This window comes from Peromyscus maniculatus, chromosome 4 (assembly GCF_049852395.1).
Source record: "Peromyscus maniculatus bairdii isolate BWxNUB_F1_BW_parent chromosome 4, HU_Pman_BW_mat_3.1, whole genome shotgun sequence".
Lineage (NCBI taxonomy): Eukaryota > Metazoa > Chordata > Mammalia > Rodentia > Cricetidae > Peromyscus > Peromyscus maniculatus.
Genome location: NC_134855.1, coordinates 116,231,650 through 116,375,828, shown reverse-complemented (window position 1 = coordinate 116,375,828; position 144,179 = coordinate 116,231,650). Strand labels below are relative to the sequence as shown.

Sequence of the window (144,179 nt, the reverse complement as noted above, 5' to 3'; positions counted from 1 at the left end):
ATATCTAAATGAAACATTACATCCCCAGGCAACTTTCTCTGTAATGATGGAAGTTATTAAGGCTGTACATTTCTGAATAACACTTTCATGTCTTCTCAGCTTTTGTCTGGGGCTGTTGTTTTTCACCGCCTCCTTGACAGATTTTAATTTCCTTTTTGATCAAAGATTGTCTTGCTTTGTGCTTCTTTTATTGTCAATCATTATGTTTGTTTGTGTTGTTGCCATTTACTTAATTCTAATTTTACTAGCTTATAACCAGAGAATGCAGCTTATAAAAAACTGTCCACTTCCATATTTGTATAGGTCATCTCCACCCACAGTGGCCATATACATAACTGACACTTAAAAAAATAAAACTACAGAAATAAGCTGGAGATGTGAATCTCAATGGTACAGCAGAGCAGTGGCCATGTGTGTGCAGCCTGTGTTTTATCCTCTGCACTGAAACACGTGGGCAGCTGTTGTTACTGTTTCTATTAAGTTCCAAGAATACCTCCCAACTGCATTCGAAGGTTAAAGTGTTGAATATATCAACACATTGCCTATGTTTTACAGTCTTTTTCTTTTTCTTCATGTTTTCAATTCTGAAATACACAGATGTTTCTAACTTGATTATATTTTCAACAAGTTCCATTTGCTTTGAAAAGAAGTGCCTTGAGCCCTGAGCAGCTCTGGGTCTGGCTCATAACATCTGTGGCTTCACATCTACAGCTGTGCCATGTCACTATGTGGTCCTGTTGAGCCAGGTCCAGGACCCCTGACTTCCATTTTGTTGATGTTAATGCAGTTACTTTTATTTTGTTTTGAGTTTCCTCATTCTGTTTCCATTTGTTATTTGAAATGTTCTTTGTAAATGATATCTGGCTATGTTTTGTTAGATATATTGCCTGTCTCTTTTATGATAGAGGCTTTTGGTTTTATATTTTATTCAGTGACTGATGGATTCTCAAGTGTTGCTTTTATTTTATTTCAGATGTATTGCAACATGTGGTGTTTTTATCTTTTTTTTATTGTTTGGCTCTTCTTGCTTATTCTCTTTCCCCTTTTGTAGAAATGAGATCATCCATTCCTCTTTGGCATTCAGGTTATTTTGTGTAATCTTAATCTAAATAATTAAATACCTGTCATCTGCTATTCATCAAAGAAAAGATCACCTGGCCAGCAACATGGTTCCTCAGGTAAAGGCTCATAGCACCAAGCCTGACTCCCTGTGTCTTATCCTCCAAGCCCACAATGGTGAAGTAGAGAAGAAACTTCAGTAAGCTGTCTTTGACCTCTGCATGTTTACCATGGCACACATATAACCCTCTACTTCCTCAATACTCAAATAATGAGTTCACCACCCTAGAAGAGAATATCACTGCTTACTTACCCCTTGGCTGTGTCCAAAAACATGAGATTAAAGAAAGCCTACTGCCTCCCTCCTCACTTCTTTCCTGAATCTCACTAAGGAATAGTGGAAGTGTTCTCCTTCTCTGTGATCACTTCTCCAAGGCTCGATGACAGAAGCACACATTATACCCCCTTCTCTCCACACATACACATGGTAGGCATGTCACACTGAATCACCACTAGTCTTTTTTATGTTTCTCAGTTTTTCTGTTTATTGTGTAGATGCTCTTTTCTCAGTATGTTTCTCAATAAGTTCTGAGACTTTTTTTCAATAGGTTCCAAATCACTTCCTCGCCTCAAATCCCTTCTGTTTACCTTACTAGAGGAATGATGTCTAGGTTGGCTTTAAGCTGATGTTATGCAAAGATCCTCTTTCCTCTCTCACTGATGATATTATTTTCCAGGGATTATTTTTCCGAGTTAGAAAACACTTGCCATTTCTAGAGGATAAGGTTTCGGCAATGCACCAGCGGGTGCGTGTTCTTTTCTATTTTATTCAGCTTGAATCACAGTGAACATTGGAAATTCATGAGTTCAGGTCTTCATTAGTTCTAGAAACTGCTCTTTTTAGTTTTTACTTTCTCCTTGGGGAGTCCCCATGTTCTGCATCTGTCATTACTGACATTTTAGTCACAACCTACCCTGTGACTTTCCTCCCTGGCATCTTCTTTGAGTGGACACTGAGCTTGCAGAGTTCACATACTTGACCTTCCATTTTACTAACTTAGTTCCCAATAGCTTCATTTTCTCCTCGAGTAGATACATTGAATGCAATATGCTCAAGTCTTAGAAGTGTGTTAACTTGATTCACCTCCTGCCTTCTGCTCCAGCGAGTCCTTCACATTGAGTACAAGTTTGATAGTTTTGCCCGATCTCCTGCTTGACAGATTCCCACAGATTGGTTGATATCACCATTTTTGACCAACTGGAATTTGAATGTTCTTGCTAGTGTACCTCAGCAGGACCTATACACAGAATGGAGAACAAAGGTCTATCTGCCCCTATGGGCTTCAAGATGAGGCAGGCAGGGTTGTACTTTTTCATTTACTCATTTCACTGTTCTTTTTCATCCCAAGGAAGAAAGTTTTAGCTCAACATCCTTTGCACTTGCCTTTGTAGATTTGAAACACTCTGACTGACGTGATTTTCAACATGCTCTTAGAGGACCACAGATCTTTCCTGGAAGCTTTCTCCAAATATTCCTGTTTTTAAATCTTTAAGTAGGCTCTGATTCTGTTTTCCTTGTACTTACTCAGATAATAAAGTCAAAAGACCCATATCGTTCTCTGTGCCTTGAATCTCAGAAGCCCAAGCCCAATACATCCACTTTCTTCTTGCTTTGGCAGAAAAAGGAAGGTTGAACTTTGGGAACAATGTGTGAGGCCACCATGCCACAGTGTCCTGGAAGACTGTTATAGTGATAATATTATGGTGATAATATAGTGATAACAAACAAAAAGAACATGATAGCCCGTTGACAAAAACAGAATTTATCCATTAATCACAAGGATAGGCAAAAGACTAAGGGCCAGTTCATCAGCCTAAAATCTAACAAAACTATGCAAAGTACTTAATAATTCCTGACCAGTGTATTTCTATGTTCTCCATTTCTTTTTCTTTCTTTCCTAATAAGGCACATTTTTATCAGTGATAGAGAGTAGGGTTTCTTGGCACAAACAAGAAAAGTGAAATTATTTTTGGTCTGAATTATAGGGGATATTTCAAGATCATCTCATTGTTTTTTCATTTATTTAGTAAATATTTATTTAGCATCTGTTACCTCCCAGACCTTTGCCAGCATTAGAATAGTGTTTGGCTTGACTGAGTGAGCTGTGGATATTTGTCCCTTTTCGCTTGAATGACCTTCTCATTCTTCACTTTCCCTCTTCTTAAAGATTTTCTCTTGGGAAGCAGCCATGCCAGTTTGTTCCAGCCATGATGATGATAGCAAGTATTTGTGTCCTGTTCACATACAGAAGGCTTGAAGTATTGTGGTTCCATTTGCTTTATGTTTTGGAACCTGGACTACAAATTCAACTACGTGGGGAATTCTGGGAAGCCAGGAGTTGAAAATAACAAGTACCCTGGTGCTACCTCTAGAAATTCTGATTTGATTAAGTGTTGCATGAGAAAACCAGAAAGCAGACAACCAAGTAGATAGAAACCTGAGAAATATTCCATAATGCTGGATTGAGAGAATGCAAGCTTCTGCTTGGAGAAGAAACATCAAACATCTGTTTCCGTGACACATTTGCATAGAGACAATGTTGAAAGTAGAATGAAAGTAACACAGGATGCTGCAAGTTCAAAGTGTGCCTTTTATCATCTCCTTGTTTAGGGCAGATTCCATAGAAACAGTAGGTTCATTCAGGACAGATCCCCAGGACAGACAGACTTGTAAAAGAGTGAGAAGGAGCAAAGTGAATAGGGCTGTGATATCAACACGAGTCTACTACCCTCAACATGATTCCACCAGGAAGCTACGGAGTGTGAAAGAAAAGCACAAAGTGGAAGCAAGTGGTCAGGGACTTAACTACATCCCCATATCAACTATTTGTTGAAAATCTCTTAGGTTTTTATTCCTAAGAAAGCAGACAAATTCTCTGAAGATGTCAGCAACCATAGGTTCTTAGCAGTTGCATCTGGCTGTAGCTGCGGGGGTGCATCTACTTGTCACTGAGGGTGGGGTGAAGGCAACTTCTACACCTGGACAGATGTGACTGTACCATGCCTCAGTACTTCTGCCCTTGAAGTGCCACAAATGAAGTATCCACAGGGAACAGAACATTAACACAGAAGCATTCTGTGCACCAAGAAACCCATCCTCCCTTTCTTGCCTCTGCATGCCTTCAAATCTGTTGCCTTTAAATACTGGTGCTTGAGAAATCATACTTTCCTTAAACTTTGGTCCTAGTGAAACTGCAATCCAGGGAGGCTGCCCAAGTGCCAGTGAATGGCTCTACACCCATGCACAAACAGGTAGCACTAAGTGGACTCAGTGGAATTAGAAAACAGAGCACAGGAAATGTGGAAGAGGAATTGAAGAGGGGGAGGGGTGGTTTTGATTAGGACACATTAGATGCATGTATGAAATTCTCCAATAAAAATGCAGTCTTGTAAACACTATATTGAATGCTTTGGGAAATCTCTGTTTAACAGAAAGCACTTCATTACTAACTGAACGCAGGAGATGTGGGCTTTAATTCTGCCCCTGACTTTGGAGAAGTGGTTTGCTGTCTCTGGGGTTCACCAACTTCAGTTAAAAAGGTATGTGGTCAGAGTCCCAGTTACTTTTGGACACTGAGAACTTGTGATTTGAATTCTCATTTCACACAGGGAGGAAGCAGATCTAATTTTTTGTTTACGAGAGATAAGTTTTGATCTTGCCACATTAATACAAAACAAGAGAAAGAAATGCAATCACTGCTCCCCCTCCCAAAAAAAGGCTATGTGGCTTTGTTTGGATCCGGGGTCTCTGATATGGCATATTGGATGTGTCAATGTCATGTGATTTATTGTGCTTCATAACATTTGGGAACAGATATTTGGTATTTCATCCAAGGAAAGCAATTTTCAGAAACCTTTTAGAAGGTGGCTGGAGCATCAGTAATCAGTGCCATTTCTTTATGCCAACATTTCCTTAAAGCAGCACAATCTTTCATTTTAATCATCCCTCTCAGCAGGCTCCTTCCAGGGCACAGGAGCAGGGCACCCACCCCTCAGAAATGAGGTTCTATTTTTAACAGCCACCAGCCAACAAACTCCCTATTAATCGTGTGAAATCTGCTCAGATGGCTGCTCTTCTGGGTTCTTGTGTCCCACACCCCCCTCTTCACTCCCCATCTGCACAGCCCTCCCCTGAAGATATTTTTAGTCCTAGCAGCTACATCCTTGAGAATTACTAGGAGGATGCTGTGCTTTGTTTCTAAATAAACATTTTAGAGATGTGGTTTTTTTTATTTCTGATATTTTCAAAGAGATTAAGCATGCTACTTCTTAAAACAAGTCAGTATTAACTAAGGAGCAATCTGGACTGGGAGATCTTCATCTTCCTGGGAATTCCTTTCTCACAAGGAGTAAACGCTCCATTGTTCAGTTGTGTTTAGTCTTCTCAGGGTAGTTTTGAGAGTTATCTTTGGAACAGGAAAGCCCAACCTTTCTCACTGCATACATTTTCTCTAAGTTTTCAAATTTGTATCACTAAATGCAGGCATCTCTTTAAAGCACTGAGCTAGGACAGAGGACTTACTCTTGAGGGCCAATGTGGTATATCACTGAAACTATAATCATCAAAATATTTTCAAAGCACCTGGAGGATTCCAGGAAATAGCATCTATAATAAGAATTTAGCTTGGTTAGCACAAATTGCAGTGTTTAATCACCCACTCTCCATAAAAGAAACCATATTGCCTATTATGTTATTAGCTACTGTGATTTGTGGGTTGTGGTTTTTAGTAGGTTATTTGTGCATATAGGAAAAAGACATTTCTAAGAAAAAGACAGCATAGTCTCCTTCCAACATCCTTCCCCTGATCTTTCTAGATATTTATCACATAAACATACATATATATATATCCTTAAGCTAATATATATATATATATATATATATTACACATATACTCACATGTATCATTGATACACACACACACACACACACACACACACACACACACACACACACACACACACACACACACACACACCAAGTAATCCTTAATTTTGTCACAAGTATTTTTCTGTGTCTGTCATGGTCTGAATGAAAATGGTCCCCCATAGGCTTCTATATTTGAATGCTTGATTTCCAGCTGGTGAAACTGTTTGGAAAGAATTAGTAGGTATAGCGGAGGTATGTCACTGTGGGCCACGCTTTGGGGTTTTGGTTTCAAAAACTCTTGTAATTCCCTGTGCCCTCTCTTGGCTTTGTAGTCATGGGTCAAGATGTGAGCTCTCTGCTGCTCCCTCAGTCTGCTATGATGGACTCTAACTCTCTGAAACTGTAAACCAAATTAACCACATTCTTTTTCTAAGTTGCTTTGGTCATGGTGTTTTATCACAGCAGTAACAAAGACAGAAATGGTACCGGAGAGTGGTGTTTGCTGTGACAGGCCTGACCTTGCTGGGTTTGGGCAGAAAGTGGATGACTCTGGTAATTTGAACAAGGCAAGATGATGAATTAACAGCCCATGTTGGTAGGAGCTTGGAAGACTACAGTGATGGGAGACAAATGGACTGTGGAAGCCCAGCACAAGAGGCTTCAGAAGGGAAGCATATTAGCAATGGAGCTAGAAACCTTTCTTGTGATATTTTGGCAAATAATGTGGCTATGTTTTGCCCTTATCCTAAGAATTTGCTTGAGTCTAAATTAAAAAGTAATGGACTAAGGAGATTTCAAGATATCTTACCACTGACAGTTGTGTAGTTATTGATAACCACTGTCATGCAGGTCTAAGAAATACAAAACCTACAGTTTACAGAGAAAAAGAACATCAATACATTTAATGTTAGAGTGAAGGCTTGTACTGAAAGAGATGAGGTTAAAGAATGGCCTGATCTGAAATGAAATAAAGGCAGGGGTACCTTCAGGGTAAGACCCCACCCAGCTAAGTTTCCAACTTATAGAAAGAAAAAGTCTAAGAAATATTTTTGTTCCTAAAAAGGAACAATGAATCAAAGCTGCTACAAACGTGATTCAAGGATGTCAGGGTTCATCTTAAGCTGTTAGTCAAGTCAACAGTGCAGTTCATGTAGTTCTGGCATGATGTTATGAAGGATACCCTAGTAAAAGGGTTATGGAATCTTTCTCCATGGTTAAGGAGAACCACTGAGACCATGTATGTAGCAGAGGAGTCCCTGCAAGGAGGCCCCGAGAAGCCATTGTGTGAGGCTGTGAAAGTGAAGCCTGGATTGCATTGGAGAGCCCAAGATGTTAGAAGTAACAGAGCGATGAGAACTTGCCAAGGATAGTTACACACAGTGAGTGGAACCAGTCCAGAGTAAAAAGAGCACTGCAGTCAGCAAAGCTGTAAGGGATAAACCATCTAAGCCATTTGCCATCAGGCATAAAGGAATTGGAGTTTGCGCTGCTGGGTTTCAGTCTTGATTTGGCATAGTATTTCCTTATTATACCTCCATCCCTCCCTTTGGGAACAGCAAAATATATTCTGTGCCATTGTATGTTAGAAGTATGTAATTTGCCTTTCAATTTTATAAGGGATTTACATTAAGAGATTGCTTTGAGTTTCAGAAGAGATTTTGGATGTTTAAACTGGTTTGAAACTGTGAAAAACTACTGGGGCTTTTGAAATTGACCTAAGGGCAGTTTTGCATTATGATATGGCTATAAACCTATGGTTTTCAGAGAGTGGAACGTGGTAGCTTAATTGAGCTTAATTGAGCATAACTCCCATGGGTTCATGTATTTGATTATTTGGTCCCCAGAGTGTAGAACTGTTTGGGAAGGAGTAGTATGTATAGAGGAGGTGTGTCACTGTAAGTAAGCTCTGAGGTTTCAAAAACACTTTTGCAATTCCAAGTATTCTCATTGCCTTGTGGTTATGGATTAAGATGTGCGCTCTTAGTTGTTCCTTTGATCAACCATCATGGACTCTTCTAACCCTCTGAAACTGTGAGCCAAACTAAACACTTTCCTTCATAATGTGCCATCATCATGATGTTTTATCACAGCAAAGTAACTTTAGAAAAGTAACCAAGACAGTAACCTTGTTTTTATTCTTCATTAATTACAATTGAAAGATTTTTAACCAATCCTCAAGTTTATCTCCTTATTCAAAAATAGTTACCTTATGTTCCTTTATCTGAAATGAATCAGAATCTATACCGTCAGTGATGATGACTGAGTTCTAATTAATAAGGGAAAATGAACAGTTCGGAGTTTGTGGAGACTTTGTGACAAGTTACTCTTTGATTAGCCAATGCCTTCTGTTTATGTGTTCCTTAGAAATCTCTTTTTGATTTTTTTTTTAAAAGTAGTCTCTTTCCCTTCTTCATTGTCTCTTCTCAAATCTTTAGCAAGTCTATGTAATTTCTGTTAATATTGGTCTAAAAAAATCTAAACGCCTCCTAAAGGTTAGTTTACCACAAATAAATAAACTGAAATATCATGAGTGTTTAGCTAAGCAGTGTTTGTCTCCCTGCTTTATGTTTCCTGGGGAGTCTCCTTGTGACCAGTACAAAAGTCTTGCATTTGTTCTAGTTCAGAGCCCACAATCTATTTTCTGGGCACTATTCTGTGAAGCACAGGAGAGATGTGTCATCTGTAGCATGAAAGCTTTGATATTTGTCAAACAATGAGCAGCAAGAGGTGATGGAATGGAACCCAGCAGGAGCCTGGTGTGTGTGCAGCCTGGCTGTCAGGAATCCCAGGACTTTAGAACTTTGAGCACCCGTGCTAACCGCATCTTCAATCCCTTTTTCTTGGATGCATCTTATAGATCTGGAATCTCTCGTGCATTGCCTGCATTGGCAAATTTGGGGGAAAGCATCTTCCACATGCTGGCAGATGGCTGGCACATCTGTTTTCCTGAATCTTGGTTCAGAAAAAACAATAAATATAGTAATTCCCTTACTCGAGATCTCAGTGAGGTTTTGTACCTTTCCTAGAGAACACACACACAGAGAGAGCTATCAACATTAATTTTAGAACAGTATATTTACATTAACTGAGTATAGTATAAGACTTGCTGAGTATTTTTCTTAGTTTCAAATGATAAAGATATAGGTTGGGTTGTTAAAATAAAGCCCAAGGTAAGGGTTTTTGTACAGATGAAAACCTATGTAGGAGTGAAACAAGCAAAAGTGGGCCACAGAGGAAGCCAGGAAAAGTGGGGCTTTGGCCTGACATCTCTGGAAATTCTTAGAAATGTAATCGTCACTGAGGTCACAGGATTTTTTTTTCTTACCTTCAGATTGTGGTTCTGACACTAGGGAAATAGAAAACCTCCAGACATTACCAGGCAGATTCTTTTGGGAACAATTCTCTTGGGAAGCTGCAAACTGTTTGCAGCAGACACTGAAGTGGAAATACCTCCTTGGAGTTATGGGTACACTAGCTGGCCACTGAGTCTGGCTATGCACATGCAATTTTAGTTTTCTTTGCGTAAATTGTGTTGCCTATGAACAGAAGAAAGTTTACTTTTTCATATGTAATTTGAATGACTTACATTTCTTTTGTTGGCGACAAATCTGTCACGAGTACTTTATAGAGTAGAAGTCAGTTGAATGGAAATCCTTCTGTCATTAATCTTCATAAGTGCTTTAGTTTACACTATTGGCTATTGGCTATGATGAGAGCTCAAGTTCATGTGTGGATGTAATTATGTCAAGATCATTTCCTTATACTCCTATTAGTTTTTGGAAAATTATTATGAAAGGGTATTACACTGTTTTCAAACATCTCTACATTAATTTATTAGTGTAGTACATGGCATTGATTACTATTTACAGAAGAGTTATAGTATTCTGAGAACAAATCCCACTTGGCACTAGTGGAAATGATTCTTTTGGTATACTATGTTTGGATTTTTGTTGATAATTTTTACATCAACATTCACACATTCACTCTAAACTTTTCTTTCCTTACTTTTTTCATTGATTTTGATATTGGGGTAATGCTTGTCTCATACATTCAGTTTGGAAGTTACTTTCTTTTCGTTTTGTTTTTTTTTTTTTGTGGAAAATTTCACCAGAATTCATTTTAATTTCTCTTTGGTAGAATTCTCCAGTGAAGACATCTGTTCTGGAGTTTTTCTTTGCTGAGATGTTTTAAGTCAGCTGTTCAATAATTTTACTAGTCATCGATCTATTCGAGTCCTTATATATCCATAACTTATTATTGGTGTGTTTTATGTTCCTGTGGATTTATTTGTGTGGTTTTTATTGTTCAAATCTTTTCTCTCCATAGTAGATGTATTTCTAATATTTTACTTTCTTTGAAGCTATTGTAAATGTTTCTTTTTCTTCTAGATTATCCAATTTGTACTTAGTTACTGACACTCCCTTCTTAAGAGTCCTATCGTGCTGGGCGGGGGTGGCGCACGCCTTTAGTCCCAGCACTCGGGAGGCAGAGCCAGGTGGATCTCTGTGAGTTCAAGGCCAGCATGGGCTACCAAGTGAGTCCCAGGAAAGGCGCAAAGCTACACAGAGAAACCCTATCTCAAAAAAAAAACAAAAAACAAACAAACAAACAAACAAACAAACAAAAAAAGAGTCCTATTGCTTTGTAGCATTAACTATAATATCTCCTATCATTTCTGTTTTTTGCTAGTTGATTCTTTTCTATTTTTCTTAGTCTAGTTATGGACTTGCCAATTTTGTTAATCATTTTATAAAACCAACTCATAGGTCCAATGGACTTTTTACTTTTCTATTTTCTTTATTTCTTTTTACTGCTCTATCTTCTTCCATCTGATAATTTTGGGTTTCATTTCTTCTTTTTCTAGTTTCTTGTTGTAAGATCTTTCTCCCTCTAGAATGTAGGTATTTCTTGGTATAACATCTATAAGTACTGTTTTTATTGCATAAGAAAAGTTTGGTATGTTATATTTTCATTTATCTCAATTTGTTTCTACTTTCTCCTGTGGTTTCTTCTCTGACCTAAGACTTTTGACCCAGGAATGAGTGATTTAACTTCCAAATGTTTATGAATTGTGATTTGTGCTTTTATTCTGTTTTATGTGAGGAAACAAATTTGATTTGATTGCTTGTTTGTTTTTGTTTTGTTTGTTTTTCAAGATAGGGTTTCTCTGTGTGGCAGCCCTGTCTATCCTCAAACTTGCTTTGTAGACCAATATGGTCTTGAAATCAAAGAGATCCACATACCTCTGCCTCCTGAGTATTGAGATTAAAGGTGTACACTATCACACCCAGCCAGGAAACATATTTGATATAGATTTCAGCATCCTTGAATTTGTTAAGACTTCTCTCAAGCAATCAGGTTGCATATGTGCTGACAATTTTATATTCTGTTGTTAGGTGGAGTGTTCTGGATATGAGTTTTAGGTTTAATCTGATCATAATATTTGATCCTTGAGTTCCTTATTGATGTTTGTTGAGTTATTTTATCCATTATTGAAAGTGAGTTATCTAAGTCTATGGGTAGAACAATATTGTCTGTTTCTCTTGATGCCTTGCTGATGGTGAATATAACCACCTAATGGTGTTTTCCTGCTCAACTGACACATTTATTATCATATAATGTCCACCTTTGTTTCTTCAGAGTTTCTGAATTATAGTTTATTTTGTCTGATGTAAATATGGTCATTTTTTGTCCCTTTTAATTACCACTTGCATGGAAAAAATTCCAATTACTACTTTTGATCCTATGTATATCCTAATATCTAAAATGAATCTCATGGATAGTATATAATTTTGATATTACATTGTAATTCTTGCATTCACTGCAAGCTTGTTTTTAATTCAGAGTTTAGTCCTTTTACACTTAAAACAACTATGAACAGGAAATGACTTACTATTATTACTTTGCTCATTGCTTTCTTATGTGTTATATTTATTTTTCTTTCTTCTCTTGTTTCATTTTTTTGTTATTTTTTTATTTTTGTACTGACATTCTTGTGTTTTTTTTTCTCATTTTCCCTTGTGTATCTTCTATGTGTATTTTGTTTGTGGTTAGACTGGGAATTATATAACATCTCCATCAAAAGACAAATAGAAAATACGATACATAGATACAAGGAAATATTACTCAGCTATAAAGACAAAAGAAAGTTTCAAGTAAATGGGTAAAACTGGAGAAATTATATAGAGTGGGGTAGCTCATTCTCAGAAAGATTAATGCCCCATGTTCTCTCACATAAGCAAACTCTAGCTTCAAAGCCTTTATTTCATGTGTCTAACTTAGAGCACAAATGGAGGCTAGGCAACTCAAAAGGGACCTTCTGGGGAGAATGTTAAGGGTAGGGGAATATGAGATTATACACCAAATGACATTTTCCACCAGCCATGATTATTACAAAGATCACCTCACAGCAGCTGTGCTTACCCACTCAACTCCCACACAAGATCAAGCCAGTCAAAATTCCAGTATTGGTGGGGGAGGGACCCCCAGGCCTTATCATTGGCACACCTGCAATTAGCAGCTGATGACTGCTGAGTTGAGAGAGTCGCTCTCCTCTGAGGACTTGGTCATTGGTAGGTTGCTCATGCTCCATTGAAAAGCTCCATACCTCTGTGCAGATGGGCATGTTTAACTGGGCTCAGAGAGTTATTAATAACAGCAATCAAAAGGAAAACACGATATTGGGAAGATGAGGAGGGCACTAACGCAAGCTGGAGGGAGGTAATGATGGATGGATATGATCAGCAAACATTACACAGACCTATCCATTTTTCAAAGAACAAACTTAAAATGTTTGAAAACTAGTATTAATAAATGATATAATAAAAATAAATTGAAAAGATGAGGATATGAAGTTGGGAGAGTGGTGTGCTAGGGGAGTCCTAGGGGAATTAGAGGGGAGAAATTAGGGTTAAGATAGTCTTATTTCATTGTATAAATGTATGAAATTCTTAAAGAATAAACTAAAATGCCCTAACTTTGACAATATATATTCAGATGATAATTGGGTGTCAGTGACACACAAAAACTTCTCATTAATTTTTCCTTTTCTTAGAATATTATTGATACAAGATATGTTTCTGAGTTTATATCCATTGGCATAATTTTATTTCTTTTTATGCTTTTATCTTTAAATCCCATATCAGCATTGAGTGTGGTTTACATACACAGCATTGCAATTTTATAATATTCCATATTTATCTACATATTAATAATTACTTAAGAATTTTATATGTTCACATGCTTTATTGCAGCTTTCTAGTAGCCCTTTGTTTCATTTCAGGTAGAATTTAGAATTTTAGGATTCTCGTATTTCATTTCAGGTACGTTACTACTGATGAACTCCTTAAGCTTTTATTTATCTAAAAATGCTTTTGAAATTTATCTTTCATTTTTTAAAATTTGTGTGTGTGTGTGTGTGTGTGTGTGTGTGTGTGTGTGTGTGTGTAGATATGTCTTGCACATATAGAGGTCCTAGAGCAGTATCAGATGTCCTCAATCACACTCTACTTTAACCTTAGCTTTGGGATGACATCTCCCAATGATTTCACTAGCTTCACCGGCCAGAGAATACATGGGATCCTTTGGTCTCTGCCTCCACAATGCTGGAATTATAGGCATATACTGCACAGCCTACCCTTATTTATTTATTTATTTATTTATTTATTTATTTGTTTGTTTATTTATTATTTATTTTTAATGTAAAAATTAGAGTCAATCATTTCATTTTGCATATGTAAGTTTTGCCTGTCTTTATGCATGTGCATCATGAATTGGTTTGGTACCCACAGAAGTTAGAAGAGGGCATCAGATCCACTGGCATTGGAGTTATGGATGTTTGTGAACCACCATGTAGTTGTTGAGAATGAAACCAAGGTCCTCTGCAGGAACAAGCAGTCTCGGCTGATAGCCGTCTCTCCAGCTGAGGCCCAGCTTTTAAAGTGAGTTTTAGAGATCCAGTGTCAGGGCTTCATGCTGGTGCAGCGAGCAGTTACCCTCTGAACCATCTCCATAACCCCTCTCCTTCGTTTCTGGAGGGCATTTTTGCCTGGCATATTATTATTGTTTTGAATGTATCATGGTCCTACCTGTGCTGCTTCTGCTTCCTGACTCACTGGCATTCTCATGGCCACTGTATGAAATCATGACTTCTCCATGCTTTACGATTCGTTCTCTGCTTTGCTTTCAAATGTTTTATCACAGCAAATCTCAGTTTCAGTCTGTTTAGGTCATTCTTTCAATCTTAATTACTTGCAGTTTATTCAATTTCTTTGTTTTTCTGTTTTAGTTCTCAAATGGAGATGTTTGGACGTCCACATCATGTCTTAAATACGTTCTCCATCTGTTCTCTCTTCTTTCTGTTGCACCCATAAACCAAGGTCTACATTCATCATTTTCACATTGTTCCTTCAGCATTGATTCTTCTTTCTGTTTTAAGTCTACTGTTAAGTGCATCCACTGGATTTTTTTTAATTAAGAATTTTTTATTCATTTTACATACCAATCACAGATCCCCCTCTTCCTCCTTCCACCCCACCAACCCATGAGACATTCCCTCCTACAAGAAGGTAAGGCCTCTCATGGGGAGTCAGCAGATTTCTAAGTGAAGTCAATGCACTTTCTAAATCAAGAATTTATATTTATCTGTTTTTTGTTTGTTTTTTCGTGTGGTGGTTTGAAAGAGAATGTCCCCCATAGGCTCATATATTTGAAGGCTTGGTTCTCAGTTGTTGGAACTGTTTGGGAGAAATGATCAGAGAGGTGTGGCCTTGTTGAAGGAAATGTATCACTGGGAGTGGGCTTTGAAGTATCAAAAGCCCATGCCAAGCCCAGTTGCTCTTTCTCTGCTTACATCTGTTGTGGTAATATATTGTATACCCTAATAAAGCTTGCCTGAGTATCAGAGGACAGAGCCAGCCACTAGATTAGACATAGAGGCCAGGCAGTGGTGGCACACACCCTTAATCCTATCACTTGGGAGGCAGAGGTCCATCTGGATTTCTGTGAGTTCAAGGCCACACTGGAAACAGAGCCAAACAGTGGTGGCACATATTTTTAATCCCAGTACTGGGAAGCACACACACCTTTAATCCCAGGAAATGACAACAGGGCAGAGAAAGGTATATAAGGCATGAGGAAACAGAAACTAAAGCAGTTCAGCTGAGACCCTTTAGGGTGAGGAAACAGGATCCGCTGAGGAGTTGATGAGGTGAGGCTGGCTGTGGCCTGCTCTGCTTCTCTGATCTTTCAGCTTTCATGCTGAAACCTGGGTTTTTATTAAAAGACCATCTAAGATTCAAACAACAATCTGTGGATCAGATAGATGTAAGCTCTCAACTATTGTTCCCGTGCCATGCTACGGTGCTACCACCATGCTCCTCACCATGCTGGTCATGAACTCACCTTCTGAAGCAAGTCCCCAATTTAAATGATTTTTTTTTCTATAAGTTTCCTTGATCATGGTGTCTCTTCACAGCAATAAAACCAAAACACTTTGCAGTTCTAGCACTTTCTTAGTATTCTCACTTGCTCTTGCATTTTTGCTGATAGGCCATATAGGTGGTTGTGCTTTCTCTTAGTATATTGAACTTCCTTGGTTATTACTTGTGTAGTAAATTAATAGATCTTCGTCTCTTCTTGCTAAGTTTTGAGATATTCAGTTTACTTATGTATTTATTTGGTTTTGGATTGGTCCACGTTTCCATTGTTCTTCATATCTTTACTGTTTTGATGGTGTTACACATTTGGGAAAACATCTCCCTTTTACATTATTCATGGATTCTTTACACAAGAGAAGAATTTTCCCAACGTGCTCAGTTAGAGATTCTTAGGGCCTTTCAAACATTTGAGGGAGTGTGTTTTCTCTGGATCTGGGGCATCATTTCTCAGAGTGCTGTGCTGGCTTCTTTTCAGGCACTTGCCTTCTTTCTCTCTTTCTGGGGTCAGACTGTCACTGTCATAAGGCAGAACTTCCAGGCCTGCAGCAAGTTGCTGAGCCCCGTGGTTCTCCTCAGCAGCTAGGTACACAGTGTTCCTGTTACTCCAGCACTCCGAGTCAGACAGGCAGGAAGCAGTCTACCAGGCAACTTCCCAGAAGTCTGAATATCAGCCACATGTTCCTCAGTTTCATTTCCTCTTGCCAAAGAAGCCAGTGATGCAGTATTTTCTCTGACTATTGAGTGTCTTCTGGGTGCAGCAAATCCTGAACTCTTGTCACTAGTCTCCAGGCATCTACAGTCATGCCCCTGCTACCCAGACCTCTTAATTGGGTGAGATAAAGCCAGTCTTTGGCAGCCCTCCCAAACCCAGAATGTTGACTTTTCCCATTCTTTTCCACCTGGTGGAGAAGCCGGAGGGTAACTTTTACTCTCCACTGCTCCATGATAGACTAGTGTGGTAAAAAAATTGTCATGAGTGATACAAGATGATTCCCCAATCCAATACACCACCCATTTCAGTAGGTCTGCTCTTAGTTTTGAACATGCATAGGGTACTGAAACTTTGAAAACAGCTTTGAGAGATCTTCTAAGGGCTTTAATTGTTAGGTAAGTGTGTTCATGGGGAATGAGGTCTCAGGTTTTCTTTTCCACTGTTTTCTATGAAGTAAGCTTTCAACAAAAGACTAGTTCTGTTAAAGAAGAGGAAAGGAAAAATATCTGAAGGTAGGACAAGGGGAGATTTTTTCAGAAAGTGTAGGTGTGGGGGCATGTTTTGTGCTGTTGAGAATAAATTAACAGACTAATAGACCGATTATGTATACAAGAGCAGTGACTTTTAAACCTCTGTGTGCATTAGGAACATATGGCAAGCCTGTGGAAACACAGATTGCTGCACAGAAGGCTAGAGTTTCTAGTTCAGGAGGTGGTGGAGGCTGTATTTCTGACCGGCTCCCAGGTCATCCTGACTCAGCACATCCTAATGAGGCTCCTGCTCTAGAAACTGAAGAAGAAAAAGAAGAAAGAAAACTGGAGGCGCAGAACATGAAATTTGGACTTTTCTCTCTGCTTTTTGCTTTCTTTAGAACACTAAGGGACAAGGTAGTCAAGTCGTTTTTGTTGTTGTTTTTCCAGTCTCCCTGTCTACCAAGGAATGCCTTGACAAGGTTCTGTAACCCAGGCTGGACTTGGACTGGCATTGCTCTTGTCTTACCTTCCAGCGTGACTGGGGTTATGATGAGCTCGATCACTTGGCAAGAACGTTTTGTTTCGCAGTAGAAATGTTAGTGTTGGATTGATGGAGAGCCCTAATTTCAAACATTCTTTTCGATCATGTGGGATTGTCCCTGTTGCTCTCATTTCTTCCCATGTCAGATGTAGGATCTAAACTCACTGGTGCATTTTATACCAGCTCACGATATTATTGTACTCACACCATTCCGTGTTTGCCCATGCTTGTTGGCGTTTGTTCACAACTTTTTTCAGGGGCTTGTAAGGTCCTAATTTTCTACTCAGGCAGCAGTTTAGAGCAGGTATAGACATTTTTCTGGCGGTTTGAGTGAGACTTGAGGGGAACTCTGAGGACATGGGCCTCATCAGCTTGTCAACAGAATTCTAGCATCAGCTACATTTTAAGTTTTTCAGCAATTCACACAACAGGGAAACTGTGCCCCTGGTAAGCCCACTTGAGTGCTACAAGTTCTGAAACCATGGTAATAGCCCAGGGGTTTTGACAGAATCTGAGTGTTGCCTACATAATTCACCATAGGAAGATTATGTTAGCTAAAAAAATAAAAATAAAAATATAAACACAGTAAACCTGTGATGTGTAAAGAAAAATGTCAACATTTTTCACACTTTAAAACTTATCTCATCAGGAGAATCTTTTTTTTTCTTTAGAAAAATAAGCAACATTTGGATTAAAAAAAAAAATCCCCGTCTATTGAAGCAGCATCTGCTGAGGCTCCTGTCTTTTCTTGTCAGGTCTGCTTGAGTTAAGTTCCCAGTGTGGGAAAGTCAGCTCCAAGCTCTTTCAGGGTCTGAGAGTATAGAATGTATTGAACACTCAACCGCAGTTAACTGAAGTGGAAATGAAAGGGATCCATTCTGAAGACTTTTCCTCTCTCCCTCTCCAGGTTCTTTGATGTGAAGAAAGAATCTCAGCTTCCAGAGTGGTGATAATGGAATTTCTTTTCCAGTCAGACTCTTCATATATAATCCAACCATGTCATAATCCTTCTGACTTCCTTCCGACTCCCTGATGCAGGCCGCGCGCTAACGACAGAGCCTGCACTGAGGAGACACTGTTGGAGAGAGAAAACGAGCCAAGTGTTTCATCTCATAATAAAAGCAACTAAACCATGTTGGGGTTGGTGGAAGATAAAAACTATAAAGTCCTATTTTATAGCTCCTCTCATTACTTAGCTATACAATAAGAAACTCTTTAGATTTCTTTTGAGGAGAGAATGTATACATAATAATAATAATCTGTAAAACTATAGCTATGTGCATTAAAATAGAACATGCTTATATTACAAACAAATTTAATGATTACATGCTATCAGTCATGTTATATATCAACTGTAAAGTATATTTGAGCAGGTAAAATAATATCTAATGAAATAGCTAAAAGGCCACTTAAAATCAGCTTCAAAACAGTGCATTTATCCGTGAAGATCTGAAGATAAATGAGTTTGTTATTCATGACATCTAATAAGTTATCCTGTCAATACTCACAGCATAATTGGATAGAGTACAATTTGCATGGAAAAATAAGAGATTAAAAGATTCCAAAACCAAATTTAGTTATTTCTATAAATATTAGCATCAATCAAAGCTTTTAAGGTTAAGACTAACAGAGTTGAGAGGATCAATTAAAAAGTATTAAACCTTTTTGAAAACTATAAATCCCATTATAACTCAGCTGTTTCTAATTGAGCATCTATTGTGTACAAAATTCTCTGAGAGGACAAGAGTTTCAATGCAATGGATCTGAATTCATTGGTGCAGGTGATGGCAGCTGAATCCAAGGATGAGAAAGGTAGGGTTTGGCCACTGAGAGGTGAGGTAAGGGCCTCTGTCATTAGAAGCAGCCACAGTTCTGCTTCGTGGAGGATGCAGAGTGTGAAGATAGAGAGTGTGGCTTATGCAGTTCGAAAGAAAGGGCTGGGGTACCACTTCGACAGGGTAAGAGGAATAGAGATTACGAGATAAAAATATGGCCCAGGAGTAGTACTAATGAGACTATTTCTCTTCTTCATACTTACAGAGACAAAAGTGACTGTCATCATTACTATATATTTAAACATTTCTATTATCTATAAGTCATACTAGTATCTATGATTTTTATATGATCCACTGAAGAGACCAGTTATGATTGGTGGTATTCCAGTATTACAGATAAAGACAATGTTTTGAGAGGGAGAGAGAGAAATTACTTATTCATAGTCACATATCTAGAAAATATGAATATGCATGCTGTGGATATCACTCTGGGTAAATAAAATGCTGATTGGCCAGTAGCCAGGCAGGAAGTATAGGCAGGACAAAAAAGAAGAAAATTCTGAGAAGTGGAAGGCTGAGGCAGAGAGCCGCTGCCAGCTGCCACCATGGAAAGTGAGATGTAAGGTACCGATAAGCCATGAGCCACGTGGCAACTTATAGATTAATAGACATGGGTTAACTTAAGGTATAAGAACAGCTAGCTAGAAGCCTGCCATGGCCATACAGTTTATAAATAATACATTTCTGTGTGTTTACTTGGTTGGGTCTGAGTGGCTGTGGGACTGGCGGGTAAGAGAGATTTGTCCTGACTGTGGGCCAGGCAGGACCAGAAAAACTCTAGCTACATGTGCAGGACAATTTCCTGAGGCTCAGAACTATTCAATCATGTTTCTTCTCTCTTTATATAGTGAAGTGCAGGGAACGCAGTTACTGGAGTCTGATCTCCCATCACCTGAGGAGTCCACTGTCCCGGTGTTCAGCAGGTACAGCTACTGGGACAATTTTTATCATTATTTCTTCTCTTCTTGTGTTCATTTTGTCTCTTTTGAACATAAATTTTTCCCCATTTTAATTTTGTTATTTTCAAGATGAAATATATATTCTAGGGTAAGTTTGCAAGATATAGAAAACAACAACAAAAAGATCTTTAAATACTTTCATTAATATATACATATATGTATGAATGTATGTATGTATATGTGTATCTAGTTATAGCTATATCTATCTATATCTATGTATAGATATAACTTTAATACTCTATAACATACACATTATTATCTAAAGAGGTGATCACATTTCTGGGGGCTATAAACTGGTGATTAATCTTGGTACAAAAAGTAATTTTAAGCAGAGTTTATCAGGTATGAACCAGAAGGATGAAATTGGAAATGTCAGATCTCATCTGACTCTTACAAAAGTCTCTTTTCCCAGATTCAAAATGAGAGAATTGTCACGGTTTTACAACTGATATTTCCCCCCATTTGTCTTTTATAAGCCAACTTAGAAGCTAAGATTAAGTTTTTACTAATCCAGAAGCCTTCTTTCCTCTTTAACTTCAGTTTATTTCAAGAATGACTCCTAGAGAGTCTGTGACCAGCATAGTCATCCCACCCACATGTATTAGTCTTTCTGTACTGCTATAAAGAATAAATCAAACTAGGTACCAGGAAAGATGGACTATGGTCTGCTTCTGTGTTAGCAAGTGAAGAAGAGAGTCAGAGTAAGAAAAAAAAATAAACATTTTCCCTAAAATAGATAAATAAAGGAATAGTTTCAGAAATCTACAAAGAAAGTAAAAAAGATACTAGGAAAGAGGCGAAAATGATGCACAACACAGAAACAAAAGCTGAACACAGCCGCGGCTACTAAGTATTTGGCTGAAGGAGGTGAGTTGCTTCCAAAGTAAAAGCTAGAAGAAAGATGGACAGTACTGCCTCAGAACAAGCCTACAGCCTTCAGCAGCCTTAATCCATCTGTGGGTTTGATAATACAGTGATTGCTCCAGCAGACAAGACAGCAACAGAGAGAAATCCCATTTGTCAACGTTATGACTGGGAGAGCAGCTGCTGGGTGCCTTCTTGAGAGGTAATGTATTGCTACCCTAGGGATATGAGGTCACAGAGCAACAGATCAAGGAGCTTGAAGTTGACCTTCTATACCCTCTTGGAGAAGGAAAGCACAGAGAAGCAGTTGTGGCAAACAGGAGTGCCCAAATGATAAGGAAACTTTACAGGCAATACGAGGCAATCGTAGGTGGAAAAGTGCACAGGGAGACATAGTCTGCCCTTGGAAATAAGAACAGATCTCAGTAGCTGAGGATTACCCTGGGTTTGATAGTTTGAGCCTGAGTCAAATGGGTTGATCAAACTCCAGAGCCACCTACCGGTCCTTTACTAATGTATATGATACCCAAAGCTGCATCCCTCTATTGGAATGATTCATATTCAGGTCTTGAATGTAGGAAGGCAGGTCCTTCCTTGTACCGATCTCAGACCTGTGGTTGCTTCACGTAACTATAATCTACTTGGGAGACACTTGTCAGCGACAACTTCAGCCAACTCAGGGGGTCTGAGGAGTTGTGAGAGGGTGAAAGACTGCCCAGCTCACAAACTGCAGAACTAGATGTGGTCAGCAGAGCTCCCCACACAATAGGAAGGAAAAGAACTGCAGTGGAGTGCTCTCCATTCTAGTGGATGTCAGACATTCTGTCTGAGGTAGACTCAACAGCCTAAACCAAAGGAAAGACTGTGCTCTGGAACTTCCTTGCCCCCACCATGAATATAACTTCAATGTTCCAGTTTTCAAGGACTCCAAAGAAGCTGCTACCACACTGTACTTTTGCTCCTTTTTTCCTTACCCCTTCTTTCCCTAGGTGCTTCTCCCATTTTTTGCTACACACTTAGAAGAGTTTCAATTGTATTTCTAAAATGGTTTTACTATTCCCCTTCATAGATTTACCTAATTTTATGTATGTATTATTCCAGGAATAGGTAGCTAAAGAGAATTCATTTGTCAATAACAACAACAAAAGCTTGGAAGAAATGTAGAAACCAGCATATGCACAAACTATGACACAGAAATGTGAGCATCATGAAAAAGCAGTTCAAGTCCTCAAGGACAGAAATAAGTAGAAGTCAAGTGAAGATTTCAACAGTTTTCTGGTAAAAATGATCAATTGTGTGAGAGCATAAAAACAAGTGGATGACTTCATCCAGGGAAAATGGAACTGATTAAATAAAGGACAGTGGAAAGGACCACAAGTTGTGGTGATATATTGTGTACCCCAATTAGGCCTTCCTGGGGATCAGAGGACAAAGCCAGCCACTATATTAAACATAGAGGTCAGGCAGTAGTAACACATGCCTTTAATCCTAGCACTTGGGAGGCAGAGATGCATTTGATCTCTGTGAGTTCAAGGCCATACTGGGAACAGAGCCAGGCATGGTGGCACATGCCTTTAATCCCAGCACCAGGAAGTAAGTAAGATGGCAGGGCACAGAAAGGTATATAAGGCTTGAGTAAACAGGAAGTCTCTCTCTTAAGGCTGAGGATTTCGTAGAGGTAAGATTGTGGTTGGCTTGTTTTGTTTCTCTGATCTTTCAGCTTTTGCCCCAATATCTAGCTCTGGGTTTTTTTTTTTTTTTATTAATAAGACAGTTTAGCAATTCATGTTTCAACAAGTAGTTGAAGGAGGAGTCCAGAAGGAGAAAGGACATCAGGATAGAGGACAAATTGTTAAAATACTACACTCAACATCAACAGGGTCAGACAGACAGTGAGCATCTCTACAGAGTCTAAGAACTCTGATATATGACCAAAAGATCAAACTGAAGAGGTCATAAGAAGTAGGGCAGAATGCAGATAAATGGCAAGGTGAAGGTACAGAAAATCCAGTCAATGGCATTACAGCTGAACATTTCCTGAAACCAGAGAAAGAACCAGGCATTTAAGCACAAGAAGCATTTATAACCCCGTGAGTGTCTGCATAACATACAGCCAAGATGTTAGAAATTCAAAGTAAAGAAACTGTGTTAAAAGTTGTAAGGGACAGATACCAACTAACCAACAAAGCCAGAAACATCAGAATATCATGAAATCTATGGCGATCAACTCCAAAAGACAGGAAAGCATGGTGGAATGATAGTTCATGTGTTGAAGGTATAACTGTCAACCAAAATTGCTATATCCGTCAAACCTTTCTTTTGAAATTAAAGGAGAAATAACATTTTAAGAAAGTACAAACTAAGGCTGCTCTTGACCATCAAGCCAATACAACATACTTGAAGTGATATTATACACAGAGGAGGAAGGGAAACATTCTCAAACTAAAAATGACAACAGTGAGGAAAAAATACACTTCATGAATGGAATACATGAACAAAAGGGAGCTAGGAGTGAATCCATCATATTTCTCATAGCCAACCAGAAAACCACCAAAACTCATAGATAAGAAAGTAAAGAACAAATACTAATCCAGGCAGCCAGGTAAACAACCAAAGAATTACCAGAATGAGCAAGCATCTCAAACATTATAGTTAATAATCACCTTTAATATAAATGGTCCCCAATTATCTATGAAGAGACACAGGCTTTCTTATCAGATTAAAATATAGGTCACAGGCCTGACATAATTATGCCAGTCCACATTCCAGAATGGAGGAGAGAGGATGGAACTCAGGAGCCTCTACCCATATCTGAAGAGATTTTGACAGCTGATGGCTTTTGGAGAAGAATCAGTCAGTTTTCTTTAAGGGGTGTCCCCTGGTAGGTTAGTATGCTTTCACGTCTATCAGTGTATGAGTGGCAGTAGCTGGACATGGTCATAAAATAACAACAAAATGACAAAAATACAGGAAGTGTGTGAATGAGGATTAATCTGGGAGGAGTTTAGGAGTATGAGTGACTATGATCAAAATACACTGTCTATGGTTATGAAATTCTCATAGAAGTACAAAAATTATATTTTTAAAAACAAACAACAAGCAAGGAAAAAAAAAAACTAGATCCAAGTATTTGTTGCCATCAAAATAAATACCTGTCTGCTAAGGTCACTAACAGAGTGAGAGTTAAAAGATGAAAGACAGAAAACAATCTTTCAAGTAAACAAAAACTTAAAATAAGCTTGATGTTGTTATTGTAATGTCTGATACAGTAGAGTTTAAATCAAAATTAGTCAGATGAGATAAAATATATTACTAAATATTAATTAAGTAAATTTATGAAGAAGATTTTTTTCAAATATATGAATCATACATTATGGCTTCCAATTCATACAAAAATTAAATGTACATCAATTGCCAGATAGGTTCTAAAACTGTAGTCATCGATGATTTTAACATTGATCTAAAAGATAAAGAATATACATTTCTCATAAATTAAAAATAGAATTATGTATGACCCAGCTATATGACTCCATACTTGAAGAACTTTAAATCAAGAGATGCATGAGAAAGCATGTTTATTCCTGCATGATTTACGATATCCATTATGCCCAGCAACAGCAAATGTAGTACATATACACAGTGAAATTTTAGGCAGCTCTTAAAAAAAAACAAAAACCGAAGTTATGAACTTTCTGGGAAAATGAATGGAACTAAAAATCATTATATTAAGTGAACTAAGCCAGGCTCAGAAAGACAAATCCTGAACACTTTTGTTTAAATGTGGAGCCTATACTTAAAATCATGCATGTATGTATTTATATGTATCTGTACTTACATTAGTCTGTGTGTAGTGTATACAACTAAAAAGGGGATCATAAAAGGGGAGGAAGCATTTCTAAGAAAGGGGAGATAAAGACAGTAATGGAGTATGTGAGACAACTGCAGGGAGGGAAACTACTAGGGAGGACAACAGAGCAGTGGGGAGGACAACAGAGCAGTGGGGAGGATAACAGAGCAGTGGGGAGGACAACAGAGCAGTGGGGAGGACAACAGAGCAGTGGGAGGACAATAGAGCAGTGGGGAGGGGCCCTGTGCATGGGCCACAGGAAAGGTGGTGCTGGACAATACAACAAGGACAACATATACAGGAGCTTAGGGGAGAATGGTAAACTGGGCTTGTGGCTTATGAAGGGATAGAGTCACACACAGGGCAGCAGGAGTTTGAAGTGGCTGGTCACCTTGCTTGTTCAGTAGGGGAAAGGAGAGAGACACACTTGTGCTGAACTTCCTCTCTTTTATTCAGTCTCAGACCTTAGCCCTTGGACTGCTCCATTTGCATTTAAATCTTTCTGGAAATGTCCTCAGAGGCACACCCAGAGGTGTGTTTCTATGGTGATTCTATGTCCAGTCAAGTTGATAAAGAGTAGTCATGATGGCAGAGTTTCTTCCTCAGAGCCCATCCTTCGGAAGCAATAAGGAGCTGTAAGAGATGGCCAGGAAAAATTCCTCCTGGCATCTAAAACTATCGCAAAGCTTTTCTTGCGGCACTGGGGTAGCGTTCCTCAGAATCATTGAGACATGTCATGCTCTGGGTAGTTCCCTGTGGCCACTGCCTCGGGAACATGCATGCTCAGTTCCATTGTGTCAGGAGGCAAAGATTCTGCTTGTCATCTGTACTCAGAGCATTACATGGATCAAGTGGGGGTTATGACCACACCTGAAATCATGTTCAACCTGTTTTCCTCCTCCCTTGTCTTGTTCGCCTTCTATTGTCTTCTCCAGGAGCATGTCATTAGCAACTTCATCTCATGTAGTGATTCTCAAGAACCCACTCTAGGACAGGTGGTTAGGAGGGAACAAGAGAAACTGGCATAGAAATCAACCTAGCATTACATGTGGCCCTGCATGCATGCATCACATTATTCCTGCCATTCATAAATAGGACACTTGTACCTATCTCCTAAGCCTTTGACTATCCAGAAGAGAGTAAATGAACAAAGCAACTTTTCATGGAGGTGAAAAGTACTTCCTACTAATTTTTGAAGCACATTTAATGAAGCACCTATATATTTAAAAAGCATTGAATTTTTACTTGTCCTTTTTTGTTTTTAATTCATACAATTTTAAAGTTGTTCTCTGTGTTAAACTTTACTGATATGTTTTTACAAGAATGGTAGGACATACAAAATACCAAGTTTATGTGAAGATTAAAAATAATATCAATATTATTAAAGTAAAAAGTTATTAAGCTTGGATTGCCTTAGGTCACAGCATTCAGAACTGTAACAGTGAACATGAAAATTAGACTGAGGGAGAGGAAATTACATTATTTTTTCAGGAGCAGAGAAAAGCCACCACCCAGGAAGATGAGATTGAAACTGACTTCTGCTAGAACAGTCCCAATTAACTATCCCCATTTAAATACACCCAGAAAATTCTTAAGAACATTACACTATAAATAAGATGTTTCAATTAGAGCCCAGGAAAAGTGAGAAGATAATGGAAGCAAGGAGCAGACTTAATCACAGCCTCTGTGCCTCCCCTCCCATCCTCCTTAGTATTTTGCATGTCAAGATATGAAAGGGATAAAACGGAGTTGAGGTCAAGATTTTATTTTAGTTTAAAATTAATAGCTCCTAACTATTGAACTGTTAATTCAAACTGAGATTAGAATTGTTATCTGCTGGATGCTGCTGTTCCAGATGGCAGGTACCTGAGCTGTTACTCTTACATGAGACATATTCCTTGAGTCAGGACTTTCCTTGACCCTGTTTCCTTTAAAAGCTGATATAAATGCCACAAGTCTTTATGTCCCCCACTTCTTGAGAGCTGAGAACTGGCTCTTTTTTATGCCCCTTGAGTTAGTCAGCTTCCCATTGTGTGACAGAATTCAAGGCAAACAAACTCAAAGGAAGAAAGATTCATTTTGGCTCCTGTTTTCGGTCCGTGGTCACTGGGCTCTGTTGTTTCTAGGCCTGTGATAAGGCAGAGCATCATGATGGGGACCATGCGGTAGACCAGAGCTGTTTACCTCATAATGGCCAAGAAGTAGAAAAAGAGCTGGCAAGGGAGGCGTCAGGAATAAAATGTAACTTCCAAGGAATCAATGCCCTCACTAGCCTGATGCCTGTACCTAGACCTGCTCTCCTAAAGTTTCCACCAATTTCCAAAAGCCCATTAAGTTATGAATCAACAAGTTGACTAATCCATTGGTTTATGTCAGACCCATGGATAATCCATGGATAATGTCAGAGCCCACACAGTGCAATTGCCCCTGAAATGCTCCATCTATATTCAGGAACAAACCTTTAACAAATGAATTCTGGGGGGAAATTTAAGATCTAAACCTTAACCCTCATCAACTATTTCTAGTATTATTCATCAATATGGTAGATAAAAACCCAGAGGAACTTGGATTCATATGGAATATGGGAAGACAAGAGCAGCATCCCTGAAAACCTTCTACAGAACTTTCTGTTTAGCTAGGAGACAAGGGATATTCTTTAGGACAGCAGCTCTGAACCTGTGAGTCTCAACCACTTTTTGGGTGCATGTGTTTCACAAGCCTTTCACAAGGGTTGCCTAAGACCATCAGAAAACACATATACTTACATCATGATTAATAGCAGTAGCAAAATTACAGTTATGAAGTAGCAACGAAAATAATTTTATGGTCGGCAGTCAACACAACACAAGGAACTGTATTAATGGGTCACAGCTTTAGGAAAAAAAAAATGACTGGCTCATGATTCTGTGGAAATGGGTATTGTATGGGAAACTAAAGATAATGAATAGTCCCCAATTAGGAAGCTCCAACAGAGATGAGATGGGACCGTACTCAATGCTCATGTGGAGGGGCCTTCAAACCCACAGGAGAATAAACATGCAGCTTTAAGCCACTCCATTTCTGGAAGTTTGTTACATCAGCCACAGGAAACCAATACAGTAAGTACAAGAAACTAGGAACAGTTTGTTTCCTTTCCAGGGAATTAGGATCTGGAACACAGACAAATCTTTCAAGTAGGTGAAATTTGTTTTTGGCGTATTTCCATCTCCCTAGGTATAGTGGTGAGAAGGCAGACAAGATTTCTTTTCAACTCCTTCCCGGACCTCTTTTTTTTCCTATCAGCATCTGTACTCTGTATTTTTACTTAATCTCTGTCAACTCTTACCAAAAACTGGCCCCAAGATCTACTCTTGAAAGTAGAAGAAAAGTTTTGAATAAGTCAGAGGTAGTGCATACCATGCCTGAATATCTGTCTTAGGCTGATGTCTTAGAAGCAGACAGAAAGATTTTATTTTTGCCTAAGTAATTTCTTGGGAGAACAATTTAGGAGTAAGAAAGAGTGGAAAGAGTATGATAGTAAAAGACGTGTCATGTGAAGTCTAATCAATTTGAAGCCTGATTCCACTCAAGATGAATGGCTTTTTTTCTAATAGAAAAGCCTCTTCTTCTTCTTCTTCTTCTTCTTCTTCTCCTCCTCCTCCTCCTCCTCCTCCTCCTCCTCCTCCTCCTCCTCCTTCTATAAAAAAGCTTCAGATTGGCAACGAGATCTAGAGGAAAGTATCACAAGTTCTCATGTACCATCTTCCTGACTGTTAGCTCCTGCACCAAGGTGGCACTTTGCTACAACTGGTGCCCTTAACTGTCACATCATTATCACCAGAAGTCCATAGTGTATTGCATGGTTTTCTGTTGATATTGTACATAAGAAGTTTTGGTGAATATACAATGACATTTGAGTTTACCATTACAATATCCTTCAGAGTGTTTTCACTGCATTAACCCCTAGGTTCTGTCTGCTCACCTGTCTTCCTTTCTCCTGTCTTCCAGGAAGCACCAATCTTTTCTACTGTTTCCATAGTTCTGTCCTTTAAAAAAATGACATGGTTGAAATTATACAACATGACTCCTTTTATTTTTTTAAATATTATTTTATAATTTAATTTAATTTTACATATCAGCCACAGATTCCCTTGTCCTCCCCCTCCCACCCCACCCCACCCCCGTCTTTTTTCCACTTAAAATACGCATTTAATGTATTTACAAATCTTTTGATGGCCTTATAACTCATTTACTTTTAATATCAAATAACATTCTTTTGCCAGGACATATCAAATTTATCTATTGGTATACTGTAGGACATTTTTGGCTGTTTCTAAGTTTGAGTATTATGAATAGTTCTGCAATGAATGAACATACATGGGTAGTTTTGTGTATGCATAAAGCTTTTAATTCACTTAGACAAATACTTAGGATTTGTCTGCTAAATATGGTAATCATAGCCCGAACAGCATGTTAACTCAGGTCTCCTAGAAGATTTGTTCTTTTGTAATCTGATTGGGGAGATTTTCTCATTTCCATAATCTTGGTATAATCAATTGTCCATATTTGAGTTTACCTGTATGAGACTCTGAATATTTTATCTAAAGGACTAACAGTGAAAATTGACTGACCAAATAATATAGGAAACAAACAAATAATAGCTGTACTATGTGTCTGGATGAATATTTGAAATCTAAAAATTCTAAAAGCAACCTGTTGTTTACATAGAACATTACCAACATTAATACTTTCCTTAAAGCCACAGGATAACTTCTCAGGTAGTCCAGAGAGAATGAGTGACATCCTGAGAAAATGAGTAGCAATCCTGAGGGAATAAGTGACATCATTCTACTTTATCATTGAGAATCATTAGTTGAGCATTTATTATTAGGTAGGCAGTGACTAGTTGTCTCAGACATAGTAGGTGTTTATTTATTTATTTATTATTTTTAAAAAATATTAATTTTATTTACCAACCACAGATTTTCCCCTCTCATCTCCCCTCCCGCTTGCCCCACCCCTGCCTAACTCCACCCTCACCACTCATCCCCTCCTCCAAAAGGGTAAGTTCTCCCATGGGAGGACAACAAAACCTGGTACATTCCACTGAGGCAGGACACAGCCCCCTTCCCTGCCTCAAGGGTGAACAAGGTGTCCAACCATTGGTAATGTGATCCAGAAAGCCAGTTCATACACCAGGGATAGATCCTGATTACACTGTCAGGGGCCCTTCAAACAGACCTAGCTACATAATTGTCACCCATATGCAGAGGGTCTAGTCCAGTCCCATGCAGGTTCCACAACTGTTGGTCTAAAGTTCATGAGTTCCTATGAGCTAGTTTCAATTGTCTCTGTAGATTTCTCCATCATTATTTTGACCCTCCTTGCTCATATAATCCCTCTTCTCACTCTTCAACGGGACTCCCAGAGCTAGGCCTGGTGCTTGGTTGTAGATTTCTGCATCTGCTTCCATCAGTTACTAGACGAAGGCTCTATGATGACAGTTGGGGTATTCACCAATCTGATTACCAGTGTAGGCCACTTCAGGTACCCTCACGATTGTTAGTAGTCTAATCTGGGGTCATCCTTGTGGATTCCTGGGAATTTCCCTAGCATGAGGTTTCTCCCTTACCCCATAAATGTCTCCCTCTATCAAGGTATCTTTTTTTTTTTTTTTTTTGGTTTTTCGAGACAGGGTTTCTCTGTGTAGCTTTGCGCCTTTCCTGGAACTCACTTGGTAGCCCAGGCTGGCCTCGAACTCACAGAGATCCGCCTGCCTCTGCCTCCCGAGTGCTGGGATTAAAGGCGTGCGCCACCAACGCCCGGCTTAAGGTATCTCTTTCATTGCTCTCCTACTCCATCCCCTCCCCAGCTCAATCATCCCATTCCTATATGTTCTCATCCCCCCTCCCCTCCCCTCTATTGACCCCCCAATCCCAAGCTTACTCATGGAATTCTCTGTTTCCTCTTTCCAAGGTGAACTGTACATCCCTCTTAGGATTCCCCTTGTTTCCTAATTTCTCTGGAGCTGTGGGTTATAAGTAAGTACATGCCATGTTTGTCATTCTGAGTCTGGGCTACCTCATTCAGGATGATATTTTCTAGTTCCGTCTATTTGCCTGCAATATTTCATGATGTCATTTTTTTTTTTTTACAGCTGAGTAATACTTCATTGTTTATATGCAACACATTTTCTTTAGCCATTCTTCAGTTGAGTGGCATCAAGGTTGCTTCCAGATTCTGGCTATTACAAATAATGCTGCTATGAACATAGTTGAGCAAGTGTCCTTGTGGTATGATTGAGCATTCCTTGGGTATATGCCCAAGAGTGGTATCATTGGGTCTTGAGGTAGATTGATTGCCAATTTTCTGAGAAACCTCCATACCGATTTCCAGAGTGGCTGTACAAGTTTACATTCCCACCAACAATGGAGGAGTTTCCCCTAGATCCACATCCTCTCCAACATAAGCTGTCATCAGTATTTTTGATCTTAGCCATTTTGACAGGTGTAAGATGGTATCTCAGAGTCATTTTGATTTGCATTTCCCTACTAAGGATGTTAAGCAATTTCTTAAATGCTTTTTGGATATTTGTAATTCTTCTGTTGAGAATTCTGTTTAGATCTGTAGCCCATTTTTAATGGGATTGTTTGGTATTTTGCTGTCTAGTTTCTGGAATATATATATATATATATATATATATATATATATATATATATATATATATATATATATATACCCAAACTTATGGGAAACCATGAAAGCAGTACTAAAGGATTCCAACTCTTTGTTTCTTTGATTCTGTGTACTGTTCTCTTTGTATCTATTTTATGGATTTTATGGATTTCAGCCCTCAATTTTATTATGTCCTGGGGTCTACTCCTCCTGGGTGAGTTTGCTTCTTTTTCTTCTAGAGCTTTCAGGTATGCTTCTAACTCACTACTGTAAGATTTCTCCAACTTCTTTATATAGGCACTTAGAGCTGTGAACTTTCCTTTTAGTACTGCTTTCATTGTTTCCCATAAGTTTGGGTATGTTGTACATTCATTTTCATTGAATTCTAAGAAGTCTTTAATTTCTTTCTTTATTTCTTCCTTGACCCAATGGTGACTCAATTGAGCATTACTCAATTTCTCTGAGTTTGTAGGCTTTCTAAAATTTGTGTTGTTGTTGAATTCTAACTTTAAGGCAAGGTGGTCCAATAAAATACAGGAGGTATCTGCTGAGATCTACTTTGTGACTAAGTATGTGGTTAGTTATAGAGAAGGTTCCATGGGGTACTGAGAAGAAGGTTTATTTTTTTGTGTTTGAGTGGAATGTTCTGTAGATGTCTATTAAGTCTATTTGAGTCATAACATCTCTTAGTTCCCTTACTTCTCTGTTAAGTTTCTGTCTGGCAGACCTGTCCATTGGTGAAAGTGGGTTGTTGAAGTCTCCCACTATTAGTGTGTGGGATTTGATGTGTGATTTAAACTTCAGTAATGTTTCATTTACATATGTGGGTGCCCTTGTATTTTGGGGTATAAATGTTCAGAATTGAGACTTCATCTTGATGGATTCTTTTTTTCTTCTTTTTATTTTATTTTACAATACCATTCAGTTCTACATATCAGTCATGGATTCCCTTGTTCTCCCCCCTCCTGCCCCCCTCCTCTTCTCCCCAGCCCACCCCCCATTCCCACCTCCTCCAGGGCAAAGCCTCCCCCGAGTACTGAGATCAACCTGGAAGACTCAGTCCAGGCAGGTCCAGTCCCCTCCTCCCAGACTGAGCCAAGCGTCCCTGCATAAGCCCCAGGTTTCAAACAGCCAACTCATGCAATGAGCACAGGACCCGGTACCACTGCCTAGATGCCTCCCAAACAGATCAAGCCAATCAGCTGTCTCAGAGGGCCTGATCCAGTTGGGGGCCCCTCAGCCTTTGGTTCATAGTTCATGTGTTTCCATTCGTTTGGCTATTTGTCCCTGTGTTTTATCCAACCTTGGTTTCAACAATTTTCGATCATATAAACCCTCCTCTTTCTCGCTAATTAGACTCCCAGAGCTCCACCTGGGGCCTAGCCATGGATCTCTGTATCCAGATCCCTCAGTCGTTGGATATTCATATCAGCATTGTTTGTAATAGCCCAAACCTGGAAACAACCTAGATGTCCTTCAACTGAAGAATGGATAAATAAATTGTGGCACATATACACAATGGAATACTACTCAGCAGAGAAAAACAATGACATCATGAGGTTTGCAGGCAAATGGATGGATCTAGAAAATATCATCCTGAGCGAGGTAACCCAGACTCAGAAAGACAAATATGGTATGTACTCACTCATAGGAGGATACTAGATGTGGAACAAGGATAACTGGACTGCTACTCATAACACCAGGGAGGCTACCTGGAAAACAGGACCCCAAGAAAGACACAGGGATGGCCCAATGATGGAGAAATGGCTGAGATCTACATGAACAACCTGGACAAGAGTGGGAGTAATGAAGGGCGAGGGTAGAGGGAAAGAGCCTGTGGGAGCAGGATATCCCAGCTGGATCAAGAACAGAGAGGGAGAACAAGGAATAGGAGACCATGGTAATTGATGGATTCTTCATGTGATGAATATGTAATGTCCTTCTTGATCTCTTTTGATTAATTTTAGTTTGAAGTCTATTTTGTTAGATATTAGGATAGCTACACCAGATTGCTTCTTAAGTCCATTTGACTGGAAAGACTTTTCCCAGCTCTTTGCTCTGAGATAGTGTCTGTCTTTGAGTTTGATGTGTGTTTCTTGTATACAGCAGGATAGATTCTGTTTTCACATCCATTCTGTTAGCCTGTGTCCTTTTATAGGCAAATTGAGTCCACTGATATTAAAGAATATTAATGACCAGTGATTGTTAATTTCTGTTATTTTTTGGTGGTAGTGTTGTGAGTTTCCCTTCTTTGGTATTTGTTGGTGTGGGATTATCTATTGCCTGTGTTTTCATGGGTGTATCTAATCCTTGGGTTGGATTTTTCCTTCTAGTGCTTTCTGTAGCACTGGATTTGTGGATACATAGTGTTTAAATCTGGTTTTATCATTGAATATCTTCTTTACTCCATCTATGGTAATTGAAAGTTTTGCTAGGTATAATAGTCTGGGCTGGCTTCAGTGGTCTCTTAGTGTCTGCATAACATCTGTCCAGGACCTTCTGACTTTCAGAGTCCCCATTAAGAAGTTAGGTGTTATTCTAATGTGTTTGCCTTTATATGTTACTGGGCCTTTTTTCTTTGCAGCTCTTAATATTTTTTTCTTCTGTATGTTTAATGGTTTGATTATTCTGTGGGCAAGGGGACTTTTTGGGGGGATCCAGTCTATTTGGTCTTCTGTAAGCTTCTTGTATCTTCATAGACATTCTTTCTTTAGTTTGGGAAAGTTTTCTTCTATGATTTTATTGAGTATATTCTGTTGCTGCAGGGCTTCTCTCCAGGTTCCCCAAGCCCCGCAGTCCCACAATCCACTTATAAAATAATCATTCAGACGCTTATATCACTTATAAACTGTATGGCCGTGGCAGGCTTCTTGCTAACTGTTCTTTTATCTTAAATTAACCCATTTTTATAAATCTATGCCTTGCCATGTGGCTGGTGCCTTACCAGAGTCTTTACATGCTGCTTGTCCTGGCGGTGGCTGCAGTGTCTCCCTCCTCTGCCTTCCACTTCCCAGAATTCTCCTCTCTCCTTGTCCCACCTACTTCCTGCCTGGCAACCTACTTCCTGCCTGGTCACTGGCCATCAGTGTTTTATTTATATAGAGCAATATCTACAGCAATATTCTCTGAGCCTGTGAACTGATAGCCTTCTCTTTCTTCTATTCCTATTATTCTTAGGTTTGGTCTTTTTATGGTGTCCCAGATTTCCTGGACATTTTGGTTCATGACTTTTTTGGCTTTAGTATTTTTTTGACTGATGAATCTGTTTCCACTATTGTATCTCCAATGTCAGAGATTGTCCCTTCCATCTCTTGCATTCTGTAGGTTATGCTTGCATCTGTAGTTCCTGTTTGTTAGATTTTCCATTTCCAGCATTCTCTTAGTTTGTATCTTCTTTATTACCTCTATTTCAGTTTTCAAGTCTTGAACTGTTTTCTTCACCCGTTTGATTTTTTTCTTGGTTTTATTGGCTTTCTTTAAGGGCTGTATTAATTTCTTCCAATTTTTTCTTTGTCTTTTCCTCGATTTCTTTAAGGGAATTTTTCATTTCCTCTTTAATGGCTTCTATCATCTTCTTAAAGTCATTTTTAAGGTAGTTTTCTTCTACACTGAGATGTTCAGGTCTTACTGATGTAGAACCACTAGGTTCTGATGGTGCCATATTGTTCTTTATGTTGTTGAATGTATTATTGCACTGGCATCTACCCATCTCTTCCTCCAATAGGTATAAATTATGTCTGTCTCAGGGAGCCTCTCTTGGTCCAATTGGCACTCTTGGTCGAATAGGAGCTCTTGATTCAATAGGAGCTCTTGGTCCAATCCAAGCTGGCAGAGTCTGTGTCTCAGGGAGTAGATACAGTCTCAGTGGATGATTGAGTTTGGAATGTGGAGTGAGGCTTGTTAGTTACAGGGTATGGTGTATGGGGGGGGGGTAGTCAGGCCTGTTTGCAGGAATCCTGCCTGCTGGCCTGTACCTGGGGCTATAATGCGTGGGATTATAAGTACATGGGTTGTACCCCTGGGCTTAATGCCTAGAGGCTAGGGTGATCAACTAGGAGAGCAAAGACTCATCTCTTGGTCCAATTGGAGCTGGCAGAGTCTTAGGGAGCAGTTGCGGTCTCGGAGGATGGGTGGGTTTCTAAAATGGATTTCTTAATAAACACTCATGAACTTTAGACCAACAGCTTGTGGAGCTTCCATAGGATGGTTTAGGCCCTCTGCATAAGTGAGACAGTTGTGTAGCTTGATCTGCTTAAGGTACCCCCTGGCAGTAGGATCAGGATCAATCCCCAGTGTATGAGTGGGCTTTTTGGAGCCTACTACCTATGGTGGGACACCTTGCACAGCCTTGATGCAGGGGGAGGGGCTTGGACCTGCCTCAACTGAGTGTACTAGGCTCTGTTGACTCCCCATTGGAGGCCTTACCTTATCCAGGGGGAATGGGGGGGTGGGTTGAGAGGGAAGGCTGGAGGGTGGGAGGAGCGCAGAGAGGGGGATCTCTGGTTGATATGTAAAATGAATAAAACAATTCTTTATAAAAATAATAAAAAATACCACATTTGAAACTCATAGTTTTTTTAAACAATAGTAAAGTTTAAAACAAAATTTGATTATAGTATTATTTATCTCTTTTTCAGTTAACTGAAGATGTGACAGAAGTCAGTTTCCAAGTGGCACATTTGTTAGCCAAGTCATAAAGGCTATTTACTGAATTAAATCATGTTTGAAGAAATAGATAAAAAAGAACATGATCTTTAAAAGCCATGATCTTTGAGTTAGAATGGGTTTTGCACTTTGGAAACAACAGGAGGAACACCTACAGCCAACTTAAAAAGAAGGAGTATTTCACATGGTTTTACTTGGCTCCTGATGAGTTGACAGATGTTATCAGCACTACTCATTTGAGTCTGTTTGTGAAATCAGTGCTGAAATTGTAATAATTGAGTAAGTAGCTTCTGTGAAAAACCCGGCCAATTCAGCCAAAAGGGGAAGATCCTGTCTCCACGAATCCTCAGACTCAGTGCCTCTGAGTCCTTAGTGGATAGGGATATTTGGTGTTTATAGAGACCCAACAGCCTAATTGGAGTATCTACCTGAGACAGTAATTCTATTAACTGGCTAACTGAATGCTAAAACAAGAAATCTGAAGGTGAATAGATCAGTTTGATATTACTAACTAGAATTTAGGAGATAGACTTTCCCTTGGGAGTTAACACAATTTGGAAGGAAGGGGATGTAGTAGAAGACTACAAATGAGGAAGTTACATAATCAAATTTAGAGTTTGGATTTTGAGGACAGCACTCTGTGGTAACAATGGGAGTGGAACAGACAGAGTTCAGGGTAAGCTAACACAGTTTCTAGGCAAGCAATAACTCTTATGGGTCTACACTGGCAGCTTTGTCCATGTAACAAAAGACGGGGTTATTCAAGAGGTATTTAAGAGACAATATATACAAAGGGTGGCAGCAGATTAACTATCAAGTTGAGACAGATGTTAGCATTCAAATAACATGTAGTTCTCTAGTTTTTCTGGTGGGAAGAATTAGATATGAAAAGAAGACACTTGTGAAGGAAGACTTCAAGTGATGAGAAGTTAGAATAGGTTACAAACTTAAGTCAATTTGACTTTGATAGGTCTTCGAGTGATATGCTGGAGGTAGACCTTATGGAAAAGTTCATAGCCAAAAATTGAATTTAATGATCAATTTGTGTACAGAAACTATCAGAAACCACAACATGGATGGAAATGCATGAAGATAATAGCAGGTGCTATATTTTCAGAAATACAGATTCTTAATGCTCATTGAATAAGGATGATCCTACAAATGAGACCAAAGGGTCGAGAAGAGGGTGAGATAGTGTTCCAGGGACATGTACTACCATGGAATTCCAAAGTATTGAACTGTCAGAAAGGAGTGTTTAAGTCTGATGATGATGAAAAGTCAAATAGAATGAGCCCTGAAATGTGTTCCTTGAATTTAAAGACATGGAAGTTGATTGAGTGATAGGATGAAAAGATAGACTAAATTATGCTGGGAAGTGGAATGAGCAAGTGCAGCTGAATACAGAAATGCCTGTTGAAAAGCTTTAGCATGAAAATGTTTGAAATATTTACATTAATAGTAAATAATTGTGAGCACCTGCCAAACATCAGTTCTTAACTCAGCATTGGGGGTGGAGGGTGCAAAGCTGCTGTCTCTACCCTATGGAAAACATGTAATTTAGTTTGGGGGAAAAGATGATTGCTCCTAATGGGGTTACAGAATAAAGGCATGGAGAGAACAGAGAATTCACTGATCCTTGGCTGCACTGCAAGTCTATCATCATACTTATACAGATGACCCCATGGCACAGATAGTTAATTATATTTATACTTTAAAAAAACACACAGTCTCTCTCTCTCTCTCTCTCTCTCTCTCTCTCTCTCTCTCTCTCTCTCTCTCTCTCTCTCCATATATATATATATATGCCTTAAAACATAATATAAATAGTTAATATATTTATGCTTTAAAACATACACACTGTCTGTGTTTGTATATAATTTCAGGGAAAAAAAACTAGGTAAGAAATGAATATCAAAACACCTCCACAAAGAAATAAACATTTCTGTGTTCTTCCTTTAATAATGTGTGTAAATCATTCATCTATTGCTATACCAACTACACAAAAACAAGCCTAAGAAAATTACATTGTTTCATAGTGTTATTGAGCTATAAATTGAAAAATCAGGATGCAAAGCTTATTTTGTTTTATTTTAAAATTTATATTCTTCCTCCTTCTACCATTCTACTTAATAAATGCCCTAGTAAGAATGTTTGCTTGAACAAATTTTATAAATGAGATACTCCTAAAAGGGTGGAAAATTTCAGGTGGGGACCCTGGAATTTGTTCTTTGTCTAGAAACATTAATAGGATTTAGATTAGGTACCAGCAAACCCTGGATCATATCTGGTCCACCATCTATCTGTATATAGTCGGTGTAATGTCTTTTGAAATTTCTCAAATATATGTTATTAAAAAGGCTTCAAACTTTTTGAACATAAATAGTTGCTCAGTTGTGCCTTGTGTTTCACACATCTTTATTATCTTTATTATATACATCTTTATTATAGACAGATTTGCTGACTCCTGATTTAGAGAAAAAAAAAGTGAGAGTGGGGTTACAAATCAGGACAAATATATGAGTTCAAATCTGAAGCAAGAAACCAGGATGGAATGTTCTGGACAATGCAGCACTATTCATTCCCAGTGTGATCAGACTTCAGAGCAACTTTGGGACCAGGCAGAGAGGTTTGGACTGTATTTTGCTTCATAAACATTTGCATCATTACCTCTACAGCTAGATTTTAAGGTTTTCCTGGACAATAGTCATTGTGTTTCCTACCTGTGTGTGTCCCTGAAGATTCTCACACATGGCTGATCACAGACTACAGGCTTAATCAATGCTAGTTAATAAACAGTCCCTTGCTGTGTGTAGGCAAGCTAGTTAATCATCACCAGTATCCTTCTCAAGTCGATTGTCATACTGACAGTCACAGCCTCCCTTATGATGAGACTGACTGGGGCAACAAATATGTCTACCCATTGTCACAAATGGTGGGTGTATGGAAGGAAAATATGTCCCTAGCAACTGTCTGAGCCTGATGAGTAGCTGATTATAATGAGCAAAAAGGCTAGCCAATATGAATATCAGAGTATGAACTTCTAGCTGAATTGTGCTATTTTAAACAAGGCAGCCATGCCCTACTTGGTGTTAAGGACGTTAGGCTTACAATATATAGCTGAAAGCTGAGCCCAGGATCCAGAGGAGGCACAATCAATGGGTGATTGATGAGGTGTTAGAGAGGCAGATTCAGTGTGTGACACATCCACTCATCCGAGACAAGAGTGTTTGCCATAATGTCACAGCACCTGCTGCTATCTGATACCTGGGATGCAGGAGTGTGTCAGGGAAAGGGATGAACCGGATGGACATGGCTTCCCCTCCCCCTGTACCTGGCTGGTGCTCGGAAGAAGACAGCGGGCACCTGCCATCGGCAAAGACAAAATGGAAACACTCAGGGGCAGGCGGCATGAGGAGAAGCAGGATGGCACCTTTTCGATGCCAGGCGAGAGAGAGCAGGTGCTCCTCCTCCAAGGGCGGCTACTGCTGGCGGGGCCCTGGCTGAGGGCCACACTGCTGAGCCTTGCACATGCCGGCCTCTTGGCAGCTGAGCAGCAACAGAGCCACCACCGCGAAGCATTCTGTCCCCTGGCAGCAAACTGGAGGCCCTGCAGGACACCGAGATGAAAGGCCTCTCAACATTGCTTCCTTTGCCATCCTAGGAGAAGGTTGCTCATGCTTCCCCATGCGAGAAGATTTTAAGATTTTCGGTCGCTCCCCACAACCCCGCAACACTGCAATGAATGATCGACTTGCCAGCTAATTTGATTGTTTTTCCTCTTGGCATTTGCAAGACATGGATTTTTTTTTTCTATGTTCTTTCTCTCCGCTGCCTAGTTTGCCTCCTTGGAGGCTCTCTGGGAAGATGTTTCTCACTTCACACTGTTAAGAAAGACGGGGAGGCAATGCTTCACTGCAATCATGTGTATCTAAAAATAAATAAGTCAAGCTAATATGCCCGAAATTCAGTGAGAGGATTGGAAAGTTACTCACCTGTGCAGGGAAATTGGTTGAGGCATTTCTGTTTTCCAGGCTGTAGGGTTTGAAATTTTCTTCTTGCAGATGCTCACAAACTCAAAAGATTGCCCTGTCCAAAGAGTTTAATCAGTCTCATAAAAAAACCCAACATGTTTGGAATGCACCGACTTTTAATGACGCTATTAAACCCTCTTGACCTTAAGCAGAATTCTCAAAGCAACCCAAATCATCAGATCAGACATAAAGGAAACATGGCCCTCAGAGCAGTGGAGCCAGTTCTAATTCTTCTGATTCTCACAGTAATCCCCTAGTTTGGAGACTGGAGAATCTAAAAAAGGTGAAACCAGTGACGATTAGATGACCTTTGCCCTGCTTCCTAAATTTTGAATTTCTGGGCCACCTGCTGGGTGAGAAGATCAGATCTACAGTGTAGACTGACCTACAGTGATCCATGAGCATGAGCTTGGAAGTTTATGCTTTTGGAAACAGGGGTCAGGCTATCACCAGAACCCTGCTAAGGACAGCCATTTGTTGAAGGGGAAACAAACAACAACAACAACAACAACAAAATAATAATAAAAAATAAGGGGACTACATTCTATAGATACTATGGTTTCAGTGAAGTAATCAAAACCAGTTTCCCTATCAATACTGCTATTTTGAGGTATAATTTACACGTCCATTGGTGAGTTTTGACAAGTATATATGCCCATGGAACCCACCACCTATCAAGTATTAGGACTTAGCTATATCCCAGCACTAAAGGGTCAAGACATGAGGATCACCAGCTTGAGGCTAGTCAGGGCCAATCGGCTTTCCAGATTACAAGTGAGTACATTTTTTATAATTTCAGGTATATGAAACCATAATATGCAGAGAATGTAGTCTGTTTCCCTCTTGCTTGATCAGAATACTGTTTATTAAGGTGTCTATGTAGGAGTATATATCAGTAGGACCTGTCAGTAACTGATTCTATTACATGGTTAACATTCCATTATATGACCCTAGCACAATCCATCAATGAATTCATCTGTTGGTAGAAATGTGAGTAGTTTCCAGTTTGTGGCTTATGAATTAAACCTGCAGTGAATATTCTTATATACTTTGTTTTGGATGAGTATGCATTTTTATTTTCCCTAGGTGAATATGTAGGGATAAAATTAATGGAATAGATGAATATGATTTGATATTAAGAACCACCCCCCCCCCAAAAAAAAAAGAACCACCAAAATAATTTGACAAAAGAGTTGCACTCACTTCCTCCTACCCCTAGCTGTGTTTGGGGTCCTCCCCCAGCTGTGTTTCAGACACCACCCCAACTGCATTTAAAATAGCCCGGGTCAGTCACTTTCCAGTCCTTAGTACTCAAAGTCATTATTGTTTGAACGTTGCAATGTGTGAGAAGTAGTATTTCCTTGTAGACCAACTTTTCTTTTAAAGCTGTCATAGTCTAAGTCCTAATCCTAAATTCTAGCCAAGGCTCATCTGGGCTGTGAGAGACAAGAACTGCAAGAAGGTTTATATTTAGAGTCAGTCTGCATATTTCCATCTTAAAAGAAAAACCCCAAGCAGCAATTTGAGTTCAAAATTCCTCCCAAGAAGTCTAGTTTCCCTAACAGCTGTTTATAAATATTTACCTTCACATTTTTAATGATGACAATGTATACAGCACAAATACCAGGAGCTTTAAAGAATAAATATTCATTACAGAGGTTGCTGGTTGTCTCTACACAGGACAGAGAACTCTGCCTTGCTCTCCCTTTTGGGAAGGCTTTCTGGTGTGGGTTTTTCCGTGGTAGGGACAAGAGGAGTTGTTTTTTTTTCCCTAGAAATAAAGCATAATTCCTATTTGATGTACTGGAACAATAGCAAACTACCTCCTGGGCACTAAACTAAAACACAAATCCAGGCTCAGGCTCCTGGGAGGTGTGTAATAAATTTAAAATATTCAAAAAAGTGCATTTTTAAGAGAAGATTTAGCCTCTCTTTTCCTTTCTCTATCTAACTGAAAACATGGTCTGATCGCTTAAGCGGACCCAGAATAGTGTGCCTCAGGGTTCAGAGGCAGCTGGGAATTCCATCGTCGTCGAAAGAAATTCTCAGGAAGAACACATCTTTAGAGCGTGGGACCTGGAAGGCTTTACAGAGCTCTTGACATTTCATTCAGGCTTGTGTGAAACTCCTGAAATAGTGTACAAAATGTATGTGAAGCTCCTGAAATAGTGTACAAAATGCACGAGGACGTTTTTCTGGGATCTGTAGCTTGCAACAGGTTTCCCAAGCTGCCTGGTCTTCCAGACCTTTTGGAGATCATGACAAAAGATGAGGCTTTGGCATGCTGTGAAGATGATCTGGGGAGACAGAGATTGGAATAGAGTTTCATCCCCACCTCTAAGGAACTAACTGTGAATGAGTAACTTGAATGTTCTATGGCTGGGTTTAGAGAACCTTAAAATGGGTGTAAATAACATCTTGTACTTCATAGGATTATTGGGATAAATGAACATATGATGTGACTGTCACCTGGGAAGTAATGACCAGTAAGTGTCAAACAAATTTGTTCTCTTCATCTCCAGTGACATGCTTCCTTAGTATAGAAAGCTGCCTTTGCTACCTGTATGCTCTGGTCAGTGCAGAGCAGACTGGGTCTCTGCTTAACAGCAAATGGTTCTAAGAGAGATAATACATGCTTCTTTTAAAGACTTCCCCTTAGAATGACGGAATCCTGTTGCTTCTTTAAAATATAATTCCTGAAGCTGGAGAGATGGCTTAGTGGTTAAGAGCACTGGCTGCTCTTTCAGAGGACCCAGGTTCTGTTCCCAGACCCCACAGGGTGGTTCCCAAGCATCTGTAACACCAGTTCTAGGGGATTTGACTTCCTTCTAACCCCCTCAGGCTCCTGTATACGCATGGTACACATGTACACTATTTCAAATGTTAACATTTAGGCACACACACACACACACACACACACACACACACACACACACACAAAATAAAACAGATATTTTTAAAATTAATAAAATACATTTTTCCAGAAGGCACAAGAGGGTGAAGATGAGTACATGCAAGTAGGTAAATGAGTTCCTTTCAATTAGAGAATTCTCTTTAACAATACAATTAAATGAATAGACAAAATGCAGATCCTCTCTCTTCTATTTCTACTTGCATCTTTAAAATTTCTACCTGTAAATATTGCAACTCATGAGTCTTTTAAAAGTTTTTTTTGTTTTGTTTTGTTCTTAAGATGTCAAAGTCCCTATGTTTAAACTCAGGAGTTGCCTTGCTTTTGCTAATAAAGTTTTATAGGAACACAGGCCTCATTTGTTTATATATTAATTACATGGTGTTGTTCTGCACCACTGTGCAGTTGAGCAGCAACAGCAAATGTAATGTCCTTCTGAAAATCTAAAATGGCTACTGTGTGATCTTTCACAGATAAGAAATGACTTCCAGTTTTAACACTCTCTTCTTGAGACATTTGGCCTTTGAGAAGGTAGGTAGCCTTGATGCCTGGTTAGAATACTGCATGAAGCTGGCAACCCACATCTGATTAAAAAAAAATCTGCACCATGGATTGATTATTTCATTATGACTGAGCAACAGATCAACCTTTTTATGATTATACCAAGATCTCCACCCTTCATAAAATCAGAAAGAAACACTATTTATTTTGAAGGACTCCCAAAACAGAGGGTTTCAGAGAAATTATTTTTTAACTTTCATTTTTTATTTAAATTCTCTTAAAACTTTGAAAATCATAAATAAAATGCTAAATATAAAAGTACAAAAAGAATGCCAATATATTATGCTGAAAGACTGTAATGGAATTTAAAGAATGAGAAATCTTCAGAGATTGAACAGAATCATTGGAGATAAAAAAAAGCTATTAATAATCAGATCACCAGCAAAAACCAAAAACACAGTGCACACACTGTTATTATAATATATAGAAATGCACTCATATATATATATATGCATATGTGCATGCTATGTGAGAAATGCAGAGGACACACACACACATAATATATATATATATATATATATATATATATATATATATATATATATATATATAGAGAGAGAGAGAGAGAGAGAGAGAGAGAGAACTGGAAGGTAGATTAAATAAACATAAGCTATAATAAATATTACCTACAAAATATCTTTAGGTCTTTGATCCTAAAAGTAAAGTTACTGTTTATTTTCTCCCAACACAAGAGTATGTTGATGAAAACTCTTTGAGAACTTGTTTTCAGAAGAAATAGCCAGACACAGAACAACTAACATATCATTGATGAGGTGGGCTGCTGTGTACATGAGTTTGCCAATATCGTGATACATGGCAATTCTCAGTGCCTACATGCATAGAAGCCAAGAGTTTTGAAAAATGAAAGTGCTTTACTGCAGGCTGTCCCATGGGGAGACAAGAGCAAACTCAAATATGTCTCATGTGTGGAAACAAATGAAAGGATGTAGGGGGCTTGCAGTAAAGATAAGTCCATTGAATTGGGGATTTTCCAGTCATAGAGCTGGTTTTCAGTGGTAAATTTCCAGTCTTCATCATTCCAGTCACTTCTGCAGCTTTTGGCCACATCCTTTATTTCTGATTTAGCTCTGCCAGCCTGATGTTTGCTTTTCAGGTTCTGTTTTTTGGGATTATTTTGTTCCTTCTTCAGATTCTCTTCATCCATGGAGATTCTTACTGCAAGGCCTCAAGATCTATTTTAGGTCATGTCCTAGGGTTCTGGTCCTGTCTTGAAAAGTGGTTTGCACAGAATTGTAGAACAGAGAAGTTGCATATTTCAGAAGCACACAGGTGGAGTGATTATAGAACATAAAAGTCTCCATCTAAAACCATACACGAGGGAGATGCTAGCTGAAATGATAGTCAAATGTCATGAAGTTCTGAGTTTCAAAAATGACTTTTACCTAAGCCTTTCTAGAGAAAGCCTTCAGATAGTCTCAAGAATTATTCTGGAGCAAGGGTTCTCAACCTCCCCAATTCTGTAGCCCTTTAATATAGTTCCTCATGTTTTCATGAACCCCCCAACCATAAAATTATTTTCATTGCTACTTCATGAATGTATTTTTCTGCTGTTAGGAATCATAATGCAAATATCTATGTTTTTTGATGGGTTAGGATTAGGCGACCCCTGTGAAAAGGGTTGCTTGACCACAAAAAATGTGGTGACCCACAGGCTGAGAACCACTGTTCAAAAGCAAAGGCGGAAACACCTGTCTTTCCTTATTTCTGGACTGTATTGGTGAAAAACAAAGCTCAAAGTTTCTCTTTATTTTTCCTCCTCTAAACAGGGCTGAGAACAGGTGCAGAGGGAATTAGGTGAGAGAAATCTGGGTTCATCTTTCTGATTTAGGTGAAGAAAGTAGAACTAGATGCACATGGAGAGAAAGAAAGAGGCTCCATGTGAAAAGGCAAAGCCCTTGAGGTAAAACTTCCTTTCATTTGGTTATTTATGGATTGGAGCTGGAGCTAGGGGACTCCTGTGTGAATGCACTACTGAGATGTGGTGCCCTCTGGGAAAGTGTGGTTATGGTCACGTGACATAGGGCTAATTGGGTCAAGTCAGAATGTGCATACTACTTCAATACTAATCTCACCAGAAGCTTTGGAGCATGTATTGTAGCATAGTATCTCTCTTCTTGGGGTAGTTGGTTTGTTTGTACTTGGTCCTTAGTGTGTCATAGCTTGGAATCATTGTCTGCACACCATTCCTGGGGCAAAAGAATTACCCTTTTACCCACTCACTTGAAGTATTAGTTGACAATATGTGAAGTGATCCCAGATGACAAAGGTCATTGTAGAAGAGGTCTATTCTGAGCCATCAGAAATCACAGCAGGTGGAGGATGGGTAAAGAACCCAGGTAAAGGGCACCAAGAACTTCTAATACGTGTACCAAGGTTTGATCATGTAGAAGGATTAGCTACTTGTGTTGGATGGATTCTTGGTAAGGGATGGATTCAAGAAGAATCTTCCTCCATTTCACATATTCATCTCACACATATTCCCTTTGCTCACCTATCAATATGGATAGAATGCTCACATTATAACAATTACATGGAATGTTCTTCTATATAGTGAGAACAAATATTACCCATTTAAAGCCAATGGCAAGTATCGCAATCACTACTTAGATATAGCACTTAGAAATATTTTGTCTGGCATAGAACTGTATTATTTTCTTATTACAAAAACAAGAAAAAATATTTGCCTACAAGTGTTTTAGAGAAAGTTCTACACTTCTTTTATTTGTTTATCATACTTTAGAAAGTAAGTGTTAGGTGATGAGATGTCCTCATGGCTAAAGAACATTTTTACAAAGTCTTAAAATCTGACTTTAGTTCCAGGACCTACATGTTGGGAGGAGAGAAACACTCTTTAAGTTGTCCTTTCGTAGCTACATGTTCACTGTGGCATGTGCATGTGTACTCACACATCAATTGGTAATTAAGTGTATCTCTTTAAAAAGTTAGTTTGATTTTTTTTACTTGTAATATGTTAGTGAGATTCTCTATTCAAGAGACAAACTACATCTACAGCTACATTCTTGCATTTTATTAATACTAAGATGTGTGTTTTCTCCCCTTTAGTATAGCTCAAACTGGGATCCATTTTGCTTCTAACAATATCTTTGGGTCAGGTAAAAATCAGGACCTAACAACCTTGCCCTGTTCCATGTCCAGGTGTTATCTCTGTTTTGTTTAATTGCCATCAGTAACTGGACATTGAAATGAAAACAGAAGGGACAAGAATGGGGCTTTGGGGTATAAACTTATTATTAATGAAGCAAATACTTGATTTTGGAGGAATAATGAAATTGTTCTCATGCAGAGGAACACCAGGTTTTCTAAAAAGGAAGACGTTCACAAGCACAGTAGTTAAATTTTATTACAAAGGCACAAGCAAAACATTGTGTCCCCAGACAACTAACGCAACCGAACTCAGAAGACATGATCACATCCTTGGAATATGTGAAACAGTTAAAGCCACAAGAATCTAATGTGACTGATTTAGGCATTGCTTGGGACTAGCATAAAATAATGGTGTCATGGCTTAAAGCAACATTTTTAAAACATTTTTTTTTATCAATACATGTACACTTTACAATAAATAAAGTCTAACATTTCATGAAATATGATACTAGACAATAGCATATTTCTTCTATGGAGAAATTATATTGGAAAACACTTGATAAATCAAGAAATGCAGACAATTAAGCCACCAGGGACATCTTTGATGTCAACATAATTAAGCCCCTTAGGGTGCTGCAGGAAAAGAAAGTGAAGGTCAGTGGAGTCTGGGAGCATCTTGAGAACAGACTAGACTTGAAATAACTTCAAGGGGAAAATAAGAAAGCAGGGACCTAGTTTTAGATTGGATTTTGTCAAGAAATTGGGATGCATTTATCTAGGAGTTAGAATGATTAACCTGAACTAGGCCACAGTTGGAAAAGAACAATGACTCACAGGAGTGAAGGGAGGGCTGCTTTAGTCATTGTCATTGTACTTAGGCATTATCGTGGCACTTAGTCATCGTCATGGTGCTGTAACGGCCTGGGTTCTGTCTGATTCTCGATGCAATGGTGATGTGATCTCTTCGGACCATTATTTACTCTCAGGTGGGAACGTCAAGGCCAGTTGCTGTGCTTGTGCACAATTCACTGAACTTGAAGTTTAAAGTTAAAATCCCGAGTTGTGTCTTAGTGTGTGGGAATTTGTTCAGTTTTTATAACCTCTCTGAACTCCAGTTTCCTTGACTATAAAACAGATCTAGTAACACATACTTAAAATGATGGGTGAGAACATAAAGCTGGAATTAAGAACGCAACTGACAATGTCAAGCAGCCAGAAACATGTTGATTCCCTTCTTTGACAGGGTCCAATCTGCTGAAGGATCCTGGGCCTTGATCAGGGGTGAAGAGGGGAACTGGATGTGTGGGAATCCAAGTGATTTGTGATCCTAGATGTTTCTGTGATAGCCAAGCAAATTCCCAAGCAGAATAGTTATGAGGATTCACACAGCTGGGTTCGGGAGTCTCCAGATACATCTGAGGTCCTGCTCTTCCCAAAGCAGATTGTGAGCCAAACATTCCTGGCAAGTCATTTATTACAGAAGACTTCCCTGGAGAGATCTGTAAAGGATTGTGGGAATTAGTCAGGGAGGGGAAGAAACCAAGCATGGGTGTGATTTTGAGTGAAGTCTCAACCTCAGCTTGATCCCACTAGGTCTCTGCAGTATAAATTATATGTCAGTTTGTGTGTCCCAAAGGCAAAGGAGACAGGCATATGCAGTCCTGTACTAATTGGTTATCACCTATGAGCTCCTGTGGGACAAAACTCTGGGTATCTGTAATGCCTGTGGGGGAAGGAGGTAGCCTTTAGTAATAAAGGATGCAGGAGCTGGAAAATGGGAACACAATGTCAAAAAGAGAGATATGTGGGTACCTTGACCAGTGCCTGCCTGTCCTGTGGAAACATCTTCAAACAGGCTGTAGTGAAATTATTCATGGATATTTTCTCTAGCCCACTAGGTTGGTGGGTCACCTATTACTAGGCTCCCTTAGAGAAGTGACTCTTAGAATCTGTCACTTCTGGTGTATAGCACTAATCGAAAGGCTAGCATTTCAAAGAAATATGTCAGAGATAATATTTAAAAGATGTCATTCTGCCTGGCTTGTCAGTGGAGTGTGACATGACTACAGGAGCCCTGTTAGAAGTAATGAGGTGAGCTCAGATTGCTTCATTCTGCAGAGCAAGGCTCAAGGATTGAGCTAATATTATTACTGACCATAAATGTTGTTAGGGGGATGTGGAGAGGATGTTAATGCCACTAAGCATTACAATCAAATCTCAATAATGACCAGTGAAGCAGCCTAATAAATTGTAGTTTATGTGTGCCATGCATATTCATTCTGTCAGAAATCTTAACTTCCTGGCTGCTAGAATTTCAAGGGCTCATGCTCCAAGCACTGGGCTTACAGCCACATGTGGGAAAGAAGATGAAGAACAACAAAATGTTGGTTATCCTGATAGAATTATCAGAAGTCTTATGCATGAAGCAACTTTTCTTCCTGCTTTTCCACTAATGAAAAGAAGAAAATAGAGTAAAGATGCAGATTTACTACTGGGTAAGAAATTCTGGAGTGTGGACTGAATGTGAATGAAGCATTTCTCCCCTGAATCAGTCCTGAGAGGGAAACCAGACTGGCTTCCTCTGTTGCCTGTCATGCACCACGGAACAGCAGGTCTCCTAGTCTCGTTTTTTTTTCTGGCTTGCAGGGCTTGCCAGGCACATTTTGGAAAAAAATGAGAAGTTCTTGTCACTAAGAAAGAGGATGCCATGTGTGTGCACTTGTTAAAAATAAATCTGCTCTCACCAAATCTCATCCAGGAAAATCTAAGGAAAACCCTTCAAGAGAAATACTCTCTTAACATCAGTGATTTTCATGTTCTGAGGATCTCCCAAAAGCCATCATTTCTTTTGAATTGACATGTGATTTTTGAGGATTTTAGCTCTCTTTAGAGCTGTCCATTTTAGTGGGTCTCTCTCCTTTCTAAGGGGTTTAAGACACTAGGTGTCAGCATCCACTAGATGCAATTTATTCCTCCCTGGCTCCCTTTGCCCAAGAAGCTGCTGCCCCCTGGAGCCACACAGAGGAACCACTTCTACCCTACCATCCATCCTACTCCCAGATAAAAACAAACAAGAAATCCTCTGAGGCTTTTCTTTGGGTACTATTAGATTCTTTGCATAATAATGCTATGACATCCACCTACCTATTCAGGTTCAATTTTTATTCCCAAGAGAATACAAGTTTATATGGAGAACCTGATTTACAACAGTCACTGAGAGGGGCAGTATCTCCTCAAGTGTTCCTATTTCCACCAATAAAGTCTTGAAGTTCAAGGCCAAACATGCTGCTTATAGCTTTGGCTCCTCTGGGCATTAAGGTCTGGATTTAGAAGAGAGTAGGATTGCAGACCTACCAGCAGATTTGTACCATATCAGGAGTCTCACACAGAAGCCAGCACAAGCTAAGAGGAGCCCATAATCTCTGTGAGCAAATTTGAAGCTGAAGTGTGTGGAAACTCTTCTAGAACTGTGCTTTCATTTCCTTTATTTCCTCACCTTTTTAGCCTTATGTTCAAGCCTCTCAAATCCCAGGAATGCACTAATTGTCTGGACTCCTGTTGCAGAGGCTGAGCCGCCATCTCCCCCTGTCAGAGCGGCTCAGCTCCACATTCTTTCCTCTGTCTCACTGACAGGTAGGGCTCCTGTGGTTCATTAGGCAGCTACTGGTCCCATTCAATACCTCCAAATGTTCTGGGGTTATTTATATTAAAAATGTAAAGAAGGAAAGGAAAATAGCCCTAGATAAATCAGATACATGACTTCATTATTTCTCTTAAAATTATGGATGAGAAGCATAACTTATTGTTTGAGTAATTCACTACTGGTATTCCAGAGTTTTCTGGAAATCAACAACAAGCAATAGTGGAACATTATGATGAGAGTTTATTATTTTTCTGCTTGCTCTCCTTCCCTACTCCCTTTCCACTTCTTTGGCCCTCACTTCCAAAGATATTGAAGATTAGAATTCAAAAGTCCCACATTACTAGAATAAGTGGGTTGACATCAGGAACCCTAAGGAACATAACATGAATGCTGTGTACTGATGTGGCTCAGTTCTTCTGTTGACTCCGATATCAGCCTGTGAGTAGAGGGGAAGCAGAATTCACTAAGGATCTCTGAGAAAAGAATCAGAAATCGTATCTACGTATGGAATTTAAAATGGCTGTTTTTGACCTTTGCCATATTCCTCACTAAAACTTAACTTCATAGACAATAAAACTGAGCCTTAAACATTTTTAAATTTTAGCTGGATGTGGTGGTTCAGGCCTTTAATCCCTACATCCCAACACTCAGGAGGCAAAGGCAGGCAGTAGTGAATTCCAGGCCAGCCAGGGTTACACAGCAGGTCCTGTCTCAAAAACAAAATAATAAGCCAAAACAATAGCAGAAATTAAAGAACTTCATTTTCTAACTTTGTTGAGGCAGGTCTAAGGCCCTTATTTTATTTGAAGTGTATGAGTGTTTTGCTTTCATGTACATATATGCAATACATGCATGCCTGGTAGCCACAGAGGCCAGAAAATGTTGTCTGGGCCCTGAAACTGAAGTTATGAACGGTTGTAAACTCCCATGTCTGTGCTAGGATTATAACCGGGGTCCTCTATAAGAGTCACAAGTTCTCTAATGTGCTCAGCTGTCCCTCTATTGCCCCTAGCACTATGTACATTTTTGACATTATAATATAATTACATCATTTACTTCTTCTCTTTCCTTTTCCTAAACCCTTTCATATACTTCTTTGTGCCCTTTCAAATTCACAGACTCCTTTTTAATTAATTGTTTTTACATATGTGTAGGTATAGACACATATGTTTCTAAATACATAAATATAACCTGTCAAGTCTGTATAATGTTACTTACATGCATGTTTTCAAGGAGTTTTCTGGGAGATTGTCTCCTAGCAATGTCAGAAGCAACATCTGTAAAGTTATCCCAACATGACTGCCTCTCAGGAACTGAACAAGGACTACAACACTAGACGTGCTAAAGCAGATGGGGAATGCCCCGAAGGTCTCAGCCCTGCACAGAGAGCCATGGGCAATGAAGACATGCTGGAAGCAGGATAAAGAGTCTTCCCCAGGGAAGAGCACATCAACTTGTTATCCAATATCTAATGCTATTTTTTAAAGGAGAGTTGATGCAGAAAACAATGTGTTTTCTGAGAATAAGACAAGAGATTACAGAAGAGAAGACTGAAGAGGAAACTCAGAGCCATTTGCAGAGATGCCATCCATGGTTGTACTTGAAATCTGCCTTGTGAGTGAGGGAGTACAAAAGTCTCCATGTGAAAGGTTCAGTTTTGAAATCAGACAATTGGAGTTTAAACCCAAAACCTCAATTTTCTATGTGAAAGGCTTTCCCATATTACCTAGAGATATAATGAATATCACAATCTTGAATGCTGAACATCCAAAAAATCAAAACATTAAAGTATGAAATCTCTAAAGTAAAAAAAAAAATCATCAAAGACCCAAATCCTAAGTATATAATTCAGAAAAATAATTTAAAATTCTTTAATAACAATTCATTTACATTTCAAAGGAACATAATTTAAAGAACATAGATATATAGTATGATACTTCCTGGGGCATTTTACACAACCAACATACAATAAAAACAAACATTCTGCAAGCAAGTATGCATGCTCACGACACTAGCTTGTGGATAGTGCCATGAGAAGATGTACTGTGTTCATAAAGAAATAGGACATAAACAAAATTCATGAGTGCTTGTCACTGCCTGGAAACTGAGGATGCCCAGTTTCATCACTGCAGTGTACATACCTATACCATGATGGATAAGTTACATGTTTTGACAAGATGAGTTAAAACCTGTAATGTTCACCGTTGTGTAGTCAGCACCCATCGAGCTGAGATCTCAAGTTGCTTCATCTTTTGCAAATGTACAAGTAGAAAAAATATATGACTCCATTTAGTAGAAAATTTTCAGCTTTCATAGATACCCAAATGAGGCCTGCACACAAAGCTGCTATTGTATTTCATTTTTATTTTATGGAGTCAAATACTCAGAATACTGTATTGAACATCCCTAAAAGTCCTTATATAATTCATTGCATAATTAGGAATGACTCCAATATGGAAAATGATTCAATGATAAATATATAACATAATGACTTACATAATAACTGCTAACAATTTAGAACTCAAAGAAAAAACTAAACAATCAACAACAAAAATAATTAAATGCATGAAAAGTTAATGGCCCTCAGATCATAGACCTTGTTGTGCATTGTACAGTGGTTCTCAGAAGATTCACTGACTTTCATGAACATCTATATTTTCAAGTCTTGCATATCAGTGGCTAACTGCTTTTTTAATGCATATCTCTTCTTTGGCAAATTTATTTATACTCATTTTCTTCCCATGAGCATTGAATTGGTATCACCTATTAAGTCTTCCCACCTTCTGTGCCTGCTTCAGGATTGTTGGGCTACACAGAAGTCCATTCCCTGTGCACTCATGCACAGACAACAAATTTGGTGGAAACAGTACTAAAATTCAATCACCTATACTGTTACATAAGTGTCTTTTAATGCTACTAGGCATATATTTCTGTGGCTTAAATCTATTAAGAGCTCCTGGAATTTCATCAGAGGAAAAGAATGACAGTGGAGGCAAATGACATTTTAAAACTTAAGTTTTTGTGTGTTCTATGTTGTGTGGCCAATAGGTTCAGTTTAAATTTTTTGGTAAATGAACAGAAAAAAACAAACTTCATTGACAATACTCTGAAATTCGGTTTCAGATGCCTAATTGCATCTAACTCGGAATCTATTGTTATGACCTGCAGATTTAATTAAAATCCATTTTCTTCTGTAAACTCCACACTCTTCCAATATATATTTTTAGAGGATGTTGCATTTTTCAGCCACTACTACAAAAAAAAATGTGTTCTAGAATATTCAGGTCTAATGGAATTGTCTAAGTTTCATTTCCTGTTGCTGTGATAAAAAATAACCCAATAAAAGCTACTAATAGAGAGTTTATTTTAACTCTCAGAGCCTGGTAACATATCACAACAGAGAAGTGAAGGCCACAGGAACTTGAAGCAGCTAGTCACATCTATGTTCAAGAACAGAGCAAGAATGAACACGTGCATATTTGCATTCAGCTCACGTTCCCCACTCCCATGGTTTAGGATCACCCGATCACCTACCTGTCCAGTGAATGGTGCCACTCACAGTAATCAAGTGTTTCTGCCTCAATTACCCTGAGTAAGCCAACCACCCTACCGCCATCACCACAGACAGGCCTCTAGGCTAATCCCTCATTAATAATCTCTACTGGAGTGATTCTAGATTGTGTCAGGATAATAAATAAAACTAATCACTGCAGTCATGAATTTATGGATCAGTTAAAAACAGTGGCGAAATTTGTGAAAGCGTCAAAGTGTTGTCTATTAGCCAAAGTGATGCATAAATTAATTTTTTGTATCAGATTTAATGGTAAAATTATGGAATCTGTCTTTTTCAATAGTCAAATCTCTAACCAAGAATAATTCCCCATTTAAGGTATTTTATAACAGCAAGGGAAATTCTGTATCATTAATATCTTTCGATCAAAGTTTGTGAGATCTTGAAATTCTTTTAATCGCAGAGTAATAAAGTTTTCCTAGTGTTCTATGTAAAGGGGGGGGGGGAATAACATACAAGGGAAGACATTGGCAACTGTTACAGGTGATCAAACTCGCATCAGTCCTTTCCCCAGAATTTGGCTTTCTACTGTTCACATGGAGCCTCCCTCAAAACCCAATGGGACCTGGAATGCCTGAGATTTTGACTTTCTGTAGTTTAACATTAAGTGTGCAAGTTTTCTCCAAAATAGTCAGACTTTCCTTTGGGAGGCCTCTAGCTCCCCAGTAATGACACAGAGACTTAATATTAATTATGAAAGTTCATCCTTAGCTTTGGCTTCTTACCAACTAGCTCTTATAACTTGAATTATAAGATTTCATATTTTTTAATTTCTAATTTGCCACATGGCTCTGTTACCTCTCCTCTGTACTATATGTCTGACTTCTTCTGTGTCTCTGTCTCTCTACTTCCCAGAGTCCTCTCTCTTCCTGGAAGTCTTACCTATTCTCTTCTGACTAGCTATTGGCCATTTAGCTCCTTATTAAACCAATCCCAGCAACACATCTTCACACAGTATACAAATATCCTACAACATTTCCTTTTATCAATCAAAAAGGAAAGGCTTTAATTCTAACAGTAAAACTATATACAATAAACTATTTTATTTATTTTAACTATTTTTATGACTGTCTATACTCATTTTTTCCTTTCTTCAGCATCTAAGCACTTTTTAAAGCATACTGTACTTTTTTTTTTTTGAGGTTTTCTGTGTTTGGATATGGCTTTACTAAGTGCCTGCAGCATTCTCTGACTGGGTGAACCAAACCTTAGCCTGCTAGGCTCTCTACCACTTGGCTAGCTTAGCACATCACCTGCCAGCTGACTCCACCCACTTCTGGTCAGTGACAGTGAAGCCTCATGCTTGTGGACACAGGTCTGGAGTTGGTCTATCCACCCCAGTTCTGAGAAGTTTCTGGCTCCATGGTGCTGCAGGCATAGCTAGGCAGGAGGGAATAGATGGGATTTCTGGGAAGAAAAAGAAATCTGGGAAGAAGAGAGGTGGGGAGATGCCAGCAAGACATAGAACAAGTCATATATACAGTATTAAGGAGAGGCAACCAAGCCACATGATGGAACATAGATTAATAAAAGCAGGTTAATTTAAGTTATAACAGCTAGGGACAAACCTAAGCTAATAGTCAAGCTTTCATAACCAATAATAAGTTAAAGTCATTATTTGTGGATTGGTTGTCTAAGAAAATCCAACTACAACTGGGCAATTTAATCATTTGAGATTGTAATATTTAGAGACTTTAGGAATTTTGGACCATTAAGATTTCAACATTCTGGATGATGGTATCTGCAACTGTACCTTTTAGGATCATAATAACATTGGTACTCAAAGGACTTCAAGTTAATTCTGTGCTCACTGTATTCCTGTTATTCGTTCATACACATCATGGTGAAGATTAAACACAAAGCACCTGTTACTACCTGCTAACCCATTGACCTACTTGGGGAAAATTAATGCTTTTATTGAAAAGAACAAGAAAAGTTATACTGTTGGGTTTTCTTTCTCCTTTGCTGATCTGTACTAGTCAGATACACTCAGATTAGTGACTAATTGAATAACTGGCAACCAGAGACAAGCTAAGTTAACATATAAAGCTAATTTTTATAGTCCTTTTCTTGCCAGCCTGGTAGATGCAATACGTCCTTAAAAGTATGTAATATCCAAAGAAAGACAATAACAAAGTTATAGTTCTCACAAACTACAGTTATCTTACTTGCAGTGGAAACTGCTCAGTTTCTCCACAAAGGGTCCAGAAAGTCCTTGGGTGATGTACACTGTTGCTTCTCGATAGATGGAAACTTAAATATAGAGTTCTAGGGCTAATTATAGTGCATCCTATGTGCTATGACAAGAGAGCAAAGAGGAGAGAAAAAAAGATTCTTGCTCTCCCGGAGATATGGCTCAGTCAATACAATGCTTGCTGTGCAAGGATAAAGATCTGACAGTGCATCTCTAGCATCCACCCAAGAAGCTGGGTACAGTAGCATACCTACAGTCCTAGTAGGAGAGGTGAAGATGTGAGGATCTTAAAGGTTTGGAGGCAGGAGTCTAAATGAGCCACAGGTTCAGTGACAGACTCTATCTCAAAAAATAATGTAGAAAAGAATTGAGGAAGACAACTGATTTTGGCCTGTGGCACACAAATATATTCATGTACACACATAAAAAAATTTGCTCTCTACATACATACATAAAGATACATCTAACAAAATAACTACTAAGATCTTACTTTCTACATTTGATTAAGACTTAATCAGTGCTTCTCAACCTTCCTAATGCTGCAACCTTTTAATACAGTTCCTCATGTTGTGTTGACCCCAACCGTAACATTATTTTTATTGCTACTTCATTATTATAATTTTGCTGCTGTTATGAATTGCAATGTAAATATTTGGGAGCTAGAGATTTATCAAAGGAGTCACACCCATGGGTGAAGAACCACTGTTCAATCACATAGCTAGAATTTCTATGTACTCTTTTCTATTTACCATATTTTGTTTGCCATTAATAGGCACGTCACCTAGTCATGGTCCTTTGCCCTAAGCAAGCTGCTTGCCTGGTCATAGTCTTTTGTCTGGGGGACTGACCCAAATGTTGATTCCTGAAGATGTTAGCAATTAGCAGTCTTGAATTAACTATGCTGTTAACAGTTTTCTTCTGATTTAATCTCAGCTGTAAGATCCCTAAGAACTCTCCTGCCTATGCATGAGAAATACTGTTTCTCACTTCCTTGTGTTTCAGTAAGCCAAACTCCCCATGATAATCAATGGTAATCACCTAATCAGCACAATCATCCTCTCCTTTATGTTGACTCAGACACAGATGGAATCCAAAGTGGCCAGTTCTGACATCTACTTCAGTGGAATCATGTTGGGTCTCCTGATAGAAGAATTTCTCCCTTTTGAAAGAAGACCTCTAGATCAGGATAGCATAAAGCTAAAGACATAAGAAGGAACACTTTTGCCAGTGGGACATAAGTAGTAATAGTGAGCTGTGCTGATTCCATTTATATTTCTTGATTCTTGGACTTTTGAATGCTTGCCAACAGAGAATCACATCCTGTAGTAGATGATTGTTTAGACATCTATAAAGATCTGCAAAGTGCTGCTGCTGGCTGGGATTGTATCCAGACTTTCAATAGGCCATGAACTGCTCATCCAGTTCTCTAGGTCTGTATTTTAGGTTGTCAGAACATCATTGTCCATAGCCATAAATTCTCAGCTAGTTGGAGGTCTTCTATCCTATTGTGTAGGTGTCATCTCTTTAATCTTCCTGAGCTCAAAGTCCCCATGAAGCTGATTGCTTCTATCTTCTCTTCCTTCTTCATGTCAGACTTTCCTCCTCCTTGTTTCTTTCTCCATGGAAGCAGCAGGAATTAAAGCATTCTTAATTTTTCTTTTTATATTTCTCAAGTTTCTGGACTCAAAGAGCAAGGGGGAAGAGAAGATACTGGAAGAAGTCAATAATTGATATTAAATTCATCAGTAGTTATTTCTAGGTTAGACTATGCTCGGGTTTTGGGCACATAGAATGCCTTAACACAGGCTTTGAGGTATAGTCCTCATTAGGGGCATATACAGAAAGCATCTCAAAATAGTAATTTTTGAACATTTACTTTTTATCATTTCCTTTGTGTTGTGACCTCTTACCTTCTCAGTTAGAAGCATGTACATTGCTTTGGGATAAGCAGATCATTAGAGAGAAAATGAAAAGAAGAAGCAGCCAATCCACGGCTTTCTGACTTCCCAAACAGCCTTTTGAGAGTCAAAAGGAATGGCTTGTGAGAGAGGGAGAGCAGTGAATAATCCACCATCATAGAATTAGAAAAAGATCAGAGCATCTTAAGGTCAATATGGCATCTGCTTTAACCACATAGTGAGCAAGAAAAAAAAATCAAATGACGTGTTTGGAATCAAAAGACAATCATCTCTACAGACAAGAAACAATATAGAAAAACACAACAGCAAATAGACTAGAAGGTGAGACTTTCTTTTTTCTTGGAGACTGGAGTAGGCAGTAGCTTCAAAGTTTGGTCACTTCAGGTGAGAGGACAGAATCTTCCACAGGGCGTTCTAGGAGCTACCTGTACATGTAAAGGAAATTAGTCTGTCTTTCTCTTCTTGGAGATAGGATTCTGGGTGGGTGGAAACTTTAGAAAGTGGATATGTCGACAAATGGACACATGTGAATGTTTTGAAATTGCAGCCACTGGCCTGCTGACCTGAGCATAGAGGCTCTGTGTTCTCAACCTGGCAGATGCTGAGAGAACCTAGCTCCAGATTAAGTGAACTCACTTAGGGAGGCCAAAAACAAGAAGGCAGGCAACAGACTTAATTACAAGGTCATTTCCCGCAAAAATAGATAGGAAATTTTTACCAAATAACTGTAAAACAGAGAAAGAATAACAGCAATAAAAAGCTGTCATTTAAAAGCAAAAATGAGGTATCAGACACAAGTCCCACCAGACTCAGAAGATGGAAATGGTGTACCCTTGTCTATTAAAATACAGAAAACCACAACCAACCAATATGCAGACTAGAACCAAGTCCCAAGGGATATATCTCCAAAGCACTCCCGCGTCTAAGAATCAGGGAACACTGTCTAAGAGCAGGAAGAAAGACTGTAGGAACCAGCAGCTCAGCATGTTTGTTGTGAGACTGACTCCTAGAAATTTCCGAATCTATGTTCATAAAGTCTCACCAACATGACTGGCCAAACATGGGCTGAACAAAGACAACACCCATGAGTCTGCCAACGTTGATGGGGAAAAGAACAAGAGGCTTCAACCCTACACAAATAACTATAGGCAATTAAGGAATGTTGAGATCTTCCCCAGGGAAGATTATGACACCAATTGTTTATCCATTAAAAAATGGTCAGCCCTGCAAACATGCAAACATACATGCAATAATATTGTACAGACAGAACAGGTTATATTTAGGAATATATATGTATATTCATACACATATACCACATATAGAAAAAAATATTTATATATATAAGAATTAACAAAAAAGATGATATGAATTTGAAAGACAGCAAGGATGGGTATGTAGGAGGATTTGGATGCAAGAAAGGCAAGGGAGAAATGTAATTATATTATATTCTTAAAATTTTAAAAAATGAAAAAAATGGGATTTAAATGGGCTTCTTCCTTATAGTAAAAAGAGCACCAAAATCAACCAACCAACCAAACAAAAAGCCCACCACATCATCACATAAGCAGATTAAAATAAACATGAAAAACCAGATAAATACCAAGTTAAAACTGATATCCAGCTAATATATAGCAAAATAATATTTAAGTAAGCATTACTAGAATAATAATAGACACTGTGATTATGGAAAAACGTGCATGACAAAGGATATTATTTCAGTCATGAAGTTGTGAACAGTCAAAAACACAGATAAGTATCTAATAAGAGCCTGCAGAAATAAAAGAATGACTAGGAAGTCTGAAAATACTGGAGATTTGTAAGAGAACTCTTACAAACAAGTGAATTAAAAAATAGCAACAAGAAAAACTAAGTGAGTGAAATAACAACTTAAAACAATGATTATTAAATTTAACTCACTTTTGGTACTGTGATTTCTGATGTATTTACTTCATTTGGTTTATTTTTCTTTTTAAATATTCTATGTATAATTTTCAGGGATAAAGCATAAGCAGACAATGAATTATTTAAAACATTGGGAATTATAATTACTGAATACATCACAATAAAATTTATAAGACTACTTCAGGTAAAGCCAAGTTAGAAGAATGTTGCCTGGATTGATGGCAGAGATGTAGAATAAGGAGTAAGTCTAGAGCAGGCTGGATGACAATTTTGGCCAAAGGGAGCCATAAGAAATGTAAGAAGTCAGGAGAGAACTACTTTCTGTTGGAGGCCAGCACCGAAAAATGTATATATGGAGAGAAAAAAAAAAAGAAAAAGAGCTATCATCTATGTTCACATGTGTGTCTCCTAGGGTGGAGTCAGGACAATTCTCATCTCCCACAGTTGATACTGGAACTACCATTGGATGTCCTTGCAACAGTTAACGAAATACTGGCAGTAGACTTGACTTGTGCTGTGGGACTTTGCCTGGCTTATTCTGTATTGGCTGAAATGGACAATCACCTCCAATGGTAATAATATATAGCATTTACAGTACAGTCACTTAAACACTTGAGCCTTAAAATAGAGTGAAGTTCTTAATTGCCAGAAGTACAGTCCTGGTGTAGAGGTCAATCCTAGAAGTCAGGAGGTGCAATTGCCCTCATTTAAAGGAAGTTGGGGATAATAGTCTATGTTCAGGATGCTATTCTTTGGTGGAAATAGTTTTCTTTCTAAAACTGAAGTGAATAAAAATGGGTAAAATGTGGGATTTTTTAAATCTTTTTGGCAAAAAAAAACAGCTTTTATATGCGAGTCTGTAGAGCATACAAATTATTTAAAGAATATGGGAGGACTGCATAGATTTCATATGAATACTATGCCATCTTACATAAGGACCATGAGTTCTTTCTTAGTTTGATACTCACAAGAAGTCCAAGATTGAATCTCTGTTGACATTGGAGTATGTTTTACATTGTATGTGAGTGATGGATGTGCATGTGAGGCATGCACATGAAGGTATGGGTACCGGTACCTATTTTGAAACACGGTCTCTCACTAAACCAGAAGGTCCCAATTTCACCCCTAGGTGAGGCTTGTTAAGATGACTATGTGTGAATACAAACTCTGAAGTATTTAAAGAGAGAAACTTAGCTTATTTCTATAAATGAGACAATAACATGGAAGTATGATGAGTTCAAGAAAGAATTGTCTTTGATCTGCTTCTGAAGAGAACTCAACAAAGTGAATTGCGTGAGAAGAGGGCAGGAGCTTTCCACACTGAGGACAGCATTCTCCAGGTTGGCAGAATCTTCTCTGCAGTAGTTTATACAGAGGAAAGAGTTTATACCATCCTTATGATGGTAGCCTCAAAATTTCTACTTAAAATCTTTAGATGTTTCTCAGGGTGGTTCTGATACAGAAATTTCATCTAAGCAATCAATTGTCAGACTAACTTATTTTTCTTTCATATAACTTTAGATGTTAATGTTATGCCTCTAGAATGCTTGATAGTCTCCTGTTGTTTTTTTAATTTAAGATAATTATTTTGTGTGCTGAACTCATATCTAATCTTATTTGCAAAGTAAAGCATGTATCTTTGGCTGTTCTCATATTTGTCTGATTTCATATCAACTGCTTATGAGTTGATGATTTTCTTTTCTCTCACTTATTTTATAGAAATCCAGATTATTCACATTTCAACAGTTCCATTGTGGCTCTAAAATTACATTGTACCCTCTTCAATTAACTTCATCTTGATTTTCTTTCTCTCCAAATTTTGGAAGAAAATCGCAAGCTTTTGAGTCAGGACTCCGGCACTATTTTATGAGACAACTGCTTCCTCCCCTATAGGAATGTCTGAGCCTACATAGAGCAAATGGCCTCCAAAGTCCTCTTCATACTATTTGTCTTATGGTACAGCTATCACTTATTAAAGGATAAATGAATCTGGCCCAGTATGTTCTCTCTCAAGAGTTCACCCACAGGATTTCAAGTCACTTTCAAGTTCTAACAGCAATAGTTTCCAAGTATAGTTCTAGATTCTTTTCAGAAATAGGAGACAGAGCTCTGCAAACCAAGCATCCTAGCAATAATTTCCCTTTTTATAGTCTACAATAATGTTTTATGATTTGCCTAAGCTTAGGTATCAAGAGAAATTACTGCAGCCTCCTATGTGTCTGTTCACTCTAACCTACGTGTAGAGGATCAGGAAATATGTAAAGTATTTAAAACTGATGAAAGACAATTTTCTGCTTGAACAGCAGAAATTTGATTGCAAGTTGCATATAATGAATACCCACACATGGCAGGATTGCAAAGGAAAGATAAAGGATTTAAAAGGCATTTGAGACTGTTCAGCTTTTGAAGTTTTTACAGAGTTTAAGTCCTTGTCAAGCAGACTTAGCAAAAGGACAGTGAATCTGTTGTCATCCCCAGCAATGGTTTTTCCCTTTTGTACAGAAGGCACTATGTTTTAACTCTTAAGTGTTTAGGAATAAAATAAATACCATTATTATGTGCATAGAGAAAGTCCAAAGATTTTTAGATCAAAGGATTCTGATAGTGGAAAAGTGACATAGGATGGTCAAAACAAGATTAATACCTTCAAAGTCTAATATTTGGAGATGAGGGGTGTCTTTATCAAATTCAGGGTGCTCACTGAACTCAGAAAAATACATTTAAGTGTAAAACATGAGATGATCTCATACTAAAGACTTGCATATTTGTGTGGACTATGAAAAGAAAAATTGCTTTTGCATTTAACAATTTATAAACAGCAAGCCATGATAAAACTGCTACTCACTGAAATATGTAAGACATAATTTCTTAGAAGGTAATGGCATCAAATGCTTATGCCAAAGAAGAAGGAAGGCTGGAAATTAAAAAGCTAAGACTTCCTTTTAAGGAAAAACAATTAAAAAAAAACAAGTCAGAAATAATTTAAAATAAAACAACAGAAAGGAGTAAGTAGCTTTGAGGATGAATTGTTAAAAATGAGACAAATGTACCACAGGTCCATCAGTACTTCTACCTAGTATTTTGTTTAACAGATAACTAAGCTGTGCCAAACTTCCCTTTGTCAATACTCAGGGACTAAAATTACATAGATGATTGTAGAGAAACACGTCCCTGCCTTAGAAAAAAAGTGACATTGACACTGAAGCAATTCTTCGAGGAATGCAATTGCTTCCATAACAAAAATTTCAGCTACTTTCGTTTAAGAGGAAGTTACAGAATTTTACTTTTGGTTTTTGAGGCACTTCCAGTGTGATTTCCACAGTGGCTGTGCTAGCTAGCCCTTTGACCAACAGTGTATAAGTGTTCTCTTTTCTGGGTCCATCACGGCAGCATTTCTTGTCATTTTCTATCCTGATCTAGGTCATTCTGACTGGGGTGAGAGGGAATCTTCAATTTCTTAAACTGTTTTAATCTTCAATTTCTTAAATGCTCAGGATATTGAACACTTTCTACAGTGTTTAATAGTCATTTGTGATTCTTATTTTGGGAACTTTGTGTTCAGTTTTCATAGTCAAGTTTTAATTAGGTTGCTAATTTTCTTGCTGTAGAGTTTTATAAGTTCTTTGTATATTCTAGATATATAGATGTGTAGCTGGTAAATATTTTTACCCAGTCTGAAGGCTGTGTCTTCTCTCTTTTGACAATTTCTTTTCCCGAAGGGAGCTTTTTAATTTCATGAGATCCCATTTGTCAACTGTTTATCTTCTGCACTGCAGCAATCCGATTCAGAAGCTTCCTACCTGTGTCTAAATGTTGAGACACACTCCCTACTTTATCATCTAGCAGTTTCAGAGTTCCATGTCTTATGTTAGGTCCTTGATCCACTTGGAGTTGAGTTTTGTTTAGGTAAAAAAAATAAGTGTTTAGTTTCATTTTTCTGTGGGTTGAACCCCAGGTTTCCCAGGTCTCAAAGTTGATGTAGAGGTATGGGTGAACAGCACTGGAGGAGGTAGGAGGTGGATAATGGTGGACAGATGTAATAAATAAACATTTTATAGATGTATGAAAAATTCAAAGAATAAAAACATTACTAAAAATAAAGTCTAATAAATGTTCAAGGCATAGACAATTCTAAACTTGGGAATTTTTTTAGAGTCTAGAAGGAGAAAATAGAAACTCATGAATTAGTACTTTGTGGTGGTTCACACCTTTAATCCCAACCCTGGGAGGGATTAAAGGAGGTAGATGCAGGTGCTACTCCATGAGTTTGAGGCCAGCATGGTCTACATTGCAATTCTAGGCCAACCTAGGCTAAAGTAATGAGACTCTGACTAAAAAAAAAAAAAAAAAAATTGTGGAAGCATGTCTTAAAGCTAATAGCTAACATACTATAAATACATCTTAATTACATTGTTCCTATTGCTTGTATGTAAGATAATTATTTGGTGTAATTTATCAAAACAGATGGATAAAGGAAAAAGAGCTCTATGATCATCATAACAGATAAAAATAGATAACTTTCAACAGCCATTTATGACAAGATTAGATTTTGACAAGAGTTTGTTACATGGAATAGCTGTAAAACAAAGGGAATTCTCATGGCTTGGGAAAAGATAAATTGAACTTATTTTAGAAAACAAATTAGCATTATTCAAGAATGTGTGCAGCTTGTAACTGTACAGGCCTATTCTGCTCATAGATGTGGAGTTTAATTCTTTCATATGTGCATCTGGTCTCACTGAGAAAAATACGTTCAGAGCAGCATAGAATGATTTTACAATTCTAAAATTAAGCAGGACTGGTTTTTGTTACCTGACAGATGTTCACAGAACACACCACTGATCACACTTTACTAACTCACATGGTTTTTGTAGGCATGTAGTTTGAGCTCAGCTCACCTGAATTCTCTGCTCTTGGCCAAATGAGGTTGAAACCAAGGGGCTTTTCAGACTGTCTTTGTTTCTTTTACACTCATTTCTAGTTGAAAGAAGTCAGCTTCCTGCAGTTGTGGGACTGAAGTCTTCATTTCTTTGGTGACTGTTTTTAAAATCAGTTCTTTGATGTGTTTTAATCAATTCCTCCCTCACAGAGCCTTCTTCCCATCAGTTCCTCACAGATCCCACTTCTCCTGCCCTAGCCACCAAAATTTGTGTACTTTAAAAAATATCCATCAAGTCAAATTTGTGCTATCCATGTATTTTGGGATACATGTCCTTCCACCACAGTATGGTCACCTTACTAGGGCCTAATTCTTATACTAATTTCCTATCTCAAAGCAGCTATCAATTGCCAGTAGCTCCTTGGCTAAAGATGGGACTTCATTCCCAACTCCCGTTTTCATGTTGAGATTTAGTCATTGGGGTCAATTTAATATTATGTCCATTTATCAGAATAACAGTAATTGGTGAACTGGGGACCACTCTTACCTCTTTGGAGGTCATCAACAGTCCCTTACCACATGCCAGTTTTGATTCTATCTGACTTATTTTCCCTTCCGAGCTACACAAATCTGGCCATGCATGATAATCTCCAAATTTGAAGTCAACTCACATGTTTGAACTCTGTATATCTCTATAGTGGCTCCTATGTCAGTGTTGACTTGAGTAGGTAGAGACAAGGTTGTATGCATAGAGTTGGGAGTCTTGGAAGGCACCCTGCCTCCTCCATACTATATCAGCTTATTAAGTCATCATATTTTAGTAACATGTGACTGAACAGTTTACTGAAGATTAAGTTATATATACATATTTAGATGAAGTTATTGGTGCCCCTTTTTTCCCTTCAGAAAGCTTTTTTCAGGTTTGTTTTTTTAGATTTATTTTAATTACAACTCCCCCTTCTCCCTTCCAAACTTTCCCATATACACATAACTCTCCTCACTCACCTTCAATTTCATGACTTATTTTTTCATCAATTGTAATTGGATGCATACAAAATATCCTGTTGAGTCCATATACTGTTACTTGTTATAGGGCTGGACAGCCAATTGGTGTGCTTTTCACTGGGGAATTTCCCCTCTTCTGCTCCCAGATTTACTCAATTACCTATATAGTTCTTTGTGTAGGATTGAGGCCTCATGGTCTTTTCCTCATGCAGTTTAGCATATTTGTTGGTATCCTATTTGTTCATCTCATGAGTGTGGATTTACTGGTGAGACTTTGCCAGTGTACTTTCTGATGCTAGTAGGAGACACAAACTCAACAAAGTCCCTGATCCTCTGACTCTTACATTCTTTCTGTTACTTCTTCCACAATGTTCCCTGAGCCTTAAGTCCAGGAGTCTTTGGTAGATACATCCCTTGAGACTGGGCTCCACCACACTGCATGTTGATTTGTTGTGGTTTTCTCTTGGTGACTTTCAACCAATTTGTACATAAGTGCATTTTGGTAATTTTCATACACAACCTTACTGTTACTCATCCTCCCTTCTTAATTACACCGAAACTCTTCTTTTTCTCAATAAATCCCCTTCCTATATTAATAACTTCCTGTGTTATTACTGTTTCATTTTTTTCATGACCCATTGACTTTAAACAAGGTTGTTCCTACAAGCATGAGTCGGTGGTTATTTACTGGAGCTCAGCAACTTAGCGGTGGCTACCCTGCTGAAGAAAGTGACTCTCTCCAGCAACCATTAGCTGCCAATAGATCCTCAGGGAGGTATGGGGTTTCCTAAGGCCCTCCCCTATCTATGACACAGTGTCTAAATTAAAGTCATAAAAGAATATTACACATGATTGTACAAGTATAAATGCCAAATGTAACCAAATTGCATGCACTTTATGGCCATGCCACACAGAGGTGGCAGATAGTGAAGATGATTACTTTGCCCTTAGAAGGCATATCTGGTATGGAAGAAGAAGGCTTATGTGATGGGGAGGAAGCACAAAAAGGCTTAAACTATTATGTTCTTAAGGTGAATTTATAATACAACATATGCATGTTTAAACATTATATGAATATATGCTGTATATTTTGATATGGCACATTTCATTTTAAAGTATTTTAAGGTAGATTTAAATTGGATGAAAATAAAAAAACTTCCATCAGCAAAGACCAAAAATAAAATAATGATAAATACATAGCCCCAACATGAAAACATGTGTTGAATAACCCAAATAATAACTTGAGTGAATGAAAGGAGTGCCTTTTTCAGTATAAGACACAGTATCATGAAAATGTCAAAGATATGGTTTAAAATGTCAAATTTGTCAGAATTCTCTTCTAACTTTTTAATGTATGTGGTGACTTTCAACTTGATGCAAACAGCAATTCTAAGTTCTTTTATCATTTCCATGAAATGTCTCTCATTTTTTAAATCTTTCTCTGAGAAGTGAAGCTAACTTCAATAACTGGATAGCATTTTGCTGCCCACCTGGAGTGAATGCACATTGAAGGATGGAGCCTGTATTCCTGTGGTCTTCCACTGGAAGTCTATCTCCAGCTGTAGCAACGTCACACCATTTGGCCCTGTTGCAACCTATGCATTTAAGGAACGTGACCGGAAAAGAGACATCATCTCCCCTTCTAACTTCTCAAATAATGCCTGAATATAGCATCTTCACAACTTTATTTCCTAATTAAGAAAGTGTCATATTTAGAAAAGATTTTAAGTGACAGTATTTGTCAAGCTGTTTGTTTAGTGATCTCTCTAGATGCACTGTTACACAAAAACTGCCTTAATTAAGGTTAATTGGAACATAATTAAAGTCACTGCTGATTGAAAAGATCCCACAGTGGTAACACAGTGAGGATCCTTAATGTTCACACTTTTGGACTAAGCCACGTAAAGCAACCAAATTTCAAAATGTGCTTTGCTTTCAACACAGGCTATGCCTGATTTAGAAGCTTCGCACTATATGTCTTCCATAAGGGGTTGGGTGGGACTAGTTTTAAAGTTCTTTTGCTTTTTAAATTTCTAATGTATTTTGACTAATATTTTTTGAATATGTAATGTACCTGACTGACTTGTTAAAAAGTAAGGCAAATATCATTTGATTCTAAATATATTAAACTCCATATATATATATGATTCAGTTGAACTGCATTTATTAATTTATGAATATTTTGACACTAATCTATGTGAAGACCCAGAAGAAACAGTTTTTACAGTCATGTTGGCTGCAGACCGTATGTTGAATAAACTGGGTCAGATCATGTGTCAACTTCCTTCTTGGATATCTGTAGCAGCTGCACATCTGTTCACTTTCTCTAGTTGGCTGTTGCTTTGTAATTGTTTTAGAAAACATCTTCTATCTTCACCTCAGAGAGTTGAAATGCTCATAAATTTATAAGGTAATTTTTTGGCAGGCCGGATCCACTTTAGCCCTCTGACATGTTTGTATATTCTTCAAAGAATATTTCACTGCTTGAGAGAACGGATTTACTGCTCAATAGAGAAAGAATAATACATGCTATGAGGCATATCTCTGGCTTTGTGTTCAGTTTGAATATGTTGGGTTTTTAGCTGACAAACCTTTGATAAAATTAGCCCTTTAATTTTCTTATTGACTCTCATGTAACCCAAAAAGAAAGGTTCAAATGCCACCAGTAGAATATGTTTAGATAAGTAGAAGTTTGAGATTCTTTCCAAGGTGGGCAAGCCTTACTGTTTGCCCATTTGGAGACTGAACCACTGTGAATACTCAGCGGGTGGCCTCTTCCTACATGATAACAAGGAAAATCAGTGACAATTTCCATCTCAAAGTGAAGCTGTGTCATCAGTTTGAAATAAGAGGTTCAGAGTCCGACATGGGCATGACAAGTGGGTCTCTTATCTAATGGTGTTTTCTAACTTGTAAGGTGTTGGATCACATGCTCAGAAGGCCAAAAATTTATCACATGAAAGAGGTGGCCTCTTTTTAGAATTTCATTATTCAGAACAGTAGTAAATATAGGGACTTTGGGTTAGCATATACCTGTTAATTCTGCATGCCATCATCCTGTAAGCCTCAGCAATTTACATGTTTTTAGGAAATTGAGAAGCAATGAAATACATGAATGTCTATTGCTCTGCTGAACATGACTAAATCTCCTTAATGGCTTTGAAGGCTGTTCAGGACTTTACCATTCCTCCGTGTAATCATTAAAAACAACGCTCTCACTGAGCTGAACAGCAAACATTAACTGAAGGAGGCATTGGCTGATGTGCTTTTGTGCTGTGACACACTCCACTTATTTATTGAACAAAATGCTGGTAAGTCTGTTCACTGTTCACTCTCTACATATATCTCAAGGTGTAGCACTGAGGGCATTGATGGGTAGTCTAGCTTCCCATTATAATTGTTCCATATGGAACATTCATTGGACAAAGCATCTATCTGCAGGGGTGGGAGGATATACATAGTTCTTAAGTCATTCTGTTGTTGAATGTCTTCCACAGGAAGATTTTAGAAAAAAAAAAAAACCTTCATTTTGTGCTATTTATTTCTACTTTCTAATTATAAAGGAGTCCACTTCTTTATGGCTCCTCATATAAATGCCAAGAATTAATGAGAACAGCACAAGTCAGTCCTACTTAGGAGGTGGTTTTACATACAAGTTAGGGTCTTCTAGTTAACATAACTGAGAGAAGACTAATAATTTGATAAAAAAATAAAATAAAATCTTGACCATTTAAAAAATCTCCTTTCGGATCAGCAATACAGTAAATAAATGGAGCATTTCTGTGAAGTATGGAGGGAGAAAGACATTAGATTGAATCATTTGAAATTGCAGGTTTTGTGGGTCAGTAGTGGTCAAGTATTGGCAATTTCATGTGGTTCATCTAAACAGGCGACAGGCAGATGCTTTTAGGCTATAAATTTTAAATCTAAAATGATCTAAGGACAACTTGCCTTTTACATGTAAAATGAGATTTCCTAGGCAGTCATATTATAGTGATTTGAATTTAAAATAATCTGTTTGTGAGAAGCAGAGAAAAAGAGAGATATAGCTCTTACCCTGTTAGACTGGAAAAGGAAAGGCAGGGCTTGTCAATAAAGTCATTGCACAAACTCCCAGCATGCCTTTGGCAAGCAAGGTGTTTTTTTTTTTTTTTTTTTTTTTAAATATCCAAGATAGATTTCAGAGAGTTACATTAAAATGGGGACCATTTGGGCATATCTTTCCCCATACATTGTTGATTTCAAGCTACAAAAATATCTTTGCATAAGTCTTTGCATTGGCTTAAAGATGTGCAGAGCCTTATAAAAAAATTGCATCAATTTTGTATATTAAAACCATGCTGAGATTTTGTTTATTGTTCATTTCAAGATATGTAAAACCTTGTTTTCTATGCAATTAATATTGCTCAATTACAAGTTCATATTGAAATGAGACCTACGTTTCCATAGCCACTTTAGTAGGATAAAAAAATATGCCTAACTTCAAGGAAATTTATTTAAATTCTTCGTAGAGTTGAATGCTTAGAACACAATTTCAGTCTCAAAATATCTCCATAGTCATCAGTAATCTAGCAGTTTAAATATCTTCATTCTTCCTTTGAATAAATGAGGTATATGTATTTTTGAACTCACAACCATGTGAATTTTGGTTAATTCTGGTTAATTTTGGTGAATTTGGTTAATTTGGTAAATATGGTTAAAAACTCATATCTGAATTCATACCTTTGGTGTTCAATGTTTTATATTGTTAGTTTTTAAATAGTCATACTTACAACTGAGTGAGAATCAATTAACTCCAAGAAAACAACTAAACTTTAATATATATCTACTGCTCTGTACTTATATTGCAATATATAATTGATATACTGATGCCAAACTGTTGTATAACATCCATCTATCGAGTTTTGTGTATATTCATCAAACAAAACAATTTATTCCATACCAATATGACAGGCATCAAACAAGGACTTTATGTCTTAGCTAATTTAGTTGTCACAGCTCTACTAATCACTATAGTTATCTGTCCTCAAGTATGAAGAATCAAGTAGCTGGTGACTAGAAGTAGACCTGAGGTCAGGTCTTATATCTCTCATAGTATAAGAACTGCTGTGAAATGCATTCTGCAATATGATTTTGAAATATCTACAAATAATATGCTTTATATTTTAATAAAAATTACCTGTGTGTTTTTCTAAAGTGCCAACTCTTATTTAGTAAATTTGGGTGATAGAGAACCTTTTGGACCATGGATCCACCAGGAATATTGAGGGTCTACACTATGGCATGTAGGGTAGGGTAGAAAGTTATGGCCTGCACTTAAAGCAGATATCCCAAAAGAAGCAGGTATCTCAAACCTATAATGACATAATAGGGCTGTGATAGTAGGTCTCATATTTCCTTCAGTACACAAAACTAAATGGGAGTCAGGAGATTGAGGAAATTTTGACAAAATTATTTTTATTTGGGTAAGTGCTACAAAACAGAAGCAAGGAAGAAATGGTCAGAAATAGGACAAGTCCAAATGAAATACAGCAGAGTGAAGTGGATGTGTTGAGGCCTAGACTCATCATTGTATGTTGAACAACTTCCAGCAAGAGGATAGTTAGGAAAATAATAAAGCATTTGAGAGTATACTCTTATTGGTGTATGAATCACATGGAACTGTCAAAGTGAGTCTGATCCCTTTTCTTCTCCTGGGAGGCAGAAGCCATTATTTACATGCTTGTCTATGAACAGATGAGAGCAGAAAAGAGTTTAACTGTGATCAGCTCCTCTTGACTCAGAAAGGTTATCTACTTCCAGATTTTCATAGCAAAGATCAATTTGCTATGTAAGTTTTAATGTCAAACTTTTTAATCCTAATATTGATAGCATAACCTGAGAGCTCACTAGAAATACAAATATTTGCTCCCCATATTATACCCACCAAACTGAAACCTGTATTTTAGCAAGACCACCAGGCAATTTTTATGTACATTAAAGACTCAGGGATTCAGGAAAAGGCAGGTGCCCAGAAATAATGTCTAACTGGTTGCGTAAGTTGTGTGGCTTCACAGACTTTTGACAAAGTCAGACTTATAGACACCCCAGAGAGATGGAGCCCAGAGCTCCCAAGGCTATGGCTCAGCCAAATCAGAGGTTCCAGTGCACAGCCACTGCTGGAAAAGCTGTTTGCCTTAGCTAGTTAACACCAGGCAATGTTACCTAGGTAACATGGACACTCGGTAGGATTGCCTCTTGGGGTCATTATATTTGTACCAGTTACTACCCTGGAAATATCAACAGTCACTCTTCACAGGATCCAAAACTAACGGAATTTGCAGCACAATCCAACAACACTTGGGTGACCTTGTAACACAGCCCAGAAATAAACATGTTGGAAGCTAAAATAGTTTAAGAAAAAAAAATGTTGGTTTCTCCTATATCATGATGGTTTCCTTCTTTGTTAGAATTTCCTCTTAAAGACATCTCAAAATAACCTTAGGCTTAATGTTGCCAAAAGCAAAAGCTATGTTACCAACAGCTCAAGTCCCTTGCCTCTTCTCTATTATGATACAAGATAGTACATTCATTTTTGTTGTTGGCTTAGAGGTTGTACTGTTAGCACGTTGTGTTTGCAAACTACCTCATGTAACATTGGTTTGGATCAGGTTTATGGACTTAGCTGAGCAGTTCTTTAGGCCATCGATGCATTTGTGATTAGTAGATGTATGTTTACATTGGGCATCGTAAGCAGGCATTTCCTTTCTTATGAGTGTGGCCCCTCAACTTGCAACAGCAGGACTCAAACTTGTTTATATATCAAAGCCTGACTCCCTGTGGATTGCAAGGCTAAGTCTGAGGCTAAGTTGGTACTGGCTCAGTATCACATCTACTGTACTCCTTTGACAAAAGGAAGTCACATACCTCCACAGCAAAGTCAAGGGTGGGGAAATACACTGAAAATGTCTCCCTGTCATACTGTCATCACCATGAAGGTCAGGGGAAGACTTTTGCCCTTTTCTCACACAATCTGCTGTGATAAAAAAAAAATTAGGAGTCTTTCAATGAGAGGGTCCATGTTTTGTTCAACTTGATTTCTCTAATACCATCTTTTCAAAGTACATGGCATTTTCATCATTTAATAAATGTCTTGGAAAATTTTGCTTGATTTTATTTTTATCTCTAAATAAACTTTGAAATCCCTAGCCAGAAGTTAAATTCTACTGAAATGTGATGCTTATCATACTCCTGAAGGCATCTGACCATGTCACTTCCAATGTACTACTTTTGCTGTTGAATTGTTTTTAGCTGAAAAAAAAAAACTTCAAAAAAAAAAAAAGGCTCAGAAAGCGCTCTCTCTCTCTCTCTCTCTCTCTCTCTCTCTCTCTCTCTCTCTCTCTCTCTCTCTCTGTCTCCTAGGAAGTCATAGATTTTCATTGTAAAGGTATCTTTTCCCCAGTACAAAAAATTAAGGACGCTGAGATTGCTCATTTTCATTGTAATGGGATCTCCCTTTCCAGTCCCCGAAAATAAGAACTCTGAGATTGCTCATCACTGAAAATAATATGGAACCACGCCTGCATCAACAGACTTACTAAACATCCTAACTGCCATTAGTTTCCCTCACGTAGTCTCCTAGCCACAGTGTATAACTCCCTTGAAACTGAAAACCACTTTTCTTCATCTAATCGCCTCTCTACAACTTGGCACCTTTGTTAAAACAGGATAGATAAGATACAGGTCTCAAAGTCGACTCTTTCTTGGTATTCTGTCTTTTGTTTCTCCCTGAAGCCTTTTTGCACTTAAATTGTTTCTGCTATAAATTTGTCTCTTATCAATTTAATTTATAAGCCTCAGATGTAGAAACTAAGAGGAACAAGGAAAATTCTGTCTTCCTGTACACTTACAAAAATTATACTCACTAGGATACAGGAATATAGAAAACATAGTATTTTAGTATCTTTTTTGGAAAATAAGTCTAGCTTGTTTTAGCAAAATTTCTCACAAAATCTCCCTCAACTGATATTATAACATAATTTACAAAGATAACTTTTATAGAAACACTAAGGACATAAGAGTATCAACTGGAAGCTTCACACAGATATCCGAGGGAGTCTCAATTTGAAGATTGTCTTCATCATATTGGCCTTTGGGCATATTTTTGGGGGATTTTTTTTTTTAAATTTATTTAGGATGGCCTAGCTCACTGTGGCTAGAACCATTCCTAGTCAGAAGTCTTGGGCTATGCAAGAAAGCAAACTGATTTTTTGATTGTTCATAGCAGCATTATTCGTAATAACCAGAACCTGGAAATAACCTAGATGCCTGTCAACTGAAGAATGGATTAAGAAAATGTGGTGCATATACACAATGGAGTACTACTCAGCAGAGAAAAACAATGACAGCATGAAATTTGTGGGCAAATGGATGGAACTAGAAAATTTCATCCTGAGTGAAGTAACCCAGATCCATAAGGACAAACATGGTGTGTACTCACTAATAAGTGGATACTAGATGTAAAGCAAAGAACAATCAGACTGCAACCCACAGACCCAGGGAGGCTACATAGCAGGGAGGACCCTAGAATGACTATGGCATATAATAAGTTTTGGTATTATTCAATCACTGGGCAAGCCTCAGTGAAACATTTCATGATTAGGATAAGAATTTATACTGTATCAAGCTGATGATAGAAAAATATAATAATAATAATAATAATAACAATGATAAAAATAATAAATTGTTCAGAACTATTCTGTTTGTTCTGAGCCTTTTCTGTTTCTTTATGAAATTTAAGATTATTTTTCAGTTTCTGTGAAAAATTGTAGCTTAGGGTTTCTATTGCTGTGAAGAGACATCATGACCACAGCAACTCTTATAAAAGAAAACATTTAATCAGGTGTTCATTCAGAGGTTCAGTCCATTATCATCATAGCAGTGAGCAAGGCAGCGTGCAGACAGATATGATGCTGTAAGAGGAGCTGAGAGTTCTTACATTTTTACCCACAGACAACAGGAAGTGGTCTGAGACACTGGGCTTGGCTTGAGCATATATGAGACCTCAAAGCCCACCTCCACAGTGACACACTTCCTCCAAAAAGGCCATATCTATGCCAACAAAGCCACAAGTCCTAATAGTGCCACTCTCTGTGAGCTTATGGGGGCCAATTACATTCAAACCACCACAAATTTCATTAGAATTTTGGTGGAGGGAGCACTGAATCTGTAGATTGCTCTTTGTATGATGGCCATTTCACATCAATCCTAACAATCTATGAGCATGGAAGATCTTTCCATCTTCTTTGATGTCTTGAAGTTTTCACTGAATAAGTCTTTTATTTCCCTGGTAACATTTATTCCAAGGATATTCATATTTGTAGGCTTTTGTGAATGGTACAGCTTTGCTGATTTCTTTTTCTTTATATTTGTCATGTGTGTATAGGAAGGCTCCTGACATTTGTGTGTTTATTTTGTAGTTTCTTATTTGTTGACTGTGTTTACCAGGTGTAGGAGTTTTCTGGTTGAATCTTTATGGTCTTTTCTGTATAGAATCCTATCATCTGCAAAAAGGATACTTTAACTTCTTTTCTTATTTGTATCTTCTTAGCTTGACTTACTGCTCTAAGACTTCAATTACTAACTCAAACATGAGAAAGGGTTATGGATATGCTTTTCTTTTTCCTGATTTTAATGAAAACTCTTTGGAAATTCCGGCAGTATCATCATACGAGTTTTCTCGTTAAACTACAAAGCTATAGTAATTTAAAAAAAAAAAAACAAGACAGCATAGTATAGGCATAAAAGCAGATATGTTCATCCATGGAATAGAATTGAGGACTCATATATAAGTTCATATTCCTAAAGCTACGTGATTTTTTTTTATAATGAGTCCAAAATATACAATGGAGAAAAGACATACACTTCAACAAGTGGTGCTGGTCAAATTGGATAGCTACATGTAGAAAAATTAGAAAAATTAAACTACATTCTTGTTTTTCACTTTGTACAGCACTCAACTTCAAAAAGATCAGCAACCTCAGCATAAGACCTGATATCCTGAATCTCTTAGATAAGAAAGTATGGAATATGCTTGAACTGATTAGCACAAGAAAGGATTTTCTGAACTGGTCCCCAGTAGTTGCAGACATTAAAAATAACCAGTCAACAAATAGGACAACATGAAACTAAAATGTTTCTGCACAGCAAAGAATACTATCATTCAAATGAAGAGTTAGCCTATGGAATGTGAGAAAATCTTTATCAGCTATATATCTGGCAGAGGTTTAATATCTAAATATACAAGGAACTCAAAAAAAGTAAACCCAAAGAAAACAAACAACACAATTTAAAAATGACACAAAGAACTATACAGAGTTCTGCAAAGATGAAATATAAATGGTGGAGAAATATGACTTTAAAAGTCCAACATATTTAGCATTCAGGGAGATGAAAATGAACATGAATACTGTACCCCATTCTCCAAATCTAGGCGATGCTGGCCTAGATTTGGAGGAAGAGGTACAGTTATTCAGTGTTCATTGCTAGATGGGAAAAATACTGGTGCAACTATTATAGGCTCTACATCCTTTTACAGAGATACTTGCATATTCATGTTCATTGCTCTTCTATTCACAATAGCCAGGAAGTAGAAACTGCCTTGATGTCTATCAACAGATGAATATACATCAATGCAAGATGTGATACATTTATGGGAATGTATCAAATAAGAAAAATTAAATTATGAAATTTGAAGATAAATGGATAGAGCTGAAAGAAATCATGTGAGAGGTAATTCAGACTCACAAAAAACAGATACTATATTTCTTTCTTTCTTCTTTTTTTTTAATTGTGTGGTGGAGAGCTATTATCTTTGAATCTTTAGATTTGGAATACTCACAGAGGTCAGGAAATTAGTAAGTGACCATGATGAGGGGTGATTTTCCGGAAAGAAAAGAAAGAATGTAGTGATAAAAGAGAGGAAAGACATAATCGGTTAAAAAGGGGGGAGATGAAAGGACAGGGTAAAAGAGGGAATCTGGAAAAGGGATGACTAATACTAATTGCTGTGGATATCGCTCTGTATAAATAAAACACTGATTGGCCAGTAGCCAGACAGGAAGTATAGGCGGGATGTGGTGATAATCTAATTGTACTGAATTATTATTTTGATTGTATGTTAATAAATAAAGTTGTCTGGGAGTCAGAGCTATTAGAGCCATAGCAAGAGTGTGGCAGTGGTGGCACACGCCTTTAATCCCATAGATATCTGTGTGTTCAGGGTCAGAGCTATTAGAGCCATAGCAAGAGTGTGGCGGTGGCGGCACACGCCTTTAATCCCATAAGATCTCTGTGTGTTCAGGGATACAGCCAGCATTGGAGACATATGCCTTTAAGACCTAGGGGGCTGTACATTCAGACAGTGACGAGGCAGTCATGTGTTTGGGTTTACAACCAATGAGAAGGCAGAACAACATACTTTAAAAATACGAACCGACAGGAGGTAGGTCTCTTTTCGCGAAGCTGGGACAGCAGGAGGAAGGGTGAGATTTTAGCTCTGAGCTCTGACCTCTCGGCTTTCTCTTTTACATTGTTTCTGTGTTTCTTATTTAATAAGACGGTTGGTTACATCTACAGCGGGACTAACAGAGAGGAGAACTGAGGAAACAGGAAGGCAGAGAGGGCGACACTGCCTGCAGCTGCCTCCAGAACAAGGAAGATGTAAGGTACCAGTAAGCCACAAGCCACGTGGTAAAGTATAGATTGATAGAAATGGGCTGAATATAAGAGTAAGAGCTAGACAATGATAGGTCTGAGCTAATGGCCAAGCAGTTTAAATAATATAAGCGTCTGTATGTTTATTTTATAAGTGGGCTAAGGGACTGCCGGGGCTTGGTGGAACCCGAAGAAAAAACTCTCCAGCTACAACTAATAACCTTTTGGAACGCATATGAAAAACTATTACTAAAGAAGCTTCAAAAAATATAAACATATACATATGTAAAATGATTTTAAATGTAGTTACCATGTAATGGAGCAACAGTGCCCCTAAGAATAAATAATACAGACTTACAAATAAAAGCCCAAAGTCAGGAATGAGTTGTTGGCCAGTGATGCTCCATAGACACCCCATCCTCATTATTATTGCTTTTAGTTACTTTCCAGGACTTGATGGAAATATTCTGTTCCTGAAGACATCACATACTTGAATCATACAATATGGGGAAATCATGCTGGTATTGACTTGGAGGCTTCATTACTACTGGCTAGCTTTCATAGTGCTAGAAGTTGTTATTCATGCTGTGGAGTAGAAAGTAATCATCAGTCTTATCCAGCAGTGAACCCTTCAAGCTACAATAACAACATTCCTGGTAAAATATGCTCACTGGTGCAATAATAGCAAGAATGTCATGGGAGTAACGAACTACTTTTCGATTATATTTAAACTCCATTTCAGAACACAGAACCCATACATGGCACAGTTATTGTGGCTAAGACCCTATAGCGAGATGGGTCATAGACCCTGAGGGAGACCCTACTAGTGTTAGTCTGCTTATGGGAAATAGTATTAAACTGACTCCTAACAGTGTCTCATAACATCTGTAATTAGTACATCTCTCTATCTTCATCATAGACACTTTCTCTTTGCAATAGGTAGGGACTAACACAGAGACTCACAACTGATCAAGGTGCAGAGAATAAGTGGATGAAGAATGCTCAGCTCTAAATAGGACATATATACAGTAACTCCCCTCCCAAGGCTCAGGGATCATTGTAATGAGGGAGTGAGGGGACGAAAAGATTGTAAAAGTCAGATGCAGTGGGTGACTACACAGAAACTGTTTTCTGGACACAGCAGTACAGTTGCACATATAAACTCAGGGTAGTTGTGACAGCTTGCATACAACCTGAGCAAGCTTAAACAAGACAAAATCCCAGCATGGAGAGGGGATATAGGTATTCACCTATAGCTGAGGAACTTTTGATTATTGAGAGCTGCTGTGAAAGAGAGCGTTAGTGCCCTTTCAGGATGTGACCTCTGGTAAGTCTAACATTCTAGTGAATGGCCAGAAACCTAAGAGTATGCAATCAGCACTAAGGGAATTATATGGGTTTAAAAAAACAATCAATGACACAAAGTTTTGTGGGTAGGAATGGGAGAGGTGTATTTGGGAGGAGATAAAAGAGCGGGAATGAATATGATCAAAATGCAATGCATGAACTTCTCAAAGAACTTATAGAAAATATTTTTATGTTATTCATTGTTTTATTCCATGCTTATATACATAAATAAGGAAACAATACAGGTAATTGACAAATTATGAAAATTTGCATTTAAAAGATAGAGTGAGTGGGGGTAATGAAGGGCAAGGGTCGAGGGAAAGAGAGCTTAGGGGAGCGGGAGATCCCAGCTGGATCAAGAACAGAGAGGGAGAAAAAGGAATAAAAGACCATGATAAATGAAGACCACATGAGAATAGGAGAAGCAAAGTGCTAGAGAGGCCCACAGAAATCCACAAATATAGCCCCACAATAGACTACTGGCAATTGTCGAGAGACAGCCCGAACTGACCTACTCTGGTGATAGGATGGCCAAACACCCTAATTGTCATGCTAGAAACCCCATCCAATGACTGAGGGAACAGGATGCAGAGATCCATGGCCAGGCCCCAGGTGGAGCTCCAGGAGTCCAATTGGCAAGAAAGAGGAGGGTTTCTATGAGCGAGAATTGTTGAGACCAAGGTTGGATAAAGCACAGGGACAAATAGCCAAACAAATGGAAACACATGAACTAAGAACCAATAGCTGAGGAGCCCCCAACTGGATCAGGCCTTCTGGATAAGTGGGACAGTTGATTGGCTTGATCTGTTTGGGAGGCACCCAGGCAGTGGGACCGGGTCCTGTACTTGGTGCATGAGTTGGCTGTTTGAAACCTAGGGCTTATGCAGCAACACTTGGCTCAGCCTGGGAGGAGGGGACTGGACCTGCCTGGACTGAATCTACCAGGTTGAACTCAATCTTCAGGGGAGTCTTTCCCCTGGAGGAGATAGGAATGGGGGGTGGGCTGGAGGGAGGGGGGCCAGAACAAGGGAATCCGTGGCTGATATGTAAAATTAAATTAAATTATAAGATAAAAAAGTAAATAAATGATAGAATATAATATACTCCAATGACAACAAAGGGGCTTGAATTATAGTTTACTGGTAGAGTTATTGCTTCACAAATACAAAATCCTGGTTTCAATCCAAGTATGAAAATGTCATAATTGACAAATAAACAAGAGAAAGCCACAGCACAGACACTGGAGGTCTGGAAGTATAATTTCTTAGAGGCTATCAAGGCTTAGGCCTTCCAGAAACATTTAGGAGCTGGAGCAACTGTTATGGATAGTCAGCCCTGAACTCATATATCTCACTTCATTTTAGTCTCACTTCACATTGTGTCTGTACAACGTACATGAACATATTTGGGATTAACTATCAACTTTCTGACTTTTTGCCATAAGTACCTTTGTGAATACATGACACTTTCTGAATACAGGAAGACAACTTTAGTTAAGTAAATTTTCACTCCGATTCACCATTTAAAAATTCATCCAAAATGCTTAATCTTAAGACACAGTTACAAAAATAACTCTATACAACAATATTAATTTGATGTGAACATTGTTATATTGGTGTTTGGATAGAAATTAAAACTGTTTTTGATGTATGTGCCTAGGGTGAGGTATGGGAAAGGAGGGAGCTATTTTGGGGGAGGGTCTACTTGATTTGACTTTTCACACATCAAATATCTGCATGTACTGAACACTTCTTTCACTATCTTTTTCTGAAAATAATGCTTTTTGTTACACACTTTGTCATTGCATATAAAATAAAACTGCAGTCAAGATGTAAGATAAGTAAATAAATTTTAAAAAGATAAAATAAACGCATACTTAAATGTTAACAGTTTGGCGAATGAATAACATGTTGCAAAAACAATAGAAAATATTTTTTAAAAGTAAGCTAGCTAAGCAGAGGCTCAGGGTTAAGTCTTCCATAAAGTAGCTTCCCATGATGCTTCCTTCCTGTGTTCCTCCTTGAGTTTCTGCATCAACCTTCCTCAGTGTCAGACTGTTATCTGGAAGTAGAAGATGGTATAAAGCACTTAAAAGTTGCTTTTGATCATAGTGTTTACCAAAGCAGCAAAATGGTAACTTGGACATCAAATGTAAAGGAAAGTATGGTATAGTGATATGCAGAATACTAAGTATCCATTAGGAAGATAACAGAATTATAAAAACATTAGATAAAGGTATTTATTTGAATTTTTATAATTTATATTCATATAGCATCTATGAGTATAACTTAGACTTCTATGCAAGTTTACTTAAATAACTATGTTACATATTATAAAGTTATTTCTACATCATTTTCCATGATTTGTATAAACAAAAGACAGGAACCAGAACTAAATATATTACAGGAATATAACTGGGAAAATAATTATATGTCTTCCCATATATATGTGTATATGAATGTGTGTCTAGTTAAAATATGATTTTAATAAAGTTCATGTATTTTAATCTTTTAATATATTTCTATTTGACAATCACCCTGCAATATAAATGTACATACACACACACACACACACACACACACACACACACACACACACACACACACACAGAGTAAGCATGGCAAAATTAAGGAGGGATTGAGAGAAGACAGTCATTTGTTTTTTAGGAATTCTTTAATAACAACACAAATTGCTATGTAGTTATTAAAATGTTCTCTTTCATTCTGGCAGGACCAGAGTAAAATTATCTAGAAAGTTCATGCCTGGAATGAACTCAATAGTTCAAATACTTCCTTACTCACAAAAATGATTTATTCTGGAGAGCATCACTAGGAAGGTGATTTTATTTCCAACCATCAGATCAGTGTCCTATTGGGACAAGGACCTCATGTTGCTGGCCTCACTGCAGAGGGTAAGGAAAATCCTGAAGAAAATATCCCACTGGGAGTGTTTTGGTAGACTCAGGCATAGGGTAAAGAGGGCATAGGATAGCAGACAAACCTCAGGAGACCTAGTGAATAAAAAAGGCATGGAACAAGCTCTGCCTCTTGGTCACATGGATATAGAGGGGCTAACTGGAAAGGATGCTAAGTGGAGTCAACACGGCCCTGATTGGAACCATTCGCTGTGATATCCTGCTTTTCAGGAATGACAGTCTCATTTCATCAGCACGTTTTATCTTAGTCAACAGACCTTTGCCTTCTTTTTCCTTCTTGTTTCTCTCTTCTGCTTTTCATATATGTCTTACCATTTGAATCACTCCTAATTACCTATTGATCAGCATGTAACCCCCCCCCCCCAACATGATTCAGATTTCTGTGAAGGTCACAACTTCCCTTTACACTTGCACATCATTCCTAACCCTGTGTACTTCAGTAGTCCCTTCTAAACCATTTAAAATGCCTCCACTTCACAGTCTTTTTCTCCTGATTTATAGGCACAGGATGTCGGGGACTTTCTTCAGGCTAGCTCATTTAAATATTAAAACATTTCATTAGTGTGCGACTGCCTTTATATTTCAGCTTTCATGGCCTGTGCTTTTACTAAATTAATAGTCAGCACTTCCATAGCATTTGTGATTTTTCAAAGCAATTCGCAAATATTAATTAATGCTAATGCTACCCTAAGAGAATGCTGTAACTAGCTAACTGACTGAACTTTATCTTGAATTATTTTTAAATGGTTTTCAACTTGGGAGGGAAGTTGGGGAGAAAGTACAGGCATCTGTAGTGTTCGGTGTCATGTGCTGCTGCCTAAATGTAATGATGCAGCAAATTGAACCGAATCATCCTCAGAGGATATTAAGGTTGGATCCATCTAGAATTAATCAGCTTGAAGAATTACCTGTTGCTTAAACTGCATCAACGAAAACAGTGCTTGGAATACATATCTGGAGAGAAAAATAGCTCTTACTCTGAGCATCCTTTCTTTCTCTACTTTAATTAAAATCCTACAATTCTATTATTCTTTCCTAACCTTTTAACATTAATTCCAAATGCATGAATAATCATAAAAGATTAATAGATTAAAAATAAGATTTGCTCTGCAGTCAATTAGTAGGCACTTATTAATGCTCACTATGTGTCCAACTGCTACTTCTAAGAGGAACGAAGAAAACAATAAACAAAGATCAAAACAACAACCTGGTGTTAGAATGTTTTCAAATGTAACTCTAAGTCAAGCTGACAGGTAAAAATTCATTGTGCAAAACATCACTCTAAGTCTACAAAGTATAGTGGGAAAGGGGGAAATAATCTACAAAGTAGAGTAGCGAGGAGGGAATCCTCTACAAAGTATAGTGGGGAGTGGGATTCTTCTACAAAGTATAGTGAGGAAGGGGATCCTTGTGGAGTAGAAAAACTGTGTAGTATTTCAAGGAAGAACTACATCCAAACTGGGATTTTTCAAATGATGTGCTGACTCTCAGATTAACATGAAGCATAAAGTGAGCCTTGGAAAGTTCTTGAACAAGAGGTGGCAAAGGTCAAAGATCTGCTCTAAGCTAAAAGTCATGACCATGATCCTGAAAGCTGGAGGGATGGAACCTTAATTTCTGGACCTTATGGGAGGCAAGGGAAACTGGTTTGAGAATGGAGTGTAACTAGAAGGTAATCATATGACTGTAGCTTAAAATCCTCGTTAGACAAGCTGGAGGGACCCAAACTTCTCCAGGGATATGTGCCAGGGTTTAAGCATTGCCAAATGCTATTAAACATGTTGAGTGTTATTGAGTTTTGTGCTATCTTTCTTTAAATCTTTATCCTAGTAACCTTATAGTGTGTGTTCTTTCAATGAGCCTCTAGAAGTGTGCATTCTGGTCCATGAATCAGCAGGTACATCCTGCCCTATGATTGGTATCCCTTAGTGAAAACCTGACAGCCAATTAGCTAATTTTTCTGACCACAGACCACACCATCCTCATGTCAATGTAGTTTGGACACGTCATGCTCACTTTTAAAACACTTTAATTTCAAGGCATAGCTTTTGTTCTAATAGATCTGGTCCTAGTCATGACCATTTCAGAAACCTGGCAGTAAGTCATCAAGACACAATGAATACAATGTAGAAGTTGTGGTTGTTCCTTATATAAGAGCTGTTACTGAATTCTGTTTGGGCACTGTGATAGGAGGAACTAGAATCGGTGCTGTGATTGGTGTAAACACAAACCTTCATTTGCTTCTGGCTGTATAAATATATTATTTCGCTCACTTTTAGCATGAGCAGTCAGGCACCTTCCTGTGCTATCCCTGGTGATGCAGCATTTGGTGCCATAAAAGGATTTTCTCTAGTATGATTTTCTTGCTTACTTAGCTCTGTCATGAATAGAGAAGTCTGAAGTAATAATATGAAAAAGAGATGGAAAAAGCAGATGAAGAAGTCTTAGAAAGCATCAACAAAAACAATAAAACACAGTGGAAGGAGGTGAAAGGAGACAGAGAGCCAAGACTATGAAAGTCAGGAATTTCTCAAGAATAGAATATGAGAAATTGCAGACTCTGGTCACTTAAAAACACATAGGGACTAAGGATTCCAATATGTAAGGCTGGCTGATGTCAGGAGCAGGATCCAGGCATTTGGAGTTTGAGAAGTATCACTATGGCCTTTGTTGCTGGCAATGCCAATATAAGTGATATGGAGATTTAGAGAAAGTAACACATCAGAAGTATGTGTACTGGGCCCTAGGTAAATCAATGATAAAAATTTGGAGTAAATGATAAGGAAAAGTTCAAGCCTGTTCTTTTAAACCTTTATTGGTTTACCCAATTAAACATTCTACCATCATTGCCCTCTGTATGTATTTTCCTCTGGGAAGAGAATACATGTTATGAGACTTGAGTTTCCCTTTCTTGGGTTATGCCAGCCTTCTCTAAACGACCTTCCTGCAAGAATAAAAATAAACACCTCAAAGCACTGAAAAACTGAATATGTTTAAATTTATTTACTGAGATGACACTAAGGTAAAGAATCAAAGTAGCATATGTGGTGGCGGTGGGTGGAAGAGGGGAGTAGCATGTGTTCAGAAAGTAGCATGAAACCAATGTCAAGTTTGACAGATATGAGAGCTGAGTGGGTATACTAAAGATGGTAGCATCCCTGCATTCCTCTGGTGTTCTAGGAAAAGGCATTCATACTCTTTGGAGGATGTCAAAAAAACATAAATGGATATTTGAGATCTAAACAGTTAGACAAATTTAGTTGATACCTGGGTCTACAGTTGTCCCAACATTAGGAAAACAAAGCAGGTGTTTGATTCATGCTCATTGACTTGACATAACAAGGTATGGATCTTCCATTCTTCAAAGGATGTAAGGTAGGTGTATCTGGGCATGAGAATTTTTTGACAAGAAAGAAAACGATGCTTACCTTCTATGAGTGACTAAGTTTGAGAATCTGATCCTACTTTTAAAATGCAGACCTTATTTTATATTACTGAGGCTGTGCCTTTTGAAAGCATCTCAGGACCAGCTCTGCTTTTACCATTATCCAACCTCAGGTTATTCAAGGATCTGAGCACAAAGCAAGACTTATACTCTATCCTAAATCTGCCAGCAGCAACTGTTAAGCAATACAAAGTACCAGATAAACAACTTCGAGTAATAACTTGGATTTAAGATGCTGTTGGAAAAAGTTATGATATAGTCAGAACTTATTCAGCCTGTGTGTTTAATAAACTTCCTTCAGCCCTCGCCTCTTTTACTTTCCCACCATGGGAAGAAAATGAAGTTGATTTTTGTCCTTCCTTGGATTCATCTTATAAACTGCTGTATGAAAAATAAAGTAGAACTTGAATTTAATATTTCAGGTGTCCTGTTTAAAGGTTCTAAATGCCATGTGAGATACTATGTTAGGTGGCAGCAAAGGGAAGAAAATACAAATTATAGAGAGGCACCAGTTGAATTTGCCCAATGACAGAATGTTTTACTAAGAACTAATCCAGCTCCAGAATTTATTCTTTGTTATGGACCTAAATTGAATAAATGAAAATAAGAAAAGTTTAATGAATGTTGCCTTGATTAAAGTGCCATTTGAACAGATCTTGAAAAAATATAGAAGAGGACAATGCAATGCAAAAATCCCACTTGCTCACGACATAGAACTCATCCTCTCTCAATGCCCACAAAACATTACAATAAAAACACAAACAAATTCCTGCAGTGCTGGTGCAAGCCTTTAAATCTCAGCACTAGGGAGGCAGAGGCAGAGGGATTTCTGTGAGTTTGAGGTCAGCTTGGTCTACAGAGTGAGTTCTAGGACAGCCAGAGCTATTACACAGAGAAACCCTGTCTTGAAAACAACAACAACAACCACAAAAAAAAATCCTAAACTAAAACCCCAAAAACAAGAATAATAAACAAACAAATAAAAGGTCTACCCACATCTATTGTACAAATAACCTCACTATGCAGGATCCTGAGGAATTCACCACTAACACTGCATATCACAAATGCTGAATCCAAGTTATAGGCTTTCTTACTCTTTCTTTCTCACCACAAATGTCCTTTATTTCCTAGAGTTGTCACTAAGAATTTTTTTTTCTTGTTTCATCAGTTTTAATTTGGGGGAAATCTACCTTTAAGACACTACATAAACATATCCCTTAGTTAGAATGTATACTTGAGTGCTTATGAGAATTAAATGAAGGAATTTATATAAAACACATCAAGTAGGATTGTGATCCCTCACAGAAAAAGCCAGAAGGCATGAGATTATTAAAGTATTTAAGCCCTCTTCAATCTTTGATTGGTGAATCTCCATTCTAGATTCAAACATAGGCAAGAGAATGAAGTGGGTTAGAATATGCTACCTGTCCTGCTGTGGTCAGCCTGGGGCTTGATGACTGAGAGATTTTCCAATATGGCAGGAGGTGAAATTGATTGGTGTTTCTAAGGAAGAGTCAATGTGAAGACAAAAGGATCTTCCTCTGGATTTCTGAGTTCTGTAGCATGTATAAGGGCTCAGAGGATTCTGGGGATTGAGACAGTTGTAGAGCTCGTGTACATGTGAGACACCATGGGTTAGATCTCCATGGTATCTAAAACTAAACTTTAAAACAAAAACTAAAAACCAAAAAGAGAAAAAAGTCAGTAAGATTTGCCAAAGTCTTATAATGAGTGCTAGAGTAGGAAAGGTATCCATCCCCTTTGTTTCCATGTCTAGCAGTCATAACTCTACAATGTTAGATAAAAAACAGAGTCCTCACACTTGGCACAAATGGTGGGTATGAGCCTGACAATGCACTTAATGTACTCATCTCCACTGCTATTAGTGAAATTGTTTCTGACTTGAGCTATTTTGCATCAGATGAATTGGAAAGAAAATAAGCTATTGATTTTCCAAATCTGCAAGTCATTGATGCACTTTAAAATGTTAACAATCAGCAAACACTACAATCACAGTTATCACTAAAGTATTCCTTTGGGCATGAAGAATAAAGGTCACTTTGACTCCTAAGGTCTGTGTCAATATGGTCCAAAGAATGACTGGAATAAGAAGGTAAAAGGAGCTGCTAGGTGGGCCAATGGGAGGGGAAAGGGTATTATGATAAAACATATTCAGATTCCATCAAGAAAGAAAATGTCTGGTGTAAAGCAGAAGGACAAGTCTCACTTTATTACTATTATTTTTGTGTAGGAGACCATGGGCCATCCAAGGCAGGAACTAATTTCAGTAACGAATGGGAATCACACCAGCAGCCCCATTATAACCCAAAGGCATATCTCGACAGTTATATACTCTGAAAAACACTTTGGAGCCTCTACAAATCACTCTGAATATCCCCACTCTTGAGCATGCCACCAGCCAAGGCGATCCTTAGAGATCAGAGGGTGACATTACTACTACGCAAAAGGCCTCTACCTTACTTAGACACTACATATAAATCTAAAATCATAAACTCCCTGAGAAATAATTCAACTTTTAGCACATAAAACCTTTCCAAATTCTAAGGGCAAATGTTACCTGCTGAAATGAAATTACACATTTCTTCAGCATGGTTTCAAATAATAAAGTGTATAAAGTAAACTATGAGGCTGTGACCCATTTTACAATCTCTCCACAATAAATTCACCAGATAAATTCCTCAAATGACATCAGCTACTAAAAACCCTTTGAAAGAAAGAAAAAGTAATATTCTTTAATAATCAGATGATGTTGGATATAGAACATGTTTTGCAGAACATTTTTTATGTTTTTGCATTAAAGAAAATTATTTTGACATTGGTTCACCCAAGTTATATAACTAGACTTTGAAGGAACTTTTGACTGTGGGTCATATTTTTCATTAAATTGGTAGTCAGTACATGGCTTGGGTTTATGTTGAATCTAGGCACTCACAATTTTTGTGTATCCAATTATATTTCTGTTAATTATGTATGTCTTCGTTCTATTGGAAAGAAAAGTGAAAATACATTTGCATTCCTTTTAGAGATCAGGGTTAAAATTCTGCTTTTGCAGCATTGTAACACCTTAATTAACCCAATTATTGAAAATGGGAGGGTTAGATTGAGAATTTTGGCTAAATGAAATTAAATCAGGAATTCAGTTTTTTCCCAGACATTTTAATTAAACAATACTCTGAAAAATATTAAGTAGATAGCAGCACACTTTGGACTCTTTCCTTCCCATGTGGTACAGGACTGTCAGAAGCATATGGATTCAGACTTAATGTATATTCATATAATGTATACCCTTAATGTTGTGAACATTTCAGTAACCTATAACTCAGGCTTATCTGATGGTTTCTTTGTTCTAGGCTTCTTTCTGAATTTTATATGTATTACCATATATATATATATATATATGTTGTACCCTCATGTATACATTAATACATTTAGTGCTTATACTTCTCACTTTACAATTAATACATGGAGGGTCTGAAACATTAGTAACCTGCTGAGGCTAGGGTTAGTGCATGGAAGAAGTAGGTGAGAATCTCAGCCCTATGCCCCTCCCTTTGCATATTTGTTAGTTTATTATGAGAGACAGAATATTTCTGTGTATCTCAGACTGACCTCAAAGTAGATACCCCATAAACCTTTGCCTCCCAGTGCTGGATTAGAAGTGTGCACCATCATACCTGTCTATACTCCTAAACTGCTTAATGATCACCCTGAAACCATCAGAGTCTGTACTTTAGATTTTTTTCTTCTAGGAGGTAATTTCTAATGAAATAGCCCCCTGGGTAATTTGGGAGATGTGATTTTGTAGTGTGGGAATTGCTGGGTGTAACTACTTATTTTTCTTCTTTAATCAGTATTTTGATTTTTAGACCAGTCACTTTGGGCCTTGAGCTTCTGTTTCTTTCATAAATTAAGGGGTTAACATAGACTGGAGATGTCCGGTCACTTCTATCCTCATGGAAATTCTGGGTACTTGAAGAGTGGCTAGTCTGAATGTAAAGATTTTAAACACACCAGACTTTCATTTCAGTGTGAACAATGCAAAATGCCTCTATTTTTATACTGATTATGTTGAATTGCAATATTTTAGATGCACTGAGTTAAGCAAAATGTTAAAATTATTTCTCCATTTCTTTTAATGTGACTACTTGAAATGTCAGACTTCCATATATGATGGAACTTGTAGCTCCCATGATGTTCCCACTGTCTTGTAGCACTTTCTGCAACCACATCAGCTCTTCATCCATGGACCGGCTGACATTTCATAGTGAAACTATATGCAGAGGAAAGGGCACATGGGGTTCCAGAAACATCAACTTCACTATCATAGTCTTCTGAAGTACTTCAGGGAACTTTAGAATACAAGAGCAAGACCTTGACATTACAGAAGTCATCCAGGTCCACGCTAGGACATTAAAAATGTTAACTACTTGTAGATGTTTCTGTGTTGTGAGGGACAAACTGTTCGATCTCATTTCAAACTGAAGTGACAAGATAGAGCGCATACCAAAGTTTGTGAAATATTGTGCTTATGTTATGTGAAGCACATCCACCCTTGGCCTTACTATAGGATTAAAAGGAACAATAAAACTGCAAAAGTAATACACATTATGTTTGTAAGTTGGAGAATGCCAGTAATACTGTTATCTGTTATTTTCCTCTTTCTTATTAAAGGAGCTAATAATTTGGGAGCCTGCCAACAGTGCTCTCAAAAGAGGAAAGTGAATTTAAGGTAACATGTCTAAATGACCCAACCAAAAGTGCAGTTTTTGTGTCCCTCATCTCTAGCACTAAGGCTGTTTGCCATCTTGCATAAGCAGTTGTGTTTCCACCTGCACAGATATCTGGCAAGAGGAGCTGCCCTTCATGTTTCCACTGCCAGCGTTTGTTACACGTGAGATGCCTCGTGTAGGTGCCAAGGTAAGCCTTGGGCATAGATGGTAGTTTAGATTTCTCTCCTGCATCACACAAATTGAATGACAAAAATCAGGCCTGGTTAAGATACAATTCTTTATAACTGATCTTTTTTAAGAATTTTGTGGTGGTGATTGATGGAATATAGATGTCAGTAGTCAGAAGCAAGGTAATAACAGTTCAAAAGAGAATTAAGTTCTTACATTGGGTACTGTTTAAATTGTTTTACTAAGTTCATCCAACATAACGCAAGTGCATCTTGGATAAGCAAGGTAGAGTTATTGAATATAAGGAAGAATGAAAGCCGTTGCGGACGTGTTTCATTACCACCTTTCTGATCGCAGCACAAAGCTGAACAACACGCTGGATCCTCCAAGCTCTTCTCTTTGTGTTAACTACCTTGTCTGTTGCTGTGGTACAATACCACAGCCAAGGCCACTGATAGAGGAAGAGTTTGTGTGGTTCCAGAGCAAACGCGCATGATGGCAGTGGAGGTGTGGCAGCAGGCAGCGGGAGTAGGAAGCAGAGAGTCCGAGTTCGAATCTCTGACTGCAAACACAAATTAGAACAAGCTGCAAGTGTGGTGCTGCTGCTGTGCATTTTCAAAGCCCACTCCCAGCGATGTAGCTCCTCCAGCAAGGCTCAACCACCAAAGATTCTACCACCTCCCCAAACAGCACTGCCGTCCAGGACCGAGAGCCCAGTACAGGAGCCTAGGAAGTACGTTCTTCATTCATACTACACTGTTCTAAACTCAGGAATTATTATTCTAATGTGTAGTTCTCAGAGTAAGGACCTGGGATCAGTAATACTAGCAATATTCCCTGGGAACTTAGAAGTGCAAGTCTTGCTCTCACACTAGGCTGCTAAAACAGCAGGGGAGGTGAAACCCCCAGAGTATTACATGCACTTTTGGAGAACCTATGCTATGTTTGGTATACTTCTGGGACTATGCTAGATTCCCTTTATCATCTGGGTGGTTATCAGCTTAGGGTCCAGAAATAGAACCTTCTCTGAACTGTTGCCCTCTACTGAGCCACCTTGTTCAGAGAAGAGATAGTTCAGAGATTGTACGACCACTGTGGATCTCAGACAATGATTACCTGACATGGGAACAAAAATGTCTAAGCTCATGGCTGCCACGAGGATACAACTGCAATGTGGTCTAACACTCCAAAACTCCCTTAAGGAAACCAAACTACAGTTAGACGTTGTTTACCTGCAGCCACATTCTGGCTCAGCACAACTTTACTTATCCTCTCCTCATTCCTTTTGAGACTTCACCCCATCTTTCAGCTTCAACATGCATGTACCCTTGTCTCAAGCTCTGCTGTCAGGGAATCTGATCACTTAAGACCATGGAAAACTACAACCTGATACATTAGAACTCTAACAGCACAATTGAATAGTTATGACAAATGATATAGCTCACAGAGTCTAAGACACTAAAAGAAAAGTCTGCAATATTAACCTCAAACATTAGCCAATATCAAATAGGAGAGAGTGATAAGGAAAGAAGAATTGTGTTTACTGTGTACTACAACAGGATGTGTTGGACTTCTTACTCATGTGTTTCTTTTCAATTATAAATGTAGCAGCATGTTTACAGCTTCAAATTGACTATGATGGTAACACACACACACACACACACACACTATCAGATATTAAGCTTGTCTTAGCATATCACTGATTATAAGCTAGATGCTATAACATAAGAATCAGGGCTCTTTTTTAATTTGGCTTATATATTTTATTGAAATGGTTAATCTTGAAACATTCACATTCTTCGATCTGCATTTTCTTCCTACAAACTTTTATTTTTATTTATTTTGGCTTCTGTCCATCAGTTATGTTTTTCCTTTTCTATTTGTTTCACATTACAGATTCAGTCGGCTTGGTTTGCACAGTTAATGGAATAAGGTTTGGAGACTGTCATGGCTCTCACTTTATCTTCAGCCCACACTCTGTCTTACTAATACCTTTGAATACCCAAATTACTTTGGAAATTCATTCCCAATGGAAAACTACAATAAATCCACAAAACAGATTGTACTAGGAGTTGAGGAATTCTGAGAGACATGGCACTGAAGTCTTAGCAATGGTAGAGCCTCTTCCCTCTCTTTAACGGAAGATGACAAGTGAATGGAAGTAGCACTGTTTCTGAGTTGAGATTTCCAAGTATAGGTGAAAGTACACTCAAACTAAAAATGGGCTTCTGTTTTAGCTACACAAAATTTAAATAAAGCTAAACAGTACTAGAGATGCTGGAGGCCTCCTGAAAGCACAGTGTTCAAGTATTCTAGCTCCAAGCCTGCATGGACAATGTTCTCTCGTGGCCCGCACTTAGATCTGAAGTCTGTGCTATACGAGACCCTGTAATACGGCATACTTCCTTAGCTCTCTGAGTAGGTAGGTCACTACGATATTGCTGTGGTTATCCTTGGTGTGTACCACTTCTTAGCAGATTCCCTCCAGCGTATGTGTGTCTTTGGTCTCAGTATTTCAGTATCCTCCAGCATCTTGGTTCTCAGTAGCCTCTTTGCTGTTTCTCTTAATAGGAATTGCTAATGGGTTCTGTGGGTTAGGGGTTTAAGTTTTAGAGAATTATGGAAATTTTTATTTATTTAAAGTAGGTGAGGAAGTGGAAAAGAGCAAGAGACATAGAATTTATTTGGAAAGAATGTAGTCACTAGACTATAAGATGTCCATATTAATTTCTACTTGGCTATTTATGCCCTATGTAGCCCCTGTGTGAACATAAGAAGAGTATAATTAGCAGAATGTTCCAGAAGTACCAGTGTATATGACTTCCAAGAACAAATCATGAGGCATGTTATGGCTACTGTTTTGAGCCTTTGGATAATTAATTCTCAGGGATGCCATCAACCATACCAGGAGGACTCTCAAGAAGGTCTCAGCAGTGGACCACAAAGCCAGAAACTTAGAAGTGAGTTTTCTAGCCATTGCTAAGCCCCAAACTGACTAGTTGAACCACACTGGCCACAAGACAGTCCTTACTCAGTTTAATTCAACATGATCACTATCATTGATCAAACATTCTGAATAAAATTGTTGGATGTGGACTGTCATCAAAGAGACTGATGGCCCTCTGATGTTGCTTGCCTATACTGCTATTGAAACTCCTCCTCCTTACTAAAATCTAATTATTCCTTGGATAATATTTTTAACCTTTTAAACATATTTATAATACATTATAGTCTTTAGATATAATTTTGCTTGCATAGATTTCTTTTCACATAAAGCTGTCTGATTCTTATGCCAAAAGAAACAGAAATCTTTATCTTTATACTTTCTATGTTTGCTTTAATTATGTTACTTAACATTGAGAAAAGCTGTCAAAGAATTTGGGGGAAAGCTCATAAAGTAAAACACTGTAAGTACTTCAGCACAATAGATGGCCTTACAATGTGGCACCAAATACCTAGTAAAAGACAATACATTCTATTGTCCCTGGATGCTGGAGAAGTTTCCCTTGAAGACTTTTACCTTATTCTGTCACTCTTGAGTCAAAAACATGTTGGACACATTACCTCAGAACCATGGGTTTCTTTTCTCATTTTTGCCATATCTTTCTTTAGCTTGTGACCTATATTTTGCTTAAAGAATCACTGTATTACCTTACTCTGAAATTTTATGATAGCAGTTATTAGTATACATGATAGGCTGAACAGGAAATGTTTGTAAAGGCTAAAATTCTGGCATTATGATAAACTATGTGTTGGGTCCATCTGTTGCATCATTTCCTGTTCCTGGAACAGAGATTGCCTGTGCCTGAGCTACCTTGGAACACAACTGTCTTGCTAAACAATACCCACTGTTTGGAACTCAGAGTTACAGTTTGATATGTGTGCAAGTATTTATTTCTTTAAAAAGAAAAGAAAAGAAAAATCCAGCTACTTGGAAATAATTCTTCCTCCTATATGACTCTCTTCCAAAGTGAATGTAGACAGAGGGACCACAGGAAATGATCAGAAATCAGAAATTAACACAAAAAATAGTTGAACATCTAAAATTTTTAGTCTCCAATGGATTAAAAAATTGAAATGTAGTGTTGAACAAATGGGTCTAAAGTTTAGAGTACTTATTGCTCTTGTAGAGAGGACCCAGGTACAATTCCCACATGGCAGCTCACAACCATCCATAGCCAACCATCCAGTTTTATGTGATCCAACACCCTTTCCTGTACTCCAGGCAGACATATGGTGCACATATATACATGCAGGCAAAATATTCATACATATAAAATAAATGACTCTAAACAATGGAACGTAACACATTTGAGTATATAGACTGTTAAATCAAACTTTAAGATGTTTTAAAAATAGAATTTGAATCAAGCCCCTGCTGGACCCTGCATATTGAAACCACTGCTTTAGTGCAGTTCAATCCCATTAGTTCAGATTCGGTGTTGATATGTGAAAGACTGAAACACATTGATTTGCTGATTTAACCATGTTTGCAACCCAGATAAAGCTGGAGTTGATGGCACTGTGAGAAGTAGAAATTACTGTAACCTCGAGATGACTTGTGCGGAAAGCTAACCAGAAGTACGTAATGCTGTGCCCTTGGCCATGGCTTCAGATTTTTAAAGGTGAATGCGATCCTAAGTTCAGTCTGAAAGAATCACCAGGGGTTCTAATTCAAGCTGTGCATGTAGCATACTTTGAAAAACACTGCTCTCAAGTTTCTGCACCTGAAAGAAAGGCAGTGACAGCCACTTCACTCTGAGAGCCTTGGCACTGTTTCATGTTGCTCTTCCCAGAGCCTTCTATTCACTTCAGTCTTTGCCGGGAAATAGGTAGTCTAAGTTACTGCTCCAGAGTTCTTTCATGTGTTCTGTCAAGATAGCTGGCAGTGGCCTTTAAATAAGCCAGGTATTGTAAAATCCAGGGAAACCTGGAAAAGTAAATTAACTTTTATCACTACATTTTTCCCCAGATGTCAATTAAAAGTTTCCACAAGAAAAATTTCTACTGACCTGGTAGTAACTCTGATTAGAAGAGTTAATCAGAATAATGAAAACATAAACTTAAAGCGCCACTCTTGTTGATTAAGCAAACTTCAGGAGCCACCCATGGTGTCATCAGAGGCTAATACAAACACAAGGTCCCCAGGGAGAAGTGCTATAGGAGCTTGCTGCTCACTCAGGTGCCAATTATTTCATGAATCTTCAACCATCCTTCACCAGCTAACTAAAGACCATCTAAGGGCGCAGCTGTCCAGATTTTCTTTCCACTCCACTCTGGACAGGCATTTTGAACATCTTGCTGTGTTCATTTGAGTTTCTGCAAGCATGAACCATAAAAAGTCTAATGAAAATTGTTTAGCTGGAAGATACAGGAAACAGAAGGAAGGCAGGGCCAAGGGACGGCACTAGGAAGAAAGTCATGAAGGGTCCAGGTTTATCAGAAAGTAAATCAGGACAGGGGAGTGGAGGCTCCATTATGGATGAGGATACTGGAAGTGGAAGGCTTGCAGTCGCTTTCCCAAGGAAGGATGGGCTCGGTTGTACTCATGCCATATGCAAGCTGAATCGCCTGTGTCTCCTAGAAATAGAGGCTTTTTGGAACAGTTTTAAGTTCCCTTCTATACCTATAGAGCAGGTTCATTGGTTTTAAAAAAAAAGCAGCATTAAAATCCTTAAGCAGAAAGGCCTTTGTGTTTTCAACAAGCACTCTTTGGAACTTGAGAGGTAAAACCTGGAAGACTGGGGGAGGACCTCAATTGAGATGAATGTCAGCTCTGCTTATTAACCACAGTGACTTTTAAATTCTTGAACACGATTGTTTCTGGAAACTTCCTTTCCTGCTAATTGGGCTTCTCCTGGTTGTGCGATCATGCCAGGGCATTGTATTTAAGAAATGTTCCTGTCTATTCCTTTATAAATAATAACCCTGCATCAGTTCAAGAATTAAATTTCTAGAGTAGGCAAAGCATGAACGAAAGATCAAAACCCAGATCAACATCTGTTAAATTGTTTTTGCTCTGCTGCTGATACGGATGTTTCCAACTTTAGTTGGACCCTCACTATTCCATGTGGCCCTTAGAGGTCACATCCTTTTCAATTTCCATTTTCTACAATGGTGATTCCAAAATGTATTCTTAACCTCTTCTTAGACCCCTTCCTCTGAGCTTCTAGTCATTATCATTGCTGTTTCTGGTCCATGTGTGGTTAGGCATTTTTTTCCCTTTCCAAATAAGGAGCTTTCTGTGGAGATAGACCCATTACAGAAGTATGAGCATAGGGGATAGCTTGATACCCTTCCCTCCAGTCTCAGAGGAAGGTACACATCCAAATCCTGAATCTGGCGTTCAGTTATTCCTACTCTCTTTTATACTTTATTTAAAAAAGTATTTATTTATTATGTGTATGGATATTTAACTTGCATGTATATCTGTGTACCACATACACATATGTGCTTAGGCCCTGCAGAGGCCAAAATAGGGAGTCAAATCCACTGTACTGGAGTTACAGATGGTTGTGAGCCACCATGTGGATGCTTGGAATAACCCAGGTCATCTGAAAGAGCAGACAGTGCTCTTAACTGCTGAACCATTTCTTGAGCCCCTTTTTGCATTTTAAATATTTCTGATATCCTTTTTCCAGCAGCATCAAAATATGTTTGTCTTTGTGCTAAATGTAATACATGCAGAATAATAGACAAGCACCTGTACATGTCCACTTGGGTGTCAATTATTTTATGAACCTTCAACCATTCTTCACCAGTAACTAAAGACAATCTGTGGGAGGCAGCTACCCAGATTTTCTTTCCACTTCACTGTGAACAAACATTTTGGATGTCTTGCTGTCTTTGAATTTCTGTAAGAATGAACCATAAAAACTCTAATGAAAATTGTTTAGCTGGAAGATACAGAAGATACTTTAAACCATTCTAAAATAAGTCTTTCCTTCCCCTGTCATAGTTAACACATTTGAAAATCTGTATCTTGTATAATTTATCTACTTACATATATATAATCACCCTAAAATTTAGTGTCTTATAGAAATGTACATGTATTTCTTTTCTGTAAGCTGGAAATATAGGTGTGACTCACCTGGGTCTACCTCAGAATTTGTGGTGGATTTTTTTCAGCCAGGGCTCCTGTCAACTAGTCCTTGATGAATGCCAAAAGATTCATTTCTGATATTCATAGTTACAGGACTTGGTAAAGACTTCTGTGTTTTGACCACTCTTCATAAGACCTCCCAGTTCTTCTTAGTGTGACCAGTTCACACACCCACCAAACGGTCCTCATGAAATGACAGCTTGGACATACAGAATGTAGAACCTAAGAAATTATGAAGAAAATAGTGGTATGTTCCATTTACTTTTTTGGTCACATTCTACTTGTTTTTATAGTGAGTTATAAGTTCAGTCCACACTTAAAAGGAAAAATTAAGCCCCAATTCATTGAAGAGAATGTATTAAATCATATTTCCCTTTGCTCAATCATTGCCTTGCCCATTCATTTTTCAGTACATTACTCTGTGCCCTCTTCTCCCACAATTCCATTGAAATGTCTTCTGCTACAGCCAACAGTTGCCTCATAATTTGTAAGCCAATGCATAGGAATTTCTATTATACAGCAACTATCAGTTTTGTTCTTTCTGCCTTTCTATTGGTCTTCTTTCTTTATTTCTTAGTGCTTGTGGGTAGTAAAATTTTAGGTAATTGGCATTTGTTTTTTATAATGCTTAAGATAAATGCACAGATGGAGCTAGCTACAGATAGACCTAGAGGCAAAATAATCCTCTACCCAAGGTTGGACATCCCAATGCCTGGAACCCATGAATAGGTACCTTTCATGGAAAAAAAAAGTCTTTGAAGACTTTACTGAGAACCTAATCACCTGATTGGGGTGATGTGGTCATGTGAACCCTTAGAAACAGTCTGAGGTCAAGGGGACAAGGGGATGTGATGCAAGAAGTTCAAAGAATAACAGATACTACCAATCATTGTTGGCTTTGAACACCAAGGAAAGAATGTGTAAGGAGCTTGAAGAAGATGAGAAATCCTCTCAATTGACAGTCAACAAGGAAAGGGTGTTATCAGCACCACAAATACAAGACACTGAATTCTATCAACAACCTCAATGAACAAAGAGATCTACAGAGCTGAAGTCATATATACTGAAGCCTACTAACTCCTTTCTTTTATTTAACGTATTTGTTTGTTTTGCTTATAAAGTGCAATGTGATTGCTTGTTGGAATTATTAAAGCAAGAAAATTAGCATAAACAATTCACATTTATGTGCTTTTTGTGATAAGAACATTTCAAATGTATTCTCTTAGAAAAATTTGAGCACATAGAACATTATTAACCCTAGTAACTATACCAGTTTCTTCTGAGATTTTTTTTTTTATGATCTGTAACATCTCCCAGTTATCAAGTCCTCTTCCATCCAGGAAAATTGGTAGTCATGATTTTACTCTCAATTTAGTCTGCATATAACTCTACGTTCCATCTTGTTCTTGGCTTATTTCACTTAGCATGGTGCCACCCAGATTAATCTATGTTGTTGCAAATGTCCCTCCTTTATAATTACTCATTTGGATTCCCCCTCTGTGTGTGTGTATGTGTGTGTGCATATACCCACATGTGCACAACATTTCCTGTAGCCATTCATTCTTTGTTGAACTCTTTCTTCAATCCATTATATTGACTATTGTAAAAAATGCAACAATTATTTCTTGACATGGTGACTCATGTCTCTTGAATATATGCACAGTTGTGAGATTCCTGTGTAATATGAAAATTATATTTTTAATTTTTAAAGGAACCTCTCTGCTGTTTTCCACAATGACTGTAGAAATTTACATTCCCACCAATAATATGCAAGAAGAGTTCTTCCCCCTGCCCCCCACCATCCTGGACAAATTTATTATTTTTTATATCCTAAAAGTCAACCTAACAAGTTTCTATAATTTTAACCTTCTTAGGTTAGTGTCATATTTCTGTGGAACTATAAGATGATTAACTGGTATTGTCGTAGCTTTGAAGTTATAGTAATTTGTTTTGACAGTAATAGAAAACTAGAGCCCAGTGTGGTATTATGCCTGAAATCCTAGGACTGGGGAGGTAGATGGGAGAGGATCTGGAGATCAAGGTCATCCTCAGCTACTATAGGGAATCTGAGGAAGCCCGTGCTACATTTTTGTGCATGTACTTTGCAAATATTTTCTTGGATTCTATTAATTGTCTTAAAATTATATATATATATATTGCAAAAGCATCTGACTGTGTAGCACAGACTGGCTTGTGATTTAAGGTCCTTCTTTCTGTCCCTTCAGTGTTGGGATTATAGGCATAGACCATCACACCCAGTGTGTCCCTGCACATTTAAAAGTCTTTTAATGCACAGAAATTCTGCTAATGTAGTATGAGTTTGGAGTCATCATTTTTTTCTTCTATGCTTATGTATAATCCTTTCCAATACACCAAAATCAAAGCAGCATTTTCTGCTCTCAGTACTTATTTAATTTTACTGAAGTATTCCATATGCCCTGTGGTAGAAATACAGTGTTTCCAATGATGACCATCTCCAGGTGCCTTTTACTAAATAGCATATTATGTCCTCTCTGACTTTCACTTTGGTCTTAACCTGCTTATTGTTCTGTTTCTGGCCTCTTTATTTCATTGTCTCATTTGTCTATTTGTAAATTGGCATTCTAGTCCTTTCATCAAAAACGTTTAAAATGCAATTGTCACTGTACAGGTGGAGACCCCCTACTCTGTGATCCAATTAGCATCACTGTGATCCCTCCTGTCTTTGCAAGTTTTAAAATTGATTTCTGAGTTCCTGTTGGTATTTTGATTGGGTTGCATTGAGTTTATAGATTAATCAAGAGAGAAATGACATTTTTGCCATATTGAAATTTCCCATCCATGAACTACATTTATCTCTAAGTTACTGATATCCTCCTTTTATGACTTTTGATACTAAATTATAATCTTATCTATCTGTGGAAGCTCTGTGACTTTTTTTACAAGGTATGTTTAAAAAATAGTTTATTTTCAGAGTGTGAGTTCCTGGTCCCTAAATGTTTTTCATAAAGATTTTATCCCCAGCTTTTTTCCTACTTCTTGCTCTTAATTCTAACAACTGCTTTGTGTATCTGATGTTGACAATTATAAAATTCATAGCAAGTATAATGAGTAAGTTGCTTACAATATTTATATCTAAAATTGTCCGTTTCTCATATTAAGAACTCCTTTTAGTATCTCTTTTGCAATATTAACATGAGCATGCATAGTGAATGTCTTAATTTTGTTGCAGATATCACATCAATGTTATAATCTATTATCTATTACCTTGAAGAATGTTATTTGTTCTGTCAGATTTTAACATGTTTCTTATTAGTTTGAAAATATTTATTTTTAATGAATAAGATTTGTATTAATATTTTTATTTTATAATCAACTTAATTTCACATATCAGCCATGGATTCCCCCATCCTCCCTCCTCCCACCCCCTAGACCTACCCCTCAATTCACCCCCATTCCCACCTCCTCCAAAGCAAGGTCTCCCCTGAGGAGTCAGCCCAGCCTGGTAGACTCAGCCAAGGCAGGTCCAGTCCACTCCTCCCTTCACCCAGGCTGAGCAGTGTCCCTGCATAGGCCCCCGGGCTCCAAAAAGCCAGCCCTTGCAGCAAGGACAGGTCCCGGCTCCACTGGCTGGGGGTCTCCCAAACAGTTCAAGCTAATCAACTGTCTCACTTATCCAGAGGGCCTGGTCCAGTTCCATGGGGGCTCCTCAGCTACTGGTTCACAGTTTATGTGTTTCCACTAGTTTGGCTATTTGTCCCTGTGCTTTTTCCAATTATGGTCTCAATATCTCTTGCTCATATAATCCCTCCTCTCTCTCTCACCGATTGGACTCCTGGAGCTCCACCTGGGGCTCCGCCGTTGAACATATGATTTTCGTCAAAGAAGCCAAAACTATATAATGGAAAAAAGGAAAGCATCTTCAACAAATAGTGCTGGCATAACTGGATGTCAACATGTAGAAGGCTGCAAATAGATCTGTATCTGTCACCGTGCACAAAACTTAAGTCCAAGTGGATCAAAGACCCCAACATAAATCTAGTTACTCTGAACCTGATAGAAGAGAAAGTAGCAAGTAGTGTTGAATGCATTGGCACTGGAGATCACCTCCTAAATATAACACCAGTAGCACAGACACTGAGAGAAACAATTAATAAATGGGACCTCTTGAAACTGAGAAGCTTTTGTAGGGCAAAGGACATGGTCAACAAGACAAAATGACAGCCTACAGAATGGGAAAAGATCTTCACCAACCCTACATCTGACAGAGGGCTGATATCCAGAACATATAAAGAACTCAAGAAATTAGACATCAAGATACCTAACAGTCCAATTAAAAAATGGGCTATAGAGCTAAGCAGAGAATTTTCAACAGAAGAATCTCAAATGGTTGAAAGACATTTAAGGAATTGCTCAACATCCTTAGTCATCAGGGAAATGCAAATCAAAAGATGTCTTATTAAATAATTGTCTACTTATATTGAAAATCATTATTCTTTTTAAGAATTATTAGAAAATTAACATGGACACATGTTAATGAGAACAAGTTTTGAGTTCTTTAAATAAACTCAAGTTATCATAATGACATTTTGATATATATGTATAAATATCTCTTCATGATTATTTGGATTTGTTTTACTGAAGACCGTAAGGTGTACTATTCAGAAGTTTTGTTTCCTTGTAGTATCATCATTAAATTTGTGTATCAAGTTCACATCTGCCAGCAAGAAAAGCTAAAATAAGAGAAATAAAAGAAAGGAAGGGAAATGGATGAAGGGAAGAAGGGAAAGAAAGGTGGGATAGAGGGATATGACATTTGATATTTTATGTTTAAATATTTGTTTCTAATTTGAGGGGCTATTTGCAGGTCTAAGGACTTTGACTTCCCATCTGCCACCTGCCCAGGAGTTTTTGTGGCCTTTAACACTGGACTATTGAGTTTTTTTTCACTGTGGTGGAGGCATCTGTTCTCCGCGCTTGCTTCATACATGTTTCGAACTGTTATGTCTTCATGGTGAGTTCGTGATTTTATTATTCCAAAAATACTCTATTTTCTCTCCTAGAATAGCTTTTAACTTCGAGTTAGTGTGTTGGTCACTATTTGAGTCAACTGCTCCACTGCTTTGTTTTCAGTCTTTGGCTATCTTTAGACCTAAAGTGAGTGTCCTTATGAACAGCATATAAGTGTTTTCTGGTTTTATTTTTAAATTCCCTTCAAAAATTCACCTTGCAAATATTTCTTTGTAAATATTGTATATGGGAAGTTTTCTTAATTTACTTTAAGAGAAACTACTGCATGACAAGGATTTATAACTGATATTATGTCAATTGTTTTCTGTATGCTCTATGTCTTTTGTTGTGGATTTTTTTGTCTTATTGGTTTCTTTCATATTTAATAACTGATTTTTCTGTAGATTACACATTTTATTCTTGTTCTCATTTTTCATGTATATTATATATAGAGAGTCTAAATTATTGCCATAAGAATCATATTTAGAAGGATAAAATATAAAGAACACATGAATCCTGAAAGAGGATAAAAAGCTGATTATTTTTCTAGTTATAATTCTGTCACTTACCTTTCACTGTGTCAGCAGTTAAAACAATCCATTTTTATCATTTCACAGTTTCTCCAAAATGTGGCATCAATGAATTCTCTGCTCAACACTTTAGATGGGGAAAGTGAAGTGTCCGTTGTGTGACATCCTCTCCTGGAAGTTCAGGTCCCAGCTTATTTAGGTTTTCAGCAGAATTAAATTAGTTGTGACTCAAAGACTGAGCATTAGTATCCCCTCTATTGCTGACAACTAAGAATTGCTTTCAGCTTTGGGAATCCACCCTTACATTCAAGTAGGGATGGCCATCTCACAGCATCACAGTTTATTACCTCAAAGTTAGTAGGAACATCTCTTTCCTTATAGATGGGGTTATGTTAAGAGATTACATGATTAAGTCAGGCATAGGCCCTGGATAATCCTTTTTATTAACTCAGGAGTCAACTTATTGAGACCCTAGTAATATTGCTAAAATCACTCCTAATTACTATGTAATATTATCTTATTACATGAGTGGCACCTCATATCCCCAAGTCCCAACCATGCACAAGAGTTAAAATCTATATAAAGGATTGTACATTGTGTTGCTTCTTAGGATTCTGTCAAATGTAGATTTCAAGTGTTTGTTATATGAAGATTATGGTAGTGTGGTATTGTGTTCCCCAAAATATTGTACATGCTAATAAACTTATCTGGGGTCAGAGACAGAATAGCCACAATATTAAACATTAGGATAGGCAGTGGTAGCACACGCCTTTAATCCTAGCATTCCAGAGGCAGAAATCCATGTGTTCAAGAATACAGTCAAGCATGATGTCTCCGCCTTTAATCCCAGAAAGCAAGCCTTTAATCCCAGGGAGTGATGGTAGAAAGGAAAGATATATAAGGCGTGAAGACCAGAAACAAGAAGCATTTGGCTGGTTAAGCTTTTAGCTGGTTAAACTCCAGGCTTTCAAGCAGCAGTTCAGTTGAGAGCCATTGGGATGAGGACACAGAAACTTCCAGTCTGAGGAAACAAGATCAGCTGAGAAGTTGGCTAGGTGAGGTTAGCTGTGGCTTGTTCTGGTTCTCTGATCTTCCAGCTTCACCCCAATACTTGGCTCCAGTTTTATTTTATTTATTAATAAGAACTTTTAAGATTCATGCTACATGGTAGTATAAATCAAATAGAAGGAAATGGCAAGGGGAATGCAAAAAACTACAGTGAAATGGAAAATGAGAGAAGGAAGCCACAGTTTAAAATAAAGGGCACATGTAGAATAAAACAATGTGACCTTTTGAACATGCTTAAAAACTGTGACTGAGCATTGCAGCCCATACACACATCTTTGTTTGATGGTTAGTTGGTACTTGTTGAGTCATGTCCTTATGCTTTCAGGGCAAATGTTCCACCACTGAGCTACATTAAAAGAAAAGTACCAACTTAGACTCCAGAAGGAATGTTTGGTTAATTTCTACTTTTAGTTCCATTTTAGTAGGAAGTGCACATTAAGCCAAAAAATGAACACCACCAAGAAACCTAGACCCTGACTCTTCCCTGAAGTTTCAGCTATTAATTAGAGATAACAGAATTCATAAATAGCTTTATTATTCATTCATTTTAAATGTTTTCCTTATCCTGAGAGTTAAATACTGTTAAAGCCAGTAGTGGAAAGTTTTACAATGCCAGAGAGTGATAAAAGTTTTGGTGAGGAGTCAGTTTCTAATATGAGTAGCTCAGCATGCCTCCATATTCTATAGGATAGTCTGTCTTTGATATAACCTAAGAAGTGTGATCATTGAGAAAGGGTGGGTCCAAAGACATCAAATTATAAGAACACACAAGTGCTCCTTACAGTTGCTCTTAAGCACATGAAAACCCAGAGTCTGTGCAAGGATTTCTACTCTTTTCTACACACATTACATTAAGCTGTCCTTCATAGCCACAGCAGGAACACCAGCTCTGTTGGAAGAATGTGGATGACAGAACCTCTCTGGCAGTACGCATCTCTCAAAAAGAAATCATCACATCACAATAGATGTTTCTTTTGATATGTTCACTATTTCTAGATCCATCTTACAATGACAAATTAAGACATTTGTTCAGTGAACTCTGACACTGGTGTGAATTCAAGCATTTCTGGCCTTATGTAGTTTTTCAATTATTTTTCTGGCCTGGATCTTGAATAATAATTTCAAAATGTCTCCAGAATCAACTTAGCAACAACAGTGGTAGAGAATAAACCTCTACACTACCTAGGTAATTCAATGTGCTTTCCTATGGAGAGGTCCTTAGTCACGAAGCTATATTCCAAAAAGAGCAGGTATAGGGAATTGAAACCTTTAATGACTATTTTGAAACTTCTTTATTGTAAATGAACCTTGAAACAGATAGAATTCGAGATAATCCACAGCTTGACAGTGAACAATCAGCTACCATTTTTTTCTTCTATGACCACAAGTGTGTTTTGCCTGGCTAATTATTCTGTATTTGGAAGCCCACTGTGAATCTTTTCAAAAGCTACAAAGAAAATAATGTTCAAGTGAGATGTATCTTAAGCTGTTTTCTTCAAATGCAATTTATAATTTTGTATGGATTACAAAAACATGCCTCCTAGTATCCTGCTATTTTGTGTATTTAAAGCAAATTGACTCCTATGTCCAATGTAACACAATGCATAGAAATTTGTTTCTTTGATTCTTGAAATCTTTGCTGTGGATTTTGATCTTAAAAAGTATGTTTATTTCATTCATCAAAGATGTTTCTAGTCCTATTTTATTCCTAGAATTTTGTTTGGCTTGGCAACATATAATTGAACAGTACAAATAAAATCTGTGCCTTCAAGAAAATTTAGCATTTCTTCTGAAATATTCAGCAATCACCACATATCTTTCAATTGTCATCATGGTATTCTATCAGCATTTGGTGAACAAACCATTAGTTGATTCTACTCATCAGGCAAATACCAGCCTCAAATACATGCCAGAATCCATGTTGTAATTATACAAATATATGAAGAAGAAAAAGTTGCTGGCCATTCTGGAGGCTGATACAGTAGAATTGTGAGTTCAAAGACAGCCTGAGCTATGTGAGACTCTGAACCAAACTTTAAGGATGTAGGAGGGAGCTGTTTGCTTCACATGACCCAAATTTAACAGCTTTAAGACCACTGAAATAGAGTAATAGAGCAACAGTTCTTAAACTTCCCATTCATGACCCTTTCACCAAAAACACTTGGTGTACATATATACATATACACCCTAGATATGTAAGCATATAATCTATGTATGCAATTAAACTTACTGATAATAAATGATAACAAATACATATTCAACCAATTCTCTATCAGACTCAAAATTTTAGTATTTATTGCAGGTGAAAACAAGTCTACATACTATAGAGCTCAAAGTGCTTACTTGTTTTACATAAAGAATTAAATTCTGGCTGAATATTTGATATTCTAGGGTTCAGAGAATCTTCAATGTTTTGTAAAAATTGATCATTACTTTGATTTTTATAATAATAAATTCTGGCCGGGCGGTGGTGGCGCACGCCTTTAATCCCAGCACTCGGGAGGCAGAGCCAGGAGGATCTCTGTGAGTTCGAGGCCAGCCTGGACTACCAAGTGAGTCCCAGGAAAGGCGCAAAGCTACACAGAGAAACCCTGTCTCGAAAAAACCAATAAAAAAAAAAAAAAATAAATTCTGAGAACACGTTTTTGTGCAACACTATACTAAAGAAGTTATGTTTAGAATTATTTTAAAAGTTGTTGGAATTTTGGCCTAATCCCAAGATACAATTCCTTTTTACGATATTTTTAAAAATGAAACTCAAGTCAGCAACTCAGATATATTTTTGGAAATCAAATATTCTAACAATGCAATTCTAAGTAGGAACTGGTATGTACAGTTAAAATGTTGCAATTCATATCATACAATAGACTTGATTCTGAGGTCACAGGTTCTGGACAGTGCTCATTGGCATTGTCTGCCTTGGTGACATGCGCAGTACAAAGTGTACGTGTTGTCTATCGAGAACGAAAGCTGCAATGAAATTTTGCAATTGAACATGGATGAATACTGTCAGACACACAGTAGATTCATTATATATTTGATTTTCAATCAGTTTTGGATCACTACATACTCAAACCTTTTACTGTTGCCATATTTTTATAGTCTTCACATTCAGTTTTGTGATCCCATAGAGGGTCATGACCCACATTTCAAGAAACTACAGAATTGATTGAGGAAAACATTAAAATTCAGTAACTACTTATGACAAAAATTAACCAAAAACACTTAACAAGATAAGTAGACATAATAACTTCTTTTGATAAAGAATTTCAATTTTAAAATGAACTATTTTTAATGATCATATCCAAAGCACAGAACCAACAGTATGTATGTACACAAATGCAAATGCAAACACACACACACACACACACACACACACACACACACACACACAAACACCTTCAAAACATTACAAATTAGCACAGAAGAAAACCCCTGAATGTAATTATAAATCATGTGATAAATTCAGAAACTTCAATATGTAAAATGGAGAGCTATTAACAAATAAAGACCATATGTGTCTTCACCTAGTTTTGTCTACCATTCAATCTATTTATTAATCAATCATCTATCTCTTGGTCACCTATACTCTTTCTATAACTTTTAACTATGGAGAATGCCAACAAGATTGCACAGAGAGACCTTCTCAGATGCTTTTGGGAAGACCTAAACTACCAGTCACAATGTGGGCCTGTGTGGAGCACCCAGTGAGTTGGAACCTCCCAGTCACCTTTTGCATCGATTAGTGACTGAACCAAATTCACCATTTACAACTAATACCAGCTTGTCAGTTATGAGGTTTAAAATCCTGTAAGAGCATATATAGGAATAGTAACACCTCAAGAGTAATCATTCTCGCTGGGTGATGCTGGCGCACGCCTTTAATCCCAACACTCGGGAGGCAGAGGCAGGAGGATCTTTGTGAGTTCGAGGCCAGCCTGGGCTACAGAGCAAGATCCAGGAAAGGTGCAAAGCTACACAGAGGAACCCTGTCTTGAAAAACCAAAAAAAAAAAAAAAAGAGTAATCATTCTCAATCTCCAGTTTTCCTAGTTACCAGGACTTCTAAGTTACAGCTTTAGCCATATAGCAACACTACAGGGAGACACGTTAGTAGAGACTAAGTGCTTGAGTTTGACATTCTTGCAGGTTAGACATCATTAAAGTAAAAAGGCCCCCAGGCTTAAAACAATGACTCTTGCTAGCAAGTCTCTGTGACATCCTATGGTTCTGCTGAAAATGAGGCTCCTGTTCTCTTGTCAAGCCTTGCTTATTTACTGATAGTCATTTGTGGGTAGGAAGGCTAGAAGTGGACTGAGTGGGCCAATTGGAATGACTGTTCCGCAGGGCAGCTCATCTTCCAACCTGAAAGCTCAACCTAATTCACAGGACAAAAGCTGTCATCCAAGCCGGGCGGTGGTGGCACACGCCTTTAATCCCAGCACTCGGGAGGCAGAGCCAGGCGGATCACTGTGAGTTCGAGGCCAGCCTGGGCTACCAAGTGAGTTCCAAGAAAGGCACAAAGCTACACAGAGAAACCCTGTCTCAAAAAACCAATAAATAAATAAATATAAATAAGTAAGTAAGTAAGTAAAAAAATATAAATAAATAAAAAAAGCTGTCATCTAAGAATGAAAGCAGAATTGTTCAAGGACTCTTGAGTCCCAAGTTCAGAGCTAGAAATGCATCTATGATGCCCTTTACTGGTAAAATGTACCAACTCAACTTAAATAACTAGAGGAACTGCTCTCCTCTCACTTCTTTTGATACAAGGTCTGGGTATGCAGCTTTCGGAGTTGCTAGGTAGATGGGAGTAGCCTCAACCACCTGAGTGCTGAGATTACAGATGGAAGCCATCATGCAGGAACATTGTTCATCCCTTTATGGGAGTTATTAAATGCATCACATTGCAAAAGTATGTGGATACACAATGGAAGAGTAACAGCAGCTGTTTGTGGTGGGGAAGGGTGCTCTTTACCATTTTGAAGCTAGTGCCAATGTAAATGCAGTCTGGTTTTACCAGATACTCAGGCCAATTTTTAAAAAGGATGGAGGCATCTCAAAAAGACACATCATTGTTTTATTCCATCATCCTGCAACCTTTTCTGCTGTTATTCCATTCCCTATTCACTTCTTATTCTAATTTTCTACTTTAAGAAATTCTGTTTCACTACAGATCTCTTATTTTTTCCTTCCTAATTTCTTTAGTGTTCCTAAGCTATATATCAGTCCTATAAGTTAATTGAGACATGGAACAGTTATTAGGAACATTATGATATATAAAATTACATTCTCTAGTTTTCAATGGCTATGGAAAAGAAAATGTGTGCACTGGGGAAAAAATTAGGTAGGAAGGCAGGAGAGAGCCTAAGCATGAAGACTGCAAGAAATAGCATCCTTGCCACCCAGTGGAAGTTTCTTGAAACTGCACTGTTCAGAAAAATTTTGAACACTTGGCTGTTGAGTACCACCCTGTATAAATTGTGCTGGATATAAGTAAAGTCACACTGAGGTATGTCAGGGCAAAGGCAGACCTATGTGGCTGAAGGGAATAGATTCAGTCAGTCCACCTCGCTTTGTCACATTGGTGAAGCCTGCCATCAGCCTCGTCTCAACAGTAATGACATCTCAGGATCAAGATTATAACAGCTAGCTGATCCCTTGAATTCATCAAACTTAACCCTAAAATGCTTTTGTTCTCTAGCTTTTTAAGGATGTTGCTATGTAGCCCAGGCTGACCTCACCCAATCGTCCCATCATAACCTCCCCTAAACCTGGGGTATAGACATAGATTACCACACTTACCCACATAGACTTCTTTTGAATGTTTACTGTACTTACAGGAAACTACAAAGGTATGATGTAATAGCTCAGTAGCTCTACAAAAGGAATACACCATGTAACCAGAACAAGACTGAAACAATTACTAGCTCCTTAGAGGCTTCACTTCGGTATCATTCTAGTCAGTGCCGGCTTACTCTTTATACTGACTTCCAACAGCATTGATGAATGTTGCCTCCTTTGGATTCTTTTCTAAATACATTTCTAACATTCTCTTCTACGTATGATTTACCATACTGAACAGCTTATTTGTGCAATGTGTTCTTCTTAAATAGTCCTATAGATAATAAGTTGTCATCACTAATAGTAATCAATATATGAGTAGATAACATTAATTTATATCTTCAGTTCATCTTCATTTGGGTTGGTTGTAATTATTGATAATTCTACACTGCCTGTTATAAACATTCTAGTGCACACCTTTTGGTGTGCATATGCTTGTGTTTCTGACTTGTATCTATGGAGTACTGATGCTACCAAGGCAATTGTATGTGTATGCTAAGCTTTAGTGAATTTTAGCAAATAGTTTTCCATAGTGGTTATACAAATTTAAATTTCCATCTCATTGATATTTTTAGTAAATTATTTCTTAATCATTTCTTTTATTTTTGAGATTATAATTTTACCATTATAATTTCCCCCTTCCCTTTCCTCTCTCCAAACCCTCCCATATATTCCTCTCTGTTCTTCAAATTCATGGCCCCATTTTTCTTTAATTATTGTTACATGCTTATTTATACATATTCCTAAATAAAACTTTCTCAGTCTGTATAATGTTACTTGTGTGCACGTTTTCAGGGTTGTTCATTTGATATTAGATAACTAATAGGTGTGGTCTTTCCTGGGGAAAACTATTTCTCCCGCTCTCGGCATTCCTTAGTTGCCTGTAGGTTTTTGCGTGGTGTTAAGGCGTTCTGAATTCCCCCCTATGTGCTTTGGATGCCTATTGTAAATTATTTATAAGTAACTACAGATGTACAGGAAGTTTCTAAGAAATGTACTAAGAAGTCCTGGGCATGCAACTTTCCTTAATACAGCACAAAGTATTTTGTAAAGAAGCAGACCACAAGTGAAGTGACCTGGATGAAGCCGTGGCTAATAACATAAAAGTATACAACTAAAGCATGGGCTTCCTGTTGACTCACACACAGTTGTAAATTGCTCTCTCCAATAATGCCTTGCATACTTCAAATTCTCTTTGTTTTTACGAAAGTGTGTAGTAAATGTGATCTCCCAGTAAAACTGGAGAAAATATGATTAAATACTCTGGCAAAAGCAACTTATGGGAAGGGGTGTTCATTTTAGCTTACAGTTCTAAGTTACAGTCTATAAGAGCAGGTCAAGGTTTTGGAAGCTTGAAGCAACTGGTCACATCATATCCATAGTCATAAGAAATTATGAAATGTAAATATGATAGTACTCAGCTTATTTTTTCTACTCTTATACAGTTCAGGGTCCCCTGCTTAAGGATGGTACCACCCACAACAGGTGGACTTCCCAGTTAAATTGAAATGATACAGACATGCCAGAAGCCCATTTCTTTAGTGATTCTAACTTGCATCAAATTAACATTTTAGCACTGTATACCACACTCACGTTTTATCAATAGCTATGGCATCATCCCATCTAGGGGACTTAGGCATTTCTTATCTCTCTTTTATAAGACTTGCATGTGATATACAGAGAGACAATACAGTTTTTCAAGGAAATAGAGGTGAGAAGCTGCAATGCTTAGACTAGCAGGAAGATCTTCTGTCTACAGTTCAATTGCTCACAATGATAACTTGTTTGATAAGGCTATTATCTCCAGTGTTTCTTTTTACTTTATTTAGCTCATCGATTTCTTTTCTGATGAAAATTACAATAGCAACTTCCAAAGAATGTTTTCAATGTGACACTTCTGGTATGTAGCTACTCTCCTCCGTTCTTGACAGGCCAGTATATGAGTTGTTAGTTCCATCTCCATGGTTAATACTTGCCTAGGCCACCACCTGTGTCTTGAAGATACTCGGACTCTTCTGGACTACTAACCTTCATATGTTGAAGATTTGTATATAACAGGGAAGCTATATCTCATTCCTTGGCCTCAAATGCTTCAGGAGAAAAAAACCCTTTGCTTATTAGAATAAAGGTCATGCCTTCTTTGATTATAGCAATTCTCAAAGCATGAGAGTTTCCTAATGGTTAAATCTGTATTAACTTTAATTATAGATAGATGAGCATGTAACATTCAATCCATGCCCCAGTGATTTATGGAATACAAATGTGCTAGAATATTGCAGTTTAAATCCAAAGAAGACGAAGAGGCTGGTAATCACAAGGACAACCTTAGTGCAAAAGCCATTGCTAAGCATTAGTCAGACAGTTAAGATTAGCATGGGATAGCACAGCCCTCTATTTGTTACTCATCAGCAAACACAGAAAAATGAGAACTAGATTATAGCTCTTCGGTGTATTCTTTAAAATGAATAAATGAAAAAGCACAGAGGCTGAACAAGGAGCCAGGGTCGTGCAGCCCGCTAAATTGCTGAGTTGTTGGACACAGTCCTTCCGCATTTAATCGATTGTGCCAACAGGCATCACAAGAAGAAAACAGATAGGACACTAATTCAGTAATTTTAAACTTTGGCACGCATTGAAATCATAGGCGGCTTGTTAAAAGATTGCTGTGTCCTCACCTAGAACATCTGATGAGCAGACTGGGCTAGAGACACTGAGGATTTGCATATCTAACAAGGTCCCAAATGAGGAGGCTGATGCTGACAGCCTGTGGACTGTCATTTTGAGAACTGCTGTACTAACAGAATAGATTTATTCTAAACCGGATCTCAAATCATACCAGCAAGGAGCCTGGCCTATTCCCCTGGCAGACACAGGTTATGTTTTTGCTAGAAGCACACAGCTTAATTTTCAAGCCTGGTAAGAAAATGCTAGAATGTCAAGGAATTAGTTCAAAAGCAAGGCTGCTGTGAAGAAATCAGATTTGCAAAGGTCTCAAAGAAAATGCAGGCAGTAAATCTGACTCAGTGTCAGAAATTCAGGCTTTGGACAGCATCAAATTTGGGAACCTCAAGTCCTGCTCTTCTGAACACATTGCTTTTTAGCTTGCTTCTGAGAACTAAACCAAAGGCTTTGCCATAATAGGGAAAGGCTATACAGTTAAGAATGAAGGCAGAGGATTAAAATGGCCTCCTGCTTTTCTCATCTGAAAATTGTTTATCTGTAAGAATGCTTCTCTCAGTGACTTCTGATGTTGTTTATATAGATTCCCCCCTCTAGAAATGCATGGCCACATTCTTGTCTCTGTGGCTTTTATTCATCTGTTTGGTGGCTGAGAATAAGTAGAGAAGAGATTCTTTCTTCACAAACAACAGGGTCCATGAACTGTATAGTTTATCAGAGATTTGGTTTTCTTCAAGTGCATCGAAAGACATGTTTTCCTTATACAACCTTTAAGGATGTGCTAGTGCATCCCCATAGGCCTTCCTGGGAGGGGGAAATAGAGATCTCCTGGTTAGATTAGGGGCTGGTGGGCATGAGAGCTTGAGAGACTGGGCTGGGAGGGTGAGCAGAGGGTGAAAGTGATGAGAGATGACTAGAAAGGGGGCTTTCCGTGTCTGGTAGAAACCTGATGCAAGGGAAACTCCCACAAGTCTACAAGTACGACCCCAGCCAAGACTTCTGGCAGTAGTGAATACATAGCCTGAATTGGCCATCTCCTATGATTAGATTGGTGACTACCCTGGTTGTCATCAGAGAGCCTTTATCCAGTAACTGATGGAGGCAGATTCAGAGACCCATGGCCAAACATTGGGCTGAGTTTGAGGAGTCCTGCTAAGGAGAAGGAGGAGGGATTGTAGGAGCCAGTCAGGGACATCACTGGAAAACCCACAGTAACAGCTAGGCTGGCTCATGGGGATTCATTGAGTCTGAACCAACAACTAGGGATACTGAATGGGACTGACCTAGGCCCTCTGTGTGTATGGGTATATATATATATATAAAACAGTTGTGTAACTTGGTTTATTTCTGGGGTTCCTGGCAATGGGAGCAGGGGCTGTCCCTGGCTCTTGAGAACCTATTCCTCATTCTGGGTTGCCTTGCCCAGCCTCAATACAGGGGGAGGTGCTTGGTCTTATGGCAGCTTCATATGCCATGCTTTGCTGATGCTCATGGAAGCCCTGCCCCTTTCTGAGTGGATACAGAGAAAGGATAGATTGAGGGAAGGATGAAGGGGAGTTGGGGGGAGAGAGTGAGAGGAGAGGAGGGAGAGAAGGCTATGGTCCTGTGGTCATATGTAAAATAATAAATAAATTTAAAAATAATGTGTTAGCGCATGTGCAGTGTCATGCATGCAATGGGGTGAGAGCTCAGAGCTCCCATATATCATCCTCTTATAATTTCTTCTCCAAGCTTCGGCTGAGTGGAGCTCCAAGGGTGTTTGTCATATGTGTCTCAGATCACTTTATAAAACCAATGGTGTCTGAGCAGTGGTTACATATGGGTGTCAAGGAACATTTTACTTTAGAAATTAGAAAATTTAGAGAAGGAATAAGAAGAGAGGGAATGGAATATGGAGATAGTAATGAGAGAAAGGCACAGGGGGGCGGGGATTGCCTAAAACAATAATGATGCCCATGGAAGTCCTTATTAGGGGAGAGTGTGGTGAAATCTATTACGGCATTGTGCCAGTGTTGATTGTTTGGGGTTTTGTTGTAAGTGAATTGTAGTTGTCTCAGATTTACACAGCAGAAGAAGTTTGGTACAAGGTATGCAGCAACTTTGAACTGTATTTTATCACTTTATCTCAAAATAACTTCTTACGATAAAGAATTAATTAAGAAAGCACTGTAGATGTTATCATAAGTTTTGATAGCCTTGAGCCTTGTGTGGGACAAATATTTATTGTTTTAAGATAGATTTGTTGTTTGTTTCTCCCTGGGAACAGCTAAAAGGCATCAGGAAACAAACGTTGGCCAAGAAATCTGACTTCTTCATTCCTCTGCACTGAGTACAGGCTGCTGGCCAGCCTGTCTTGTTGCCATCATGTGATGTGCTCTGCCCAGGGAAGGAGATGAGCAACAATATGCAGAACTTCCAGAAATGAGCAACGGAAGCTCCTCCCACAGTCTCCTATACCCTACCTTCTCTATGTAAGTTGAACGTACTTAAAATCTGGAACCCTGAAACTGGAAACTGTCTGAATGCTGATGTGGTGCTGCACGTAGAAAGCTTTATCTCACCAAACTGTGTGGTATGCAAACGGTTTCTAAAAACACCCCCCACGAAATTACCTCCAGGCTCTGCGTATAGACGTATGTGGCATGTAAACAGGTCCCTTCTCCAAGATACCTAATTATGCAGATACCACTTTCCTCAGATCCAAAGACATTCAGAATGTAAAACACTCTGCTCAGAAGCCTCAGAGGTAACAGATACATAGCTGTGGGATACCCTAGAGCAGCAGTTCTCAGCCTTCCTCACGTTGCCACTAACACAGTTCTTCATATTGTGCTCACCCCCTCTCAACCATAAAACTGTTTTATTGCAACTTCATAACTGTAAATTTGCTAGTGTTATGAATCATAATGTAAATATCCGATATGTGACCCCTCAAAGGGGTTTCTTGACTCACAGGTTGAGAAACATTGCCCTTGAGAAAGGAGAAGAATTAACACAGGAAAAAACAAGGATGAGCAAGCTCATGAAGCTGCTTTGTATGAGCTGTTAAGTTTAGACTTAGAATATTTTGGGTTAGTGGAGTTGTTAAAAAATAAAATTAAAAGGCTATTTATCTAACTAATAGAAAAGTGTGACAGCATGCTATGGTGTTTAATTAGGTAATATTGCTTTGACCTAAGCAACATTTAGCTCTGAGAGAGATCCCAAAGGATGTATGCATTCCAGATTTAAAGTTTTGTTGTAGATATTTTGAAATGATAATCACTAGCACATGTACATGGTGATATTTGTTTTTTATGGTTTACATTCACATTATCGAGAAACTGTAATTGGGACAATAGAAACCATAGCTGCAGTACCTGAATTTAACACAGCACCATTTATTTAATACATCACAACAAACTCAAGAATATGTGAAAATAACTGTCACAGGATGAGGTTTCCATTTATTTATTTATTTATTTTGACAATCAAGCTGTGACTCTGTTCCTCTTAAAGTTCAGAATATTATTTTGTGTATCTGTTTTCTTTGAGTCAATAAACTGCACAGTGTTTTTGCCACTGTGTGTATTATCCTATAGGGTTAAAATGTTTGCCTGATACAGACTACATGGAAGGCAATTACTTGATGAGCTAATGGATATTGTAAGGATCAGCAATGTTTTTAATTGTGTTGGGGTTATTTAGAAGTAATTACCATATTTTATATTCTTCAAGGTCAATGTGATGATTAATACTGTCAACTTGACAGGATCTAGAATCACCCAGAAGACAAACTCCAGGGGCACAACTATGAGGCAAATGCTAGATTTAGTTAATGGAGTCAGAAGATCCACCCTTGATGTAGGTATTATCATTCCGCAGGCTGGGGCCTGGACTAAATAAAAAGGTAGAAGCGAGCTGAGTGCCAGCATTCCTCATTCTCTGACTCCTGACTATGGATGCACTGTAGCCAGCTGACTCAAATTCCCGCCATCATTTCTTTCCAGCTACAACCTTCCAACTGTGGCCCCAAATAAATCTTTCTTTCCTTAAGTTGAGTTTGTTGGGTATTTTATCTGAACAAGGAGAAAAGTAACTAATGTAATCAATAGTAATATATGATGTTGCAAAAAGATAGTAAAAACCTTAATTGTGCTTAGATCTGTGTCTCTTACAGAAGTTCATTTCCAGTCCTTTCAAAACTAAAGGAATGATCTTGCTACATATATGTGTCAGTGGTAGAGTGTGCACTTACCATGCTCATGGCCTAGGGTTAGATTTAAAAAAAAAAATAACTAATGGAAGGAAGAAAAGAATGAAGGAAGAAGTTAAAGGAAGGAAGGAAAAAGAGAGACAGAAAGCAAGGAAGGAGGGAAGAGATGAAGGAAAGAAGGAAGGAAGGAAGGAAGAAAGAAAGGAAGAAAGGAAATGGGAAAATAAGTAAGTAGAAATGAACTAGTGATTGATATAGGATGGCATTGGAGAAAAGCTTGATTCTTAACCAATGAAAGTAACATCCTAGACCTTCAAACAGTGAGTTAGAATAAAAGAACAGATGTAAAAATGAATATGTAGTTTTAAGAATGACTTAGAGTGAAATCCAAATCCAAATAAACCCTGTTTGCCAGAAGAACAATATGTATGTGCTGCGGGCCGCAGGAATATATCATAAGAACTCAGCTGGTTATGGCAAAGTCACTACCTGGAGGAATCAGGGAATTCCTCCAGAGGAAGCCAAATCCCAAGGAGTTTTTGGTGTTACTTGGCTTGTTATATGTCAGCTGTATTCTGTTATGAAAATCATGTGTGCCTTCATAGTTTTCCCAATTGATTTTTCCCTAAGAAGGGCTAACAATGTGGACTGATCACTCTCTAGACATACACATTCCAGGCATTTGGAGAACAGCCTCAGGAAAGGCTTTCTCTGGAATCAGATATCTCCCCTAGCCACTTTCAAGGACTAAAGGAGACATCACCCAGGTGGTCACCCAATTTCCGAGGATTAACAGTGATAACAACCCACAGGCGAGTCTCCTGACTTAAGGTAAATTCCACAAGGGGACACCGCCTAGGTCAGGTAGACATTAAGTAATAGCTTTACACAATTTAGCTCAGACCCCTCCTTTCTTACAGCCTTACTAACTTTATAGACCTCTAACTACTTACCTAACCACTTCTAGGAATTTTTAGATAACCTTCTGTGCTAACAGCTATGCTCGGCCAGAACTCCCAGTTCAAGCCTCCCTGTAATTATCATTATTGGTAGCATCCGGCCAGGTCCATCACCGGATGGAGGAAAGTACCTTATCAGAGATACCTCTGTACTCTCTAAGAACAGACTTAAGCATCCAGGTTACCTGTTTGAGAAGGCCTGGCGGATGTGTCATTTAAGCCTATTCTTATCACCCCTCCATTTGACCTTGGAAGCCTGGCTTTGCACTGCTAAGGAAATACTGCTTGTAAGTGTATATATACCAGAACTCCCAGGGCAGGAGAGGACAGAGAAGAGAGAAGAGAATGGAAGAACGAGATGGGTAAGAACTTGAGAGGAACAAACTGAGATGGGAGAGAAGTAGATTGAAGGGCTACAGCAGAGTACTAGAGGAACGAGATGGAAGATGAGGAAGAGCCAGATGAGAGAGAAGGAGACGGGAGAGGAGATGATATGGGAAGGAACAAGATGGATGAGAACCTAGAAGGGGCAGAACTAGACAAAGGAATTAAGATAGAACTTAGAGGGGACAGTAGATAAATATAGAGAAATCAGGCAAGAAAGGAGCTAGACATGAGAGCAAAACTGAAGCTGTGTATAAAGGATATTATGCCAGAGGAATTAAAGCGAATGGACCAAAGAACTCTGCGTGCGTAGACTGATTTACCAACCTTAAAGAATAGATTCTCAGCTGGTTGATAGATCCTTCCGCGGACCCTGGAAAGGAGACTATTAGGGGCTGGACCCCAATAGTCCCCAACATGTATGCCCATTTGTAGGTACATAATAGTTTATTCTAGAAGAAATTAAGCAGCTGTGAGGAGTTCTCTTGTGAGATACTGGCATTTGAGTTCTGCTGTGTACAGGACTTCCTAGAAGCTCTTAAAATTAATTGCAGAACTCTACCCTTTAGTCTGCAACCACCAAGAGGAAAAGCAAAGAAACAGGCATCAGAAATGTGTACAGTAACAAATGAGCTAGCAATGCCTCTATTCTAATTAGCCATCCTGCTGGATTAAATAACATGACACAGAAAAACGAGGGAATTTCATTGTGAAGCCAACATAAAATAATAGTAAAATAATCAGCTCTGTGTCAAGATAATGACAGGTCAATTACTGCTGGTTTGTATTCATTGCTATGCAGTAAGCAGCAGGCCGTTTTGAATTTTATCCACTGTATCCCTTTACTTCCTACCTCCATTCCAAGCAAGCTCCTTTTATTTTTTGGTTTTCAATCAAAAGTAAATTGCTTGAAGAAAAGTCTCTTTTTATTTTGTTTCAAACTAGATGATGATCATGTAAAGCACACGCAAGAATGTAGGCCAGTATTTCATGTGGAAAGAAGAGGGATGAGGCTTTATCAGGAGAAAATTATAGATAAGAGGAGAAACAAGAAAGTTCCTCAAGAGTGGGAGGGAAGTTGAAATGTGTAGGTTTAGCATGCATAGTAACTAAAGATCTGTTTTCTTAGCTCAGGGCTTCCAAGGTAGTAGGTGTGTGGTTGAAGAGAGAGCTTATGGGACCCTACATTTTGTTAATATTCTTGCCCCAAGGTGCCTTAAAAACATCAGCATTCAGTATCAGGTTCTAGGTCATCTGGAATAGTAAGGACATTCTAGAGACCAGCACATGTTCTCTAAGAGTTTTATTTTGCTTGAGACTCCTTGTCTAGTTCAAGGCATTGCAGGTCAGAGGAAAAATAAATACAGTAGATCAGGGCAGGGGCCTGAGACCGAGTCTATAACAAAGTTTAATTTCCCTTCAGAATTTAGATTTCGACTAATGTGACTAAAAGACCTAAGGAAATGTGGCTTTTTGAAAGTCAGGAAACTCATGCTACTCCTGTACTCGTAAGAGCAATACTACATGCTACTTTAACCAATAGTATCTTTTATTTAAACTAAACAAAGACTTTTTTTAAATCTCAAAGGCAATTCCTATATTTTTGATTGTGAATCTAGCCTTTAGTGTGGCTGAGCCCTCTCTCCAGTCCTTACAGACAGTTCTAAAGCAGAAAAATAATACATGAACAGAGTTTTTTTTTTTTAATAATGAACTAGTATTAAAGCTGTTTCCAGTTTGCATTTCAAATCCAATATTTTTTTCTAATTCAGCTGAAAAGAAGTAAAAAAGGCTATAGACAACTTAGTGTATTATCATCCAGAATATGCACTGCTTATGATTTACTTATATTTCTTTTCACATAATCTATTGTTGATATTGCTTAAAACATGTATGCATTTGGTGATGAAGCAAAGTATTGGCTTATGGCTAGAGAAACACATGTATTTAGTTTCAGCCACATACATTACACTAGTGTCTCCCCACTGTCCTCTTCCTAGAAATACATTCTGTGAATCTATAGTTCTTTTCAGTAAAGTAAAGAGAGTGTGTACCTCAAAACATTGATGTCAAGTTTGGTCATGTGAAGGCATTCAGCCAATGGAATGTGAGCGCATATACTTCATAAAAGTAACTATAAATATATTCCTATGGTGGAGCTTAACTTTCTGTACTCCTACATTTCACCATCAGGAGAGACTTCTAGAAGACACTCTCTTAAGGATGAGAGCTGTAGATCAGATCTGAACCCACCTACAGTCTTATTTGTAACACGAATTGCTAAACGGTCTTATTATAAAAAAAAAAAACAAAAAACTTGGAGCCAGATATTGGGGTGAAAGCTGAAAGATCAGAGAAACAGAACAAACCAGCCATGTTCTACCTCTACAAAATCCTCAGCCTCAAGAGAGAATTCTTGTTTCCTCATGCTTTATATATCTTCCTCTATCCAGACATTACTTCCTGGGATTAAAGGCATGTGTGCTTCCCAGTACTTGGATTAAAGGCATGTGCCACCACGCCTGGCTCTGTTCCCAGTGTGGCCTTGAACTCACAGACATCCAGAAGGATTTCTGCCTCCCAAATGATAGGACTAAAGATGTATGCCACCATTGTCTAACCTCTATGTATAACCTAGTGGTTGGCTCTGACCTCTGATCCCCAGATAAGTTTATTAGGGTACATAATATATTGGGGTACGCAATACATCACCACATTTCTTTTTTATTTATTCTCTGTGTTTTTCACATCATGCATCTCCATCCCATTCATTTCCCTGTCCCTTCATATCTGCCCTCTCTCCATGCAACTCCCCCTGCCCAAATAAAATTTAAGAGAATAAAAAAAGAAAAAAGAAAACTCAATCTCGTCATGGAAGCTGTAGTGTGACACAGTGAGCCATGCAGTAAACCCGTTTATCCATATATCTTTACTTGCAAGTGTTCACTGCAGAGTCATTGGTCTGGTTCCAGGCCTCTTGTTTCTGCTGCACTGTCGATGCTGCGCCCCCACTGGAACTCCTGTTGGTTATCTTGTTGTTGCCCTGTGTCATGAAGATCCTGTAGCTTCGGCTCTGCAGAACTGGTCCCTTCACATGCTCTAGCAGGCTCCAGCAGATCACAGATGCGGTGGGTATTGGAGTGGGTCAACTCATAAGCCTGGTTCTGGGTCTGAGTAGAGGCAGGTTTGATCAGCCTGCCAGCTCTCCTTTGTCCTCACCACCAGGGTGCGCTCTCCTGCATTGCCCTGGCTAGTTCACCCCTTGCAGAGATGAGCAGGGGGCAGGGCCAGTTCTCCCACACCTACACCTTCAGGCCCAGCTCTACTGTGTTTCCCAGGCAAGGCATAGCGGCCACTTTCCCCAGTGCTGCAGCTGATGAGGGGCAGAGTAGCTCTCATGCTTTTATGATGTCAGGGCCAACTCTCCCACCGCCCTCAGACATTGATGAGCAGGGTAGGGTGGGGCGTGGGGGAGGGTATCTCTCCCCTGTGCATTCGGCCACGTGACAGATAAGTAATAGGAACAACTTTCCCATTCTCACAACTAGGGAGCCGACAGGGTTGGCACTATTGTGCTGACCACTGCTCTCTCCAGTGTTTCAGCTCCACCTACAGTCTTCCTACACACAAAATTGAGTCTGGCAGAGATCCTCTGAACCCAGCAGCCTCAAAATCATGAGAACTAGAAATATCTACATTACACTCACTAAATTTGGGATAGTTTGTTATACAGGAGTATACTATATAGTAGCAGCTTGAGACATATTTCCATTATTTTACTTTGTGCAATCATAAGCTTCTGGTGATACTTTGACTAGGTTGAACTTTCTTATTTATCCGTCATTAGTTGGGAACAAGAGACTTTTACATACTTAGTCTCCAATGTAGTACAGAACAACTTTCACCCAAGGCTGTGACTGAGCCCTTAAATCCAGCATTTCAAGGTAATTTTTACAGTACCCTGGGAGAGAGTAAATTATTATTCCAAGGACAAGACCTTTGCTGAATTTTTTCAGTCAAATTAAATGTCATACCACTTCACTGAGATTTAAGAGTTAGGGACATCAGTCTAGGGGTTCAGCACTAGATTGTACGCTTAACATGCTGAGGTCCCAGGTTTAACCCACATCATCAAATTAATGGTAATAATAATATGTTGGAGAAACAAATCTGGCCTCTTGATAGGAGGACTTGCCAGTTGTATGACAGAGGAGAAGAGAAAATCTGGGCCTATGTACTGAAGAAATCAGTCCGTGACTGTAATGAGCCATCTCTAGCCCCTTGCTTCATGGCTAGCAGTGTGTCTGGGAATTTTCCAACCTGATTTCACTAATAATAAAGTAGTTCTATTGCAAACAAACTGTGTTTTATTAGTTATTAATATCGTAATGATAATAACTATTAGCATATGATACATATTTATATTATATAAAAATATATTTATAGTCATCTAGTGTATCAGTATGAGTTCATGACAGAGTATTTTCTAAAAATAGAAGCAGAGACATTGATCACTATGACATAATCCCCCTAAATCTTTTCATTTTATGAATAAAACTTCACACTTCTCAAATAATTTTAGATTTAGGTCTCTTGATTTCTATTTGCAAAATATTTGTAAGCAGAGTTTTTTATTCTGATAAATGCCTAACATGACACAAGAGATGAAAGCGACCCAATAATAAAATACCACTGCATGGAAAGTGACCCGGGTGCATTCGCTAATGAGTAGTCAATGCTGTTCAGCCCCAGGAAGAAGCAGCACAAAGAGAAAAGCAACAGCGCTGGAAAAACTCTGCCTACATTTTAAAGTGTTTTCTTTCGGCGTCCAGGATCTAAAGGAGAGATTTGTGTGCACGGTGAGGAAAGAGAAAAGGCGCCCGAGGAGGAGGCTAAAGATCAAGAAGAGTGCTGGCCATTCTTCCCCTGTCCTCCCATCTCCAGTCTCACTGATGGTTTAAGAAAGAAGGCAGATGCTACTGCAGCAACTGGGAATTAGAATCATTTCAGGCCCCAGGCAATCCTTCCATCAGGAAAGAACAAGGGCAGGCACCAGGAACATCAAAGGAAAGAAAGGTCTTTGGGGTAAAGAAAGAAATTGCATCCCTGTGAAGAATAAAGAGGAGGGAAATCAAAATCCACACTCTACCATTTTTGTGTGTGGGGCGGGGGGAGGGGGAAAGACACTGCTGATTTCCCAGGAAACAAGACAGATTGTCCTAATTTGTACTGTCTGAAACCTTATGTTTTCATCATGGAGGTAACACACACACACACACACACACACACACACACACACACACACACACGGTGGGGCCTGGGGGATTAAACCTCTTAGCACCTTCACAAACATCTGTACTCAATCATTAGTTTGCAAATTTCCCATTCAAATTCAGAGATTTCTGCCTTTTTGAAATAAAATGATTTTTAATGATGCGGCATAGTAGGGTGGCTAATGAGTTGGATAAAGAGCTGACCAGAGCTATTAAATTTATGGACATTTTTATTGACAGGATGGGTATGGGAGGAACCGTGCTGATCCTATATTATTGCTTGAGATAGTAGATAATAGTTAATAATGGTATAATATCTCATAAGGTCTCTTGCCAATTTTCTTAACAGTAAGGGCAATTTTGAGATCAAACCCTGGGTACTGCAGACTCAGAACATTCAGTGTTGAGTTTACTGTACAGTCTTTTCTTGACAAACTACCCTCTTAATTTTTCTCCAGTTGTAAGGTTGGGGAGCAGTTGATTAAATTTTGATTTGCGTGAGGCTTTATTTCAGAAACTCCCTGGATTCCTGGGAGAAAATTGGCTTCTTGGATTCCTTTCAGGATCCTAACAATATCTTCTTTAGAATTATGATAAATGATAGCTAACATTGATAACACTCTGGTATATAACATTCTAAGTTTAGCAGAATGAATATATTCATGGAAATATAGCGCATAAAGAGATGCTTTTGTGTGTGTGATAGCCTATGTCACAGCCAAGTTCTTTCAGAATCAACATGTTCTTGTGTGGCTCTTTGTAATGACACTGAAATTTCCTTCAATCCTACCTGCTCTTCATCCATGGTGGGACTACAACACCAATGAGGAGTGAACCAGGGCCCCCTGTAACCAGGATTCAGCTGCTAATTTTCAGTAACACTAGAAACAGAAATTGGTGGAAGAAGTTAGAGTTGGGTTTTTTATCCTATACTCTGTGGTTTTAGGTAATTTTTTTTTTTTTTTTTTTTTTTTTTGGTTTTTCAAGACAGGGTTTCTCTGTGTAGCTTTGTGCCTTTCCTAGAACTCACTTGGTAGCCCAGGCTGGCCTCGAACTCACAGAGATCTGCCTGCCTCTGCCTCCCGAGTGCTGGGATTAAAGGCGTGTGCCACCACCGCCCGGCTGGTTTTAGGTAATTTTTAATGATTCTCTTTTATAGAGGAACTAGTTATGTGGCAGAAAAAAATTAGCAGGTTTTACAAAGTATTAGAGAAAATGTGATCAGGTCCCTAAACCAAGAGTTTCAAAAGGGAAAAAAAAATATTGAAACAGAGAATAGAGAGGACTGAATAACAGAGGGATTATTCCACAAATCAAGGGCCTCAGATGACCTTAAAGGTGAAAATGGGGGGAGGGGAATGCATTCTCTCCCAGATACCCTAGAAAAAAACTCTGACAACTTCTAGATTTTAGAATTTCTGACCTTAAGTATTGTAAAATAGTATGTTTGCATTAAGTGACTAAAATTGGGATCATTTTTAAACCAGTGGAGGATCAATGCAGACTCTAGACAGGTCTTAACAAAAAAGCTACAGCAAACATTGCATTTTTGAAAGCTTGTGGGGTGCCTATAACAGGGTAACAGTCCACTCTGTTACTACTAGGATTTCTAGTTATAGGGGTACTGTAAAGCAAAATGTGCCTAATATGCTCTAGAATACAAACTTGGAAAGCATCTTGCAGTTTACTTGCTTGTACTTAAACAATTAAATAGTCTGCAGGTAAAGATTCGATTGTTGTTAAACAGTTAGGTCCTGTTTATCAATCTAGTTTCTCTCCAGCAATAAAGCTGGTATTCTAAGATCCATCTGACTCAGATCTTTGAGTTGATTTCAAACTCTATCAAGAACCAGAATGTGTTTAAAAAGACATTTTAGGAAATAATGAAGTTCTTCTCTGCTATAGTTTCATGAGTACTGGTTAATGTTAAGTAGTTAAAAGTAAGGTCACAAACCCTTGTTGAAATACTGTAATGGTCAACAAATGACACTGAATAAATTGGTTTAAGTAGTCCCCATTTACCCACAGATTTGCTTGTGTTTTTCAGCAACCTGTGGCCAACTTTAATTTGAAAATATTATATTAAAATTTTGAGATATAAACAATCTATGAATTTTAAACTGCAAGACATTCTGAATTGTTTGATAAAATTTCCCCATGGCCCATTCTCCCTTACCTAGACTATGAATCATTCCTTTTCCAGTATATTCATGCTGTATACACTCCTTTCTGTTGGTTACTCTGCAGCTATCTCGATAATTAGAATGACTGTCATGATATCTCAGTTATGGTGTTCAAGTAGCCTTGTGTGGTAGACTAATGAATATATCTCCCTTCATCTCATCAAATAAATACTGTATTGTGTCACATCATCCCAAAGTCAGGTAAAGTACAGAATAAGATTATTTGAGAAATCACATTGACATAACTTTTATTACTGTATAGTATCATAATTATTCTACTTTATTGTTTTCTGTTGTTAATCTCTTGTTTTTCCTAGCTTACACTAAAAACTATCATAAGCATTAATTACTTTTCTTATTGTTGAGATAAAATACCTGACAACAGCAACTTAAAGAAAGAACAGTTTATTTGGGCTCACATGTTAAAGCTATCATCCATCATGGTGGGGAAGGCATGGCATTGGGAGCTTGAGGCAGCTCGTCATATTGAATCTGCCACCAGGAAGCAGAGAAAATTGAATACTGATGCTTAGCTGGCTTTCTTTTTTGTCCGTAGTCAGAACACCAGCCCAAGGGGTTGTGTGACTCATATTTAGGGTGAGACACACCATGTCAGTTAACCCAGTCTGAAAGCTCCCTCACAGACATACCCAGAGATTTGCCTACCAGGTGATTATACATCATGTCAAATTTCAAATCATTAACTGTCATAGAATATAAAGGAAAAGCACACAGTGTCTACAGTACAGGGTTTGGTATACCCAAAGGTGCAGATATCTTTTGGCATCTTGTAAAACATCTGTGGGTAACAGGAAGCTATTGTTCTATATAAAAGTATAAATTAACTCATACCAATATAATATTCGACTTAAGCTGCATTAAGTACTTAAAATTTGTAAAGTTAAAGCTAATAAACTCAGAAGAAATATATAAGCATATATGTTTACAGAATGAAAGTTGAGGAATTCTTATTCAAGATATGAGAGACACAAAATATAAAATAGAATGCTGATGAACACATTACGTGTATGACTAAGGAAGTCTGCACATCCCAGCAACCTCCTCTGCAGAGGGAGCTGACTTTTGACTATCGTGAATGGAAGTCTGGAGCTGGATTGGGCTTGGCTTTGTGGACAAACAGAGACCCCAATACTTAGAGGAATTTTCGAGCTGAGCCCTGCAGAGACAAGAATATGTACTCTTATCGCTGTGGAATCAAGCTGTCAGGTAAGGAAGTTTGAACTACTAGAGGGGAGAGACCACACAGAAGAGAGCCAAGGTGCCTCATCCAAAAGTCCTAATCAACTACTGGACATATGAATGAGGCTACCTGGCTTCTTCCCCAGGAAACTTGTGAAATGACCACAAAACTATCGAGACCAGCCAAATTCAGAGACCAAAGATGAGCCCTGCCTATTGCCAATTCCACAGAATGGGGCAGATAAATGTGTTTCCTCCTATTAAACCTTAGGATGATTTATTATGAAGCAGTACATAACTGATACAATAAAAAATCCCACCATTCATAAGACATTCTATATAAAGTAAAAGATGAGCAAAGACTTTCTACAAAATATATAAAGAAATATTGTGTACTTAATTAGACAATATTAAGTGAAGCATAAAGAAAGGTCATGAGCAAGGAATTCATAGGGAAGTAAAAATAATGCCCCCAGAAACCTAAAACATGCCTAAACATAGAACTAATCCAGGGAGGTAAAGCTCAGGCAGTTACTAAGAACAATTGCATACTTAGGAGTTAAATAAAAAGTACAGTTTGGTATATGATAAGGAGCAGTAAGAGTTTCTTACATAAACTATGGTGTGATCACTTTGGAACGTTTTGGCAATAATTGGTAAAATCTACTGTACACTTTCCAAAAGTTTATTGCCAAGGAGGCAAAGAGATAGCCATATAGTTATCGATGGACTTTATATACTAGCAAGAACAAAATGGGGGTGGGGGAGCTGGAGAGATGGCTCAGTGATTAAGAGCCCTTACTATTCTTGCAGAGAACTTGAGTTCAAATCTTACTTCCCAAACTGGGAAGCTCACAACTGTCTATAAGTCCTACTTCAGGGAATGCAATGCTGTTTTCTCCTTGAGAATCTATACACAGGTGGAGTATATAATCTCATACCTGCACACACACACACACACACACACACACACACACACACACACACACATACACAAATAAATAAATAAATAAAATTTTTCAAATTAATTAAAACAACCTCAACATGTGTATTAATATAACAAATCTTACAATGAATTACTGTGTGGAAGATGTAATGTTTAGACTTTTCAATTTGATGGTATTTAAAATCAGCCAAAGAATGGCATCCTTAGATACCTCTGTGAGGTATTTCCAGAGTAGACTAAGTAAATAGAGAAATCTGGCCTTCAAAGTAGGTGTTACTTTCTTGTAGGTGACTCAGACACAATGAGATCAGGAAAAGCAGTTTGGCTCCTGATCTGCCATTACTTCTTCTGAGTGTTTCTGTTGCTGCCTCCTATATTGCAACTATTTGCTGGCATCAGATCCACCTTCTTTTGTGCAGCAGTTTCCTTGGAGAAGGAAACATTCCATTCTACAGCGCCGAGCCTTAAAACAAGGTAAACAACTCAATACAGCTTCAGGAAGTCCCTGAAACTGACCAGGTTCGCTGGGTCCCCCCCCTCCCCAAGAGTAAATAGTAAAGAAAGCTGAGGAGTCACTCCCAGAAAAATCAAGCCGCAAAAAAGACTGATAATTCTGACAATTCAAGCTTCCTGAAAGAAGCAGAGGCCAGCCAAGCAGCCTGGAAGAGTCAGAAACCAGATGAACTGTCTGGAAGATGTTTAGTCCAACCACCTAGAGAAGATTTTATTCAACCATTTGAGTTACCTGCAGACTGTGCAATTGAGAGGATGGGGTGGCCAAACCAGGGCCGTAACAGGCTCCCCTAGCAGCTCTGACATAAACCAGGCCTTAGTTTTGGTTCACTTGAACAGGCTGGAGCCGAGCAAGTAATTCTCAGGAAAACCATAATTAGGGCAATCAACAGGTGCCCCTCAGCCTCCTGTCAGTTCAGTGGGCACCCCAAAGCACCTTCTGCTGGCTCAGAGGATGCTCCAGACTTCTGCTAGCTAAAGATAGCTTTCCCTACCCTCTCATCAACAAGCCCCTAGACACTAGACCCACCATCACCACCAATGGGCCACTAACCACTACAGCCTCCCACACATCAGCCACCAGACTAATTGTTCCTCCACAAATCAGCAGCAGATTAATCCTTCCTCCCTGGATTTCCCCTAACTCTGCTTAAAAGGAGCTTGCGACCTCCCTTTGGGGTGGCTGTTTGCTACCCCAAATGTTGGAAACAGTAAACACTCTTGCTAAATTGCATGCATGAGTGTTGGTCTTTCTTGGGGGGCATCTCTTGGACCATAACAGCAATATGCTCCAGGTTCCCAGCTTTTGTAAGCTGGCACCCATGCTGGGGTGGTATAGCTAGAGTTTTCCTGCCTTGCCCACAGTCAGGACAAATTTTTGTCACCCACCAGTCCCACAGCCGCTCAGACCCAACCAAGTAAACACAGAGACTTATATTGCTTACAAACTGTATGGCCGTGGTAAGCTTCTTGTTAACTGTTCTTATAGCTTAAATTAATCCATTTCTATAAATCTATACCTTGCCACTGGGCTCATGGCTTACTGGCATCTTCACATTCTGCTTGTCCTGGCGGCGGCTGGCAGTGACTCCTTCTGCCTTCCTATTCTTTCTTTTTCTCCTCTCTGTTAGTCCTGCCTATACTTCCTTCCTAGCCACGGGCCAATCAGTGTTTTATTTACTAACCAATCAGAGCAACACATTTGCCATACAGAACATCCCACAGCACTCCCTCCCCTCCCTTTTTTTTTTTCAAAAAGGAAGGTTTTAACCTTAACAAAGTAAAATTACTTATAATTTGGGAATTCAGACGTAGCTTTTCTTACTACCTCCAGCTGGAGGGGGGTGCTGTATCTTATGGGGACACAAAGAAAATTTTAGGATTATGGAATAGTTCATGAGGCTGTATTGTCTGAGCCAGCTGCCTTGAATCCGATCTGGACATTGGATTATCTGGGCCATGGTGTCATTGGAGACCTTTCAGGGGGTCTTGGCTGGTCAAACCTGATGTATCTTAATCTGGAACAAATCCATAGCCTCTGGCTTTCTGTGGGAACAAAAGCAGAGTCTCCTTTCCAAAGCAACACATCCTTACATCCAAATTTTGAAGTCAAGGTATTTTTAATATATACATATTGGTTTAACTCAACATCTTTTATGATCAAATGTTTTTCTGCAGTTAAAAATCCCAAAGACAACACAATCCAGATTCTCTGTGTAATATTCATCTTTACGTGGCTTACTTTTTATATTAATTTTACTGTTTCTTTAAAGACTTTATTTTTTTAAACTATGTATTTGTTTATATAACTGTATCTATCACCTTTTTTGTCTCTTTCAAGCTTATGTATATTTTACACACATTGTAAACTATTACATCTGAATCTGTCTTATTGAGAATCTATTACTTTAAACTGCAGCATTTGTAAGACTGAAACCCACAGCAGGGTGGGTTTTTGTGATGCAGCTGTCTTTGAGTCATTTCTGCTCATGTAAGTAACACAAATAAGCTCATTGGTTCACCAAGTTGGATTTTGATGGTATCTATGATTTTTGTCTATGGTGTGCTCCCTCTGTGGGGTGAGTGTGTCTAATACGTGTGTTGTATCTCCCCAGGAAAAGCTTGTTACATAACAACTTCTATATCTACCAGGTGGACTGATTACTATTGCTGTCCAGTGTAAGGTTACATGAGAAGTCTCATAAAAGACCACCCGTCATGTATGCAATCAACAAGAACGTTTAATAAAAAATTCCAGCATGCTGGGGTCAAATCATCTGACAAAATGGCAAAATGATGACCCTGAGAGAAGCTCTCAAGCTCCTTTTAAGCACGATTAGGGGAATTCCAACTGTGGTTAAATGATTGGGTATAGATCCTCACTGGTATAGGAATCATTTTATGATTGGCTCAGGACATCTGGTCAGCAACTGTGATTGCAGTATCAGGGGTCTGTCTGCTGTGTCAGGGGTCTATTTGACTGAAACTAGCAAGAACAATTTCTGCTTGTGGCCAGGTAGGAGCCTGATTGGCTATCAGACCAGACATACTTTCTGAGGGGCTTATTGAAGCCAGATGTGAGTCAACATAGGATAGTGGGGTAACATGGAGCAGAGGTCTTAGCAAACTGGCACCCGAATAAAAACAAAAAAATCAACTGGCTCTGTTAGGGTCAGTCTTGTTATAAGTGGGATGGCCACTTCATCCAGGGGCTTATAGGCCTTCAGCATTAGATTCAGACTACCGAAGGACCCAGATTCCAGGTCTCAGCTGTATGAAGACAGCCGTAGTTGGACTACTCCTCTAATAAAACACCTTTCCATATATATATATATATATATATATATATATATATAATATTATATATATTATATATAATATATGGAATTAATATAATATTAATTATATATATATATATATTACAGTGCTTCTCTGTGAGTCTCAACTACTTTGGGGATAGAATTTCAGATATTCTGGATATCAGATATTTACATTAGGATTCAAAACAGTAACAAAATTACAATTATGAAGTAGCAACAAAATAATTTTATGGTTGGGGTCATCACATGAGAAACTGTATTACAGGATTATAGTATTTGGATGTCTGAGCACCACAGGCCTAGCAAACCTTGGCTAATACAGGAGAAATGAAGGCATATGCACTCTTCTTAGTTATGTGAAGAAACAAACAAACTGTTAAAGGAAAACAAGTGTGTGTGTGTGTGTGTGTGTGTGTGTGTGTGTGTGTTTAAAAACAAAAATAAAACAATTTGTATTTTAGTTTCAAATATATGCATATATAGAAAAAAATTTTCTAAATGAATAGGAATGATAAGCATTTTAGAATAATATTTTCTTTGAGAGAAATTGAACAGGAGAAATAGAAAGGATGATAGTAAACACAATGGTTTCTACTGTTTGGCTAGCACACAAAGGTCCCACCAATATATTATATTATTTGTTTTATTTATTTATTCCCTCCCACATGTGTGTGAGTGAGTATGTGTGTGTACATGTGCATGTTGGTAAAGTACCTGGGAACATGCTTATTGAAGTCGGAGGAATAATGGAGGTGTATGTTCTCTATCAACTCTCTGCCTGATTCCTCGTACACAAGATACAGGGTCTTTCACTGACCCTATAGCCGAGCTGAGACTAGCAAACATCATCCTGCATTCTTCTTGTCCCCAGTGCCCTTCCCCATATACAAGGTACTGGTATTGGGGTTGTAGGTGTGTAGCTGCTGGTCGATATTTTTGTATGTGTGCTGTATCTGAACTCAGGTCTTCATGTGTGTACAGCAAGCACTCTTCCCTACAGACCTATCTCTTCAGCTCCCATCAATTTATTCTTTATTATAGTACTGCCTAGCCAAGTTACTTAATAATTAAAACACAGAAACAACCATTCAAGTCAATGTAAATTAAGCTGAACTTTGTTTTCTGAAAAGCTGCTGTTACCTGAATAGGTACTGAGATGCATGCAGTGTTGAAACCCCTTTCAATATTCCAATTCCAGATTCTGGGACCTGTCGAGCATTTTCCTGTTACTCTGCACAAAGTTCCCCGCTGACACTACAGCAGGGCATCCATTCAAAATATTTATTAGAGTCAAAAATCAAATGAGATTTTGCTGTTGAATTCTGTTTTATCAGTTAATTCATTTGACCTTGGTCTAGAAAGTCACAGCCTTGGCTTTTACGTGCTGCTACGTGGGTGTAAATATTCATGAAAATAGTAGGAAGATTTATTTCTATGACTGACATAAGCAAGAGCTCTGAAACCTGGCAGTGCAGAAAACATGCCTCTCTTTCTATTTTCCACACCAATAAAAAAAAGTAATCAAAAATTTTCACCTGAAGATGAGCAAGAGATCTCCAAGAGAAAAAGAGGATGAGTGTTTGATGCAAATATACAAGATTGTCATATTTATGCATTTTCAAGCAGCATCGGAGAAGTTTTGTTATGTTTTCATAAGTTAAAGCTCTTTCCAATTTAACAAGAGTTCTTATTCAAGGTAGCAGAGCATCAGGATGAGAGAGAGGAATGCACATAATGGACAGATGTTGACAGAAAAGCTCCACTGTTGCTATGAACTGAGACTGGGAGAACGTCAAGGATTTCCAAAGATAAGGGTGAGTTCTTGTTGGGACCAAGGCCTCATCAGTACTCTCTAATCTGTGTCCATTTGGGAAGCATGGAAGCATCAAATCATTTGCACCCAAACCCTTACATAATACTTCCTTTATGGGTTCACAGAGGGCGATAATCCACCAGAATTTTTTGCCCGGTCTTCCATCATCTAAACTCAGAATAGGGATGTGTAGAGAGAGGGGAGAAGCCTAACAGAATTTGAAACAGAAGTGACTAGATTTACTTGGATTGAACAAGATTAGATTTTCTAAGGATATTAAACACAGTGTTGTCATGGGAACATGAAGCTAATTTTTGAATCTATAAAACTTTGAGCTGTTACTTTAAGGGAGTGAAGGAAGAGATTCTGAGAAAAAAAAAGATATAAAATCAAACAAACAAACTGGCCTGGCTTTTGTTGATGTCCAGGGTCACTGTGTTCCCAGGAGTTGTGAAAAGTGAAAAACACCCCAGACATCATTCACCTTGGGGGAGGACACCAGGTTTTTGCCCTTAGAATCAAATAACCACTAGTTGAAAATGGCTTCTTTGAGGCACCAGCAGACAGAGGAAAGAGGATTTCCCAAGAAAGTCAATTCCTGAATCATTAAAGAGGTTCTCTATGAAAGGGTGGCCTTAGTAAATGGGGGAGCAGCCAGATCTGACTGGAATGAGCAACATGCCAGGGGATGATGAACTCTCATCTCCACCCAGACCACTCCTCCATAGGAGGAAGAAGGTGTGGCTCTTGGGGATAGTTGTGACTAAACTCTTCCACTTTCCTTTAGCAGGTATTCATTTGTCCCATGGCATTGAGGATCACATTTTCCACAGCAATGTCCACTGCACTGAGGAGTGCATTTCCATTTCTGTGCACTCCTCTATAGTTCAGCTTACAGCATAAAGGCTCTGCTTCCTGACTCTTTGCCCATTAATAATCATTAGAGCCAGGTTTTAGATTCAGAGGTCTGTTTTTCTTTCAAAAGTGAGACTCTTGCATTCAAATATCTCTACTTTCAATACTGTGGTCTCTGCTAGCCATTAAAATCAGCTGCTCATTTGAATTTTTAAGAACTAAACTCTGTTTTTACCAGAAATACCATTATTTCCACTAATGAGGTGCAACCAAAAGCACCTGAGAGTGACTATTCACGTAGAGTAATATTCATGATGGAAAAGCATAGCGTTAATTGTTATGGACTAGTGTTGTCTGAATGAATTTACTATGAGTACAACTGAAAATGGAAAAAGATTGGGCAAGAAGAGAGAAAATAAGGACTTCCAAGTGGGTTTTGTGGAGAGAAGAAGTTTTCAAAACACTCCGTCACTAAGAAATGTCTTACTTTGAACTACAGTTGGGAACTCACTGAGTAAGAGTCTCACAAATTGAAATTCGAACAAATCAGTAATACATTAGATAATGATAAATTGTTCCGAATGCTGCCCCCACCACACACATAGGCTTTCCTATTACTGTACTACAAACATTGCATTTCAAACACAGATGTACTCATTTCTGAACTACCATAGGCATCTGTTTTGTGGTTACATCGTTATGAAGTCTATTGTGTGGAAAAGCAAACTGGAACAGTGTTCTGTGTATTCAAGCTTGTTCTCACATGGGAAAAAGAGAGGGCTAGCTATGCATGACAGACTCACCAATCTAGTAAGTCGTTCCACTTTATCAATTAAAAGGCTAAGCAACATTGTAGACAAGTTCAGGGAAAATACTACTTAATGGAAGCTGGCAGAGGGAGGAACAACCCTCATGTCTCTCACTGTGGTTCCTGAGCTATTCATTGACTGCAAGACACATGTGTTACTTGTAACAGTTTTATGAACTGACAGGAAAACATCTCTTAAGTGTGGTTAAGATTTAAGGGAATGTATAAGCAGTGAATTTGGCTTTGTGTGAGTTGCCTCAGGGCAAAGGACAAAATGCATATACATCATTGTATCTTTGTATCTCTGGTTCTCCATCTTATCTTGGGGAAATTTTAAAACTCTACCCTGTTTTCCAGGAGGTATCATCTTATGACTATGTATTCTGAGACTTACTGTTTCTGGCCAATGAGAGATATGGACCAGAGATTCCTAATTTTTCTACATTATATGGAAATCAGAAGCACTGGAAGGCATGGTAAACATTTATTCTGGTTAGTGTTTCCCTTCTTCTGGGAATATTGGAGACTAGTTTTGTTCTCCTTTGGACAGACATCACCACCACATTTAACGTATCCAGTGGACTATGTGTCACTTCAGGGATTAAGAGCCAGCGTGTAGTTTATCAGATTTCCTTACATGTGCCACAATAATTTGCAATGGTCAAGATAGAAGTTTTATATTCTTAGTAAAGATGATGTGGACAAGCATACTGAGCTGATGACATGATCAACAAATAAACTCTTAGTGTTTATAATATACAGTGACACTGGGAAGTGTGACTCAGCTTAAGTGGAACACATAGTTTCTGAAAAGACTGATTCTTTCAAGGACTCAACCATCCATAGGGCTTGCTCTGTCACCTGGAAGGCGCAAGAAATACATTGGCCAGGAAACTTTTACATCATCTTCTGAATTGCTGTGTTGAAGTATTCTTTGATTGCTACATTCAGAATGACAGTTGATCTGTGCATGGTGGATACGTCTGTAATCAGGGAGCTTGAGGCAGGTGGATCAGGAGTTTGGTATCAAGTTTGAAATATCTCAAAATAAAAGTAATAGGAAAATTGTTATCCATCAGGATTGTTATCTTCATTTTGATCCCTGAAAGTTTACTAATTGTTTCATACAATCTCATAATTACTGGAGGCTCTCCTGCATTCAGAGAGCTGATGTTATGAAAGCTGGTCTCTGATCACTGGTGAAACATTGTCATGCCATCTCTTTGTTCCAAAAGTTGCAGTAGAACAATGCATTAAATATCTTCGACTATTTAAAGTCTCTTACTTTCCTTATGTTTACTGCTTTAAATCCCTTCAATCATGATTTAGGGCAGACATAAATAAATTTAAAATCAAATTAATTAGCCAAAGTCCATGTTCATGTATTTCTATATATCTTCTCTGTCTTTCTCTCTCTGTCTCTGTCTCTGTCTCTGTCTCTGTCTCTGTCTCTCTCTCTCTCTCTCTCTCTCTCTCTCTGCTAAGTTGAGGTTGTTTTAAAGTAGTTTCTGCCAAGTGCTGTGATCTTGCTATAAGTGGGAAGATAAGTAAGATTTGTGCAACAACGCCATAAATTCTCCCAGGTTGCCAACAGTGGCTTGGTGGGGCTAAGTGATATCTGTACCCTGGAAGTAGACCTTTCCTAAACCCATCCTGTGAAATACCCCATAGTGTCCTTCAATTAGGAATACTTCTAATTCGCCATAACCTCTATTGCAACCAGTGACAAAGGGATGACTTTCACAAAATACATATTCATTCTTTCATCTGAATAATTTTTTTGTCATCTGAAGAATTGACAGGACTGGTGTCCATTTCCAAAGTGGCTTATCTTTTGGTAGGCAGGGTAAGGCTCATAATTACCAGGAGGTCTCAGTCCTTCTACATGCCAGCCTTCTCATAGACTGGTTGAATGTTCTTACAACACTGCTGGCATCTGACAGAATAGTTAAGGACATATTATATAGAATGAGGTAACCCAGAACTATCAACAAGATGGTTGCCTAAACAAGATCATCATAATGACAATGCCAACTGACTTGTCAGTGTGAACAGGGGAAATTACACATGGTCCCATCACTAAATTAAGAGCTGTAGGTGATCAATTCCTGCTTAGAGAGAAAGACTCATTCTCCTCCAGTGATGCACTCCCATGTATATTGTCCAATCTCAAGTGGTCAGTCCAGGACACATGTACACAGGAGCAAAGCTAAATGAACTCAGTAGATTATATACATGTGTGCATATATATGCACACTGTGTGTGTGTGTGTGTGTGTGTGTGTGTGTGTGTGTGTGTGTGTGTAACAATAATAATTAAAGAAGAGATCATGAATTTGGAAGGGGACCTGGATAAAAGGAGTTTAGGAAGGGAGGAGTTATGCAAATGCAGTGCTCACATATGTGGTTCTCAAAAATTAAAATAATTGAAAGGGAGAGAGAGAAGCTAGAGAGGGATGCTAGGTAAGAGATAAGACATAAGGTACATGCTTCCTGTGACCTCACCATTGCACACGACATTACTAACACCATTCTCTCTCCTAGAGAGTTCACTGAGCCTGGGAAATCAGAGAGGAAACCAGCCTCCACATCTTGAAAGGCATACTGTTGATGGACATATTTAAAACTGTCACATCCTTTACATTTAGACAAGTTCTTGTAAAAATTCCAAGTTCTCTTTTCCATTTGTAACCATGCTGTGATGCTCATACTATAAAATGGCAGAGCAGCAAGGATGAGTCAGACATGGTATCTGTTTTGGAACTCAAACCTACTACATTCCTAGTAATTTTTTCAAAGACATTGCTTGCTTCTTTGAGATAATACTAGGAAAGAGGGTCTTGTATTATTTTCTGGTAAAGCTTTTATCTGCACTTGGTATAGCCTGCCCTTTGCTCCATAACGGTAGGAAACTAAACTATGATATTTCCTAGCTTCTGCTCTCTACCTGTAGCGATGTATTTAAAAAGTACATCATATCTCTTCTCAAGGACTACCTTTAAGTTATTCCAGTAGGGTTCATATTCTAGCAATAAGTATTAACTAAATAGGGTCACTCTATTGTTTTGGTTTTCCTAGCTGACAGGGTCTGCAGCTTTTATTTCTTGATTTATTTATCTCTTCATTACCCTGGCATTTCTTCTTTCCCTCTATCTGTTAGTTCTTTTTTATCCTCACTTCATACTACATGCTGGAAAGCAAAATAGCAGGTCAGGTACCTTCCTCAAACTGGTCTTTATTAAAGTGCAGATTTCTGAAAGTTCTTCCAGGTCTTAAGTCAAAATTATTTGCAAAGCCACCATGAAACCACTTTTTTTTTTTTTTTTTACTAATTTTGATAGAGATCAAGTCTTGTTTAGTAAAATACATTCCCTCATACTATCTTGATGGTTCTTGACTTGTTTTGTTATAGACCACTAAGTCTCAAACTTAAACAAATATCAAATTAATGGGCCCTACCCTCATTGGTTCAATTGTTCAAGGTAGGACGAATATTTTAAATTTCCAATTAGTCCTGGGCTAATATTGTTATCATTGATTCAAGTATCACACATTGTTAACCATCCATGCAATCACTAATTATTGATTTTTTCCCAAAGGCAGAGATGTATGTTCTGATGAGTTCTACCTACAACTGACAGTCATGAAATTTTGTACCTAAATTAAAATGCGGAAATCATGACTCCTTTTTTTTCTTGATACTTGATTAAGGAGTTACATTTCACACACTTGGTCAAAGTTGTGAAGAAATCAAGGTGAATATAGATTATCACTGAGGGTTTCTTACTCCTTCAGTGTGCTGTCCATTGACAAGCTTATACAAGAATGTTTATGTAGATGCACTTCTGAGGCCAAATTGCCAAGGAGGGATAAAGAATAATCATCCCGCTTTAATCAATAAAGGGCAGAGAGGATGATGAAATAGAGATTGCCATAAAACAGACTAAAACCAGCAGGAGGTCATCAACCTCCATGAGAGGATGTTAAAGGGTTTGCTTTGCATTTCTGGACATCTTACTTAAACCATCAGAAGAGCAATTTTTCTTTATGAAGAGCATTGAAAAGCAACAAAAAGTAAAGCTCTGACAAACGCAGCCTGCAGTTTGTACTGCAGAGCCTGTGACCAACTGCCAAGAAAAATATTAACATGAAAACTGATAGTGTGAGAGCATATGAACAAGGACACTGCAGATAAATATTTAGCACATGACCCAAGGAGGCAAAAGTACAGGACAACCTTCTACACTGTACGACTGTTCAGCCCCTAGGGCAATGTAATGACTATGTCCGGCTTGTTGTGGACTAAATAAAAGAACTTTGATTCATCACAGATGAGCAATAATTATCTTTGTCACTAATTATTTATATCACGAGGCCATCTGTGATGCTTTCATGATTTCCAAAAGAGAATGTACTCAACTTGAAAGGAAGGAAATCTTGCCAGCTTAGAAATGACATCTGGAGGTTTGGAATTGAAAGGCTTAGCAGTAAAACTTGGAGCTGCTTACAGGTGCCAACGGGGAAACAGGACACGGAGTAACTACATCTGTTCTAGAGCTCTGGCTTGGATTGGGCTCCTCAGAGGGAAATCCTGAAACCAAAATCCATAGAGAAATCATTCAAGTAGGTCTCAGTCCTAGGAAAACACAGTAAGGAATCAGTGAAGCAGGACAGAGAAAAATGAAAACTATGGGAAGATTCATATTATTCCTCAAAGATGGTCTGGATATCAGGAAGCTGGGATTATATTCTTTTGACTTGTCAGTCATTTGTGGATGAGAAGATTCTCTGAGGACTTCTGCCTCTGTATGAACATGTAAAATGGCCCAGTGCCCAGGGAAGTACCCTATGAGAAGCTATAGGTTCTGGGATTTCAAAGCAGAATCACATTACATTTGGGAAAAGACATATATTACAGATGTTTCCAAGAGAACCTATTTCCAGAACAGATTCCTTTGGGGATTTAGGCTTGTATCAAGGCTTAACTTCATGGGAATGCTAGAAAATATGATTGTTTATTCATACATAAGCCTTATTCACAAATACAGTGTTAATAGTAATAGATGTGGGTTTTTGTCCTCCTTACATCTTTACTTCATGTGATATTTTCAGAAAGAAAGCTGAGGGTAATTTTGCTTTATGTTGTTTCTCTTGTTCTCTCCCAAATATGTGTCCAGTTCTCCAACTTATAGAGATCAAGATAATGGAACAAGCCTTTCTAGAAACGTTTTTAGATGATATTGGTGGTGCACAAGAATGTGTCTTAGACAACTCTGTTTGCCTATCATACATCCACACTTGAAGTCCAGGCATCTAGAAATCATAAGTATGTAGATGTAACCAACCGTCTTATTAAATAAGAAACACAGAACCAATGCAAAGAAGAAAGCCAAGAGGTCAGAGCTAAGAGCTAAAACCTTACCCTTCCTCCTGCAGTGGTCCTACCTCTCCGAACCAGAGCTACTTCCTGTGTGTCTGTCTTTTTATAGTGTTTCTGTTCTGCTTTCTCATTAGTTGTAAACCCAACCACATGACTGCCTCGTCACAGCCTGTCTGTATAGACCTCCAGGTTTTCTATGATTGGTATTGAAATTAAAGGCATGTGTATCCAATACTGGCTGTATCCAGATGTAACTGAACACACAGAGACTTACCTAGCTCTGCCTACCAAGTGCTGGGATTACAAGCGTAAGCCACCACAGCCCTGCTTTCCTATGGCTTGCTAATAGCTCTGACCCCCGGGGCAACTTTATTTATTAACATACAAATAACATTTTAATACAAATAAAATATCACCATATAAGTGGGCTGCCAAAGATTGTACAACCATGAAACATAGCATAAACTATGTCCTCTTTCCTTGCTTACTGAATACAGAATTCTGGTGTCCAGATACAATGCTATGATGCTCCAGTGATGCAGGACTAGAAAGAACTACCACATTAGAAGACATGGATGTATCAGTCTGTAAACAGATATTTAGGTTGTATATTAATAATACATTGTATTTTTCTGTCAGTGTATTATATTGTGGTAAACTAGTAACGACTTTTTCCAAACAAGGTAGAAATGGGAAGCAAAGACATGGTATGAGAGCCATCTTCTGGAGAGATCTATTACAACTATACTGAATTGCATCCCTCTGGTTCTTTATACCTCCTGAGCCTTAGCCAAACTGAACCTACACCATTTGTTTTAGCAAGCCTGTTTGTGGTGATATATTGTGTATCCTAATAAAATTTGCTTGAAGATCAGAGAACAGAACAAGCCACTAGATTATACATAGATGCCAGGCAGTGGTGGCACACATGTTTAATCCTAGCACTCAGGAGGCAGAGATCCATGTGGAAATCTGTGAGTTCAAAGCTACCCTGGACTGCATGAGATTGATACAGTCTAGGAATGAAACAGAGCCAGGCAGTGGTGGCACATGCCTTTAATCCCAGTACTTGGGAATCACACACCTTTAATCCCAGCACTAAGAAGGAAGTGATATGCTGGGTGGAGAAAGGTAAATAAGGCACAAGGAGACAGGAACTACAGGCTTTTTTGGCTAGAGCCCCCTTTCGGCTGAGGACTCAGAGGCTTGCAGTTTAAGGATTCTTAGAGATAGGGTCTTGCCTTCCATTCAGCCTGAGGGTTAGGTAGTGGTGAGAAGTTTTTCTAGTAGCTTCTTTCTTCTGATCTTTCATCTTTCACGCTGATATCTGGCTCTGGGTTTTTATTATAATACCATTTAGATTTTATGCAACACCTGTTCCTCCTACAGATATGACCACCTCAAAGAAAGTGTGCTTAACCATGCATATGTACTACCCAGCGCCTTAGATTCTGGTATCTTCCACACACGCTTAACCTTTCTTTTATTTCTGAAAATTATACTTCAGTCCACTTCATGCCTTTCCTATCACCAATACACTACTAATACAATCCTTCATTATTGATCATTTGAAATGTTAACCAGGGCTTAATAAAGTTTCCTTGTCTTCAGAATTAACTGTATCTAATCCATTCCTGTAAGGCTTTTATTTTCCCATAAGACTAATTTGATCATGTTATTCTCTTGATTTAAAATAGTCTATACATTCCAATTATAATACATCAATGATTGCTCCTAAGTTATGTATCCTTATCCCAGGAACTTATGAATGTAAGTGTTTTTGCAGATCAAATTCAAGGCACTGAGCTAAGGAGATTATTCTGGATTCTTGGAATAAGCCTTGAAGACCATCACTAACTTCATGTTAAGAGCAAGGGAGAGGGAGATAAGGTTATACAGAAGGCTATGAGAAGTCAGCAGGGAGCAATGTTATCATAGCCAAGACCCACAGTGTCCAACAGAAGCTGGACAGGGCAAGCAGGGGATTTCCTTGGATGCCTTCAGGAGAAGTACAGCTCAGATGACACTTCAATGTCAAATTTCTAGTCTCTAGAATTTCAAGTGGATAAATCATTCTCCTTGTAAGACATCTTGTTGTTGTTGTTACTTTACTATGGCAGCTTAAAGAAACTAATAAATCTGTTGTCCTTAAGACAATGATTCAACTAGTTTTCTGTCTCAGGAGCCTTCATGATCGGGGCCCTGTCTTCACTTTTCAGTCTAACTTCTCACCACTTCCCCCAATGAATTCTGTGCTGTGGTTATAATCACTGCAACCTTGAGTTATGCAATTCCCTTCTTCACCTTCCTGCAATTTCTTATGCTTCGACATTCCTTTTCAGCTCTCAGTTCCTCTGCATTTACAATAATCTTTTACACTTGTAAGAGAAAATCAATGGTGAGTTTGGAACAGGATGTAACAATCAAAACTTTTAAAAATGAAACTAATTATATAGGGAAATTTGTGTAAGTACATATTGGTATTTATATGACTTCTTGTCTTTCAAACATGAATGAAAATGCTTAGCCTAAATTTATCTAATACTGACCAAGCTTAATATTATGGTGATAAATCATTTTGAGGGAGATGGAGGCCCTGGAAAATATAGCTTAGTGGCATATTTTGTTAGTGTCCACCTATGATTCAATCACCTCAAATCCTGAGAAAGTTGCCTCCTGATGACTCATAGTTGTCTTCTTCCCTAGAAACCTGCAAGCAGGGTCACAACAAGAAGGCACAGCAGACCAGCCCTTCACATTATAACATAAGAGAACACCACCATGGTGTAAAAATGATCTGGAGATTCTCCTGCTGTCAGCTCTGGCTCTCCAGAAGTGATCAACCACATTCTTTCTTAACTCCTTCATCTCTTCCACCTGCTCCCCTTGTTCCATTCCCACTGAAACACTTCCTCAATGAATAATGCAGTAGCACCTCCTTATCTAGAAAAGTATATCTCAAGTTAAAGATAGTACTGTATTTATAGTGCATTCATGTGGGAGGTGTATGCAGAGCTATTGTAAGTTTTAATTTACAAGTTTACCACACTGAGATTTATAAGACCATAAGTAATAATTTACTATGGACCTTAGAAGCCTTAGCTTATGACATTATTTTTGCATCACTTTGGAACATTCCTGTTTTTATACAAAGGAAGGATTTAACAGTTTCTTCAGCTTCTCCAAATTATCATGGTTTCATTTGTGTCTTGATACTACTACTAAGTAAAGTAAAAGTTACTTGAATACAATCACTGCACTACTTCCACAGTTGATTAGTTAATTGAGGTAACTATCAAGTGACTAATGGATGGGTAGTATATACAGAGTGAATATATTGACAAAGGGCTGGTTCATAACCCAGGTGAGACTAAATAGAATGTCAGATCTCATCACTGTATTCAGAATGGTAGAAAAGTTTTGAACATATGGATATTTTTAATAGTTTTAAAAATGTTTTTTTACTCAATTTTAAGTCTCAGGAAAGTCTACTTTCAGGAAACATGACTTTAGACAAACAGAATATGAAACTATTACTGTCTTTGTAGTCCATGTATAAAGTCAGCCAAGAAATGCAGCTAACTCTCAGATATTTGACACAAGTCACAAGTAATATGGTATGCAACAGTAGCATCAAATAATAGACTCCCTTACATTGTAAATCACTTTCCTCAGAGTTTTTTTTTATGGAATGCATCAGTAAATGAGTTAAGGAATAAATGAATGTTTGCTGTAATAACTTACAGTGACAAATGTAGAAGCAAACAAGAAGCAACGTTTGAATCTCAACTTCTCCCTCACCCACATTTCTCATAGAGTACAAAGCCTCAACTCTTAATTCCTTTTCCACAAAACTTCTTCCATAAGTTGGATGGTTCCCCTAGAAAAATTGTTGCTAAAATATGCTGAGGTCTTTTGTTGTGAGTGTTTTTTTATCAGATTTCTATCAAAACAAAATTCCTGCTAATGATATGAGAATGGTTTGAATGTTGCAGACTAGTCCAAGTGATTGACAGTGAGATGAAAACATCCCACTCGAGGGAAGCTGGCACCTTGAGGAATGCTTCTTTAGGAATTTAATCATGGAAGAAGAGGATGGGAAGGTCTGGATAGCAGCGAAACTTCCAGAGCAGTGCTGTTCCCATTCTTCGTTCTGCTGGCCGTAGTTCACGTAGCCCTGAGAGAGTGAGAGTCAAGATGAAAAGCAATGGATGCTACTTCAAGATATTAAAAGTAAGTAGGCAGAGAAATAAACACAGGATGTAACTACTGAGAAGAGGTTGTGGAACTAGTACTGGGAGCTACATGGGCAAAATCTTCACAGAACATAGAATGCAGCCTGGGAAAACATCTCACTCAGCAAATATTTTCACACCCACGCTCACTTTTTAAGTCCTTGGTCTTAGGATGTAACAGTTATTGTTCAGTCTCAGTTACTTAAAACACTTGAGATGCCAAGAACCAATAAAGGCATGCTCTAACCTTCCTCTTAGAGACAAGACTAAAAATTTGCCAAGGTGGCATTCTAAATTCCTACACTAACTTTTTAATGCTGTTGCCTTATTCACTAATTGGTGACTTCTTAG

At 38.3% G+C, this 144,179-nt stretch overlaps 1 long non-coding RNA gene across 2 annotated transcripts; it reads right to left on the bottom strand.

Annotated features, from left to right (window-relative positions):
* Window positions 1-28,614: 28,614 nt before the first annotated feature.
* Window positions 28,615-121,160, bottom strand: LOC121828864 (uncharacterized). Of its 2 annotated transcripts, XR_013050790.1 has the most exons (7): window positions 120,738-121,160; window positions 97,146-97,379; window positions 96,759-96,909; window positions 80,633-80,817; window positions 77,768-77,994; window positions 50,587-50,681; window positions 47,807-48,101 (listed from the first exon to the last, which is right to left on the bottom strand). It is a non-coding gene; the product is annotated as an uncharacterized LOC121828864 (long non-coding RNA). The 2 variants fall into 2 exon arrangements; XR_013050791.1 differs by lacking the exons at window positions 47,807-48,101; window positions 50,587-50,681 and adding an exon at window positions 28,615-28,679.
* Between the last annotated feature and the right edge of the window lie 23,019 nt (window positions 121,161-144,179).